Source organism: Pantherophis guttatus, chromosome 2 (assembly GCF_059756535.1).
Source record: "Pantherophis guttatus breed Tessera chromosome 2, ASM5975653v1, whole genome shotgun sequence".
In the NCBI taxonomy this organism is placed as follows: Eukaryota; Metazoa; Chordata; class Lepidosauria; order Squamata; family Colubridae; genus Pantherophis; species Pantherophis guttatus.
Genome location: NC_142064.1, coordinates 90,093,028 through 90,218,005, shown reverse-complemented (window position 1 = coordinate 90,218,005; position 124,978 = coordinate 90,093,028). Strand labels below are relative to the sequence as shown.

The 124,978-nt window shown below is 38.5% G+C and overlaps 3 long non-coding RNA genes across 3 annotated transcripts; 2 read left to right on the top strand and 1 right to left on the bottom strand.

Annotated features, from left to right (window-relative positions):
• Positions 1–22,920: 22,920 nt before the first annotated feature.
• LOC117661610 (uncharacterized) lies at positions 22,921–26,363 on the bottom strand. The gene is made up of 4 exons (XR_004590072.3): positions 24,618–26,363; positions 24,155–24,356; positions 23,664–23,831; positions 22,921–23,203 (listed from the first exon to the last, which is right to left on the bottom strand). It is a non-coding gene; the product is annotated as an uncharacterized LOC117661610 (long non-coding RNA).
• A 174-nt stretch (positions 26,364–26,537) lies between these two features.
• LOC117661611 (uncharacterized) lies at positions 26,538–94,373 on the top strand. The gene is made up of 3 exons (XR_004590073.3): positions 26,538–26,746; positions 88,367–88,560; positions 93,517–94,373. It is a non-coding gene; the product is annotated as an uncharacterized LOC117661611 (long non-coding RNA).
• LOC117661612 (uncharacterized) lies at positions 56,656–87,423 on the top strand. Its single transcript, XR_009622303.2, has 3 exons — positions 56,656–56,800; positions 60,406–60,578; positions 87,385–87,423. It is a non-coding gene; the product is annotated as an uncharacterized LOC117661612 (long non-coding RNA).
• Positions 94,374–124,978: the final 30,605 nt, after the last annotated feature.

The following is a 124,978-nucleotide window of genomic DNA, read 5'->3' as shown; positions in this document are numbered from 1 at the left end:
GAGATCTAGGTCTAATGTGCCCCAAGTCTGTTATAAACATGGATTTATTTATTGGTTACTGAAATTTATATGCCTTAATAAAGGGCTGATTTTATTTTTTTCTGAAACATCATCAAGGAAGGATCTGACTTCACCTTGGGGCAGAAGCAAATTATTACAGAGGCAATGGACTACTACCCAGTGGTCAGTCTTTGGATCCCAAGCCCCTTGATTACTTATTTAAGAGTCAGCCTTTCTGAATTTATGAGGCTCTTTTTTTCTAGGATATTATTCCAGTTCCCAATAAACATTATCAATACACAAGATGCAGGCCATACTCAGGGTCTGGGGAACAATCTGTTTTATTTTTTAAAAAGGAACTTTAGATACTTTAAAACCTAGCCAGAGGACCATAGGTACAACAGAGAGAATATGCAATATTATCCACACTTGGGACTTTTTGCTTCACTATTGATAGAGCACTTGCCTATAAAGTCACCAAAAGTCAGACATAACTAAATGGTTAAAAACAACAAACAACAACAACAACAACAACAACAACAACAGATAGTTGGAGATCAACTAAAGATCCAATCTCCCCTCTTCAGATACATTATGTCAATCACTTACAATGGACAATGCTTTTAACCTCAAAAAATAGTGCTGATACGTTTTTCAGAAAAGCACTTAAAGAGAAATGTGAACAAATGAAAACAAAATTATATTTAATGAGTAAATTCAGTATAGCATAAGGTCAATCTTTTAAAGCAGTCTAAGGCGCTGCTCCTAATTTTAAGCATATTCTTATCATACTTGCATACAGCTTCTGAACATACAGCTCAGCAATGATAGTTTGTTTTCTAAACTGTGCTTTTCAGAGATTATCAATAGCTTGGAAGTGTTGTATTATTATTTTTTACTCTTCATCATAAATACAGATCCATGTTCCTTATGCTAGGAACAAATTTAGTCCAATGATCCAATTTTTTTTGTCCTTGGTGTACACTTTATTGAAAAAGCTCATAGTTGCAACAGTCACATAGCCCTATATTTAAGCAGAAAAGTGATTCATTCTTTTTTCATATGATCTGTTCAGGGACTCGGAGGAAAAAAAAATAGAATAGTCATACACATTGCTAACCATTTGGTTGCCAGAAAAATTCCCCCCCCCTTGAGTTTTTTTTAAAAATTAACCTGTTTGAATCAAATTCTCACAGAGGATCATAATATTGAGAAAAACACACCAATTATCCAAGCCTTCGCATTTAAAAATGAAAGCAAATAAAACCCAAACAGATCTATGAGAATTGAGAAAAGCGCAGAAAAATAAAGTCCGTTTATGCAACAGAATTTTCATTTTATTTTACTAAGGCTGAAGAGCCCCACAAAATCAAACCCCCAATAAGTAAGTACTATATATAAAAAAAATTTCACTCACAAAAAGGTTAAATTCCTTGGCAAACCAGAGAAGTGGGTCTGGAAAGGATCATTTACCGTAACTGCGGTCTTTTAAAAATTATAAGCAGGCAAATTATGATTCAGTGTGAGGTCATTATATCTACTCTTCATAGTAACTTTGTATGAGTGGTTGTCTTGTTTGAGTAAGATTAAGTCAGCTACCACCTCAGGTCAGACCTATAGTCCTCAGAGAGTAGCTGTCCGTTGGTGCAGTGGGAAACACTTCACAAATGGTTAAAGCACCCCATTTTTTAAAAAATTTGATTTATATGCCACCCTTCTCCGGAGACTCAGGGCGGCTTACAATGCGTTAAGCATTTTTCAAATCTGTTTGCTGTTTAATCAGTTCAGAGCAGCAGCGTAATAAAAGGCAATGGCCAAGGAGAGCAAGCTGTCCCGCAAAGCTAATGTAATGTCAGAGTTTGTGTATGCAACCCAAACAAATGCAGAGCAATACATAAAACTTTAAGGGATAAACCTATCATTTACATGAATTATTACTGGCCCTGCAACTCCGAGGGAGGCTAGAAAAGTGCAGGTTAACCAAGGAATAAAAGCACTGTCTTTGTCTGCAAGCCCATCATTTGAAAGACATAATAAAAGGACAAACAGGCTGTTGGAGATATACAGGATTTTTTCTTTTCTTTTGCATATGTCTTAATAAAAGAGGGGGCAACTTTTAGCCACATCTACTTGCTTCCAGACATCTGCATGTTGCGTAGAGCTGAGTGTGTTTAGCGTGATAAATGTGGAATTTTATTTATTAAATGTACTTATCAAATTTATTTATACAGCCAGTTTGGTCCAGTGGTTAAGGGGCTGGCCCAGAAACTAGTTTGAAACTGTGTGTTCTAATCTACCATAGACATGAAAGTGAGTGGGTGACTTTGGGCCAGCCACTTTCTCTCAGTTGAACCCACCTCACAGGTGGTTGTTGTGAGGAAAATAGGAGAAGGAAGGAGCATTCACTGCTTTGAGTTATTTATAAAAACAATAAAGCAGTATAAAAAAATCTAAATAAAAATATATAGTTGTTCATCTCACTAGAAGTGACTCTGGCCAATCCAGGGATTTCTGTGTTAGAAGTGATACTCCAACAATCGATTGTGGGGTTGAAATGTTTATTTCCAAGGATTTTAGAATTCTCTCATGCTTTTGTTTGAAAAGGAGGGAAAGAATAAATGAGAGAGACCAAAAGCAGGAATGCTATTATTCCACCATTAATGGGAAACCCACTCCCAATGTGCCTTTCCAAAGGCAAATATTCAAAATCTTGCTGAAATAACCTAGCATTTTTTTCTCCAAATGCAGATCATTCAGCACAGTCTGGGCCAAAGAAGGATTCAAATTGCAAAGGATAGCTGTGTTTCAAATGAGATGGCTGTCAGCCTTGTTCAGAATTGCTGGAAGGGCTATTCGTCATGAGAATATTCTTAAAAGTGCCATTTTTTTCACTCTTGTGTAGTGGGGCGCACAGGGATCCTTTCAGAAACCAACACTCTTTAAAAGCTATTGTCCCAATCACCTTCAGATTCTTATACATTTGCAAGAATGCAAAGAAAACAAAAATACAGAAACCAAAACTGCTTGCTCGACCATGAATAAACGAAGGTCTAACTGATAGCTACTTTGATTTATTAGCAATGAAGTTTCCGACATAGGGAGAGGCTGCAATGTTTCAGAGCTGTTTAGCTTCATACGGTTGCTGGTGCTACAGACAGAAAAAGCTGCAACTTCAGGGGAAAAAAACCCCTGATTAGGTCTTTCTGTCTTGATCTTTCTCTTTCTCTGTTTTCTGGGCCTGAGTCTGCTCTAATACTTAAACTGTAATGAATGCAATAGGAATGGCACAAAGAAGCCCTCGTTGGGAGTCACTCTGAAGCACAGATGCCCTTTTGGCTTTCAGATGCCAAGTGATGTTGGTTGGAGCTAAACCCTTGCCACAAAGAGCAGGATGGAGGAAGGAGCCTTGCAAACTATGTGGAGAAGTCTCAATTTATAGCCATGATCTTGGTGCCAGATTTACTGTTATGAGAATGAAGGAACATCTTGTGATTGACTGAAAACAGACAGGCAAAAAAAAAAAAAAATACTCTCTCAAATCCCTCTGTTTATATAAAAATTAAACTCCAAACCAAATAGCCAGATTCTCCCATTGGCTCTCTTAGAGGTACCAGTTCAGCCCAGCTCTTCACTGTCTCCTTTGGCCCTGAGCTCAAGGCTGCTGGCAGACTTTTATTCCTCCACGGTGGAGTTGCAGAGGGACAGAATCACTTTTGAAACCAGCTCTTGGTTTCTTGGCTTCATCCTCTGCCAAACTGAGAAGCGTTGACGATCGCAGTGACATCAGAAGTGAGCAAGAACAGTGTGGGGTCTGGGGAAAAATTGGCCAGCGAGATATTTATACTCGTAATTAGATAAAAGCCATCCTGCTTGGATCTAACACAGAAGTTCCAAGGGTCAATTTAAAGACTCTGCTCTCCATACTGAATATTTCCCCTCCCTCCTGAAGTGTTTAATATTCTCCAGTCCAGGGTGTGTGATTTAAAAACCTCTTATGTTTTATCTGTACAATTTATTCTTTTCCTCAGGAGACACAGTGCAGGGCTTGCTACGTGACGTATTTTGATTTACTTACTTCAGCCATACTACGAGGCATGGGTTGAGTCTCTCTGGTTTACTCACAGCATTACCTCATGAGACGTTTGGCCTGATTTAGACTGAAGGACTTGTGTGAATCTAGTCAACAGTGGTTTATTCAAAAAGCCATTGTTACGGGTATTACTACTAGCCCTCTTATGGGTATTACTACATTGTAAATTTTACAGAGACATTAGGTCAATCTACATCATCCTTCTAATAGATACATTCCTCAGAAGGCCAGATAAATGTTACACAAACTTTTTCCTTCAGGATTTAAAACTATTCATTATGTGTTCAGTAGCCATATTTTGTGTTGTTGCGATAAAAGCAAGACACAGATCAAAGGTCAAAGATATATTTTTTCTGTTGTAAAATACTACTTGATTCGATATACATTTTAACTGTTAACTTCAGGGGATATGTGGTTTTTATTTTTATTTTACACCAAGTAATATCTTAGATTTATCACACACACATCCCATAAGAATTGTATTAACATAGTAACAGAAGAGCGAATGTTATATTCTGCTATTTATTTTGCTAGCTGTTAGTACATTATTGTATTTATTTTCTTCGGTCTACTTTTATGTCTTTTGTTCTTTTAAATTTTGCTGGTCACTGACAGAAGATAGGTAGGTAGGTAGGTATGGAAGGTAGGTAGGTAGGTAGGTAGGTAGGTAGGTAGGTAGGTAGAAGATAGATAGATAGATAGATAGATAGATAGATAGATAGATAGATAGAAAGAATAAACCACAGTTTACCACTATTTCTGAATCAGACTCCATATAACTATGTTACTACTCATTACTTGAGTAGATGATTTCATAGACTCTGGGTTTATCAAAGTGTCTTTCAGCTATTTTTAACTAAGACACTGCAGGCCAAATTGGCCAGGGTATTCTGGTGGGTTGGGTCTAGGAGAAGAGTCTTCTCTACCATTGTACCTGCCCTTTGGAGTATCTTGACCCCTGGAATGAGATCAGCTCCAACCCTCCTGAACTTCCGCAAGAGCTTAGACATCTGGTTCAGACAGCTGGCTTGGGGCTCCAAGGGAGGGGCTTCATGATGGGAGTGGTTGATAGATTAATAACAGATCCCAACTCCCCCCTTCTCATCTTTTAGTTAGGACTGAGCATGTAGATCATTATAGTATTTTATTTACCCTGTTTTCCCGAAAATAAGACCTCCCTGGATAATAAACCCAATCGGGCTTTTTAGTGCATGCGCTAAAATAAGCCCTTCCCAAAATAAGCCCTCCCCAAAAATATTTAAATGCATACGCAGCCGGTCCCCGCTATTTCCTCTGGTTAGAGTTAGGGAGACAGAGTTAGAAATCAGGTAAGATGGCAAGAGGAGCCCCGTCTTGTTCCACGTGCCCCAAAATAATAAGACCTCCTTGAAAATAAGGCCAAACGCTTATTTCGGGGTTCAAAAAAATATAAGACAAGATGGGTGGCCAATACATTTTATAAATAAATAAATAAGATTGATTCTTGGAATATCCTTTTGAAAGCTATTTATGAGAGTCATGGGACAGAATCTCTAGGAGTTACAGTTTCACTTTGCCTCCGAAAGGAAGACAGAGAGACAAAACTGTGTTCTTAGGATTTGGTTAACACAAAACATTGTGTAATCCCAGAACATTGATGATGGTGGGATGAAAAAAGAAGATGCTGGCTCCTCTACTTGACCAACAGGAGGTTTAACAGAATAACAGAGTTGGAAGGGACCTTGGAGGTCTTCTAGTCCAACCCCTTGCTCAAGCAGGACTGGCTGTCCAATCTCATCTTAAAAGCCTCCAGTGATGGAGCATCCACAGCTTCTGAAGGCAAACTATTCCACTGGTTAATTGTTCTCACTGTGAGGAAATTTCTCCTCACAACCAATATTATTCATTTCCTGGGTTGCAGAAGTAACAAGGATTCTTCTTTCCTTAACTCCACCTTAAAATGAACTGAAATGGAATAAAATCACTGAGCATTTGTGATAGGGTGAAGCTGCCTTGTTCCAAAGCTGTCATTCCTCCTATGCTACAAATCCCATTGAGATCTGGGAAGGTGATGCGTTATCATGCTATCCACTTTGTAACCAGGGCCTTTTCTCAAAACCTATAAATATTTTGGGCGATCACTGAAAGATCACTGAAAGCAAGAAGTTCCAACAAAAATGTATACTTTGAAGCTGCAGAAGACAGAACAATTTTAAAGGCAATTCTACACTGCTATGGGGTGTTTTTTTTTCCTCCCGCAATCAGAATGACCAATATTCCCTCAACCGTCTTTCTACACATAAAAGGAAATCAAGCTCCTTGGCATTTTACCAGCTGCCTAGTTTCCAGGTGAAAGGAAGGCAGGAAGGGCCCTGAACCTCAATAGCTGGAGGAAGGCAGAATGACAAGAGTTCCCTCCAATGGAGAAACAGACCATCTACAAACTCTGCAGAGCCTCCCCACTGCAAAGAACGAACGTGCTAAAAATATATTGGTTCAGCTCCTGAATTGAACTGCTGTTGTGGGATCGCAGAGGTCTGGACCGGCTTTTGAACTGGTATGCTGTCCCTCTGTGGAAGTGTCGTCAATTAGCCCAATTTTATGGATTTCATAACTGTGAATATTAAATTGACCACATGGGTTGAGTTTGCATAATGTATTTCGCTAAAATGCAGTTAGCAAGTTTGGGGCTCAAGCAGTGGTGGAATTCAATATTTTTACTACCGATTCTGTGGGCATGGCTTTGTGGACGTGGTGTGGCTTGGTGGGCATGGCAGGGGAAGGATACTGCAAAATCTCCATTCCCACCCCACTCCAGGGGAAGAATACGGCAAAATCTCCATTCCCACCCCACTCCAGGGGAAGGATACTGCAAAATACCAATTCCCTCCCCACTCTGGGGCCAGCCAGAGGTGGTATTTGCTAGTTCTCCAAACTACTCAAAATTTCCACTACCGGTTCTCCAGAATCTGTCAGAACCTGCTGAATTGCATCCCTGGGCTCAAGTGATGAGCAAACACAAAGCGAGGCAGAAGCTGCTGTGTTAAAAGATGGGATGATGAACGGATATTAAACCGAGCAGAGAATGATCAAAGAAGAGCTAAAGATAGGATAGAGCAGGGGTGTCAAACTCATATTGTCATGGTGGCGTCACGGGACTTTTTCCCCCTTTGCTAAACCGGGCATGGGCATGGCCAACTTGTGATGCATCCGGCCTGCGGGGCGTGAGTTTGACAGCCCTGGGATAGAGCTTAGGTTATCTACAACGTGCCAAGAATCTGCTGCTGTAACTACTTAAAGCAAGTTGCATAAGACAAGAACTGCAAATCACAGTAGGAGTTGTTGATTCCTCAAGTCACTCAATAATTGCAATTCCAGATGGAAATGGCTGCAAAATAATAACAATGGGGTGATTTGATTTCAGACGGAGTAATGTTCTGGTAGCAAATAAAAGAGAAATAAAGTTTTTGGGTTCTGCTGCCTGATTTAAATTCCTAAGTCCAAAAATAAAATCACTTTTCTGTATCAATAGTCATTTTTTAAAAAAGCCATTCTTCCCACTAACGGACTTCTGTCCTACTAACTGCAGCCCAGTGCTGTGACAATGTCACATTAGGAGCAAAAAGTAAAGAGGGGGAATGAAAGACGGCCTCTTCCCTTCTGCCTTTTGGTACCTGGGCTACTAATGTTGCTGTTGCTGTATGAGAAATCTCCTATTTTCTCTTTTGGCCCAGAAGTGATGAATGAGCAGCAGTAGTTGAGAGAAGGAGAAGCAATAATAGTATCACAGCCTTAAACAGTTAAGTTAACGCCTGCAGTCCTGTGCATAAGGTTTCAATTTTAGACTAGGCACTAAAATGACATAGGGTACAGTAAGGTTTATGGCCTGAGAAACCTGTTAGGAATCATACCTATCAGGGAAGGAGATGAAGTAAATGTAATAGTTTATATGAATCAGAGCTTTCCTTTCATAGGTGTGGGAATTACAAGGTTCAAGCTAGGAAATGAGGAACTGAGTTAAATATTTTGGTTATTGTTCAACTTGAATTTTATTGAAGTGTTTCAAATCCAATAATATCTACAATTGATGATCCTATGGGAGGAAAGAATCAAGAGAACCTTCCTTCTCAAGCCATAATGTAAGGAGTAAAGCACTTGGCATATAGTATAAGAGGCTTTCAACTCAAATGATCTTCTCGTGTTTTTTATTTATTCATCTTTATTTATTTATTAGATTTGTGTGCCACCTATCTCGTTTATAGCTGACTAGGATAAAACTAGGATAAAACTGATCTTTTCAAGTTGTTGACAAATGTCACCACAACCGGAAGTTGTATTCTATTTTTGGAAGACTCCCCAGATGAATTGTACATTACAAAAGTGATGATGGGTTTATTGAAGAGTAATATATTTGCTACTTTTGCTACTTATTTGCTACTTTTCCTGCTTTCAATCATTGAAGTGGCTTGGAGCAGATTTCCAGAATGGGAGTTAATGCTAACGTGTGAACTCTTAACAAATCCAACTCTTAACAAGTCCAAGACATTACAGAAGGAATTGTCCCACGCTATGCTATGAAAGGACAAATAGTAATAATTGATTGGAGGTTATAGTGAATTGGGTAGATCAATCCATCTATGGTCCATTTCCATTGGGCCAGTTTGACTTTGTCATTCTGAATTTTTAAAATTAAAAACAACTTTCACACCTATTTTTCTAGAAAGCTTTCCCTATTCCATCCATTTTGTATTCAATGTTTTTAAATTGAAAGTTGCACCCAAACATTCAGACCAGCGTTTAAAGATTAGAGAGTCTAAGAAAGTTCTTTAGTTGTGAAAACACTTTTGGGGGAAAAATGTTTTCGAAACAAGACAAAAGGCACTCTTATTCATTGGAAAGAAAGTTCTGATAGAGAGAAAGAGAGAGAGAGAGAGAACAAATTAGAAACATTAATCAAAAGGATCTTGCTTCTCAAAATGTATACAGACACCAAAACACTGTTATCATTTCGACTGTTCAATAGGCGAAAATGCTTTCAAAATGGCGACCTGCCATGTGCCTTGAAGCTCACTTTATTCACACATAGCTGAACTCTTGCATAAACAAAAACAGCTCTTCAGATCGCTTTTGCCAAGTGGTGCTCTTCAGAAATCACAAAGTGATTATTTTTCCTCCTCCATTTCCAAAGAAAAGGTTACGACAATATTTTTGTTTTAACATACAAGAGAACTACTCGGAACCATTTATTTAGAAACAATTACAATATGAGTGTATGTGAGGGTATTTGTGTAAAATATCTTGGAGTAAGTAAGCATTCCTCAGCATGATTCAGGGGCTGAAAGAGAGGTACTGTTTCAAGATTTCTTTGCCTCTTTGCTTCTCAGCCCTGGACATTTAATAAAGTTGTAATAGTTTATACAAGTAATTTTATACAGAACGGAGAGGAATTTCTCCCCTTCCCCCAGTTATGATTAATAGCATTTTAATACACTGAGTCTTTGCATTCATTTCCAATCTCTGGAATTTGCTGTACTTGGTTACATCTTTTATTCAAAGAGAAATATGTGTCATTTAAAATAATCAGTACACACACACACACACACACACACACACACACAACTTTGTGCTGAACTCTACAAATTCCCTCAGGTAACACTTAATTCCTAAAGACTAGATTATCCAGTCTGTAGAATTGCAGAGTCTGGTGGCTTCATAATATGGATTAGCCTTGCTATTAACAGAATGAGGTGGTATATTCTGGCGTCAGAAGTAAGGAAGTAGCAGCACAATTTTAAATGGCAATACGGAATGTCATGCAGCCTGTTGTGTGTCATGTAAACCAGCTGGCTCTCTAACTGTGGGGAGAGGAATTCCCTATTGCTTATGATGAAGTATTGTTCAGCTGCTATGGGAAAGGGTGGTTATCTTGTTTTGGAGTCAGGCAGAGAAATAACTTGAGCGGCATCTGATTTTAGCGATATGCCTTTGGTTTCACATAGAAGAAGATGGATGTAATTAAGATTCCAGTGATCCCTTAAGTGGTCTGGGGATATTATTTAAGTTCAGCAGCAAAAGCAGTAATCATAAAATAAAGCTCTGTAAATGCTTCTAATCATTTAGTCTCATCTCTAAGGAAAGGGATGGAATTCCCTATATAATTGACTCCCTTCCTTCCTTCCTTCCTTCCTTCCTTCCTTCCTTCCTTCCTTCCTTCCTTCCTCCCTCCCTCCCTCCCTCCCTCCCTCCCTCCCTCCCTCCCTCCCTCCCTCAGAATGCCTTTTATTTTCCATGAATTATGAAGTAAATCAGACTTTCTTCTAAAAATGCCAGCATATACAGAGATTGAAGGCAGGGAGTTGTTTGATCATAGTATATGAAATTCCAAAAATTGTTCAGAGAAAGCCATTGATGGCAAATGGAAGAAAGAAAAGAAAAGAAAAGAAAAGAAAGGAAAGGAAAGGAAAGGAAAGAAGGAAAGGAAAGGAAAGGAAAGGAAAGGAAAGGAAAGGAAAGGAAAGGAAAGAAGGAAAAGAAAAGAAGCAAAGCAAAGCAGAGCAGAGCAGAGCAGAGCAAAGCAAAGCAAAGCAAAGCAAAAAGAAAAGAAAAGAAAAGAAAAGAAAAGAAAAGGAACTGGCATGATATAAGGTTGTAGGGTTTCGTGTCTGATAGAGGGAGTTTCCAGAAGGATCGTATGTTAGGCTAGAGGCTAATGTGCTTAGGTTTAATTATGCACTTATATACTCAGGAAATTGCCAAGGAATTATGAATTTATCCATGCTTTCCAAAATGAAGGTAAACCCAAATAGGTTTATCTTTGGAATAGCAAACATACTCAAATTCCTCAAAGAAAATAGAAATGGATGTAGGCCAAGAACTTGGTTTCTGCATTTAAAACTGTTCCTGTTTGTGGTATTGGGCTTTGTTAAATGATGTATTGTGCTAATTTAGCCATTTTTTTTGTAGGAAATAGCTAAAATATCCACACTTCCAACTCCACAGCTGTGAATAAAGAGCCAGCAACTATGAATCAGGATCAGGTACACCAATCAGAATAAGGAATACAACTGCCCAATTCACTTATGGGCATTTCATTTACAAATGCAATGAGGCTCAATCAAATTATAAAATCAGAATAGTATTCAACTCTTTGACAGGTACTAAATGTGATGTGATAAAAGTGCTTGTTTAAGACATATTTCTTCTTCTGTATCTTCACTTTTTCATACCTTCTCCTCCCTCATTCCCGATAACCCTGAGTACAAACTCTGTCCCTTAAGATCTTGTGAGCTATGTCACGACATGGATATGATGCAGATTTCATCTGGATGTCATTGTAATTAGGAGCAGACACCAGTGTTCCTATCTGAATATTCATGTGGATGAACTTCTGAATATTTAAATGATTTAAAATGTGGTGGGTTTTTTGCATCATGCGTTATAATTTTAAATTTTGTGCACTGCTTTGAAATACCATCGTCAATATGCAAAACTATGTGCATGCATGTCTGCATATCTATACATAAATATCGAAATTTGCCTAGGGCTGTTTCCCCAATAAGAACTAAAAGCATTTTCAGGTGTCATCTGGCTATCACTGAGGCAATATAAAGTCTATCCTTATTACTGTTGCATTGGTACCACAATGGTTGAATGATTCTAGAAGATGCCATAATTAACTAGTACGGATCCAACCTAAGATAAATTCATATATATCCCATACACATAAATGCCTATAAAGATTTTCAATCATCCAGGTCATGGTTGTCCCAAAGTTGCTTTTTCAAAAAGCAGCTGAACTTTGTTTTTCCTAGAAGACGTTTCACTTCTTATCCAAGTTCTGAAGAACTGAAGAAGCTTCTTGGATGAAGAACTTGGATGAAGAACTGAAGAAGCTTCTTGGATGAGAAGCAAAATCTCTTCTCTTCAAGGAAAAACAAAGTCCAGTTGCCTTATGAAAAAGTACCTTTGGGACATCCCATATGCCTATGATAAACTGCATGTTGATATGCATGTATATATAAATCTCCATTCTCCAATAGAAAGCACATTTACAATAATTAATCTGTAAGCATTAGAGTTATCTCCTAATGTCAATCTAATTGTTTGGCTTTTACCCATCTCAGAGTTTTTATAGCAAATCAGGGGTGGGCTTCAAAAATTTTAGCAAGGGATTGTCTGCCTGGTTGCTGGGTAGGTGTGGCCATGGTGGGCATGGCCTAGTCAGCCTCCTGCACCATGGCGGTGGGGGGTGGGTGTTTTTGCCCACCCCGGGCTCCGGAGGCTTTCCTCGATCCTCCAGGAGGGTGAAAACAGCCTCCCCAGGTATTGGGCCTGTTTCTGGCCTTCCCAAGCTTCCAGTAGGCCTGTTTTTTGCCCTCTCTGAGCCCTCCGCACGTGCCCTGCACTTACCTGCATCCAAAAAAGACCACGTTGGGGACTCCTGGGAGGGGTGGGGTGGGCGAGACCAGCCAGGAGTGGGATTTGGGGCTTCTCGGAACTGCACAGAATCTTAGGTAGAGGTTCTCCCTAACACCTGAGAAACCCCAGCAGCCCACCCCTGTAGCAAATTTATCTGAGGAATGAAGAGGGTAGAAAATTCTTTTAGGACTAAAGTATGTGAAAAAGATTGATTTTTTTTTTCTTCTCCAGTCATGATTCTGATAAAAATAATATCTATCTGTTCAGCAGTTACATGTAGCAGAGAGGTGACTGGAGAAAGTTTCCATTGACACAAAAGGCAGAGTCGTTCCCACCCACTCCCATCTCAACATTTAACTGTGTCCTGCCTGTTAGGGGATAATTTTCATTCTTGGGTAGATATTTAATTAAGAAAAGGTGGACATATATTTACAAAGTTGGACATAATTTGGGTGATATACTACTGTAGCTAAAATATAATTTAAAAAAAAGAATTGGGAAGTATTAATGCCCCTGATATAGAGCTTTGGAGAGCTCAGAACATTGCAAAGTTCTTCAGAATTGGCTTCCTTGGAATTGGCCCAATAAAGTTGCTAGTCTTTTATTTAAGCCAATTTGGAAATTTTATTGTGGTGTTATGGTTTCTGAAGCAATCTTGACCTTACACAGGGGTGGAGGGATGAAAAGGCAGCCACAAAAGTGCAAAGGGCAATTTTTTAATCAATTTCTGGCAATGGTTACACTCAAGCATTGTCCATTAGCCAAACTGCCTTTTGTCACAGTGACGATTCCTTGGACAGAAAAATATTTCAAATGTTTGTCATTTGATGTTCTTAAGAGGCTGAAGCTACTGCAGTCTCCCAAGCTCTGTGAAGATGGCAGCATGTCGTATGCTTGCTGTTTGTTTTAATCTGCTCCATAATTAGGGTGGTTAGACTATTTTTATAGTACATGACAGTCTTCCTTCCCAGGCTAAAATTACAGGGAATAAATGGGCTGCTTGTCGAGGGCAGGCAGGAATTTTGGTGCTAAGGATAAAGCTGACCTTGCCAAACTATGTTATGCATCTGGGGCACAATGCGCAATTTAGCTAATGCCCAGTGATCTATATGGGGCATGCAGCTGCTGAATTGATTCATATTGAAATGACCGGAATGAAACTTGCAAAATCCATCTGGACACTTCTAGAGATTGGGGCTTAGTCATTTTAATATAATAGAAACCAGAAGATTTAATATAGAATGAAAAGTTTATGTTCTGCTAAGTAAGATAAGTGCACTGCAATAAATCACTGTTGGATGATGAAATCTTCATTTTTCTTGTATTAGTCGACAAGTAGAAGTAAATACCTTTCAGTAAGAAAATGCTTCCCTCCCCTTTTCCTCATGTGCTCTTTTCTTCAGTAAAGAGGACATTCCCTGCTTTGTTTGTCAAAAGTTAAGTTGTCCAAGATGTTTCTGTGCCTTTCAGTTCTGATGCAAGTAAAATCATAAGCACACTGATTAAGAAGCACCAGATATAGGCACAGTCAGTGAATCCAACACATTGCTTTAACCATTGTGATGTGTTGAAATTCTGTTGACTTGGAGCTGGGAGAGTAGATGTCCTCCTTTCATCAGAATCATGCAATATACTATATATATATATATATATATATATAGTATAGTAATACTGTGACACCTTCTTCACCAGAAAACACTCTTAAAGGTCAGATTGAGGTTTCTATTGTAGAAGGAAGTTCTTGTCAAGTGCAAACTTGAAAAGCCTAATGTCTGAACAGGCAGGGAAATTATTAATTTTGTTCTCCCATTTTTAAAATTTCTGCTTCTTTGGGGTGCTTACTGTAATTCTGGAGGAAGGGAATCCTCTAGAGGAGCAAAGAACTCAGGACAGCATCATGATTTGCAGTGAATGATGGAAAGAGTCTGAGAGAGATGCCACCTACTACTTTGATTGTTACTACTTGAAGAAGAAGACAGCTGTGGTACACAATGCTGCCAAGGTACTGAGACTACAGTTGTATTACAAAAGGAAAAAAGAGTGTGATATTTTAGAAACAATGTCAAAGAATCTGTGCAAAAATCAAAGTTGTATAAAACAGATTGCTTTTTATCAACAAAATCATTTGCACGAACCTGAGAAATATCTTAACTAAGCAAATTTATATGTTAAATATTAAATCAAACCACTTGTATAAGTAACACATTTTTCCATTCCAATCCATTACAATAATCAATTGTTTTGTAAAAATAAACTCCAGGACTTACGTACATATGTGTAAGGGTACATATGTGTAAGGGTGAATAGATAGATAGATAGATAGATAGATAGATAGATAGATAGAGCGTGCTAGAGCGAGAGAGCGAGAGGGAGAGAGGGTTGATGATAGATAGATAGATAGATAGATAGATAGATAGATAGATAGATAGATAGATAGAATTAGGAATTAGGAATTTTCCTACATGATATGAGACAGCAAACCATAAAGGTCTAAGAAACTGGACCTCAGTGCCTAAACCAGTCCTTGATATTTGAATTGTCTATTCCTATTTAGCCACTCTTGAGATTTGTAGTTAAGATTATTCTTAAATGCATTATAAGTCTTAAAACATTGTAAATCATATGGTTTAAACAATTTATGACTTTTTAAAAATTCTTATTCATTGGAAGAAAAACAAGTTGCAGTGTTCACACATATTTCTAAACAACCTAACAATAGGCACACTTAACCAGTTCTGCTAGTAAGAAGCATCAAGAGGAAGCAATGGGTATGTGCCTGAAAATATCGCCTATGTATTACTAGTGTAGATTCCAAAGAATTCTTGCTTTTTGTGACACCTAAATACAGCTGTTTTTTCACCTAATTAAAGATATATTTTCTAAAGAATAAAAGGGCATATATCTGAATTTTGTGTTCATGCTTGTTGAAAGTTCAGCCACCATCTTTAAATGTTTCATTTCTTTCCTTTACAGTAATGGATTTTATTTAGAGCTTTGCCGTGACTGAAAAGTTGGGGTAATGGTAGATTACTTGGATAGCTGTGTGGCCTGCTAAGCCATCTCCTCCATATGGGACTGATGATATTTAGGCATGATTACAGACCTTGGGCCATTATCGCGGTTTACAGCGAAAGTGCTCAGATCAGTTTAAACTTACACTGCTACTGGAAGTGGAGAGAAGATGGTTTTCTTTTTCACTTTGCTCCTCCCCCCCCTTCTTTAAGTTTTGATATGAGTGACATTTAGCAAAGAAGTTGACTTCTAAAGAAAACTAAGAAGTCAGTGATCATCTATCCTTTTTTATATATTTGCGTGCATGTGTGGTATGTGTGCATGTACTTTGGATGGAGTTGGTAGTCTTTCATATAGTATTTCTCGTTAATTATTTCCAGTTGTCTTTTGGGGAACCCCATGCTTCCATGAGTTAGTGTGTTTATTGCAAAAATAAACAATCATGAGCTAGAGCCAACAGGTCTGCACTTACTGTTTTCCTGTAATCTTCAGATCTTTCCTCTCACTTTCTTAATTTGCCTTGAGGCAACTGGATCTCCAGGGCTGTTTTGCTATTCTTTGTTTTTTATCTTGATTCTTTCATAACCCCAGCTCTTATATCCGATGTTCCCTGATTTATTCTGTGTTTTTTTTAAGCTGAGTCCTTTTTCTTTCACTAATACTCAGCCATCTTTGTAAAACCTGTTCATGTTACAATTTTGTATACTGTACTCCAGCAATTTCTCAAATGAGCAGCAGTCTAGTCCGTGTTGTGGGATAGAGAGGACTGAAGATTTTAAAGTGCCAAGGGATACAAATGCAATGAACACACAAGAATCTTTTTTAAAGGTGTCAGGGATTAACATATGACCATTGTTGAGGTAATAACTATACAGGTAGTTCTTAACCTAGAGCCACAATTGAGCCCAAAATTTATGTTGCTAAGTGAGACATTTGTTGTGAGTTTTGCCCCATTTTACAACCTTTCTTGCCAGAGTTGTTAAGTGAATCACTGCACTTGTTAAGTTAGTCACAGGATTGTTAAGTGGCTTCCTCATTGACTTTGCTTGTAAGAAGGTCACAAAAGGTGATCACATGACCCCAGGACACTGCATTCATAAATACGAACCAGTTGCCAAGTATCTGAATTTTGATCATGTGACCATAGGGATGCTGTTATGGTTGTGTGAAAATGGTTATAAGTTCCTTTTTTAGTGCCATTGTAACTTCAAATAGCCATTAAATAAACTGTTGTAAATTGAGGACTACCTGTAGTTTCCTTTATAACCTAGTTTGTTGTTTATTGTCAGATCCCGGTTTAGCTTTGAAAGTATTGAAACTTAATCCTGTTTTAATTCCTGATAGCACGTTGAATATATGTTGAACCTAGTGTGCTCTGAATTGATATTTAAAGTGCTTGTGCACCTATATGCATATAAATACACACAAGGTTAGAGAACCAATTTCTCTCAGAGCAAAATTAGATGGATTCAACATCTGAATTGTCCACTATTAATTGGCACTGCCAAAAATATGCATAGTTGCACTCTCATTCTCTGGAGCACAGATGGGCAACTATGGTCACTTTATGACCTATGGACTTCAATTCCCAAAATTCCTGAGCCAGTTATGCTTGTAAAGGGGCCATAGTTGCTCAGCCCTGCTCTGGAGGAATTTGCTGGTACAAATCTGTTAATAGCATGAATACTACGAGATATTCTGAGCCCAGATCTTTTATTGTCATTTTTGCTGTTTCAGTCTTTTTATTTGCCGTGTCTTTTAAAACACTGCTTTTATGGAAATTTTAACAGATGGTTTAAAATAGCTGGGGCTATAAGCGAAGTGGTGGGTTATAAATATTTTAAGTAAGCAAAGAACAAACCAGTACGACTGATGCTAAAATGAAGTTACGTAGTTATCACTCTTGTCTTGTACAAGGCCCCACCATGTGGCTGAAGGAAGGAAAAGTCTGCCATATTAATGAATGGCACAGAGAATGGTGACCAACTCCATCTTAGCATCTGCCTGTTGGGAAGCTAATGTCTGTCTAATTCAAGTCAGCAATTGCTTTTGACTAGGCAGTGTTATTAATGCCAACTTGAGCTTCCTTCTTTGCTTTTTGCAAGCCCCAGTAAAAATTGCCATTGGGAGATAGATTTTTTTCCCCTTATAGTCATCTGTTTCTTTAAAGCCACATGGCAAAAATCTTGGCCTGAGCCTTTTATTTTAATGCAAAGCAGTATAAGAGCCTTGGATGCATGGAGCTGTATCACAGCTAGTTATTGTTATTATTATTAATTACATGCCATTGGTTAACATTGTTGCAGAAAAAGGATTTTCCAGATGTGCTCAATTAGAAGGCAGTGTGATAGTGACAGGCCTTCTGAGAGACAGCATTGTAATTAAGAGGAGAATGGGGGATGTAATTATACAGCCTGCTCTTCCGTGTAGCAAATCCCTTTCTCTTTATATGATGAAGGTAAAGGCTGTTTGCTTATTTATTTATTTGTCTGCTTGTTTCTTAGCCTTATGGAAGTAAACTGCATCAACATGATCTCTCCAGGATATAAACTGATTTGGAGCTAACATTCAGGACCACCACTAGAAATGCTGCTAGACATGGCAGCTGGCTAGATTTCCATGGAGTTTATTTGGAGTAAGATGAGTTAGATTTATTGTACATGCTCTCTGGAGGGGAAATGTGTTTTAGGTTTGTTTCATGTTGTGGTTCAAACGTGTGGGACCCTTTAGATGACAAAACATAGGTGCCTCAGTGGTGGTCACAATCATAAGATTAATTTGGAAAAGCTTCCAGTTACATGCTTAGACTGGGTTTCCTTACCTGGGTATTCCTCTCCCTTTATGGTTCTTTCCTTGGAACTATGGTGAGTTACAGATTCATGTTATTTCCTCCTCTTTTGTGTACTTAATTTATTGGATTTGAATCCTGCCTTTTATTCCCAAATTCAAGATGACCCCAGGCCTGGATTAACAGCTATTGTAGAGGGTGAGAGGAATGGCTTTGAGAGACGGGAGAAAGAGCCAATGCCAAGGCAATGGTCAGATAAAAGAAAGCTGCATCTGACCCAGAACTGTAATGTATGTAAATGTCTTAGACAATTCTAATTCACACGGAGGAAGGGGAGAGGTACATTGTAGAGTATTGTCACTGTAGCAATGGCATTTAGACTTATATACCGCTTCACAGTGCTTTTATAGCCCTCTCTAAGTGATTTACAGAGTCAGCATATTGCCTGCAACAGTCTGGGTCCTCATTTTACCCACCTCAGAAGGATGGAAGACTGAGAGAGTGCTGAGCCAGGGGGAAGGAGTTAAATGGGGTATTAGTCTGGAATCCCTACATCAGGGGTTTCAAACTGATGGCCCATGGGCCGGATGGATCATATGCAAGCCACGCCATCCTGGCTCCACAAAAGCAAAAAAATGTCATGATATGTCATGTGATGTCACATGATGCAATTGAGTTTGACACCCGTACCTATATGGTCACATGAGGGTGAAGTCTGCCCCCCTCCTTGCACGTTGTTGACCCTTATTTAGTCTTACTCCTGGTGCAAACTGTCAGTGTGAGAAGATTCCTGTGTATAGGCTTGAGCAATAAAAGCTAATTGAACCAATGGTAAAATCCAATTTTTTTTAATACCGGTTCTGTGGGCTTGGCTTGGTGGGCATGGCAGGGGAAGGATACTGCAAAATCTCCATTCCCTCCCCACTCCAGGAGAAGGATACTGCAAAATCCCCATTCCCTCCCCAGTCCTGGTGGAAGGATATTGCAAAATCTCCAGTCCCATCCCACTCCAGGGGAAGGATACTGCAAAATCCCCATTCCCTCCCCAGTCCTGGTGGAAGGATACTGCAAAATCTCCATTCCCACCCCACTCCAGGGGAAGGATACTGCAAAATCCCCATTCCCTCCCCAGTCCTGGTGGAAGGATATTGGAAAATCTCCAGTCCCATCCCACTCTGGGGCCAGCCAGAGGTGGTATTTGCCAGTTCTCTGAACTACTCAAAATTTCTGCTACCGGTTCTCCAAAACCTGTCAGAACGTGCTGGATTTCACCCCTGAGTTGAACACTTCATACACTTCATCTACAGGTCTGGGAGGTTTTGTCTGACAATAACTTTATAAAGAAACTGATATTGTGACTTCAAGCTAGTTTGGACTACCTTGAAAGGCTGAAACTATTAAGCAAAATAAGCTTCAGGCACCAAAGAAAGAGGGCATCACAGAACCCCCCCTCCCCAACAGCTATCATGCCCTTACATCATTCTTTGCCACATTCCACCTTAGTTGGATTTTTTTGTAATTGTCCTGTTTGACTTTAATCTGCATTGTTAGAAAAATAGTAGGGGTTTTTTTTGGCATATTGATTAAAGTTTAAAAATTTGGTTTCAAGATGTCATTTGATACCAGATTTGTTTTCATCTCATGTGAAAATTTTACTTCCATTGAGAGGTATTATCAATAGGCTGTGCTTGGGGCAATGAGAAAATGTGGTTTTTTTTCACAAGCTTTGAAAACAAGGATCCCTGGGTTGCAGTAGCAGTAGCAGTAGCAGTAGCAATAGCAATAGCACTTAGGCCTATATACTACTACTCCACAGTGATTTACAGCACTCTCTGAGCAGTTTACAATGTCAGCACATTTCCCCCAACAATCTGGGTCTTCATTTTATTGACCTTGGAAGGTGGAAAGACTAAGTCAAACCTGAGCTGGTCAGGATCGAACACTTGGCTGTGGGTCATTCAGTGCACTCTTTCAAGTTCATGTGAAAAATATGGACACTGAATTCTTTTAAAAATAAATTTACACATGTTTGATTTTATATATTTGTATCTAAAATAACACTTATTTTAAAAGATATGCTCTTGAGTTTTCCTTTGTAAAACAAAGTTATAAACATAGACAAAAAATTATTATCCATATGAAGCTCTTTTACATGTGCCCCTTTTCCTGGCTTGCCCTTTAATTTTTTTCAAGAAAATATGGTCACTGTAGTTATTTTGTAACTTTTTGAGAATCAATTTTTTTAGAATCAGACACATTCAATGCCAGTCATTTCTTCATTTCACTTGTTATAAATGTGTAACTTTTGTTTTAGTTTGGGATTTTGACACTGTCTTTTTTCCAATGGATACCTCCCCCCCTTTCCATAAACTTTTAAAAAAAAAACTTCAGTTCTTAAAGCTGGTGAACCTTGACTGAAAACTTGCTTTGTGATTTCAGTAGATCTTTCTATTCCATTATATGTTTATGTTTGGGATGCTGATGCAGGAACTTTGGTTCCAAAGGATACCTGGCAAGAGGCAGGTTATAACTGGGCATACTGGCTACTCCACTTCACTTTGAACAGGATGGTCCTGACTCACCAGCAGAATGCAGATGTGACTGTGCACCTGGCTGGACTCCAAGCCATTATCTCCCAAGCAGGTATAACATTGGGGATGATAGGGACCAAAGTACATGTCTCAAAATACATGATTTATAGTCTCAGTACCTGGGTGCCTTGAGATGAATTTATGAAAGCATGAGATGTTTAATCCTCCCTTCCTGCATAGAGTTGCTTGACAGTGAGATGGGAGGCATATAAATTTAATTAATTAACTAAATGTCCCAGCCCATAATTCCAATGGGAAACAAACCCCCAAAATTAAAATAAAACCAATTGAAGAAAGCACATCCATTTAACTAGACCCAAATATCTCTCCATCCACCCAGCTCCTTTTTTTCCATTGAACAAATGATTTTTTTAACATTTAAAAGTTTATTTAGTAATAGTGCAGTATATATAAAGATACAAATATTGATATTCATTTTCTTATTTTAAGAAGTACATGAACAATACTTTGTGCTTGTTTTTGTTTTTTAGTCTTTTTATACTTATTTTATTTTAAATACATATATTTCCAGAAAATTGTAAGTAGAAATGAACTGATAATTAATGAGCCTATAAAATTATTATTCGATAGAACCTTAGTAAAAGATACCATACAGAGAGTATTAAATTGTTTTTATCATAAAAAAGTATAATATTTGAACTTAATGCCAAATTCTCTAGTATATTGTTGCTTATAAGTCAGCAAGAAAGTAGATTTTGTCTTTTCTCTGATCAGAGGACAATTTAGCCATCTCAGTATTTCCATCACCTCTGTCAACCAAACTGTGGGTAGTGCTGAATCCTTCCATCCTTATGTGTGCAGGTAATCCTCAATTTATGACTGATTTTCCAACAACCATTTGCAGTTCTGATAGAACTTAGAACAGGTGTTTTATGGCCCATAAAGCACTTCCAACCACCATAAAACATCTTGGCAGATTCCACAGTCACATGACTTCATTTCAGGTGGCAACCTGTTTACATTTACGATTGGTTGCCAAATGCCCTGCAATCATGTGATTACCATTTATAATCTCTACTGGCTTCTCCAGAAAATCAATGGGGAAATAGGCAAGGAATGTTATGAGTGGAGAGGATGTTGGATTTGAGATCCGTTATCTTAGCAGGCTGAGGGATTTCCCCTCACCTCCACGGTGCAATGGGAAATCCATCCACGTGTTGGTGGAACAGACCTCAAATCTGGAGAAAAGCTAATGAACACTAGCATTCTGGGTTTTTTTTCAGAACACTGATATTTGTTAGTGTTTTAATGAACACCATGTTTCTGCTAATCTGGAGAGGAAAACATCAGCAAAAGTCAAAGTTCTGGACCTTTTATAATGCTGACATTTGCTAGCATATTAGTGAACCCTGTCTACCCTCTTCTGGAGAAGAAAATGCTGGCAAATGCCAGTGTTCTGTGCCTTCTGGAATAATGTTGTTCACCAGTATTTTTGCCTGATTTGAGATCCATTCCTCCAGGGCACCAAGGGATTTCCTTTCCAGAAATCTGTCAGTGATGTTAACCAGCCTTAACATCAGCAAATTCCATTGCTCTCATGATTGTTCTTTCTGGTAGGGTTAGGGTAAAATGGCAATGTGGCATCTCACTTAATGGCCACTTCACTCAACAACTGAGATTCGAGGCCAATCGTAGTTTTAAATGGTAGGCTACCTGTACAATAATCTTGTTGCAGTTATCTTATATGAAAATAAAGTTCCAGGAATTTTTTTTTTCAACTGTTTATCAATCCCAAAAGAAAAACCATGATCTTAATTGTATATTAATCTTTAAACTTTTCTGAAGATATTACATACAATAAAATGCTGAACTGAAAAGGGGACGGTGCAAACTATTTTGACATTTAAGAAAAAAGAAAGAATTACTAGGAAAGTATTTCAAGTCAGATTAAACTTTTAGAAGGTCAGTTATCTATGTCAGCAGTAAAAGGAATAGAAACCAAGAACTATACCAAGCAAAAGAATTTTGAATTTGTGAGTAAACCAGAAAGCATATAAATTAAGAAAAGACCAAAAAAATAATTTTGAAATTTCAATAAGGAGATACTTTATGAATGGGCAATGGTTCGCCTATGTACAATTACTAGAAAGATTTCTTGGAGAGAAGCCTAATAGAACAACGTTGCTCAGTCTTCACTCTACTCACAGAATACAACAGCTAGGAGTGCTGACATCAACATCAACTGACTGCTGCAGTTGTTGCTGTTCTTTGATCAGCCTCATTCTTAGCTTTGTGTCTCCTGAGGCTGACATTCCACAGTTCTGCTAGGACTTCTTCCTCAAGGAAGTTGAGTTGTCTTGAATCCTAGACCATAACAGGAACACATTTAGTACAGTAGTAGGTTTTAAATTTTTTTACTATCAGTACTGTGGGTGTGGCTTGGTGGGCATGGCATGGCTTGGTGGGCATGCCTTGGTGGATGTGGCAGGGGAAGAATACTGTAAAATCTCTATTCCCTCCCCACTCCAGGGGAAGATTACTACAAAATCCCCATTTCCTCCCAATCAGCTGGGACTCGGGAGGCAGAGAATAGATGGGGGTGGGGCCAGTCAGAGGTGGTATTTACCGGTTCTCTGAACTACTGAAAATTTCCACTACCGGTTCTCCAGAACTGGTCAGAACCCGCTGAAACCCACCTCTGATTTAGTATTTTAATAATAATAATAATAATAATAACAACAACAACAACAACAACAACAACAAATAAATAAGCAAGAAACAAAAACTAACAAAATCTGGCAACTGAATTAATATTAAAAATTACCAAATACTATGTAGATATTGAGAGAAGTTTTGAAGTTTTTGTCAAATCAAATCTTATTTAATTTCCAATTTTTATTTCAGCCATACTGTCTTCTGTCTTGGTGGTCTTGTGGGAGGTGAATTACTGTTGTGGCAACACTCTCCCAATGCAACAGCTTTTCCTGGGTATCTAAGAACAAACAGTGAATAAAATACTATTAACTTATACATTATTTTTTAACAATAATAATAAGGATTATTATTATTTGTAATAAAATAGTAGATCTTAAACTAAATGCTCCATTTCTATTCCACCTTTCCTTTATATCCACCATGAGAAAAAATAAATTAATATTTTAGGACAAAGTACTCACTCCCACCGTCTGGGTCATCTGTGTTCTGCACCATGACACAGGAGCACATCTAATATTTAAATAATAATTTAATATCTTAAAATAATCAAGGGACAAAAAATTAAGAAAACCTGGCAATCAAATTAATTTAAACGATTACCAGATATTAGAGAGGTGAGGATGGAAGTATATCTGACATTCTTCTGAAACTGATACTCATATCATTTAGAATATTTATGCTTGTGTTCCAGTTATCTGGCAGGTTATAGGGGAGGGCTGCGGCCTCCAAGTCTTCCATGCGGGTGGTTTTGTCAGAAGTGTCTGGCTGCCCTGGTGCCACACTATTCTGGCAGTACCTTCTGCTGGGGATTCAAAAACAAAAAGAAAGTAAAATATAACTAGTGCATATATTATTTTCTTAACACTAATAATAAGAGTTATTATTATTTGTAATAATGGACCTAGAGTTTTCATTGCCCCAGGGCTTCTGATTCTTGGTGATACTATTCCCTTAGAAATTAGCAGGACCATTTTGACTCAGACAGAAGCCCCCTTGAGAAAGATGCTAACTTGAAGAATGTATTTGTCCACAAAATGAATCTTTTCCACAATGAAGAACTTACCAGCACTGGCGCAAACCAATAAAAGTGCCAATGGAGACATAGAGTCCTATGATAAGCAAGGTGACCATCCATGGCCTCGAAAGAAAGTTAATGTTCTCAGTGGTTCTTGTTGGTCTTATGAGCTCAGTTTCATCCATTTCTGAAATGGAAAAAGGGTGGGGGAAGTAAGGAAAAATGTAAATCACTCTAACAGAAATGATTTGATCATACTTGCAGCTATTAGTTGTTGGTCATCATACTTTGAACATTTTTCCCTTGGAGCAGTACAGAAACAAGTGGCTCTAATTTTGCTTTTGCTCCATTTCTACCCCATCTTTCCTTTACATTTTCTTTACAAGTAGCCCTAGAGATATGACTGCCCATTACGGTCAATGTCAAAATGGCCGTTAAGTGAAGTGTCTCACCTAATAACCGCCCTCATCCCTGCTCTCCCCAATGCAATCACTAAATGATCATGCAGGTTATTAAGTGAAGCACCGGGTGCCTCAAAGGTGGCGGAAGCCTTGGAGGCCTAGTGCAGGTTCATAGTACCCAGTGATCTGCTCCCTGTTTCTTGAGGTTCCTCAGGCCTCGTCCTGATTCCAAGTCAGTTATTCAGTCAGGCAAAGCAACCTAAAGCCAGTCAGCAGAAGCAACCAGTACCCAGAGGGCAGTTACAGCTGTAGGCCTCAGGCCTACTTCCCATGTATATATATTTATTATGTTTTATCAATAGGAATAAAATACAAGACAAGAAAACAAAACAGAAATAGACATATATCCAACAGTAACAACAAAAACAATGAAAAAGAAAAGAAAGAAAAAAAATATGTATGTGAAAAAGGGAAAAAAATGACCCAAACATGCAACATTAAACATATAAAAAAATCCACCCTGGCTGGATTCTGAAAAGAAAAATAATTGTTAAAAAAATCTGATAAATTCTCCTCCCCTTATGGATCTGTAAATAGTTATAAACTCAGGGCCTGCCAAGGCCTCCCACTGTCCTTCATGTTTCCCCAGGCTTCGTCCTGCTCAGTCACACATGGGAGCTTAAAGCACCAACTGGCACATCAGTTGCAGTCTGTGGGTCTCAGCCTACTTCTCATCCCAACCCAACCCAAGGAGACTCCACAAACGCCACAAACAGAGCCTCCCTAGAACAAGAGACCCTCCTACAGTCTTGCAAGAAGTACTGCTTGCTAGAAGAACAGCAGGAGTTGCCATGAGGCGGGAGGCCTCTGTAAAGAAAACTGAGCCACTTATTGCACCGCATCAGATGGGTGTTTCTGCAAAAGGTAAGTTGAGTCGGGTGTTTGCTGTTGGGCCCTGGCATTGACTGAGCAGCAGGCCGAGGCCTAAAAGCGCCTTGGGTGGCTGGATGGGAAGTAGGCCTCGGCCTACAGGCTGTAATTGTCCTCCATGTTGCGGTAGCTTCTTTAGACTCCCTTGCGTGGCTGAATGGCCGAGGCCTGATGGGACCCAGCAGGATAAGGTGGGGAGGGGGGAATACTGCAGTGTCCCTGAAGTTGGTCATAATGGTGAACAATGGCAGGGGAACTGCAGCAGCTGTTATTTTGAATTCAGGTCCTAAGTACCTTTATTGTGGGTTAAATGGTTGTTAAACAACCGATCATAAATGTCCTCTTATCCATGATCGGTCATTTAACCATCAGTCAAAATGTGTATCCTGTGTATCCACCCAACAAGAAGAAAGAAAAAAAAAATGTTATATCACAGCTAGGGAAAGCCCCGTGACATAAAATAGAACATAACCCTTGCTTAATTATACAATATATCCTGTAACTTAAATAGATTTCAATACTTCTTCCTTCACCCTATTCCCAGTTTTCCTTTTGACTACTCCTTGAGCCACTCTGTTTTTATACCCTCCAAGGCCAACCAGGTAAAAACTCAAAGCAAGAAAACAAAACCAAGAGAAGAAACCAAGTCCTGGTCACCTAAAAATATCTCTCTTAAGTGAGCTATCTCTCTCTCCCTGTCTTCACACAAAGCTCCTATCTTTCTCTCCACAAGGTTCCTATCTCCACCTCAATAAAGACTTGATCCACTCAAGCTTTTATACCCTCCAAGGCTCCGCCCACAAATACTTCAAAGGAAAAGATACCAACTGAAGAAACTGTATCCAGGTAACCTAAAGAGGTCATAATACCTCTCTTTCTACACAACCTTTGCCCACTCCCTCCCTTGGATTCCCCTTCCCCCTTTCAACTCAGAAGGGAATGCTAACCTTTTAGTGGTATTTAGTCAGTGTGGATTCCATGGGATCTACCTGAAGTGCCAGGAAAGCCACACAGATTTATGCTCAGGTGATCCAAAAGAGGCTTTTTTATAAGGCAAATGGAGTTTATGTTGTTTTTTCTTTGAAAATGTTTCGCATGTCATCCAAGAAGCTTCTTCAGTTAACTGAAGGAGCTTCTTATCTGGGTCATGATCTGGAAATATGAATATGAATCATAGCAATCTAAGGTTTTGGGTGATTTTCTTAGAAGCTAACCATCCAAACCTTGCTTAAATCCCAAATGCCCATGGACTCTGCCATCAAAATAATAATCTTCATTCGAGGCATAAAATTAATTGATCCAAAGCATGTTTAACAAGTTCATGTGCTATTTTCAAAAAGAACATCATGTATATCTTATACATAATTACACATAATTGTGTACATTCTTACACATAATTACTTTTCCTTGTTCAGCTACAAAATGGAATACTAATCCAACATCCCCATTTTGGGTCATACTCAGTGCGCAAACTATTTCACAAAGGTTTCAAGTCACTTGCTCAAGTTTATGCTTGCTGAATGATTATGCATGACGCAATCTTGCTCTTGTAATTGGCTATGTCTTCTATTTTCTATTTTTTGCCTTATTAATTAAACAATTTACTGTATTTTCGGAGTATAAGACGCACCAGAGTATAAGACGGTCCTTGGTTTTTAGAGAGGAAAATAAGAAAAAAGCTGATTGGCAGGTAGATCGGCCTCACGGAATACCCCAATCAGCTGTTCCCAGAGGTGAATTTTAGCAACAGGTTTGTTCCTTGGTTGTGAGCTCCATGCCTTGCTTTTTTTTTTTTTTTTTTTGCTTTTTTTTCCCTGCCTCTGAAACATCTGAAACTCTGTTTCAGAAAAATCTTCTTTTCCTGTCTCTGAAAGCCTCCAAAACAGAGCTTCAGAAAAAAAGCCTCTGAAGTTCTGTTTGGGGGCTTCTTTTCTGAAGCTTCATTTCTGATGCTTTTTTCAGCCTCTGAAACCTCCGTTTGAGAAGCTGGGCGGGGCTACATTTAGAGTATAAGACACACCCAGATTTTCACCCTCTTTTTTGGGGGAAAAAGGTGCGTCTTATACTCCGAAAAATATGGTAAATTTTCAAATAATTCTAGAGTGGAAAAATACTTCGTTTTCTAGGAACCTAAAATTCTATTGAAATGGCTAAGAATTTGAGATATTTCCCATATCTCAATTCACTCCATTCTCTTGAACCTCCTTATTTAATCCTGTTCACTCACTTCCAAAAGAGTTCTTTATTTTCATCCATATTCCTCATATCTCAAAGCCTATTTCTCTCCACTCTACCTGGCTGCCTACCTCTTCAAATAATATTAAACAAGAGGAAATCAAGAAAAGAAAAGAAGCTACATCTATGGAACCTAAAATAAGTGTGCCACCTCTACCTCTATTCTGTTTCTATTTGCATTATTTCTAAATCCTCTTTCTTTCTTCAACCTCCAATGCCTAGGGTCACCTGTCTCAACTGCCACCTGCTCATCTGGAAGTTGAGTCAATGCAAGTGAACTTCTTTTTTTGTTGGATTGAAACATTTCACTGTTTATCCAAGTAGCTTTTTCAGTTTGAGCAAGTTGGTTAGCAGGACCCCATATAAGGCATCCTATCAGCAAATATAATTTCCATTTACAAGCCTAAATCAAACAACATGTATCTATATAACACCTGAAAATCAAATAACAGTCAAAAGTCTCCTCAATAAGTATTATTAGCGATGCCAAAACATAATTAGCTTTGGCTAATTTGTTAACTATGAGGAAAATAATACTTCTTTCTTCTCAATGTCCATAGGAGTTGATTTAAAATGACATCAAAGAAACGCTTTAATCCTTTGACTCTTGGATAGGAATTGAGGGGGAGGGAGACACATGGGCAACAGGCTAGATTTATTTGTTATTCATTTAAGAATCTGTAGTGAATCCACATGGTATTTGGGAACAGCCTAATGTTAACTGCACACAACTCCAGCAAAAAGTTATACTACCCACACAGTGTATTAAAGGGGAAGAAAGTGCTTCATCAAAATTAGCTGGTAAAGAGTAAATCATGAAGCGATTTTGAAATATAGACTGAAAATCATTGTTGAAGAATTTATTCAGAGGACAATGTGGATTTTTAACCTCTTTTTTTCAGATTTCTCTTTTATTTTTGAAAAATGTACTCACTGTGATTAGAGGAATCTTCCTTGTGATTGTATAATAGGAACTGAATGTTAATCATGCTTCCTTGTGTTTTGGGACTTCAGTCATAGGTTGTTTAAGAGATGCATTCTGAGTTTATTATTCACTCTAAATTCTGAATTAAGAATGGGCTGCTTGGAGAAATTGCACTATTAATTCAGATAATGGACTTAGTAGACTGATTTTAACCCTCATCCTCAATATGGAGATTACGACAATGGTACAAACAGTATTGTGGTTAAACTATCTGTCTGTTCCAAAGGCAGTAGTGGACATCAGGTTAAAAGCAGGGGTGAAATCCAGCAGGTTCTGACAGGTTCTGGAGAACTGGCAGCAGAAATTTTGAGTAGTTCGGAGAACCAGCAAATACCACCTGTGGCTGGCCCTAGAGTGGGATGGGAATGGGGATTTTGCAATATCCTTCCCATGGAGTGGGGTGGGAATGGAGATTTTGCAATAGCCTTCCCCTGCCACACCCACCAAACCACACCATGCCCACCAAGCCACACCCACAGAACTGGTAGTAAAAAAAATTGGATTTCACCACTGGTTAAAAGGTTTATTGAAGAGATTAGGACATAGCCTCTCTCACTGTACAGGAATCCTGACTTCTATATATTGTATGTAAGTATCTATGTCACTGTCTCTGTCTCTCTCTGTCTCTCTGTCTGTCTGTCTCTCTCTCTCTCTCTCTATTGTTTATTTCTCAGCCTTGAAGGTTTCTATCATATTGCTTCAACACCCTTACACCATAACACAGGCCTTAGTATTATCATTGATGGTGAAATTTCTAGCAGCTTGTATTTATTTTGAGTTTTAGGTAGACAAGATTCTAGGAAGATTAATGAAAGCTCACACCCAAGCTAGAAATTTTAGTTAGAAATTGCTTGATCTTGGCTTTATTTTAATTTTGCCTATAGAAATATTTCCACAATTCTCAAGTATATTTCTTGTTATGTCATTGTTTCTGCATTTCAATAGAATTTGTGTTCTATTTAGCCTGAGTGCACAGCAGACTAATGCTACTGTTAAAAGGTAGTATTTAGCTTCCAGCTGCCTGCAATTACTGCGAGTTCAATTCTCACCAGGGTCAAGGTTGACTCAGCCTTCCATCCTTTCTAAGGTAGGTAAAATGAGGACCTGGTTTGTGGGGGCAATAAGCTGACTTTGTATAAAATATACAAAAGTATGAAGGCTATTGCTTAACGCCTTGTAAGCCGCACTGAGTCTCCGGAGAAGGGCGGCATATAAATAATAATTTTAAAAAATCATATATTTTTATTAGAACACACAGAGATACATGTCTGTAGTCATGCATGTGATCTTGATCAATAGAGTAGATAGAATAGATTTCTCATTTAGAACCAGGCAGGGCCATTTATTTTTATAAGTTGATACTTTGCTAATTGGAGTTATACCCACTAGTCCACTTATTTATTGCCAGTATAAACCTGCCAAACACATTTGTCCTCTAATAGTGTAACAGGAAATTCTTCTACTGTATATCTTGTTACAGGAACATAATTGCTTCCTTCTCATCATAAAACTTCATTAATAATCTGCAGCGTGCTTTTTAGACTTCAAAACACAAATAAACCTTTAGGATAAACTTCCAATATATTAAAAAAAAATGAGTGATATTTGGAAGAGTACATTGAATAAATGAAGTCAAACCTAACTGGAAGTACAAAGGATTGTATTATAATCTCTGTCCTCAGTTTGTGACTATAGACATTTAGTACAATACAGTATAATCGGTTATTATGATTAGTGTTTAATTATGTATGCCTATGAGCTTATATCCTTATTTGATTACTTTGCACTGCCTGTACATATTATAGTTCTTGCAAATTACTTTGAATTAATTTTTCCAGAGGCTTCAGGAAAACAAGCAGGCGTGTTGAACCACATGTTTTTTGTTTGATCAACAGAAATCAGTCATCACAGCGATATGTAATGATAAATGGAAAAAACAGCACCATTGGCTGGACAGTTTTAATATTCCTGTATTGGGAATATAAATGTGCTCAGTAGTGTTGCAAACAATGAACATTTAAAAAGAAACATTTAACTTTTTTTGATATAAATGATTTTCTGAAAAAAATGTTATGGGAAGCAAAACATGTATCTTATTGGGCAGCTTAGTTGCTCCCCCAAAATCTGGTTGTTTCAGCTTGGCAGAAGTGATGAATATAATGCACAAACATTTTGTACCACAATTACTGAGCACAGAGCTTTTCAGCTTTCATAAATGCAGACAGAGGAAGAGCAACGTATGCAGCTTGTCTTAAAAAGGGGAGCGAGTGTTAGAACATTAGCCCTGCACATTGGTAAAAGGCTAAATGTTTTATTGAAAGACTGCCTAGTGTGTACAGAATTCTGAAATAATCATTTTTTCTTTAAAATATATTTAAAACAGGTGAATTTAATATTTAAAAGTTGGGTATAGGCATGGAAAATGCTGCTTGATCTACTGTAGAACTGTAGTCAGAGAAGAAGGCAAATGTGAATAAGCATACAGCGACATACAGAGTTGCAGAGATACTTGTGATCCAGTGTTGAAATTGGATGCACCCCGTAACATGATTGCATTTTGGGCACTTGGCAACTGGCCCACATTTATGGCCATTTGCAGCATCCCACAGTCATGTGACTGCAATTTAGGTTTCCGTAAACAAGGAGCAGAAAAGGTCTACTGCTAGCTTAGGAGACTTTTGTCTAACCAGCAGAAAGGGACAATATCTAAAATGGTGTCAAATGTTCTTATGAGAGGAATAAGTCATATTAGATCTGTTTAAACCTATACTACAGAGCACGAGTGTCAAACTTGTGGCGTCATGTTGCTGTCACATGATGTTTCGCTATGTTTTTCCCATTTGCAGAGCTGGGATAGGCGCGGCCTGCCTGTGACACATCTGGCCCACAGACCGCCACTTTGTCACCACTGCTATAGAGTACAGTATTGTGAAGTGCTGTGGTGCTGCAATGGTTAGAATGCAGAATTGCAGGCTAATTCTATTGACTGCCAACTGCCAACAGTTCGGCAGTTCGATTCTCACTGGCTCAAGGCTGACTCAGCCTTTCATCCTTCTGAGGTCGGTAAAATGCGGATCCAAATTGTTGGGGACAATATGCTGACTCTGTAAACTGCTTAGAGAGGACTGTAAAGCATTGTGAAGGATACAAGTTTAAGTGCTATTGCTATTGTTGATGTAACAAATGCATCAATAATATAATGCAAGTAATAGTCATATTTCAAGCAGACAGCTCCTTAAAACACTGTTCAGTGGAAAGAGTCAGAGAAATAAAGTTTGTATCCTTGAATTCTTACCATATGGTGCTGTCTTTTTGCTGTCAGACTGTAATTATTAAGTATGCGACTGGATACCCTGTAATAAATTCTGTAGGGTTAATTTATACTTCCTTCAAGGTTTTTAGAGAGAAGCTGTAGGTCGGTGGTAGACCCAACGGTTCCAGGTTTAATCCAACCATGGCCTCAGTTGATATTAACCAGCTTTCTTTGTCTCCAATTTTCTTTTTCAATGCATTCTGCAAAAAAGAAACCTTAATATTTATTGAAAGCAGAAGTATATTTGCTTTAGTGTTAAACAGCTGATATTTTTTTTCTCCTTGCAAAATGTGCATTTGTGGCTAAAATATCTGATTTTAAGACCAAATTAGATATGATAGGGAGGCTGTTTACTTTTTATACCCTTTGTTGCATTCTAACATTGTTTTCTACTTTTCCGTTTTAATTGTGTACATTCTTTCAAATGTTTTAACATATGATTACGGTATAAACATGTATTAAACAAGCAAGCAAGCAAATAAATAAATAAGAAATTGGAAGAAAGAAGATGAAGCCCTGCTGGTAGACTTTTGAGTGATTTGTAATAAATCAGCAAAGATTTCTGGTTCCCATTCCTTCAACAATAGGAAATTTAAGCACCTCTGGATTTTATCACTAGAAGAAATTAGTTTAGGGTAATGAAAAAGAAGAAAAAAAATGTCAGAAGATTGTAAACTTTATTTACTTCTTGTACATAAAACAAATTCCTGGGCTCAAAATGCTGCAATTTTAAATTCGTGCCAAATTTGCATTTGGCTCTGGTTAGTAAGTGTTGGAGGTGCTAGCAAAAAAAGAAAAATCTGTCTGTGCTTCATATCAAAAAGAGTGCATGGCATTTTGGGACTGAAATGAATCTCTATCAACCCAAGTCCGATGCTAAAATGAGGAATTAACTGAGTATTTAAACACGTACACAAGCCCTACAGATAAGAAAGGAGATATTTCTTTCTTCCTTGCTCCATATATCAGGACTAGACAACTTCTTCCCCTCATAGGTAGAGCTGAAGGGAACAGAGGTAAAGGTGATCAAAACTTGGCAGAGATTCCCATTCTCCCTCTGACATCTGTTTTCTCTCTCTTGACAGTTTCTTATATTTCTCAAGCTGCAGAGTCTGAAATGATGTCTCATGGATGGTATATAAAATTAGGACAAAAGTTGCAAATTGAGTCGCTCTGTAACTCAACATTCTAAGAGAAAGTTTGTCCTGTAATGTCTGTCTGGATCTCCGTGGCTGATGAAGATGCTAAACAATATACCTAATGTGATTTAGGAGATCAGTGGGAATCACGGGAATGGAGAAAGCACAGTTCAGTTTCTATCTCTATATGCCAGTGATGGCTAAACTTTTTGCTGTTGTGTGCCAAAAGCGGGGGTAATGGGGGGGATTGCACGCTCATATGCCCACACCCATAGTTCAATGTGCCCCGTCCCCCCACTCATGCGCGCGTGAACCCCCCCTGCTCTCCCCCCGCTTTTGGCACGCAATGGCATGGTGGGCTCGGTAGGCCCATTTTTTTGCCCTCCCCAGGCTCCAGAGCCTTTCTAGGAGCCTGGGGAGAGTGAAAACAGCCTTCCCCACTCCCCCGGAGGCCCGGAAACAGCCCATTTCCCGACTTCCGGTGGGCCCGGAAGGTCCGAAAATCAGTTGGCCAGCGTGCACATGCATGCTGGACTGAGGTAGGACAACGCTCGTGTGCCCACAGATATGGCTCTGTGTGCCACCTGTGGCACCCGTGCCATAGGTTCGCCATCATGGCTATATGCCATAAGATACACTTTTACATAGCATCACTATAATTACTGAGCCGTGGTGACGCAATGCAATATTGCAGGCTAATTCACTGCTCACTGCCAGGAGCTCGATTCTGACTGGTTCAAGGTTGACTCAGCCTTCCATCCTTTAGAGGTTAGTAAAATGAGGACCCAGATTGTTGGGGGGAATATGCTGATTTTGTAAACTGCTTAGGGCTGTAAAGCACTGTGAAACGGTATATAAATCTAAGTGGTATTGCTACTACTGATTTAATTCATTTTCCATACTGTGATTGTTAGCATATAGACAGTGAAGGCTATGAAGCTTAATGAGTCAATGTTTTTCTGATGATTTTTCTGAATACAGTTTAAGAGGATCCACTTGTACTCCTGCTTTCCACAATTTTTTATCCAATCTTCTTACTTCGGAGTTTCATTTCCACCCTCAACAGGATCCAATTTAAAGTCCTTCAAATCAATTTTGTCATGCTTTGGCCAAACACATTTCTGCCACAGCTTCTGAAGCACAACCCTTCTTGTGCCAGTAGTTCATCATAGTGATACTTCAGATCAGGGATGGGTTCTACTTACCTTTACTACCGGTTCGCAGCGGGGCCACGCATGCACAGAAGCGTTTTGATGACGTCGGGGTCGATGGGTGGAACCTCCCGCCAGTTTTACTGCCGGTTCTATAGAACCGGTGCAAACTGGGGGCAACCCACCACTGCTTCAGATATGTTTCAAGAAAATACATTTTTCCTCAATATTATTTCTGTAGCTAGTGATTTGGAGAATAGAAGAATGGATGAGAATATCATCTGATCCTCTGGGATCTCGAGCTTCATTCTGGGATTTTTCAAAGCACATTGGTGACATATTTGCTCCTGGTCATCATTCCTTAAGTTTGCTTCTCTTTTTGCTTTACTTTTGGACAGTTGCTTCCATTGCCTGTTTCTATTGTTGAGCCCCTTTCTCTAAACAGATAAATCCTCATCATTTCTCATTGATTGAGGGATAGCCACTCACTGCTCCAATCATTTAATCATTGATTTGCTGCACATACATCCCCAATTTTTCTTCTCTTTCTACTGACGACTTCATGGCTTTTCTTTTGTGCTTTATCAAATTACATACTGAATGAAGGCCTACATTTCAGAGACAGATGGATTTGATGTGTTTGAAAATAGATGCCTTCTAAAGGAACTAAATTAGTAGTTCTACTTTCCTTCCCCCTTTTTATTGAAGACAGAGCAGACAATCTCGACAAGCAGATATTTTTTAAAAGCTAAGACACTTTCTATGCTAAATCAAGCATTTTTAAATCCCATTTATTTCAATAGTGGAAATGTATATGTCATTTATGTCATGTTATTTCCTCCCCCCCAAAAATATAACCAATCATGGCAGTCTGCTAATTCTGTTTGACCAGTAAAGAAACATTTAATTCATTTACTCCTATGGTAAAATCAAAAATCTTCTTGTTGCCTTTATGAGAAAAACAATCTGGAAGAAAAACGTTAAACATTTCTGTACATAAACCACAGAAATGGGATGCCCTCCATAGCTACTGAATGAAAAGAAAAGATGTCTAGCCATAAGTCTCCTACATACTTAAGGAGTATTTCTGTCTTATAATGTTCAGTGTAAGGACATTCAGAAACCTACTTCAATGTTCCTCAATTATAGATACCTTGAGATAATCAAGAAACTCTACCAAACCTTTAAAAAAAATCAATTTACAGAAATTGGGAGTCAAATTGAGTGTATTAAGTACTGTCCTCCCACCGACTGACCAACCAACCAACCATTAATTTTTATTTATTTATTAATAAAGGTCATAGGCTGTTCTAATTACATAGAACTTCAGCTTATTCATATGCACAACAAAGTTGAAAGAGACAATAGTGTAGAATAATAATATAATAGTCATTTTACATATCAAGGTATAACCAGGAACCAATGAAAAAAGGCATTCCCATAGTAGGAGAGACTGAAAATCACAGCAGGCCATTCCATAACATATGAAAAAAATCTGGTTCTAATAACTTTTGGATCTCAAGGAAATTATTACAAAGAAGGGGAATTGTGACCATGAAGATTTGCCTTAGTCCCTGTAGATAAAACTTTATGCTGATTGGAATAATTCTGAGAGTTGAAAGCCAAACATCTTGATGTTTAGGTTGATAAAAACACTGGCTGAGGTGAAGAGGTCTGGAGGAGATTCCCTCTTTCAGATCATATCCAATGATTCAGATGCCAATGATGATGGGGGATGTAAACCGTCCTAGAGAGAGATTGAGATCCTGAGCAATGTGCAGCTTTAAAGGTGATAACTAGCACTTCAAATTATGTCTTACATTTTATTGTGATGTTAGAGGTCACCAAATGCATACTGGTGCTGGAGTCTAGGAAAATCAAAGCAAAGAGGCTGAAACGATTGCTTTTCAGTAATTTAGAAATTAGAAGCTCCTTTAATTAGAGCTGGATGAATCAGTTCATTTTGTTTCCTTCAGTTTCTCATTTTTGAAAATCTTTCAGCTTCACTTTCTCAGGCTTGAGATTTTTGTTCTTTCTTTAAGCCATGGCCTAACATTTGTTCTTTGGTGCTCTTTTCTTCAAACAGATGTGCTTTTGTTTGACATTCAGTCAGATATATACAGTTTTGCAGTTTTCTCAAATGTGAATTTTAAATATCTATGTATTTACAATATATAGGTTTTTTCCTTACTTATATTTTTTATAAATTATTGTTGGTGAACTGAATGGTAAGAATCAGAGAACTGTAAATGTTAATGGCCCAAACCATGCCAAGATTGAAATAATTTCTGTCTAGTTTAGGACAATGTGAGAGAAAAATGAAACATTCTGTTCCTTTCAGACCTTTGATAACATAAATTGGCATGGTTAATTTTTTTCTACAGGCTTTCTAGGTCAGGATTCCTTTGTGTATCAGAGATGAAACCATTTAGATTGGGATTCAAAAGTTCCATGGAAAATTTGCAATAGGTTGTCTATAGTTCTTCATTTATGGATAGCAGCAACTGGTTTATTTTCAGCTTCCCGAATTGCGCAGTCAGAATTTGTAATCTATAGGTACTCAGATCAGTAGTTTCAGGTTGTGACTCACATGCTGCATAAAGTGATTGGCCCTGCCCTCCTTCAACATTTAAACTAACTTGTTATTTTATTTATTTGTACTGGTGGAACTTAGCATTCTGTTGATAATCAAATTATATCTCGCAAACTAAAGCTTACTCACATCTGCTATCAATAACTCACAATATTGAAGTTTAAAAATCCTTAGTTTTCCAAAGACACATGTAAAAATATTTATTTATTTATTATGAAATTTATTTGCCTCCCATCTTGTTTCAAAGAGACTCTGGGTGGTTTGCAACATAAAAAAATGAACCAATTGTGTGACTTGTAATAACAATTACTACTGATATTGGTACATTTTTACTTAATGAAAACAAAAAATATATACATTCATTATACTGAATGAAAACAAAAAAAATACAATGGAATTAATTTTATGCAAACACAAGTAGGCTATTTTTTTAAAAAAAAACTTATTAGAATAGAAATGGTATAATAGAGTATTGATTAGAAAAAAATTCTAAGAAAAAGAAACCTTAAGTAAAACTTCAACTATTTCATTTTCCAGCACTAGTATGTTGGTTCTGAATGCCTTGATAACACTGAGCGTGAGAGTTGAGTGGTAGATACTGTACAAATACATGAACAGAAGTTTAAATACCAGAAGCAAAAGATGTATACATGAGATAACAAGATAAATGTTGGCAAATGCAGCCTGTAAAGCTAGGAATACAACAGGAGAACAGTAAGGAAAAAAAAAACATATCACCTTCACCTGTTAGGACTTGTTTCAAAATATAGTTTTTGCTCTTTTTCGGCCAGGCAAGTCTCTGATTCCCTTCCACATGTTACATATTTTTCATATTTATTTTTTTTACAACTTATTTTTATCCCACCAATCACCAAAAATGTTGTCAGTGTATCTGAATGAGTGGAAAAAGATAGTATTTTGCCCGCAGGCTTGCAGACTATGAAATACGATGGGGAGGGAAAGGAAAACAAAGTTGCTCAGGTGCCTATTCCTAAAGTTAAATGCTAGCTTTTAAATCAAGACCAGGATGATAATGGCCTCCGGGCTATAGGGAGCCCCCAGTGTCATTTCAGTAGTTGCTAGGGATTCCCCAGATTTTGCAATTAATGGCGTCACATTTGAGTTTTTTTTTAAAGGCAAAAACAAAACATTGGCAATAAGTGCATTCAGCTGCCTCAGAACTTCATACAATATTTCTCTTTTTAAAATAGACCAACTTCCTGTTGAAAAATGATATTTCAGCCCCATCTCTTGCAGCACCAGCATACCATCATCATCATCATCACCATCCTGCTCCTTCTCCTCCTGCTCCTCCTCCTCAACTTTATTTTGATTAATGACCAAAATAAAACAAATGGGCAAACAAATATAAAAGAAATAGAAGAAATAATTCAACAGGAGTGCTGATTTGCCACCAGCTTATCAGGAGGTGAGGGTTTGGCAACACAAGGAAACAACAGCCAACGACTTAATAGCCAGCCATCAACACCCCAATCAACAACTAAAAAGCCACACACAACAGGTGCCATATAAATACCACACATAGAACAGCCCAAAACACACACTCTGCTAGAGAGAAGTTCCCTGGGGATGGGCTCTATCACGAGTCTGAAAGATCAGAAGACAAAACCTCCAGTCCTGATGACCGACCCAGATTGGATCCTGAAACATTATCCTGGGACACATATATTCACCTTCATTCATCACAAAAGAAATACATCATCATCATTGACATCACACCACCTAATCATAACATTGTCCATTTCTCTTTTACATAATTGAAACAATTGAGGAAGAAAAGGAACTGGATGGTTCTTCATTCATTCTCAGCTCCCTCTGCTGCTAATGTTCTTGTACTCTTAAACATGGTTGTCTCCCAGCTGTCAAAGTAACAAATTTTGAATTAAAGAAAGTCCGAATCCACAACCCATGAACGTTGGGGTGTTTTTCATAGAAGTGTTAGATCTTGTTTCTGCTACTGGACACGTTCCAATCAATCACTGGGCATGAATTGCAAACCAGGACTGGCACACTGCAAATAGGAAAACACTCTGCAACCTTCGAAGATATCCTTTTCTCTTATTTCCTATGTTTCGTATCAAGCGTTAATACACAACGTGCATTTTTCCTGTGCTTTGCTTGTTCCTTTCCCTCTTGTCTGGTGGAAGCAAACTCTTGAGAGCATTTGCAATCTACATTTGATGAAAGAAAAACAGTCTGGATTTATAGCGGGTTGAAGATAGCTTGCCAATAAAGCAGGTTGTGGTGTAGCAGGATTCACTGTGCAAATTGAGCACAGTTACTTAACACTGAGCAAAAATGCATCATTTTGATTGGTTGGTTTGAAAAACTAAGCCAGATGGATTAGTATTAAGATGGGAGATAACCAGCAAATACCAGGGTTGTAAGCTAGATTGGGAAGTTGGGAAAAAAGCACTGAAAAAGACAATAGAAAACCACTTGCACATTGTTGGCAAGAAAACTATATGGATATGCTCATGAAACCGCCAGGAGTTGTGCTCAGCTCAAAAGAGCTTTATTTTTAATATTGAGATTATGGAAAGAAAGCAATGCTTTTATCCATTGGGAGAAAAAAATCTTTTTAGACCTCTTCTGACGTCTGAAATAGCACACATTCAGATATGTATTTGTAGCCAAAATAATTCTGGAAATGTGTTTTCTTTTTAAAACGAAAGCTGAGATTATCAGGTTTACGCCCAGTATTATATCCTGCTTTTTTCTGATCTGGAATTGTATCATACACAATTCCTTCTCTTAAAAAAAATACTTGATGGTCTTGAATTCTGTGTTCCTCTTCTGCAGTAAAAATACTGTCTGCTATTCTTTAGGGTGAAAGATGGGAGAAAGTTGTTGCCTAACACAGATAATTTGGAGGAGGAATAAACATCACTCTACCTATCATCTCTGGAAACATGTTCTGGACTGTTGCATCTGGAGTGTGGTTATTGCTTGATCAAGGCAAATAGCCCATGGATTCCTCTGGAACTTCTACCAAACCAAGTCAATTCTAGTAACATAACTGACAATAGGTGCTTTCCTGTAGCATGAAGGCCTTTGCAATTACACATGAGAAAACAAACATCAAAAAGCTTCTCTTAATGGAATTCACTGGAGAAAGCAATCATGTTTGGAAGAATTAGCAGTAAAAGGAAACCCGGCCACTAAAGAAAATGGGGGCTGGACACCAGCCACAGCACAGAACAACTCAAAGAAATAGTGAAAGATCGGAAGAGGTGGAGAGACCTGGCCCACAGAATTGGCATGAGGTGGACTCGATTGAATGGATAACATCATCATCATCATCATTCAATTCAATTGAGTGATTTTGAAGTATATCATGTCTAACTGAATGGCAAACTGGATATTCTGAACTGAATGGATATAGACCGACCAAGTTGCCCAGAGCCCAAGCAAGCCCACATTACAAGAATGGACATTCAAGCCTGAATACCTCACATGTCAAAGCAGAAGTAGCATATCTGTCTCCTTCCTGTTCACCAATTTTTAACACTTTCTCTTCATGTCCATTCGGTGAGGCTCACTTTATTTACTGAGTTTTGCAAAGAATTGCTATATACCAAACAACAACGACAATACAATCAAACATGCAAATCTTTTTAATGAAACTACAGAAATCTAGTATCTGAAGGCAAACAAAATATTCAACCAGGAGTCACTTTTGATTTGCAGTTCTGACAGGAGAGCTATAATAGAAGTTGGAAAAGTATCTGCCATGTTCAATGTGATGTTACTTCAGGATAACTGGGATAATTAAAAGGACCATTTGTGTGTATCTTTCAGAAACCACTATCAGAGAAATTCCTCTCACAATGCCTCAGTGGACAGTCTAGGAAGCCAACATGCTTGTAAAGTTGCATGTTTCCTAAGTGAGGGAAGGATATTACAATTTTTATTGTTCAGTTTTAAGTGCTTTAAGGTGACAAGTGGATGGAGAGAATCAAACTTATGAGGAAAAACTGTATTGAGTTTAGGAAAGAAAATGAGTATTTTGTTCTAGATATGCTCATTCTCTTCTTTCTTCATTTCTTCACTGGATTTTCTTCCAACCTACTGTATATTATCAAAAGAATTATGTCCTTTGGACTCTGCATGAACAATCTGACTGAAAGTCCCATTTGGTTGTTCAAAAAGTTCTGAATCTTCCAGCAACATTTCCTATTTTCAACCCTATACAGTCATTGTTGTTGAATTTGGAACTGTAGGATTTAAAGACAAAAGTGCTCTCCTTGGATTTAAATAATAAGAAAAACCATGATCCTGGAAAATGATAATTCAGTGGAAGCAGGAAAAATGTTACAGAAATGTGCTATAACATAAATGATTGTCCTCAAATTGTGTATTTATATGATTTGATACTTGATTGATTGAAAATATATTTTTAAAAATCACGCTGTTTTTGATGCTGCATTATACTGTATACCCACCCACATACACATATAGTGTATGACTCAGACCTCAAAACCATTATTATTTTTTGAGTATTGTTATTTTATTTCACTTATTGTTGATTTGCTACATTGTTATTAGCTATCCAAAAGTCATATACAAGGTGGGCACCCATATAAATCTTTTCAATAAATAATAAAATATTTGATATGTCTAAATTCTGAAATGATATAAACATACTAAGATGTATGTGTATATTGGATAAGATATATACTTATATACAGTGGTACCTCGTATTTGACATTAATTGGTTCTGGGAGAAGTAACAAGTTCCAAAAAGGACAAGTCCCAAACAAACCATGTGACTTATCACATAACTCTTTGTTTTGGTCAGGAAAATCTTCCTGGCTGTCAACCTTCCTGGCTGTCAACCTTCTCAGCATGGCTGACTTCCTGTCCATTCTCCGCAGCTGCCCCCCTCTTCCTATTGCAGCACTTTGAGTACTAAACAAATGCTGAGTACTGGGACCACATTTTTACATCAAAGTACATCGAATACTACATTCAACTAGTTTTGAAGCAATCAAGTACCAAGGTACCACTGTATACTTATCTTAGCATAAGCCTATGCTCTTTGAATTTCTTCTTGAATTTAGTGCGATCTATTTTTGGGTAGAGAAACAGTGCCATAAATGTCAGTCTTGCTAATCTGATAAGATTACTTTGATTTGCATGTTGGGGCACATATTTTAATCCAAGTAATCTAGAGTCTTTTTATTGGTTTGCACCAAATTATCACATATAGTCACCCTCTATAGACAAAGTCAGCTCCCATACACAGTTTATTATATAAATTGCATTAAATGTTCAAATTAGTTGCCATTTTCTTCTGAACACTTCCTTACTTATTTGACACGTGGCATTTGAATGTTCCTAAGTACAGTAATATTCCATTTGAAAAAAAAATTAATAATACATATTATTACATATTATTTGGCCTATACTGTAGGACATGACTTTTGATACAACTTGTTTGTAGAACTGACGAATTAATGCTAATGTCCAGGATTTCCACCCATATCTTAAACCATGTAAATCATTTGAACTTGGAAAGAGACATACTTTATCTTGCCAAAGATAAAATGAACAAGGACAGCTTGTCATTATGACTATATAGTATCTTTAATATTGCAGGTTTCTCAATATAAATTGTCATAGAATATGAATGAGAAAATGCTGTTGCATGCATGTCCTGTTCAAGAACTTCTTGTTGGTATTTGTCCACCAAAAAGGAAGAAACAGGCTTTGATCTGTTTCAGCATGGCTCTTTATAATTTTTAATCCCTTCCTGACTGGCTAGCTAGCTGGCTGATTGATTGCTTGTATTTATATTCTAAAAGCAAAAAGGACCTCCTGAGACAACAGACAAATTCTGAAGAGACAATGTGTACTGGCAGTTCTTTTCTATGGGAAATCAGCCAAGGTGGTTAAGGTGTTGCACTAAGAATAGAAAGACCCAGGTTCTAGTCTACTCTCAGTCATGAAGATCATTAGGTGATCTTGGGTTAGTTATTATCTGTCAGTCCAATATACTTCCAAAGGATATTTTGATGGGAAAATAAAAATAGGAAGAGCGAGTGTTATGAATGCTGCCTTGAGCTCATGAAAAAAAAAGGTGGGATATAATATCTAATAAATAAATGAATACATTTTTGATTGCACAGGATTCCAAAGAACAATAATAACATAATTAGAGTAAAACTTCAGACTTTCAGGATGGTGGTTGCATGTAGAGGCAGTGTATGCAGTGGAGGGAAGGAAGCAGGAACAGGGTGATGTTGCACTCTGTTGCTACCTCCTTAATGCTGTCTGAACTGAAAACAAGTATTTTTCTGTGCCTACATAGCTACCAGTAGAGGCACCACTTCTTTAAGGAATGTCAACAGATACTACAAGTTGTGTAGGCCAAATTCAAAGCACCTTGGTCCACCTCAGATCTGAATGCTATATGTTTCATGGTTCAAATGCTGTTGTCTCTCCAACAATTTTTTTCATAAAGAATAGTGATGCATTTGCTAACTTTATATCTTAGCTTTTTCTCTAGAAGCTAAATACCAACATACGTAGTTTCCACACAGCACTATTTTTTTCTCACAGCATCCATATTGGTGGTTAAGTTGAGAGACAGTGACAGGTTCAAAGGCAAATCAAATCAAATAAACTAAACTAAACTCACCGACCTTTGGTGGCTGAAGGTGGACCAGAATCTACAATAGGTTGTCCAACCTTAATCTAACACTGAATTATCTTGCTAAACAGAATCAAGCCTTGGATTGGGCACACCTAGAAAACTAGGGGCTATGGACTAGGTTAGAGTAGCATACTGATTTTAAATGTAGGTAAAAGTAAATTACAGTAGTTCCACATTATTGCCTAGAAATATACCCTAGGGGGTCAAAGTTCATTCAAAGAGTTTTACCCTTAGCAATCAAATGCTATGAGTGGGGTGGGATTCAAAAATTTTAGCAACCAGTTCTCTGCCCAGTTGCTAGGTGGCCGTGGGCTACTCGGCCTCCTGCACCATGGGAGGGGGGCATTTTCACCCTCCCCAGGCTATGGAGGCTTTTGTCGAGCCTCCGGGAGGGTGAAAACAGCCTCTCCTGAGCTTCAGAGGCCGGAGGCCGGAAACAGACTGTTTTTTGCCCTCCCAGAGCCTCTGTGTGGGCCCTGCACTTACCTGGCATCCAAAACGGGCAGTGTGGAGACTCCTGGGAGGGGCTGGGTGGGCTGGGTGGGGCCAGAAAGTCCTTGCAATTACTGGTTCGGTGAACCAGATGTAAAATTAGCATTCAGTTCACCAAACTGGTCCGAACTGGCTGAATCCCACCCCTGGCTATGAGGTTTTAAAAAAAAAACTCAAGTCATGTTAGCCTTGCTCACTTTTGGGATTATAGTGTCCCAAGGTTCAGTTGAAGAGTGAATGAGGCTTTCAGAACATTATTTCTGTTTTTCCTAATCCATCACTGAAATTTGAAGAACATGGGCTTTATTTACATGTAGAGGGTAATGGAAAATGCGGAACAGATAAATGTTTATCCTAGCTCTGCCTCCTTACGCTCACTCTTTATATCAGTCTTCCTTCCAAAGTGCAATTGTTTCATCCATTTTCAAAATAATTTGAAGAGGCTACCGAGCAGTCCTATTCTCTTCAAGGACACTTACACTCAACTCTGCAGTAAAAGTCCTATATCTTTTCACTCAAAATTAATCTCACCTGAGTTCAATAATGGGATTTCTGCCAAAAATAGAGATGATGATAATGATAATAGAGGTAGTGATTTGTTCCTCATCCTAACCCCCTCCAGCCAATAATTATAGAAGTCAGGATTGTGTTGTAATGTATTAATGATATTTCACATAATGACTTAAATCAAGTAATTTAATTCAATATTAATGTTGCGTTCTCTCAAATTCATCAATCGTGTTTCCAATAATTTTACATATAAAACTGTTGGATGCAATTTTGACTAGCATTTGATTTGGCATCATAGTTACAAAGTAAAAAAAAAAAAAAAAAACCAATCCCAACCACAATTGATAAATGCATATTTGACCAATGCTCAGGGATGTGTATTGTCAACAAAGCTTCAGCATATCTATGGGAGTTAAGAGCAATTGAAATACATGACTCAGCTGCCCATTACATTCCCTGATAAATTCTTCTTCTGCTGGAATCCTACATCCACAGAGTTGTGCATTCACATAATTGTCTTTTCTGCCAAAATATTGTCAGATGATATAAATTTCAGTGTTGGACATTGCTCCTTTGAAGCTGTGACTGATTAAACAGTTGGCCAAGCAAAACAATGCTGATAGTTTTATGGATGAATGTTCCTGAATGGATTTGAGGGGGGAGAGGGGAACCAGCACTGATAAACTGTGTTCATTTAAGCCAAGGAAAAATTTGTAGCTGTAATTTTTATTATTTCATATTTATATCTCACTGTCCATACTGAATAATGTGACCCACCAAGTCGATTCATCTAGGAAATATGGTTGAGAGTGAGACCCATTCCCCTCATTTGGACACTGCAGTCTCAAGGATCCGGCAACATGTACCGAGACTATCCTATTGGTAAACCCTTGTTATTTGCCTGATTTGACGGAAAGTAGAGTATGAGTATTTTTCTCCATGCCTAAGTCAGTCCCTGTTTGTCTGATGCATAGATAAAAGCAACATTTTGTTGAGGAGCAGGCCAAGCACACAATACAATCTTATCACGTAGTCAGAAGGCTAAATTTGGGTTAAGGGTTGAACTGGTGGGATTCTTGCACTCAGTGTAATCTGGATTGAGAGCCACTTTTTGCACTCTGAAAATGTAATGACGACAAGCATAAAAGTGCAGGTGTGTGCGCGCACACACATGCACATACAGTATAGACAGAGATGGATATTATGAACCCACCTTACAATGTTTGAGTCCTGCTTCAGTTTGAAATGTCTTCCTTCATTGGGAAAAGTTGGTATAGGCCTCTGACAGAGTTCTCTCCTACATTTTCCCAAGTCCTCTAGATAACAGATCCAAAGTCTGCAGTCAAGATGCCCATTGTTGAATGTTTAGAAGCATTCCAAATTGAAATAAATCTGTACTGTGGCTTTCGGCTTTCTATAATTTGTGGTAGTAATAGTCAGACTGTAAATACTAAAATAAGTCAGCTAAAGGAAGATATGCTCTAAGAAACATCTACAGGAAATCTTTGATTTATGACCATAATTGAGCCCAAATTTTTTGTTACTAGGTGAGACATTTGTAAAGTGAATTTTGCCACATTTTATGTCCTATCTTGCCATAATTGTTGAGTGAATCACTGCAGCTATTCAAAGTACTTCAATTAACTTGCTGTTTTGTAAACCGGATTGGATCATGATGATGATTGATTGATTGTTATTATTTTTTTAAAAATATTTTATCAGTATTGTCTGAGACTGGATGAAGCGACAAGAGAGTGGAGATGATGAAAAGAAAGCAGCAGTTATAGCAGTAGCACTTAGACTGATATACTGCTTCACAATGATTTACAGCCCTCTCTAAGTGGTTTACAGAGTCAGCATATTACCCCCAAAAATCTGGGTCCTCATTTTACCCATCTTGGAAGAATGGAAGGCTGAGTTAACCTTGAGCTGGTCAGGATCAAACTGCTGGCGGTGAGCAGTGAGTTAGCCTGCAGTACCACATTCTATGTGGTGGATGTTGGTGCTGTTGAACACATCTGGGGAAGGCAAGATGCCCAGTAGGTAACTAATTCCAAACAGAAACAAGGATGAAGATTATTCTAAGCCTGACCACTTTCTCAATATATTTACTGATTTTTTAAATGCAACCTTTAGCCTGGAAAAAGTAGAGTTCTTTGACTGTGCTGCATCTGCACATTGTGTTTTGTGTTACAATTTGGTGTGTGTGTGTGAGAGTGTGTGTGAGTAGTTAGGTAGACATTAGACATATGCTGTACAATCAGTGCTGTGTTTATTGTGCATTCCATATGAATTGCTAATGCTATTGATGCTTATCATACGGCAGGCAAAGGCTATGTTCATCCTGTTGGTTTGTTGAATTTTGAATATGTGGACCGAGTGTGCAACGTTATATCTGACTGCAAAAGTCTGGGCAATCACTAAATGCAGAAAAGAGATATAGAAAAGATTGCTGTCCGTGTCCAGATTTTTATAACCCAGAAATGGTAGTCCTTTATAATATGAAGGGTGCTTTGTTTATGTTGAGTTTTCAGAAGACATTCTAAACTTGCAAAGTCTATGTTGGTTCTGTTCATTTGTTGAATGTTCCTACTTGGCAGGTTAGTGGGATATTTTGCAGTCATTAATGACATTCTTTGGCAAATTACCTCATCCCCACCCCTCACCCAAACATGCTCGAACAGTTGCTTTCATTGTTTATTGTGAGGAATTTAAAAATGATTTACTTTTTTTTTTTTAAATGAATCCATTGGGGCAATTTATCTGTAGGTTGAGTAAGAGGTAACATTCAGTATGGATTACCACTCTATTTTTATGTCTGGGAGCACAAACCAAGAGAGTAAATAGCGTATTCTTATTTTTTTCCTATCAAAGGCTGAAACAATAACTATTTTTCATATAGAATTTCCTGAGGTATTCTGAATTTTGTTCCATCAAGGAAAGCCAACTTCAAACATGAAAAGAATTGAGAATAAGGGAGAAAAAATGGATAAGTAAGAAATGTTTAACCGTTGCGAAACGGTTGAAAAGAAACTATTGTTTAAAGAGTCTTTTTTGTTTTTTGAAAAAATGTTTAATAAAAATTATTTTTTTTAAAAAAAGAAAAGTATTGAGAAGATCCATTTTGTCTGAAGCATTATCAAAATATATTTCCCATTGTATGATTGATTGATTGATTGATTGATTGATTGATTGATTGATAATATTTATTTGCTACCCATCTTACCATAAGGTAACTTTGGGTGACTTACAGCTACATACACAGTTAAAACATAAAACTGATCATTGTATTGGGAGATATGCTGTGGATGTGTGTGTGTGTGTGTGTGTGTGTGTGTGTGTGTGTGTGTACATGCACACACACACACACACACACATCTCACATCACACTTTAATCTTGTTGTTTAAATTGTTCAGCACTGGAAGAAGGCTGAAAACCATCAAACCATAACTAAACACTGAAATGTTTGTCATTCATTAAATGTTTTTCAAAATTATCAATTAATTTTGATAATTTTTGATAATTTTTGAAAACTCTTAAAAATATAACCTGCTATGGCAAACCTCCTTCCCAGGCTGAAGGAAATCAACAACTGGCAGATGACCTGAACATGTTTTACTGCAGGTTTGAAAGGAAACTACAGCCATCTGTCTCCACAACCCCCATCTCAGACACACCAAAAACAGCCAAACCTCCTACAACTGACCCCATACCATTGGGTCTACAACCACTACAACCTCTAGTGATCACAGAAAAGGAAGTGCAAGACCTGTATCACAGACAAAAGCCAGGAAAAGCTCCAGGCCCAGACAAGATAATGCCTTCTTGCTTAAAACCCTAACCCTAACCCTAACCTCAATAAATTGTTAGAGATGTGCTATGTTCCTTCTTGCTTCAAATGCTCTACTATCATCCCAGTGCCGAAGAAGCCCACCATCAAGGAACTGAATGACTACAGACCAGTTGTTCTAACATCTGTAGTCATTAAAACCTTTGACAGGTTAGTGCTGTCCCACTTGAAAACCGTCATGGATCCGCTGTTAGACCCTGTGCAATTTGCATACCGAGCAAATAGATCAACAGATGATGCTGTTAATATGGCTCTGCACTATATCCTACAACATACCTACGCAAGGGTCCTCTTTGTACACTTTAGTTCAGTATTCAATTACATCATTCCAGACACTCTTCTAACTAAGCTAAAGCAGCTATAGGCACCTGAACACACTTGTAAGTGGATCATAAGCTTCCTAACAAACAGGAAGCAGCAGGTGAAGCTAAGCAGAATCACATTAGATACCTGTACAATTAGCACAGGGGCCCCACAAGGCTGTGTGCTTTCCTCACTTCTCTCTCTATACCAATGACTGCATCTCAAACGATCCATCTGTTAAACTACTAAAGTTCATAGATGACACAACAGTGATTGGTCTCATTCGAGACAATGATGAATCCACATACAGATGGGAGGTTGAACAACTACCCTCGTGGTGCAACCGGAACAATCTAGAACTGAACACACTCAAAACCATAAAAATGGTGGTAGACTTTAGGAGAAACCCTTCCTACTTCCACCTCTTACAATACAAGACAACACAGTATCAACAGTAGAGACCTTCAAATTTCTAGGTTCTACCATATCACAAGATCTAAAATGGACACCTAACATCAAAAACGTCATCAAAAAAGTACAACAAAGAATGTTCTTTTTGCGCCAACTCAGAAAGCTCAAACTGCCCATGGAGCTGCTGATACAGTTCTACAGGGGAATTATTGAGTCTGTCATCTGCACCTCTATAACTGTCTGGTTTGGTTCTGCAACTCAACAAGACAGACACAGACTTCAGAGGATAATTAGAACTACAGAAAAAACAATTGCTACTAACCTGCCTTCCATTGAGGACCTGTATACTGCACAAGTCAAAAAGAGGGCTGTGAAAATATTTACAGACTCCTCACATCCTGGACATAAACTATTTCAACTCCTACCCTCAAAACAACATTATAGAGCACTGCACATGAGAACAACTAGACACAAGAACAGTTTTTTCCCGAACGCCATCACTCTGCTAAACAAATAATTCTCTCAACACTGTCAAACTATTTACTAAGTCTGCACTACTATTAATCTTCTCATCGTTCCTATCACCCCTCTCCTTCCACTAATGACTGTATGACTGTAACTTTGTGGCTTGCATCCTTATGATTTATATTGACTGTTTCCTAATATGATTTGATTGCTTATTTGCACCCTATGACAATCATTAAGTGTTGTACCTTACGATTCTTGACGAATGTATATTTTCTTTTATGTACACTGAGAGCGTATGCACCAAGACAAATTCCTTGTGTGTCCAATCACACTTGGCCAATAAAGAATTCTATTCTATTCTATTCTATTCTATTCTATTCTATTCTATTCTATTCTATTCTATTCTATTCTATTCTATTCTATTCTATTAATTACAAATTGTAATTGTATATGTAGATGCCCATGAAATATACTGCTCAAGGAAATAAAGGGAACACAAGCAGAAGACATCCGAGATCTGAATGAATGAAATAGCCTTATTAAATAGTTTGTTCTTTATATACAGTAGTTTATATACTGCTCAAACAACTAAAGGGAACACAAAACTACTGTCTGTAATGAACGAAGTATTTAATAAAGCTATTTCATTCATTCAGATCTTGGATGTCTTCTGCTTGTGTTCCCTTTATTTTTTTGAGCAGTGTATATTAACAATACAAAAAAACCCTGATATTGCTCATAGTCTTATGATAATATATGATGATATATAAATAATAGTGCTATACTATATTATGGAAGAATATTTTGGAGAGACTGTATTCTATATTTTATTATCTCCTATATGTTATTCTTTTGTTTGTTATACTTAACTAATAAAAAATGGAAAACATCTGTATTTGCAATTTCTTATATATGATTGTATTTGGAATATAAATATACTGTACATATCAGCAATTGCTGCTAAAAGAAGTAAGAAAGCTGTGGTCAAACTGAAGTGACGAATGACCCATACATAACACTAATAAATAAACAAACATTCAAATTTGTAATGGCTGCATCGTATTTAATGTGGATGTGACCCATCAATTCTTTAATAATATGACAAAATATAGAAGTCTCACTGGACTAGGAAAGGACAGAAAGTTCTGGCACTGTTACAATATATGGGACTTGAGCCATGCCCGTTAGTCATTACTTTAAACTGGTGTCAGGTATCTCTGTGTCATGTCTCTGTTTTGTTCCCCTGGGGCAAGCACCATATTGTTTGTCATCTATCCTGCTCTTGATTTAGAGTAATGGAGTTTTCTTTCATTCTGGCAGCAGGAAAACTCTGCCTGTTCAAGTGAAGTTAGGATTTCAGCCAATAATTTAGAAGGCAGTTTAAGGCCAAGGATTAGTGTCACCCAATCAATCTTTGAATGAACCTTTTTTTCCCTCTAAAGTAACTTGCTCTTCAGTTATGATAGCCTTGAATACTAATTTTGGATGCTATCAATGCAATCAATGCTATATTTACTTTGTAGGCTGTAGCAGGTTATAGTTCAATAGAAAAGCTGAAGTTTTCCTCTGGTTTAAGACTTCAGACCTGGGAAATTCTAAATACTGGAGAAAAAGACCCTTTTCTGAAACTTTTATACTGCTGCTTTATAAATTTCAGAAGCGTTTGACATGAAGTTTAAGAAGGGGTGACATGATAGCAGTGTTCCAATATTTGAGGGGCTCCTACAAAGACGAGGGGGGGGTGTCAAACTGTTTTCCAAAACACCAAAGTGCTAGATAAGAAACAATGGTTGAAAGTAATCAAGGAGAGAAGCTACCTAGAACTAAGGAGAAATTTCCTAACAGTGAGAGCAATCAACTAATGGAATAGTTTGCCTTCAGATGTTGTGGGTGCTCCATCACTGGAGGCTTTCAAAAAAGAGACTGGACAACTATTTGTATGAAATGGTATAAGGTCTCCTGCTCAAACAGAGTGTTGGACTAGAAGACCTTGGAGATCCCTTCCTACTCTATTATTCTATGCTCTATGCTAGTCTGTATAGATAGTACTGAGGTAGAAGGGACAATAGCTTATTTTAATATAGGAAAGCCTACATGTTCATAGCTTCAAAATCCTAGTTTCTATATTCTGCAAATATCAAAAGTTCAATTTGAAGAGGTTCTTAAAGGATTCTGTCCTTTTTTATTTTATTTATTTTATTTTATTTCAAATTTATATACCACACCTTCTCCCGAGGGACTCAGGGCGGTGTACAGCCAGATAAAAACATACAATACAAACATTAAAAACAATTAAAAGAATATATATTAATTGAATTATATCAAATGATGCATTTTAGTTTTGCTATTAATAGGATCTGTGAGATGATCTATGAGACCTGTCCTGTTAAGATATTCTTGCATCCTCGGCAATTAAATGCGGGATATATTTGAAAATCTCAAATTTTGTTTCAAGGAGAGCAGGATTAAAATGTAATGATGGTTGTCTGGCATCTGTCTTATTTGTAAAATACTGTATGGGTTGTAAATAATGTCCCCGGGTTATCATTCTCCCATTCCCCCCCCCCCAATATTATATTACTTCCCAAGACCTTTGGTACTTTTTGCACACCTCCCGATAATTTTCCAGTGCCATTGCCTATTCTCATTAATATGCAAGCCATTCATTCAAGAACTCTCAATTATAAATATAATTTCAGAGATGTCAATGAACATTGTTGCTTGAATTGTGCAATTAAACCTAAGCGTGGTATTGATAAATGGCAACATGTGTTCAGTGATTTTGTAACATAAGTCTTTATTTTGAGCTCAATACATCATACTAAGCTCTCTAATATATAGTTGTAATATTCATTGTTGCTTCTCCAAAAGAAAAACAAAACAAAATAAAAAGAAAAAAATGCTGTTCGAATAGTAGATACGTATTTGAGGTCTAACTTCTCCCTTTATTTTTTCATTCCTGTTTTCTGTCTAGATAATTCCTAGAAATGAGGCTGAACTCTTTCGTCATTGATCATTTATTAGTGGCAGGAGTAACACATAGCAATAACACACCCTCTCTCTAACACAAGCAACACCTAGTAGACATTTTTAAAGGCGGTGGTTACTAGCATAGAAAGTGACTAGGCTGATGGTGTAAACAGCATGGGACTATTTTTGAACTCATTTGTAAAGCTAGATAATGCTTACAGTTAAAGAAATGACCAGGGAGAGCCTGGTCATTTCTTACTAGCAGGATAAAAAGTGTTTTTAATGCTAGATCAGGACTGGCGGAAAAAAAAAAGTTTTCCCCCCAAGGAAAAATCCTCAATGCCTAGCATTAAGTCAGTGAGGTAACTTTCTCTAACTTAACACAAGTTTTGCAATTCTGGACTTTCCCAGATCTTACAAAACTCATGGAAATTTTGTAAGTACTGCAGCCCCCTTTCTTCGCATGTAAGCATATCTCTATTTGTTGTGGCAACAGGCATATACAGTGAAGGCATTGATACTGAGAGCTAGAAGGGAAGGAATCAGGATTGCTTACCTGGAGATATTGCTTCTTTTTAAAATAACCTGAGGATAGTTAGAATGTGGAAGGCATTATTTTGGATTTATACAGCATATAAGGTTTCTGTAATATTTCATTTCCCCCCTCCCATTCTTAGATTTATGTTTGGGTTGAAGGATAATTAATTGATATTTTGTAAATTCATATTTAAGGGTCTTTATGGTGCACCCCCCACTCCAAAATCAAAGGTGTTGAGGTAATAAGTCATGAAGTATTATAAATTATAATGAAAGCTAAATTATTTTTAAAGAGTAAAGCAACAGCATCAGTTTCTGATCCAGAATGATCACCTCTCTGTCTCTGTCTCTCTCCCCCCATCTCCCTCTCTCCCTCCCCCCTCTCTCTCACACACAGTGACATGGATGGCCATATATTTATTTTATTTTATTTATTTTATTTTTCAATTTATATACTTCCCTTCTCCCTAAGGACTCAGGGCGGTGCACAGCCAGAATTAAGAACATGAACTACAAATATTAAGAACAATTAAAATATATATAAATTTGGCCCAAAATTTTTCTTACATAAATAAATAAACTGGTCCAAGGTTACCCAGCTGGCTTCATGCCTCAGATGGAACTAGAATTCATTCTCTCCTAGTTCCTAGTCTGATACCTTAACCACTGCATCAAACTGGCTATCCAAATAGATAAATAATGCCGTAACATAAATGTGATGAGATTGCTTCTTAGAAGCATCAGAACCAGGGGTGAAATCCAGCAGGTTCTGACAGGTTCTGGAGAACCGGTAGCGGAAATTTTGAAAAGTTCGGAGAACCGGTAAATACCACTCTGGCTGGCCCCAGAGTGGGGTGGGAATGGAGATTTTGCAGTATCCTTCCCCTGGAGTGGGGTGGGAATGGGGATTTTGCAGTATCCTTCCCCTGGAGTGGGGACAGAATGGGGATTTTGCAATATCCTTCCCCTGGAGTGGGGAGGGAATGGTGATTTTGCAGTATCCTTCGCCCAGGAGTGGGGTGGGAATGGTGATTTTGCAGTATCCGTCCCCTGCCACGCCCACCAAGCCACGCCCACAGAACCGGTAGTAAAAAAATTTGGATTTCACCACTGATCAGAACACCTGACCTCTCTAGCAACTGGCCCATTTAAACCATTTTTAAATTCAATGCCCTACGGAGAAGTAAAACACCTGAAAACATTCACTTGAATGCTACTTAAGGTTACCTTAAAATATGCTTGCTTAAGTATAACTAACATGACAGTAAGACAGAGCCTGACTGAGTATTAGGGGGAAAAAACATTCTCTAATAGTAAGACTAATTCAAGAGTAGAACCAAATATTTAGGTGAGGGATGAAGGCTCCCAGTGCTGGATATGAAGGTGCTAGAAAGTGAGTAATACCAATGCTGGATACAGTCAAAGGGAGGCAGGAAAACAATGGTTTAAATTCCTGCACACAACATAAATTAAATTCAGTATCCCAAGTAGCTTTTTTAAACAGCTGTATGTATCTATGCCTGTAATATGGACCTGAGTATCTGAGGTAACATCTGTTCTTTTTAGATATAGCTGATACAGCACCGTTTCTATAGTCATTTTTTCACAGAATGCAGCAGCAACTCCACCAGGTTGATGTTGGATAATCATTTGTCTGAAATGGTATAGGGTTTCCTGTTTAAGCAGGGGGTTGGACTAGAAGACCTCCAAGGTCCCTTCTATTCTATTCTATTCTATTCTATTCTATTCTATTCTATTCTATTCTATTCTATTCTATTCTATTCTATTCTATTCTATTCCATTCCATTCCATTCCATTCCATTCCATTCCCTCAATAACAGATTTGGTATTTTGGAAGGACTGAATTCCAACTACAAACTGATTTTAACCCAGGCCAGCTAGTTAACTAACCCTATTTCACCTTGCCTGCCTTCATCCAAATGGCTCCCAAATATTTGCTGAAGTAGTACTGTGTATCATCAACATGCTGTTGACATCTGGATATGTTTTCCTCTATGAGTTCATGTAGATATTGAAGCAAAGGGGCAAGGGGAAACTGTATACACCCTAAGAACACATTAACTATTGTCTTTTTAATTATAGCAGAAACAATAATACCCTAGAAACTCCTTCAGAATTTCTGATACAGATAAAAATCCTAAGCTTGCAAAATTCTAATATTCAGGAAAAATAGCTTATCCACACCCTTAGGATGCACAAGCTGGGGAAAAAAAAATCAAAGTCGTTATGGATGGATTTGGTTGTGTTCGATCCTGTTAATATAAGCAAATACTTTATGTTCTACCGTTATTATTTTAAAAATAGTCCAAGATGGCAAACATATCCAATGTACCTTCCTCCTCCTATTTTCCTCACAGGTGAGTTGGGCTGAAAGAGGCCTAAAGTTACCCACCTGGCTTTTGTGCCTAAGGCAGGACTTGAACTCACAGTTTCCCACTTAATAGCATGCTGTAGGCCAGGGGTGGGCAACTGTGGCCCTTTTACAACTTGTGGACTTGAAGTAAAAGGGCCACAGTTGCCCACCTCTGCTGTAGGCTAAACTGGCTCTCAAAAATATGAGTGATTTTTCAGAGAAATGAAATGAATGTTAGCTATAGCGAGCCTTCAATGTTTCTGTCACCTGATTTTTGTCATCAAACCTGCATGCAGATGGCTCCTTATCACCTGAAAATTCTGGCATTACAATTACATATATCCTTGGCGGTGATGATATTTGGTCCCTTTTAATCTACCACAGAGTTTACACAGCTGTATAATTGACTACCAAAGCAACTCTACCAATTTTCTACCAATTAATTGTGAAAAATGTAGTCAAGGAAAACAAGGATTGGCTAAGGTTAAAAGAGGCAGGAGCGAGAGTGATTTCAATTATTGTTTATATATTTTTTAATGTACATGGGCATTAAACAAATTTCTTCAAATTGCCATTGTATCGGTATAGGCTCTTCCTCCAGTTCCTCAGATTGATTCCTTCTACCCATTACTGGTTGAATGCCATTTGTGAGATCCTCAAAAAAAAGTAATAGTTTGGTGAAGAGTAATATGTGAATTAGTTTATTGTGATGGTGGGAGCAAGAATGGATTGGAAGAATACAAGGTATGGAATGGTGAATGGTGTTGGTATAAACTTGATTTAAATCAACTACTTTTCCTTTTCTTATCCCATCCCTTTAATTTCTTTAGCTTATTATTTCTTATGGTCTACATGAAGATGGTTACTCTAAAAGGGAACAGCATGAACAGTATGTATGTATATATGTTTTCCCACATAAAACTTTACAGATAGATTGCTATTTTTGTTTTGCATTTATTTATTGACATGATGATTTTTGGCAATTATTCATAGTATGTTTAAGTTGTATTTACTGCTTTAGACTTGGAAAAGTTGTATTTAAATAAACAGATAATGATGGTGAGTGATGATTTACAATGACAAAGCTACACTCTGAAGCCTGCTTAGACTAGGAATGCAAAAGCAATCAAATCTCAAATTTCCTTTGAGTACAATAGAGTGATTTGCCAGACTCAATTGAGGCAAAGATGGGCACATAATTCAAAAAGTCTAATAATTTCTATTTGGAAAGACTCCTCAATGTGAAAAACAATAGAAGTAAAAAAGCTGGTTTTAGGATTGAGAAAAAAGTGGACTACTTGAGTATTTATTTATTTATTTATTGGTTTGATTTATATGCCACCCTTCTCCGGAGACTCAGGGCGGCTTACAATGCGTTAAGCAATAGCCTTCATACTTTTGTATATACCTGCTTAGTAGGGCTTTCGCCCCCCCCCCAAGCGGTGTTCTTTTTTATACAAAGTCAGCTTATTGCCCCCACAATCCGGGTCCTCATTTTACCTACCTTGAAAGAATGGAAGGCTGAGTCAACCTTGAGCCTGGTGAGATTTGAACTTGCAGTAATTGCAGGCAGCTGGTGCTACTTAACAGCACTTTGTCTGCTGCGCCACCAAGGCTCTACTCTATTTCACTATGATACTCAATTATATCAGAATAATTATGTTAAGAGCTGGAATGAAACAAGTAAGGACATGTTAGGATTGGAGTCATTACCATTGTCATTTTTGTGGAGAATTTCTATGATAAAAATGAGTATTTTGCCTAGAATGATGCATTTGTTTCAGGCAATGCCTATTATGACAACTAAAGTACTGTTAAAACAACGACAGAAAGCTATATCCAACTGTAGATCAAGGGAAAAAACCAAAAATTAAATATAAAATATCCCAAATGTGCTTTTTCAAGAGGCAACTGGACTTTCTGGTTTTTCTTTGAAGACGTTTTGCTTCTCATCCAAGAAGCTTCTTCAGCTCTGAATTTCTAAATACAAAATACTTTGAGGTGCAAAGGAACAAGGAAGAGTGGGACTGCCTGATTTGAAATTGTGTTTTGTAGCCAGCTTAGTTTGGATGAAAGAATGGGTGTTAACGAGAAATTAAGAGAATTTTAGAATTGGAATTGGAAGGACACAGTGAGTTCTAGTCATGCCTTGGGACCATTTTTCACAGTTATGACTTTTGCACCATCCCCATGATCATGTGATCAAAATTCAGATGCTTGGTAACTGGTTCATACTTATGACCATTGCTGTGTCCCAAGATCATGTGATCACCTTTTGTGACCTTCTGACAAGCAAAGCCAGTGGGAAAGTCAAATTCATTTAACAACTGGGTCACTAACTTATCACCTGCAGTGATTCACTTAACAACTGCGGCAAGAAAGGTCATAAAATGGGGCAAAACTCACTTAACAAATGTCTCATTTAACAACAGATGTTTTGGGCTCCATTGTGATCGTAAATTGAGGATTACCTCTAATGTATGGTGCACTAAACTGCCTGAGTTCTAATTTAGAAGCAATTGCTTGAAATGAACATAAAGCCATGTCATACAAAATTATTTCATACATGAATTAAAGTGGGAAGGCCTGGAATTATTTATTTATTTATTTACATTATATAGCCATCTACTTCACATAATGATTCTAGGAGGCTCATAACATTCCATAAAATAGAGTTTAAAAAATCTCCTTCTCCGAGTAGCCAGCCCAAACATCATTACAGTTCACCCCCATCCTCACCCAATGCTTGGGGTAAGGACAAGTCTTCACAACCTTCCAGAAAGCTAAAAAAAAGGGATAGTGATGAATTGTCATGAAGAAGTGGGTTATTTCTAAACTGTGTTATGGAGAGAAATACTATGGCTTTTGTGAAAAGGATAAGTATTTTCTTGTTCCAGGTTTAGAGTGGAATTTGTCAGAAAGCGATTTCTCTTCTTTGAGTTGGGAACACTTTTTTTCTGCTAGATTTTCCAATTAGCAATTGTTGCTATTGCTGAAGAGTCTTTTCAAGAAGGGATCCAGCAGTGGAATTTTGGCTCTGCTAGTTGGCTTTTCCTGATGACTCAGAATTTCTGCTCCGTTTTTCATTTAATTCGGCAGTTGGGGAAAAATACAACTAAAACAAATGTAACTTTCATTTTGTCACGGGGCAATGCAATTTCAGATAAACACATTTTAGTTTACATTTATGTAGCCTTACAGAAACAGTAATGACAGACTTAGTTCTGGCACACTAGCAAGCAAGTTAAGCCAAATGCCAACATTCGTTAGGCAGCTTAGATATTCTGAGGCCAACTTCATCAAGAAAACCTTGACTATAAACTGAACATCACCGGCATTCTTGGGTGTCTCTGTGCTATAGATTTAGCACATCGATCAACCTTTGTGATGTTCTTGTTCTTCTGATGGGCAGCACATTTGCTATTGAGTTTAGAAAAATCCAGAAAGGTGAAAGATATGACCTACAAAGTTATACCCAGTTAAGCAGCCAAAAGCATATTTTTCCTCACTACCTGGGAAATTAATATCTCTGCATCTCCATATGTGTGGCATGATGAAAGCTAAAATTTAGATGCTTCCTAAAGACCAAGTTCCAGCTGTTACTTGGGTTTTGTTTTGTTTTTTAATTTCTCTGTATGTTTTTGGGTGTCTGTTTTGTTGGATTTTAGCCATAAGAGCCTTGGTGGTGCAGCAGACTAAAGTGCTGTTAAGTAGCACCAGCTGCCTGCAATTACTGCAAATTCAAATCTCACCAGGCTCAAGGTTGACTCAGCCTTCCATCCTTTCGAGGTAGGTAAAATGAGGACCCGGATTGTGGGGGCAATAAGCTGACTTTGTATAAAAAAGAACACCGCTTGGGGGGGGGGCGAAAGCCCTACTAAGCAGGTATATACAAAAAATATGAAGGCTATTGCTTAACACATTGTAAGCCATCCTGAGGCTCCGGAGAAGGGTGGCATATAAATCGAACCAATAAATAAATAAATAAATAAATAATAAAGTTCTATCCATTAATAATTTTTTAAAAATATCATTTATTAGAAATCTCAGATCTAATGAAAGTGGGCCAATAGAAGAAAAAAAACCCAGTCTTTTGGTCATTAAGAACTATATCAGGAATTTTTTTAAGTTTGAGGGCTGTACCTCTGTGAAATTCTGAATTTTTCAGAGGGGATTTAGATGGTGTTCTTTGTTGTTTACTGTCTTAAGTTTATATGGTTTTTCAAACTAATAATTTTAACTCTGGGTGATGCACAAACAACAAAAAGCAAAGAAACCCAATATAATTAAAAAACAATGAATAAATCCAAATTTATATTACACTCCTCCAAGTGAGAACTCCAATCAACTTTATCCCATTGCCCAGAAATGAACCAGATTGTTAGAGCTTTTCTAATGGCCAACAGGATTGGAGTCAAGTGTATATTGATTTTTAAATGTGATGATCCTACTGTAGAAAACACTACATTTTTTGTTGGTTTCCACTTCAAACAGGAAGTATGCCACAGTCCTAATCAGGAAATGTCTGAGTGCCACAAAAGAGAAGTTGAGGATTACATGCTGATCTGTGACCTATCAGAAGTGCTGAAATCTTTCATCTGGCCCTGATACTCATATTGTGGTATATCCTCCAATTAGGGAAAATGCTACCATTTGTCAGCAGTAATGTAAGCAAACAGTTGCCATTTTAGTCTTCAGAGTTTTATTCCTCATTAAGAAAGGAGCAAATTAATTATTAAGTTATTGTTCAATCTTTATGCTTCACTTTGGGCTCTTATGAAATGTGGACCACTTGGTTACATATTCTAATCTTGGTAACTTGATTGATTATTCTTAACCGAATAAACAATTTAGGGATGCAGGGCCTGGGAGAAACTGCCAATTGCTAATCTGGTCTCCACAGATTGTTCTTTCTGATGTGACAGTAGTGATGAGTCAAAGGGAATCGATCAATCAATCTTGCTACTGAAGTAACATTGTAGTCTATTCTATACAGCCTATGACAGTAATAATGCATCAAAGAAAATCAATCAATCAATCAATCAATCAATCAATCGTCTTGCTATTGCAGCGCCATTCCATTCTATTGTAGGATAGTTAGAACCTATGTCTGCAAAATGACAATAATAGAAAAACAGGAATGAGTCTAAAAGAGAATGGAAAGTGGAAATCCCCGGAAGTCTAAGGGTGGTCATTTGCCGGATGACTAAGCAGCATTCCAAAATTTTCTCTTTTGCTTTTTGAAAAATCATTTTAAAAAAATGTTCTTGTGGTAAGGCTTCTTTTGAATCCAGTCAAAAATAAAAGCAATGACATTCTTATTCACACTGTGCAACTCTGGCAGCTGCAGACACACACACACACACACACACACACACACACACACACACGATCACCTCCCCCTCCATATATATATATATGGAGTGGGAAGTGACCATGCACTGTCCAGACCTTCTATATTTGGTTGAGATTTTCTCATTTTGGCATTTTGACTGTGTGGAACAAGCTTTCTGGAAGTTGCTGGGTGATGGGGAATCATGGAAGAAGTTGTATTAGCCTTCCCCTAACAGGCCACAAACCTGAGAAGTTCTAGTAACTTTTAAAAAGTGTAGCCCTAATCTTAAAAGACAAGCAATCACAGAGAAAATTAACCACAAAACAAGTCAGCCCTGTCCAAAACCTCAAGGGGAAAACATGGCAAATTAATAACTGGATAGACAAGGGTAGCTAATTTGTAAACGCTACCCCAAGGCTTTGGAAATTCGGTTGCAGCTGTGTGTCCTCCTTCAGCCATCATCACACAATTTTGCAGGCAAATTTTCTCCCTTCACTAGCAAAGAAATAATGGTCTCTTTAAAGAGAGAAATAGGACCAAGGAATGAAGAATTCTCTAGACAGGCATCCAAATTTCCTTGGGATATCTGGACCTAGTCTGGAGGTTTGGATGCTGCATTTCAACTAGATGCCAGCAACACAAGAGCTCATTCATTTTCCAGCCAAATTCGAGTGGAAGCCACATTTATCTCTTTATATGATGGTTATATTTCACAGCCCATAGGGCCACATAAATGTCTAATCATAGTCTGATTATAGCAGCCTTTATTTAGCATATAAATTTTCAGTCTGTTTAATCAAGCCGATAGACCATGTTCCTTAAGGGCCTAAGGACAGAAGAAAGCCTAAATGCCTATGACTGATAACTGCTCTTTACAAAATATGTCATCTGAATTTTGTAAAAAGCAACTAATTTGGAGAAGGCTTGAAAGCATGAACAAACCATTTGCCTGCAGGATTTTTCATACCCATCCTGCTCTTTCTTTCTCTGTCCCTTTGAATCTCAACATTTTCAATGACATACCAGAAAGAATGCATTTTCAAACATTCAGGGAATTACCTATTTTAGTGAGGCACCTCCCTCCCCATTTATAATTAATTGTCCGCCACATTCTATAATGTGCAGAATTTTGTGAATTGGTGTCTGAACATAATTGCTTCCCCAAATTCCAATTTCCTTGAAGGCCACCTTTTAAATATAAATTTTCCATGATGCAGACTTTAAAATTGTTCCCCAAGTTCCTCAGCATCAATTTCTTTTTTCTTTTAACCCAGCTATCCGAAAACATTTTTGTAACATGAAATAAGTTACTTTCAGATATATCTTTCACAAATAAATATTTTTATTATACGCATCTTTGGCTGGAGAAAGTTGAATCTGCTCACTACTAATTTTGGTCATGTGTCAGAATCTGTTTTGGCTGACCTCACAAATCTACTCCAGTAGATATCTTTGGCACGTGTATTATATTTCTAGTGCTTTATCCAGGCTGTTTTTTTGCCTTTTAATAATCATATATGTTTTGTTTGGCATATTAAAGTGCAGAGCAATCTTATTGTGCATTTACAACATTGTTATTGCTTTAATTTTAACTTTGTAAGAGATCCTATGCAACTCATTTCAGCTACTTCAGTCAGACCTTCCTACTTATACAGCAGGGCCCCAACTGTACATGAGTACGTTGTTCTGTTGTGCCCAACTCTCTGTGATTTTATGGATCACAGCATGCTAAGCCCTCCAATCCTCAACCATAAACCCATCCCCACCACATTGATACCACTATCTAACCATCTCATCCTTTGCCGTCCCTGCCTCCTTTTGCTTTCAATATTTCCCAACATCAATGACCTTTTGAACAGAGTTGACTGATTTGATCTCCTTGCAGTTCAAGAGCTTTCTTAACAGAATCTGAAGATACCTTATGTGAATTTGATTTGTTTCCAGAAATTTTTAGTACACCAATTTGTCTAGCATAATCCTCAAAAACTGAGTTTCCACGAGGATGGGGAAAGAAATCCATGATGAGACCCAATGATTGCTGAGGGAAATGTTTTTCAACTTGCAGGCTTTAATAAAGGCACACTCTTAATGAAGGTGAGGCTGACATCTTTGTTGATCTTTATGAAACAAATACTAAATATTTCTGGAAGGCCTCTGAGAAGTGTGAAGCCGCTGGGCGAGATCATCCGTGGCTTCGGGGTGGATTTCCATCAGTACGCTGATGATACTCAGTGTACATTTCCACCCCGGGCCACCCCAATGATGCCCTTGAAGTGATGACCCGGTGCCTGGAAGCCATACAGATCTGGATGGGGAGGAACAAGCTCAGACTCAACCCCTCCAAGACCGAGTGGCTGTGGTTTCCGGCGTCCCATCATAGTCAGTTGACTCCATCACTGACTATTGTGGGTGAGATCTTGACCCCCTCAGAAAGGGCTCGCAACTTGGGTGTCCTTCTGGACTCACAGCTGTCTTTAGAAGACCATCTGACAGCTGTGGCCAGGGGGGGCTTTTTATCAGGTTCGCCTGATTTACCAGTTGCGTCCCTTTCTGGACTGGGATTCCCTACGCACAGTCACTCACGCCCTCGGTACCTCCCATCTGGACTATTTTTTTTTTATTGCAAAAGTTTTACAATTACATTTTCACCCCTTTCCCCCCCCCTCAACCCACCCTAACCTTCCCAACCTCCCTAACCCTCCCTAAACCTCCCCTCCCCCCAGACTTCCACACAGTGTACTCATATCAAGTAAGAAAAAACCCCCCTTTATATAAAACTTATATAAAACTTGAACCCCTCCCTCCCCCTTATAATTTTCTTTTTTATCTTCATTACATTAACATATTTCTATCTTAATATATCATTTTCAAATGAAAGCTATTTGATACTTCCTAGTTTGGTATTTGTTCTGAACATAATCTATCCACTTTTTCCATTCCCATTCATAAGTCTCTTGTGAACAGTCTTTTAGATATGCTGAAATCTTCGCCATCTCTGCAAAACTGGCCATCTTCAAAGTCCATTCCTCGATAGTGGGCAAAGCTTCATTCTTCCAGTATTTACCTATCAACAATCTTGCTGCTGTTATCATATACAATATCAATTTTGTTTCACCCAGTGTAAAACCCTTAACTATACCCAATAAAAACAGTTGTGGAGAAAATTGAATTTTTTTCTTCAAAACATTCTGCATGACCCACCAAATTTTTATCCAAAAAGCCTTAACTTTCCTACAAGTCCACCAAACATGATAATATGTAGCATCTAAACAATCACATCTCCAACATTTTGGCTGAACATTAGGGTACATACACGACAATTTTTTGGGGTCTAAATGCCATCTATAAAATATTTTATAGAAATTTTCCCTCAAATTCTGCGACTGTGTAAATTTAACGTTCTGAACCCAATTTTTTCCCCATGTTTCCAGCATCACTGGTTCTTCAAAATTTTGTGCCCACTTAATCATACAATCTTTAACTAATTCAGTTTCTGAATCCCTTTCTAACAAAACATTATAAAGCCTTTTAATATGCATTGGACCTTTCTCTTTTATGTGTCTTACCAATTCCTCCTCATGCAACATAATACCAGTTTTTTGGTCCTCTTTCCATCTCAATTGTAATTGATTATATTGTAACCAAGTTAAGTTAATCCCTTCATCCAACAGTGTCTGTAATGTCTTCAACTGCCATCTGCCCGCATCTGTAAAAAGAACCTCTTTGTATAACCCCCCCCCCCAAGTGACATTATATTTGTATTCCACATAATATGACCAAGATCCAGCCATAGCGGTATTTTATAATCCCATTTGAATCGGTGCTTCTTCCAAACTCTCATCAAAGAATCTCTGAGTATATGGCTTTTAAATACTTTATCCACTTTGTTGTCATAAAATAAGTAAGCATGCCATCCAAATTCAAGATCAAAACTTTCAATATTCAGTATTCCAGTCTTTTTCCTTCCAAACCAATCACTTGCTAAGGTCAAAGCTGCTGCTTCATAATATAACTGTAAGTTTGGAAGTTTAAGACCTCCCCTTTCTGGAACATCCTGCATAATTTTCAATTTCACTCTCGGTTTTTTCTCGTTCCAGACAAACTTATTCACTCCAGTTTGCCAGACTTTCAGTTGTTTATCACTTTTAAGCACCGGAATCATTTGAAACAGAAAAAGAAATCTTGGCAAAATGTTCATCTTAACTGCTGCTATTCTTCCAAGTAGAGACAGCTGCAGTTTTTTCCAACTCTCCATATCTTTCTGCACCTCTCGCCACAACACCTCATAATTATTTTGGAACAATTTCATGTTTGATTCTGCAACCTGAACTCCTAGATATTTTACCTTTGGTACAATCTCAAAACCTGCCCTCCTTTCAAGCTCGTGTTTACGATCTTGTGTCATATTTTTAACAATCATCTTAGTTTTTTTTTTTGATTCAGTCTAAATCCTGAAACTTTACCATAGTCTTGTATAATGTCCTTCATCTGGATTATTGATTCCATTGGCTGTGTTAGGGTAACGACCAGATCATCTGCAAATGCCTTTATTCTGTAATCCTCTTGCCTTATCATTATACCTTTCAAGACATTAGAATCCCGTATTGTATTTAACAAGACTTCTAGTGTTAAAATAAATAGAAGTGGGGACAGCGGACATCCCTGTCTAGTTCCTTTTTCGATTTTAAACTCTGTTGTCAAACTTCCATTAATAATAATCTGTGCCTTTTGCTCTTGGTAAATTGCTGAGATCGCCTGTATAAATTGATCCCCAAAGTCCATCTTTTTAAAAGTCTTTAGTAGAAAATTCTAGTCCACTCTATCAAAGGCCTTCGCTGCATCCAAGAAGACCAGCACTGCAGGGATCTGTTTATTCTTCTCAAGATATTCCAATAAATCTATTACTTGCCTTACATTGTCCTTCATGTATCTACCCTCGATAAATCCCGCTTGATCATCATGAATCACCTTTTGGATTACTGGCATCAACCTGTTGGCTAGTACTTTTGCATAAATTTTATAATCAGTATTCAGAAGAGATATTGGTCTATAATTCTCCGGTTTTTTAGGACCTGCTTGCTCTTTTGGTATCAAAGAAATATACATTGTTGTCCATGATGGGGGTATTTTACCCCCTTGTTGGATATTACAAAATAGATCTCTGAGTTGTTCCACCATTTCTGCTTGCAAAGTTTTATAATACACTGCAGTCAAACCATCCGTTCCAGGAGCTTTGGCTGTTTTTAATTGTTTAATTGCTACCATTATCTCCTCCTCTGTTATAGGATGATTGATTCTTTCCTTTTGTTGGTCAGTAATTTTTGTAACTCTTTTATTATCTAAGTATTTTTCTATAAGTCCATTCTGTACATCCTCTTTAGCATATAATGTAGTGTAGTAATCCACAAAAGCTTCTTTAATTAATTTTTGTTGAAAAATTTCTTTCCCTCCAATATCAATACTATCAATAGTCCGTATACTCTGTTTTTTCCTTAATGTGTAGGCCAACCATCTGCCCGGTTTATTGGCATTACAAAATGTGTTATGCTTCGCATATTGTAAGTTTGTTGCAACTTGTTCTGCCATAAGCATTTGAAATTGGTCTTTCAAAAGTTTTATAACACTACGTATTCTTTCATCTGTTGGGTTTTTAATAAGTAACTGTTCTTTATTCTTTATTTCTGCTTCCAATTCAGATCTTTTCTTTTGTCGAATCAGTCTATGTTTAGAATTCATATAAATAAGCACCCCTCTCATATAAGCTTTGCTTGCATCCCACACAATTTCAATTGGGGTACCTTTATTCAAATTTATTTCAAAAAATTCTTTCAAATGCTTTTTAAATTCTATTATATTTTTTCATATCTGAACAAGTTCTCATTTAATCTCCACGAGCGTCTCTCAGTCTTGCCTATCTCAATTTCTATCCATACTGGGCTATGGTCGCTCAAGGTTCTTGGAAAAATCTTTGTTCTTTTTGTCTTGACAAGTAAATCATCTGACAACAAAATAAAGTCAATCCTAGAGAAGGATCTGTGTCTGTCAGAAAAAAAAGTATAGTCCAATTCTTTCGGATTATGTATTCTCCAAATATCTTTAAGTTCCAAATCTTCTTTCATGTCAAAAAAAGTCTGTGGTAATCTGATCCTAGACTTCGCCAAACTCTTTTTATCTAGTTTAGAATCAATTACTCCATTCCAGTCTCCCATAATTAAAATAGATCTATAGTCCCATTGCAGTATTTTAGTATGTAACATTTTATAGAAGTGGTCCTGTTGTTGATTGGGAGCATAAATTCCAATCAGAAGAATTTGGCCATTTACTGTAAGCAATTCAATTGCTATAAATCTACCATCTTCATCTGCTTCTATAACTTTAGCTGTTAATTTTTTATTTACATAAATAACCACACCATTCTTTTTTTGCAAAGTTGAAGATATAAAATGTGTTCCTAATTTAGAATTTATCAAATATTTTTGATCTTGAGTTGTGATATGCGTTTCTTGTAAACAAATTATATCGTTATTAAATTGTCTCAAATATGCAAATAATTTCTTCCTTTTCTGTGCTAAATTCAACCCATTCACATTCCAAGATAAACACTTAATCATCATCTTTATCTTTCTGGAGCAAAGAGCAGAATAACCGAATGTCTTCCGAAATCTTCGGTCTTACTCCCCCCATGGCTCCAGTCTCTTGTGTAGTACTCTTAGCTCCCTTTTTATCTTGTCTTTCCTGTTGTTGCTTTTCTTTAAGTTGCTTAGATTTTGCTCGGGTTATACGCTGATCCTTGACTTCAGCCATCCGAACCAGGTCCAAGATTGGAGAAGATTCCAACAAAGGCTCATCCAGAAAGCCTCCTTCAGCACCCTGCATTTCCTCTGGCTCCTGCTTGGACTGTTCTTGCAATTCTTGTTGAAGTTGCTTCTTATCACTCTCCTTAATCTCCAGAACTGTAGATGTACGTGGAGATGGTGTTCTTTCTTTGAAAATAGTAGTGTAAAAATGCTCCGCCTTCTCCACAGTGTTCAAACGATGTCTTTCTCCCTTGTATTTCAAAATTATGCCAGTTGGGGCATCCCACCGAAATGGTATCTGTTGATTTTGCAATTCTTTAACAAGAAAGCCAAAATCTTTTCTGGCTTTCAACATTTTAGGTGGTAGTTCTTTGTAAACTCCAATTTGTGAGCCCCCTACTTGCACAGAAGTATGAAAAGATTTTTGCAGGATATCATTTCTTATTGCTCTGTCCGTAAAATATATGACCACATCTCTAGGCAGTTGTCTTTGTCTGGCCACCCAAGAATTCACTCTGTAAATTTTATCTATTTTGTAAAAAACCACATCAGGATTAATTTTTAAAATCACTGCCAGAGCCTCAGCACAGGTCTGTCTCAAATCCTGTCTGTCATCTTCTCTGATTCCTCGAAGCCTTATGGCAAATTCCATTGCCCTGAATTGCATCATAACAATTTCATTTTCAACTCTCTGCATTTTATCATCAACATCAGAAATTTTATAGTCATTGTCCTTCATCTTAACATTGACTTCTGATTTAAATTCTTCCACTTTAGAGTCAACTTTAATAATAAATTCTGCAAGGCCAGATGCCACATCTGATATTTTTTTAGTCACCTTGCTATGATTCTGTTTCACCATATCTTTAATTTCATTAATTTCCTGCATAATTTCCTGTTGAGACTTTTGAAGTTTATCATCTATTTCCTGTTGGGATTTTTGAAATTTATCATCCAAAACTTTAGAAATAAATTCTTTTAAATCTCCAATATCAAAATCTTTTTTCTGAGTCTGTAACTGTTGAGCAGGGGGAAGCTGCGTTTCACGTTTGTGTGTAGGGGATTCCCCCCCCTGCTGCCTTCCCTTCCTGCTTCTTTGAGGCCATCCTGCCACGTAAACTAGTTTTTCTGAAGAGGGAAGTCCCTTTTCCTTTCCCACCTCCACAGAGACTTCTAAAAAAGTCCCCAGATTTAATCAAATAAGAACTGGAGTAAAGCAAAGTCAAATATTAATAAAGAAGAATTTTTCTCTTGTTTCTCTTATTACAAGCAAAGAAACTTTGTAGCAACTTGGTAACTTTGTAACAAAGCAAGATGACTTCACCAATCCACACTCGCTGGCTCGTTAACTCTAATGCTGAGCGCCATGTTTTTTCAAAGCACTTTCACTCATTCGCATTTTTCTCAGGTTAAAGAGTCAACAAAGCGCTAATACTTGCAATTCCAAGTTTCAGGGTTCAAGTATATATCCGCTGCTTGTTAAGGTTGGTTCCTTTCGCTTTAAATGTTTACTGCAGCCGGCTTGTTCTGCAAAGGCAGAATCGTCCCACGCCGCCCGGAGTCTCAGCAGGTTGGAAGGGAGCCGCGCCTGTTTCCTCCCCAGAAACAGTTCCCTGGGGGGTTACAGGGGCTCGACCTGTGCCCTGCTATCTCTCCTCCAATAATCCTCAGGATTTTGAAGTTTTCGAGCCGCTTCTCGATCGCGAAGCGGCTCTACAGGCGGCGGGGCTGGCGGTCCTTAAAAAGGCACCGTCGTCGCCGAAGGCTAGCAAACCGGAAGTCCCCATCTGGACTATTGTAACGCTCTCTACATGGGGCATTCCTTGAAGAGCACCCGGAGGCTCCAACTGGTCCAGAATGCGGCCGCGCGGGTAATTATGGGAGCGACTCGACGCTCCCATGTAACACCGTTCCTGCGCAAGCTTCACTGGCTCCCGGTGGTCTTCCGGGTGCGATTCAAGGTGTTGGTTGCCACCTTTAAAGCGCTCCATGGCTTGGGACCTGGGTATTTACAAGACCGCCTTCTGCCACCGATAGCCTCCCATCGACCAGTACGCTCCCACAGAGAGGGCCTCCTCCAGGTGCCGTCGGCTAGGCAATGTTGGCTGACGACCCCCAGGGGGAGAGCATTCTCTGTGGGGGCCCCTACTCTCTGGAATGAGCTGCCCCCGGAGATTCGTAGGATTCACGACCTTCGTACCTTTCGTTGTGCCCTAAAAACATTATTATTCCAACAAGCAGGGCTGGCCTAAATAATAATAACATTTTACTATTTAAATGGGTTGTTTTATTAGAGTTTTTTGGCCAATTTATTTAATTGTTTTAAATTGCTTTTAATTTTTATATTGTCATGGGGTTTTTTTTGGCTGTACACCACCCTGAATCCTTTGGGAGAAGGGTAGTATAGAAATTAAATAAAATAAAAATAAATAAATAAAATAAAGTGAATGGTTGCTTATTATGCCTGCTAAATTATGATTACACCATGCACGCATACATGTATACTGTATGTAATATCAGGAATAAAAAAGAAACAGAAAAAACATCTCCCAAGAAGATACCTTCCTATACCAGCAAACAACTTATTCCCACAATTTCTTTAAGATACTAACATCATCAATTAACTATCAATATCTTATTTTCTTTTTTATGCCTTCGACTTAGTTTTTGATTCCTGATGATTGCCTGGCCTACTCCCTGCAGTTTGCTTGCCATGTTTTTTCAGAAGTAGTGTTGCCTTTGCCTCCTTCATAGAGCTGAGAGAGTGACTGGCCCAAGGCCAGCAGCTGGTTTTGGGCCTAAAGTAGGACTAGAACTCAGTCTCCCAGTTTCTAGCCTGATGTCTTATCCTCTACACCAGTGATGGTTAACCTTTTTGCCATCGCGTACCAAAAGTGGGGGGAGCATGGGGGAGTCACGCGTGTGCGTGCCCATACCCATAATGCAATGCAACCCACCCCCTAGAAAGCCTTGAGCCTGGGGAGAGCGAAAACCGGGCCTTCCCCACCCCCACCTCCGGAGGCCCTCCAGAGGCCAGAAACAGCCTATTTCCTGACTTCCGGTGGGCCCAGAAGGCCCGAAAATCAGCTGGCCAGTGCATGCATGCGGGCTGCAGCTGAACTAGGGCAATGCTTACGTGCCCACCAATATGGCTCCGCGTGCCACCTGTGCCATCACAGCTCTACACCATGGGGGTCAAACTTGCTGTATCATATTGCCAGCCCGTGATGTTTCGCAATGTTTTTCCCATTCGCAGAGCTGGGTTTGTCGTGGCCTGCACATGACGCATCCGGCCCGGAGGCCACCAGTTTGACACCCCTGCTCTACACTGTATTACTTCTGCTAACTAAGCATCATTTCAAAACTGTTGCACATGCTACAGTTGAGCATACTGTACTGCTGACTTTAATCTAACTTTAAATGATGCATGGAAATGATGCACTGATGGTGGTTCCCATTAAGAAACCTATGGATGAAACAAAACAAACACATCAATGCTGCTTGAAGGACAGTTTAGTCAGAGATTTTTATTTATTTCTCTGGGGGGGTTTTCTACCGTTAGTGTTGAACTAGTACCAGTAGGTGTAAGCTTACTGAGGGCAAATGAATTCTTGTTTGTGCTCACCAACAGGCTTCTGAGAAATTTGAAGGCAACCAAGCAAAGGATGTTCATCAGCACTTGCATTCTCATTATCAGGAACTAGATGAAGCTCTCTGAGAGTCGATGGTGTCAAGTTTGGATGAAGAAGAGCAGGAGGAAGATTCCAATACAAATCTGAGTTTTTTAATATTTAAAGACACTAACCAGTTTGGTTAATGAAGCAATGGAGACTGATCCATCCTTAGACTGCAGCATAAAGTTTAGAAAGGCATCAGGACGTCCTGATGTCCTATGAAGAATTGCAACAAGAGTTAAGAAGGAAAAATTGGCAGTTGACTCTGCAGGCTTTCTTTGGAAAAATGGCAAATGCAACTATCCATGATATAAATAGTGAATATAAAAAGTCAACAGTAGTAAAGCTTAGAATGATCTCACAAATTTACAGTATTCTTCCAAAATATACTGTGAATCCCCCCCTTTGTTTTATTTCTTTATCCATCTTTATCATTGCTTCTTTATTCTGATGTCATTGTTTTATTCTATTATAGGTTTAAAATGTTTGGAAGATTATAGTAAGTGGAATTGTGACTGTATGGGCGCCAAGGGATTATCATATTTGAAAATCACAAATAATATCAGGATGTAGAACAACAACAAGGGAAAAATAATTTTGCTAAGAGTCTCTAAATGTCTCTTTGCTAAGAGACATTTAGATATGATTTTATTCGAAGTTAATTATTTTGCATGAATCAAAGCAAATACACAGTATGTGACCCAGAATAATGTTGTAGGATCCAATCTGGGTTGGTCACCAGGATCAGAGGTTTAGTCTGCCGAGCTTTTGGACTCGTGCTGGAACCCATCCTCAGGGAACTTCTCTTTAGAAGAGAGTGTGCTTTGGGTTATTATATGTGTAGTATTTATGTGGTACCTGGTTGTTTATAGTTTTTTTTTTTGTTGATTGGGGTGTTGATGGCTGACTATTAAGTCATTGACAGTTATTTTGTTGTGCTGCCAAGTCCTTGGCTTCTAAATACCTGATTAGCTGGTGGTAAATCAGCACTCCTGTTGACTGACAAGGGGCTCGTTTCCCAGGCTTCAATCATTTCCCTGGCTGTTTTGTGCCTGCTCATCCAACAATCTTAGTAGCTGCAAAATTGAATGTATATCCTTGTTGATTGCAATGTGAGGCTACCAATGAGTTTGGGTCTCCTTGTCTGACCACTTGCTTGTGTTCTTGCAAGTTGGTGGTTAGCTTCCTCCCTGTCTACCCTAATTATTTTGGATACCCAAAATTATTATTTCAATTTATTACCACTGAATGGCATCTGTACTGCAGAGGGAATGTAAGGAAGGGTACAGGCAGAGAGAAAAAGACTATGTTGTGTGGGATATGTGTAGAAAAGGAAGCCAGACTTCTGGTGACACCCACAACATTCACTGGGAACTGACATATGATGATAGAGAAAATTGTGTGCATTTATACAGTTTTGAATGGAACATCAAAATGGCTACCATTTTGAATAATTGATAAAACCTATGTATGTGCAAATCAACCAACTCTTCTCTTCCTGCTTTCCTTGCATGTTTTAGATTGAAGGTTTTGTTGACAGCAAAGAGCAAGAGCAGATAAAAATTCTTAAAAGTACATTTCAAGAAAATGATTCAATGTCCAATGCTGCCAAAATTTGCTTCAGGATTTTTTTTCCGGCATCATACAGTGTGAATGTAGCAAAAAAAAAAAAAAAAAAAAAAAATTAAAATCCTTTTGGCATAGGTTTTACTTTTTAATTAATTAAATGTAATGTATCACACCACTGGTTTTGGAGGTGAAAAAAGAAGGTGGGTAATACAAGGCTTGTGAAAGTCCTGTGGATATTGATTCAATCCTTAGTCACTCTGCTTTGATTTATTTTTACAAATACTTTTTTTCCCTAGCTCAAATGAGTAGAGTGTTAAGACTGAAAAATATGATGGAAATGCTGAACAACTGGAAACAGGGAAAGGATATTTATTTATTTATTTAGAGGAGATTCATTACTTGTTTGTTTATCATAGTTTCCAAGCTACATGTTTGCGTTTTCTCCCCCTAAAGAGCAGTTCAGATATTTCAGTTACTGTGATGAGCATGACAAAGTCAATTTTCTTTATTGTTTCTGTCTACTGCAATGAGCAGGTTTTTACAAATCCCTTGGGGTTCACATTCTTCAAAGCCTTTGTAAAATGCCCAGCCATAAAGAGCTAAAGAACAAGGTTTAACCTCGTAACCATATATGTACCACCCAGAGAGGCACAATGGAAACACCAGAGTAAACAACAGCAATGAAGCTAATTAAAATAAAGAATTGGAGAGATGGGGAAGGAAATCATGACTTTAATACAAAAGGTAATACATGGAGAAGGACAAATAAATAGGTAGGGCTGGACAATAAGCAGGAATAGATAAAGGCAATAAAATGATGGATTGATTCATTATATAGAGAAGGATAATGAGAGTCAGGTTGGTGTAGTGGTTAAGACATCAGGCTAGGACCCAGGAGACCATGAGTTCTGGTCTCATCTTAGGTATAAAGATAGCTGGGTGACCTTGGTTGAATTGCTTTCTGTCAGCCCAAGGAAGTAGGACAAGCCAAACCATTCCCCCCAAAACTGGCAAGAAAACTATAGGAATTTGTTGACACAGTCAACAGATTCAAAGGCATGGGGGAAGGAGGAAGAGGAAGAGGAGAAGGAGGAAGACAAGGGGGAGAAGGAGAACAAAGAAAATAGGAGGAGAAGGAGGAAGACAAGGGGGAGAATGAGAACAAAAAAAATAGGAGGAGGAGGAGGAGGAGGAGAAGAAGAAGAGGAGGAGGAGGAGGAGGAGGGGGGGGGGCACGTAGACATATACTGCTCCATAGTGCCTTACGGCACTCTCTGAGTAGTTTACAAGGTCAGCATATTGCGTCCACAATCTGGGTCTCATTTTACCAACCTGAGAAGGATGGAAGGTGAGTCAACCTTTATTCCATGAGGACAAACTCCAGTGTGGGCAGAGTTAGCTTGCAATACGGCATTGTGCTATGGCATTGAAGCAAACATATTGGACAAAGTATATACCAACATTAAACATAGCTACAGGGTTATCCAGTTACCACATTTGGGACAATCAGATCGTATATCACTGCTTTTAGCACCAGCCTACATCCCTCTCAGGAGATGGGCTCTGCTTATAATAAAGACGGTGAAATCTTGGCCAGAAGCTGCTTTCCAACAACTTCAGGACTGTTTTGAGAACACAAATTGGGACATCTTTTACTACCTTGACTTAGAGGAGTACACTGCAGCTGTTCTGTGCTATATCAAACATTGCACAGATACTGTCACTGTGGATAAACGTATTAGGGTCTATCCCAATCAGAAGCCCTGGATGACTAAGGAAGTCCAGTGCCTCTTGTGTGACAGGACCAAGGCCTTTAGGTCTGATGATGGGGCAAGATACAGTCCTGCTAGAGCTAGTCCTATGGTGAAATCCAATTTATTTTTTACTACCGGTTCTGTGGACGTGGCTTGGTGGGCGTGGTATGGCTTGGTGGGCATGGCAGGGGAAGGAAACTGCAAAATCCCTATTCCCTCCCCACTCCTAGGGGAAGGATATTGCAAAATCTCCATTCCCACCCCACTCTGGGGCCAGCCAGAGGTGGTATTTGCTGGTTCTCTGAACTGCTCAAAATTTCCGCTATCGGTTCTCCAGAACCTGTCAGAACCTGCTGGATTTTACCCCTGAACTAGTTCGAAGAAAGGTATTTGGAAGACCAAGACTCATTATAAGAGGAAGATTGAGGATAATTTTTACAGTAATAACATAGGCAGGCATGGCGAGGGATTCAACAAATCACCAACCATCAACCGACCAAGGTCATCCCTACTGAGGGGGATGCTTCATTGGCAGAGAAATTGAATCATTTCTTTGCTCACTTTGAAGTGGAGACATCAGAGACAGCTAAAATACAGCTACCAGACCATTGTAGTCCCCACCTCATGATGGAGGAACAGGAGGTGAGGAGCATTTTGAGGGCTGTGGACCTTAGAAAGGCTGCCAGTCCTGATAGTATCCCTGGCCGAGTGTTTAGAAACCGTGCTGATCAGTTGGCTGGAGTCTTTACCAGGATCTTCAATTGGTCTTTATCCCAGTCCACTATTCCATCTTGTTTGAAGGCTTCCACCATTGTTCCGCTGCCAAAGAAGTTCCCTATCAATAACCTCAATGATTACAGACCAGTGGCACTCACTCCTATCATCATGAAGTGCTTTGAAAAATTGGTCAGTTGGCAATCGCTTCTGGTCTTCCACATACATTTGATAAACACCAGTTTGCATACAGAACAAATAGATCTACAGAGGATGCTATAGCCATCCCTCTTCACACTGCTCTGACTGATCTGGAACAGTGGGGAGGCAAATTGTTCTGTCCCCAACCACACGCACACACACCAACAGACGTTCAAGAGTTAAAGACGAAACCAGCCGGCAAAATCCTTTTCCTTATGATAACGGAACTTGGCAACAACCTAGTGGCTGCCTGCCAAGAGTTTATTATTTACAAAGAGGAGAGATAACTTCTCCCCACTTCTGATACATCAAAAGAAACAACTCAATAATTACGGAGTCAATCAAGTCCAGAGATAATCCAGCAAAGTCTATAGCCAAAAGTCCGGCAATGCAGAATGGCATGTAAGCTTTCAGCTTTGTTCGTCACAAGGTTTGACTGGCCACCACGCTCCCTTTTATATCCTGTGGGGTGTGGTCCAGTGACTCAGCCTAATCTCGGGCACGCCTTTTCTTCTGTTGCGCGCACTTATCTCTGTGACACTGGCGTGGATCCAGCCAAGACTCATTACCCTCATCACTGTCCATCTGTGGCTGCATGGACGTGCTTGGCCCTGGCCCTATCTCTTGCCCTTCGGCGGACACCGAAGGCATTGCCAGAGAGGAGGGTCCTGGAGAGGGAGGCCTTGCCAACTCCTCTCCTTCACTCTTGGAGTCCTCTCCTGCCAATGACACAGGCTCAGATAACGGAGCCACAACACAAATGGGACTTTTCGGCTCGAACTCTTGATGCTGCCTGTTTCTCTACCAGGGTTTCACCTCCACATTATTATGCCTCGGCACATAGACTATGTCTAAACTTATGGAAACCTTGGCTTTCTCATTCAATCTGCTTTTGGATTATGGATTTCCTGTCTGGCCACTCTCAGAGGGTCAGATTAGGTAATCATACCTCCTCGGCCCTTATTCTTGACAGTGGTACACCACAGGGTTGTTTGTTGAGTCCCTTACACTATACTCTTTATGTACATGACTGCATTCCTAGTCATGCCAGTAATACTATTATTAAATTTGCAGATGATACAACTATGGTAGGACTCATCTCCGGGGGGTGGGGGGATGAGTCTGCCTATCGAGATGAGGTGGACCGGTTAAGGACCAATAATTTGGTCCTTAACACCAATAAGACCAAGGAGCTTATAGTGGACTATAGAGGGAATAGATCAGACATCCAGCCCTTGGTTATCAATGGAGACCAAGTGGAGCAAGTGGCCAGTTTTAAGTTTTTGGGTGTTATCATAAAAGAGGACCTGATCTGGGGCACTAACATTGCAGCACTGGTCAAAAGGGCCCAGCAGAGATTATACTACCTGAGACTTCTCAGGAAACAACAACTGAATGAAAAATTGCTGGTGACCACCTACCGCTGCACTATAGAGAATATCTTAACTTACTGCACCTGTGTATGGTTTGCTAATTGCATAGCAGCAGATAGGACAGTGCTCCAGAGGGTTAACATCATTGCCCAGAGGATCATTGGTTGCCCTCTCCCCTCCTTGGAAGAGCTTTATAGGTCCCGCTGCCTTAAGAAAGTTCAAAACTTTCTTAAAGATCCATCTCATCCTGGGCACCCTTTTTTTGAACTATTGCCATCTGGCAGACGGTACAGGACAATAAAAACAAGGACAAATAGGCTGAAAAACAGCTTCTGTCCCAGAGCAGTAACTATGTTGAATTCTATTGTATAGTGTAATATTAATGCAGTATCAGACAAGAGGTTTTCAATTCAATTGTGTAGAATGTGAAGGATGTGTGTTTTTGTTTTATTTTTTTTACAGTTTTCTTATGTACGATGTACACTGAAGATGGCATTTAATTTCATTGTACGAGGTGCAATGACAATAAAGTAAACTTAGCTTAAACTTAACTAACCACTGCACTACCATGGCTCTCTAGCAAGAAGCTAAAGTAAGGGAAGTATAAAATATAAAAATGTAAAGGCTGACTTGTGTGTAAAATATGATATAGTGGTTAGGGGGTTAGATTAGGACCCCAGAAATGCAGGTTCAGATCCATGGAAGTATACTGGATGACTTTGGGCCAGTCACTCTTTCACAAGTTTCTTGTGGGAAGAATCAAGAAAGGCCATTTTATATGCACTATTCTGAGCCCTGTGAATAAAACTGGAGTATAAATCAGAGGTGGTATTCAGCAGGTTCTGACCGGTTCTGGAGAACCGGTAGCAGAAACTTTGAGTAGTTCGGAGAACTGGTAAATACCATCTCTGACTGGCTCCGCCCCATCTATTCTCTGCCTCCCGAGTCCCAGCTGATTGGGAGGAAATGGGGATTTTGCAGTAGCTTTCCCCTGGAGTGGAGAGGGAATGGAGATTTTACAGTATCTTTCCCGTGCCATACCCACCAAGCCACACCCACCAAGCCATGCCATGCCCACCAAGCCATGCCCACAGAACCGGTAGTAAAAAAAAATGAATCCCATCACTGGTATAAATCTTCTACATGAAACCTACTAAAACATCTGTGATATACCTTTCAGGCATGGGTAAACTGGGATATGTAATGTTACAAAATAGTCTTCATGTCAGCATATTTGGTTAAATCAAATGGCAGAAATACATCTATCTTCCCATCTTTTTAAAAACAGGGTTTAAGCTATTTCAGCTTTCATGCCAGTAAAGACAAACACAAATCCAGCTGATTGAATTAAATTGATATCAAGTAATCCCTGCTGAAGGATTCTTTAGAAATGTGGAAATGAGTTTTAGACATTTTATATACAAAGTTTTAACCTATTAGATGAAAAAAATAGACAAGTAAAATCTAATTAAATTTCATTTCGTATGTAAGAAGTGAGGTGGTGATACCAGTGAGAATAACCCATTCCTCTTCTTATAGTTAGGATGCAGACTCCTTTATTTTTTTAAAAAAGAGAATAAGAATGTAAGATAATATATTATCGGGAGGAAAAAAACATTGTCTTTTGTTTTATAGATCTTTGACGGTCTTACATTCTTATTCTCTTTTTTAAAAATAAAGGAAACCTTTTGATTAAAATGATTTTTTAAAAATGGAGTCATTCCTTCTACCCTGCAAGGAAAAAAAAATTCAAATGAAGCTGGGTTTTGTAACCCAATTTTTTGCTGGAACTCAGACTTCAGATCCTCATCCATTTACTTAAGACTGCAATCCCACGTTTACATCTCAAAGTGTCAGTCCTGTTGAACTTAATGGGTCTTATATTTTGAACAATGTGCAAGATTATGCTTTTAATTTCCCTTCATGGGAGGTACCAACTTACTTTTTGAAAGGCAGGAGCTGTTTCCTGAAGGGAGTTGGCACAACTCCAGTTTTTCTCACTCCCCAAGGTATAATCTGCCTGAAATGACAGCAGGGTATACAGGTTTCTAGTATGGAGTGAAACTGACAAAGGTTGGCTCTCAGCCAGTTTTGGATACAGGCAAAAGAGGAGCAATGTTATTTTGAAGTTACAATTTGGTTTGTGTGTATGTGTTTGTTTAAAAAAAAAAAACAAGCCCTCTTTGGAAAAGAACAGTATGTGTGTGTGTGGCGTGGAGGGGAGGATCTCACAAAGAAGTGAAACTTTAAATTGAAGCATGCCAAGTTTACATGGAAGAGCTGTGGTTCCTGTTGCATTTGAGGTAACTCTGGGTCACTCACTTTCCTTTGGTCTAATCAACTTCATACGGCTGTTTTAAAAATAAAAGAGGATAATAAAAGAGGATGTGCTTGCTGGCCTGAGATCATGGAAACAAAATGTGATCGCTAATGACAGGATGTGAAGTATAGCCATTGGGCTTGAACTTTATAATTTTTAATCAATATTTGGAATATTGCTTGCTTGAAGTATTGAAGTCTTGCTTGAAGTCTTACAAAGGTAGAATTTGCTGGAGCACAGATGCTAGTCTGTGAATTCTGTGAGCACAGAATTCTAGAGGTTTGATTTCTAAATCAAACCCTTTCAGCTCTTGTTTCAACCAAGCCTGCTTCCAACTCTTTTCGTCATTAAAAGGTCTCATATGGGTGAATTCTCTCTCCTTCTGGATAAGAATGGAAGACACTCCTCCATTTCTTGTTGTGAATTTGTTTTATAGCTTTACCATCGTTAAGGAACATCATACAAACCAGGGGTGGATTCTACTTATCTTTACTACCGGTTCGCAATGGGATCAAGCGAAGCGAGCACGCCTTGCTTCTGTGCATGGGCAGATTGCTGATGATGACATCCGGGGTAGTGGGCAGGGCCTCCTGTCAGTCTTACTAACGGTTCTTGCAAACCGGTCCAAACCGGGGACAACCCACCACTGATACAAACCCATGAGTAGTATAACATATAGGAACTCCGAACAGTGCTAAACTATTCAATTCACTCGGTCCATTCCTTACACAATAGACTGAGCTTAGAGCCATAGATCATTAAAAATAGATACTTAAACATCTTACCTAGATGTTACCTAGCCTAGTGATGAAACGTTCAGAAACCAACATACAAGCTCAGAGAATGAACCTCCATTCTCATCCTACACTTGAGCTACTGGTATTTGCCACTATTGCAAATGTAAACATTTCAACTGTTCCCCATTTCTTGGTCACTAAAACTGCCTTTGCTTGGGATGTCATGCACTGTAGCAGTTTTCTTCCCATTGTTTTCCTTGGTTGTTACTTCTGGCTGGTCTTTCAATCTCTTTTCTCACTCTCAGCTTCTTTGAAAATTGAACCTGCCTCCTGCCATTTTGCTGGCTAATGTTGTGTTGTTGAAACTTGCCAGCCAACTTTACATTCATATTGCCTGTGATGCCAAACAATCAGTTGAATGCAGGGGTGAAATCCAGCAGGTTCTAACAGGTTCTGGAGAACTGGTAGCGGAAATTTTGAGTAGTTTGGAGAACTGGCAAATACCACCTCTGCCTGGCCCCGGAGTGGGGTAGGAATGGAGATTTTGCAATGTTCTTCCCCCAGGAAGGGAGGGAATGGAGATTTTGCAGTATCCTTCCCCTGCCACACCCACCAAGCCACACCCACAGAACCAGTAGAGAAAAATTTTGGATTTCACCCCTGGTCGAATGGCTAAACTCTCTCAGTTAGCCGGTGGGAGTAGATTCCCAATTGGGCAAATACTTCAGGAGGAAAAAAAATCAGTTTTCTCATTATTACCTTTATTTGTCAGCAGTCTGGTGGTCTAGAACTGCACTCTGGTGTAGCGGTTAAGGTGTGGGACTGGCACTACTGAGCCCCAGAGTCCAGTTCCATCCACAACCGCAAAGAATTGCTGGATGCCTTTGGATTATTTACTCTATCTCTGCAAAACCTGCAGCTCAGGGTTCTTATTATGGAGGACAAAATGGGAGGGAGGAATGTAATCTAAATTGTCTTGAACTCCTGAATAAAAGGTGGAATATAAATCAGATACATTAACCATGAGCCTCAGATTTCATTTTTTTCCTCTTAAATCCCATTGAAAGTAGCTGATCGGTCAGGTTCCATATAAGATTTGCAGCTGGCAAGCCAATTTGCTCTTCTCTTATTCAAATTGTACATTATAAGCCTTGTGATCAGGGCCATATCAATGCCCTTGATGGTTTCCTAAGGGAAGAGGAAGAAGATACAAGGGAGATTGAGAAAAGAAGAGTGGGGAGTCGAAGAAAAATAAAGAAAAGATGCCTAAAAGGTTGAAAGAATGCAAATGATGGTTTAATCCTTGTTGAGCTCTGATTCTCCTATCATTATTTGTAGCTTCTCTCACTAAGTGATGAAATTACACCTGACAGCATGAGTCTATTAACAGAAAAATTACGCCTGCCCTTGTTTGAGTGGACATGGCCCAAAGAGTACTAAATCTTTGAAACAAAAAAGAATCTATAGGAGTTCCTCTGTAACAGACAATGATGAGAACAATAATCAAAGCAATGTTGTCATTCCATACATTGTAGGCATATCAGAAAAGCTCAGGAGGATCTTCAGCCAACATAACATACGTGCACACTTCAAACCCCAAAATACACTAAGGCAGAAGCTTGTCCACCCCAAGGATAAAACACCCAGACAGAAACTGAGCAACGTGGTATATGCAGTACAATGCAGTGAACCAGGTGCAGATCTGTACATTGGGGAAACGAAACAACCACTTCATGAACGTATGGCACAACATAGGAGAACAAACATATCAGGACTAGATTCAGCAGCCCATCTACATTTAAAAGACACAGACCACTCTGTTGAAGACAACAACGTCCACATATTGGACAGAGAGGACTGCTGGTTTGAAAGAGAGGTCAAAGAAGCCATCTATGTCAAAATTGAACAGCCCTCTCTCAACAGAGGGGGTGGGATACAACATCACCTATCTCCAATCTACAACACAGGGCTTTCAACAGTTTCCAAGAAGGCTCCACACCCATTTGCACTAGTCAGGTGATCTTGAGGACACAGATAAACCTCCAGGTGATCTTAATGACCTGCTAAAAGAATGCAGATGACCAGCTGTCTCGGAGGAGTATAAATCCTTCCATTCCCCACCATTCAGTCAGAGTTGAAGAAGCTGAAGAAGCTTCTTGGGTGAGAAATGAAACGTCTTCAAAGAAAAACCAGAAAGTCCAGTTGCCTCTTGAAAAAGCACCATTGGGACTAAGACCTGGATGCAGGGGTGAAATGTAAATTTGTTACTACCGGTTCTGTGGGCGTGACTTGGTGTGTGTGTGTGGGGTAATATGACTGGGTGGACGTGGCCAACTTTTCTTTTTTTTTTTTTAACTTTTCAAAGCATTTTTTCTAATGCTTTGAAAAGCCTCTCTGACGATCAGGCAACTCAGCTGGGATCATCAGAGACTTTTCAAAGCATTTTTTTTACCACCTCTTCGGCCAAGAGGTTGCAGAAAAAAATGCTTTGAAAAGCCTCTGAGGATCCCAGCTGAGCCGCGCAATCATCAGAGGCTTTTTTTTTTTACTTTTAAAAGCATTTTCGTTGGAAGAGGTTGTAGAAAAATTGCTTTTAAAAGTAAAAAAAAAAAGCACCTCTGATGATCGTGCGGCTCAGCTGGGCATTGGGGGGGGCGCAGGGATTTTTGCTATCGGTTTTCTGAACCACCCGCTGCCATCGCTACCGGATCGGGCGATCCGGTCCGATCTGGTAGCATTTCCAGGCAGGAGCATTTCACCCCTGCCTGGATGATTGAGAATCTCCATAGACATAAATCTTAGAAATCTTAGAATTTTTTGAGCTGGTGAACTAAATCCATATTTAAAGGCTGCTTCTCCTTTTCTCAACTTCTTGACACAGTTGTATTCACCGCATATTTCTGCACCATTAATGGAAAGCCAGCATTATTCTTTAGCACCCGTTGTCAGCTTTCTCCATGTGAACTTACTTGGCCTTTGATCTCTTGACACTGTTCCATTCCTCTTGAATGAAGTGCCTTATATTTTCAGTTTATGAACCTCATCACACTCTTGTCTCTTTGAGTTAAGTAAATTGATAAAATATGACAACTACCATAGACTGGATATCTTACTTTCGTGATCATTTTATGCCTTTTTCAGGATGTTCTCTGCAACAAGGTGGAACCACACCCTTTATTTGTATGAATTATTTATATGATTGTTACTTTGGGTTGGAATAATGGAATCAGATAAAAAATATTTCATACACATACCCTATTTGGGTTTAATCAGCAGCTTCCACTACTTGACAGCTCTAAACAATCTAAATACCCATGCTTTTATAGTTTAGGGGTAGTTAAATCTGCCCAAGTTTTTTTGTGTATTATTTGTTAAATGTTTTAAACCATCCTATAATTGAAGCTCTCTAGGTGGTTCATAATAAACATACCCAAAGAAACAAATACAATTTGAGCTAAAACATATTGAATAAAATAAAATAAGAATAAAACCAAGAGACCATACAAACTAGACAGCAGCAAGGCTAACATCAAAATGTAAAACAATCTGGAGAGTGTTTCCTATTTTCCCAGTATGACAATTATTTATCCTGCTTCCACATGAGAATGCAACATCTTTTTGAAATGCCACCTGAAAATCATCATAATTTTTATTCTACAGAATACATATTTTACACACTACTTTTTAGACTTGCACATTTGAAAGCAGTTTCTCATGTATGGTGTTTTAATGTCATTTGCATTAATTTATGTGTTGGGTACATGTTTTGCTCCTCATATGTATTTCTGCATGACTTTTGCGAAGTACGATCTGCTCCCAGTGAATATCAAAATACAATAGCGTTCCACTACATGAATTGGTCAGAACAATGTATTTGTATGAAATTGAACAATGGTTTCCAGCGGTGTGTGTGGTGGTGTTGGGGGGGGGGAGAAGGGTGGACAGACTGACAAGAATAAGTTTCTCAATTGGCCTCATTTAATCTGATTGAACAAAAGTTTGATTGCATTTCACTGCCTAATGATTTTCTTGTTTGGAATAACAATGTGCCTTTAATATTTTATTTATTTATTTATTTATTTATTCCTTCCTTCCTTCCTTCCTTCCTTCCTTCCTTCCATCCTTCCTTCATTCATTCATTCATTCATTCATTTATTTGGCATTGTTGAGATAGATGCTAAACTTTCCATAGTTGTAGAGGGCATAAGGAATGGCCTTGAAGAACAGGTGAAAGAGAAGCTGCCAAGGCAGCAGTTAGATAAATGGGGCTTGAGCCTGGGCCAGGAATGTAATGTGAACAAATGTCTCAGTCAAGCCTGTCCCTAGTTCACACGAAGGGAGAGAAGGGGAAAAAACATCCAGATGTGCAAGATTCTACTCCTACAGCTTTATGATAAAAATAGTTGCTTCCTATATGGTGTTGGTTTCTTGGTCTGGGAAACCTTGTAGGGCTGACTATAATGCTAATCAACAGATAAAATGAATACAAGTCTGGTTTTTACATTTATTTATTTATTTATTATTAAATTTATATTGCTGCCTATTTGCCCATGGTGACTCAAGGCAGCTTACAGAATATAAAAACATTTTAAAAAACAGTAAAACTAATAAAAAGTCAAATAAATTAATGTAATAAAATCCCCCACACCCCACACCTCCTGCCCCAGAGACAGCCAATCACACGAGCCATTTAATGGGCTCAATCCCGCTCTGGGTTCCCCAGGCCCACTGGCAGAACCAGGTCTTCAGCCCCTTGTAGAAGAGAATTAGAGTGGGGGCCATTCTAATCTCTGGGGTAATGATGTTCTAGAGAGAGGGAGCCACCATGGAGAAGGCCCTTCTTCTGGGTCCCACCAGATGACTCTCCCTCTGCTCTGATGGATTGGGTAGATGTGACCGGCACCCGGAAGCAAATCAGCAACCAATGCAGCTCCTGCAGGAGAGGTGATACATATGCACACCAGGGTCTGCACAAAACCATGTGGGCTGCTGCATTTTGCACCAACTGGAGCTTCTGGATGCTCTTCAAGGGGAGCCCCATGTAGAGCGCATTGCAATAGTCAAGACAGGAAGTGACTAAGGCATGAGTGACTGTGAGTAGGGATTGCCGGTCCAGGAAAGGGCATAACTGGCGCACAACTCGCAGTTGTGCGAAGGCCCTCCTGGCCGCGACCGTCACCTGCTCTTCAAGCAGGAGTCGTAAATCCAGGAGAACCCCCAGATTGCACACAGAGTCTGGGGTAGTGCCTCCCCATCCAAGACCAAAGATGGCAATTCTCCCTGAGCCAACGAACCCCATTTATGCCCTTTTAATGAAACTCATTTCCTAACCTTATGCTAATGCTACATAAATGTTTATAGTCTCAACTGAAATCTCAGCTAAACCTGATAAAGGCTGTCCAGAGTAATAATACAAATACAAATCTGTGCAGAAAGAATAAATTCCTGGGTAAAACTTCTGATTCAGGGGGACAGCTATAACTGTGTATTTTTGATAAGTTAAGGTTTTGGGATAGCAGGTGTATCACTTCACATAGGAAAGTATTTTTATGTGAAATGGAAACTTGCTATTCCAGAGAAAATGATAAATTACTGCAAGACTGTGAAATAACTTCCCAGATTTAGCAAGATCTTCAAACTGAGTCTGTTTCTTTGAGACAGAAGGTGAGTGTTCTGTATTCCTGAAAATGCTAAACTTTAATGCACACACTGAATGTTTCTATTTTCAAAAGATATCTTCTGTTTGGGATGAAGATTGTCTTATCTGTAAGGGACACGCCAATGAATAATGTCAGTAAAATCAGGAATCTCTCTAACTTATTGCAACACAATTCAGTCAGGAAGCCTAATTGCCCATAATAGTTAGATGAGTGGTTCAGAACTAGGAAATTAATTAATTAATTATTAAGTGAATTAGGGAATGGTGAGTCTGATATTTTTCTAGAATATTTCAAAAACAAATTGCAACTACTATGGCTAAGATAGCATAAGCCAAACCGAGAGCATCTTAAGAATTCACCATTATGCTTATCATATTTTGTTTCTACGTTTGATTTTATTTTTGCATTCATTTGCCATATATCTTTCATTATCTGAATTGTTGGGAGTTGCTTGAAATTGCAGCAGAGTAAAATAAAATGAAACAATAAATAAATGGTCATGCTTTCGTGTCCAGGAGACTAATCTTCATTATTCCCAAAGCAGAGTCTGCAGTATCTTTGTTTTCTTTAGCATGGAATCAAGTGCTGGTTGGAGTGTGAAATAAATTGAAAGGTCAAATTTTGTTTTTGGAAAGTGATTATCTTACACACTTCCTGCCATTGATTCAAGGTGTCAACAGGGTTTGGCTAAAATATCAAAATGGTGATAGCGTGATTGAAACTTGCACATTACATGTGTCGCATATAAAACCAGGCAGATTTTTGGTTGTATCATCACAAGCTTCATCTTGATTATTTTGATTATGATCTGCAGATACCCTGCACTGAGTTAATACTGAGAAAGCAATAATGCTGACATAACTTTTGATTGTTTTCATAGTTTTTCAGGGACAGCTTATATAGTGGTCCATCTAGAACACGGGTGTCAAACTTGATTGCGTCACGGGCTGGATTGTGACATTTTTTGCCTTTGCAGAGCCAGGGTGGGCATGGCCTGCACGTGACCTATCTGGCCCTTGGCCCAGGCCTGATCTAGAACTTGTTTTTAAAAATAATGGGATAAAAATGTAGCAACAACAATACAACAACAATGCCTAGGCAAGTTCATTCTGAATCAGTGTGCTCCTGAATGTTTGTGACAATTTTTCAGTGGAGATATCAAAACAAAGGCAATAACATCCAATAAGCCAGTAATTGTGTTTCCATTAGTTAAGATGCTATCTAAGGCTTAAATTTAGCATTTTGAACTTTGAGGAACATGCTATCAATATTGACCATTGACTAATGATTTGACTATATGATAATGATTTCCTTTCCCCCTCTTTCTGTTTCTTTTAAGCACCAAGCAGATTATCAAGACATTATCATTTAACAGAGGTAACTTAGTGGTCTTCGTTTCTTTGTTTATGCTATGCGCCTCTCGGTTAATGCAGGTAAATGGTTGAGAATTGTACTTTTGCCAAACATAAGAAACAAAACAAAAAACAATGCAATGCAATGCAACGCAACGCAACGCAACACAACACAACACAACACAACACAGCAATACAATACAATACAATACAATACAATACAATACAATACAATACAATACAATACAATACAATACAATACAACAATACAACAATACAGGTCTATATATAATCTCTTGTATACCCAGATTGAAAGGAACAAACACTTAGGCCACAAACGGGAACCAGGATTCAGGTGGCCTCAACAGCTCTTAGAGCACGGGTGTCAAACTCGCGGTCTCACGTTGCCATCATGTGATGTTTCGTGATGTTTTTTCCCTTCTCGAAGCTGGGGTGGGGGTGGCCTGTGCGTGATGCATCTGGCCCGCAGGCCGCCAGTTTGACACTCCTGTCTTAGAGAGAGTGCTAATGACTAGATGACTGCAAAGAAATAGAATCCTTCCATCCCCACCACCATCCTGTCAGCTGATGAAGCTTCTTGGATGAGAAGCGAAACATTTTCTTCTTCTTCCTCAAGGAAAAACAAAAAGTCCAGTTGCCTTTTGAAAAAGCACCTTTGAGACAACCATGACCCGGATGACTGAGAATCTCAATACAGAGAAGGAGGAACCTTAATTTTTGCACCAGAATTTTATGACCATGCCTTTGGATACTCACTATTGTGTGTTCTTTTACTTTTTCAATAGTAAATGGATAAATATTAATGAGCCCTGTTACAGAGAGCTAATCCTAAAATTCCCTAATGTTATGAGCAATCTGGAGTGTTGATCTCCCACATTGCATGTCAGCAGTAATACAAGCACCTGTGATAAATAGCTTTGTAACTGATTTCATCTTTTCATGTTACAGGATAGGATACCACTCCTGGGGTAACTGATCTCTCTTGCACTGTCATTCTCCTTCATTCTCTCTATCATTCCTTTCTTAATGGAGAGTGTAACTGATATGCTTGCATAATGTTAAGGGACTCATGTACGAGAAGGAAACGTCAAAAATCATTCAACTATAGCAGTACTTTCAGGGAAACACAGCTTTTCAGAGAGGTAAGGCCCTTTATATTAGCCCTAATGTAATATCTTTCACAGAAATTCACTCAAGTGTTCAGCCTCAAACCTGAAATGGTAACAGTTGAAAAAATATCCACCTGCGTATGGGTGATCCAGCTAGACTCAGCTTCAAAGATAGCAATAAATGACGATTCCTTCAGTGTCTCAGATTCACACAATGCAGCACTTATTTTCAATGCATCTGACTGCAATGTTTTAGAATTTAAGTCAATGACCATCAATAACTAACCTGACAGTTTCCAGTTTTCAAATATTAGTGAGCATGGCCATTGCAACAAATTAAAAAGAACACTTAGATGTCTTGTCTTCTCTATGTAAATGCATTATTGAGTTTCTACTGTTTCCTTAGGAAATTTCCATTCATCTGTGCTTTATATGTATAGAAATATTAGCATATGCATTCAATTTGTCTGCTGGTGAGAGGTGTGGTAGGCAAAGTGTTAAAGCAACTACCTTCTTACACGGGGGAGAGAAATCCATATATTAATTCTGTAGCTATTTTCAATGATTTTTGAAAGCTATTTCTGTAATTCCATTTGCATGCCTGCTGAGAGTACATCTTGTTTTCTCATGATCTGCTTGCTTGTGTCCCTTTATCCTCAGTTTCGAGAGGGAACAGCCCAAAACCCAATATTGCTTATTTCAGTTAATGTACCTACATCCTTCACTATCATTTCCTATCCTATACTAGGATTCCTAGTATAACAGAAGCCCCATTAAATTCTTTTGCCAATTTGTATTTTTTCCATCCTAGATATGTGGGGTCAATGATATTTGGGGTGTGTGTGTCAAGTTAAGTCAAGGTGGCAGCCACACAATACATAGATAAAATGGTGAGGGCTTCAATCTCTATTGTCTTTCTTTGTCTTTTCAAAAGACTTCGTGAACTCTTGACATTTAATCCTAGATGTTTTCATCTTTTTGTTTTTTAAAAAATAAATGCTAGTGATAGCAGTTTGACACATCATATCATTTTCTAGGAAACAGGAAGTGATATATACAACCGATAATTCTTTCATGCCCTAAAAATGTACAGCTGCTGAAAAGAAAGCAGGACAAAAAAAGTTAGAGATAACTTACGAGGTACTAAAATCAAATGCTGATGACTTTCAGTTTTGCTATCCTCTTTTTACTTAGCTTCTAAGAATTGATATGTAGGAATTTGCCCTCTCGGCTTTTTTTTTTATTTTCCTGGCAGGGCTATCATGCTATTAAGAGCTGTCTATCTGGCAGAAATACATCAAACTAGAGCTTTCCCATTGCATGTTGTCTGCTGGGAGCACCTGCCAGCTCCATAACTTTTATAGGCCCATGAACCCTGCCAGGAAAAAAAAAAGAAAGAAAAAGAAAATATGGCATTCCTTCAGCCAACTATGTACTACAACTCATTTTGCTTTCAGGCAAGAAGCACTGTTACCACTTCCTGCAAATTTATCCTGGAATTGTGGATTCTCAATATGTCCTAAGAATTCACTGTTAGTGGCCCATGTCCAGCTTATGGTTCCCAAGAGATTCTTGAGAAAAGAGTAAAACCAGACCAAGGTTTTTTTTTTCCTCCTGATAAAATAGCAAACACACAGCCATGAGGCTGGTTAGTGCCCTGAAAGCACTTCCCTGCCTTTTAATTAATTTTTAACATTGATCTTTGCCTCTTTTAAAATGGTATATACTGCTTTTGTGTTTTAATATTTTATTTGTACACCGATCAGAGTCCTTCTGTGAGGGAGATGGGTGGTTTTAAAATTTGATCAACAAAATAGAATAAGCAAATAATAAAGCTCTTCCCACCAAGGTGGCCAATGTCCAATTTATCAAATTATTTTGGCAGATTTAAGAGAAAATCTCATTGTGTCTTCTTTGAAATAGGATTATGATGATAGTGGTGGTGGTGATAATGACATTGCTGCTTTATAACATACACAAGATCAATTTTGGAGCAGTATCCTTAATTGGTTTAACAGCAGGTCAGGTTTTTCTGAGAGTGTGATTATTAATATGGCTGTAATTAAAGGCATTATATGTGCAGCAAATGGTATAATGAAGGATCCCAGATAATGCTTCCTATCTGTTCCAAACAACATTCCTGTTCTAAATCTGAACCAGAGTCCTTCAAATACAGTATCTGCAAAACTCAAAACAGAAATTCAGGCAGTGGCAAGACTGCACCCGCTCACTGTCATTTGTGCAAACCAGAAATGACTTGGTAGCATATCTGTGATTAGGCAAAGCTTGTAATTTGTGTTTGCTGTAGTCAGCTTGGTGGTATTTTGGGACAAACAACCACTGTATGCTACTTATAGTCTGGAATTCTGTGGCTTTTTTTTTTTCTTTTTTGAAACTTCAGTTAAGTGGGGATTAGAGAGAAAGACTACTAAATACCATACAAGACTCCTAGTTGATATAGGTTTGGGACAATGAACATTGGACAGTCCAATTTTCCAAGTCCAAGAATATGAAGAAACTTGTCATATTCTTTAAATCTGAACTATATATTGGACTAGAGTTGTGCAGAGCTTTGATCAAACCAGCTTTTGAAGCAGATTGCCAAATCAAAATCATCCAACTTTGATCTGAAGGCTTCAATCTGGAGGTTGTCATGACCTTCTGAGCATGAATACTTATGCACACACGTGTGCAGAAAAGCTTTTTGCTGAAGCAAAAAGGCTAACCAAATTAGGTCTACCTACTTTGATTTGTTAGTTCAAATGTTGAAGAAGAGTAGATGGATTTGAGCCATGGTCTCAGATCACATCTCTCCTGTAATCTGGACTATGGAGACTCATCAAATTGACACCAATTCTAAGAAGCCTGAATTTTAGAAGTGTACTTCAACTGAATAAAGTCTTCTGTCCCATTTCCTGACAGTCAACACTATGGTCATTTTGCATGTTTAGATTATGGTTTGCTGAATAAACCACATCAACCAAGTTCAGAAATAATGCTAAGCAACAATGTCTGGCTTCACACATGTCACTAAGCCATATACATGTCCAGCCCCTGTGGTCTCTTTATTGTTATTATAAAATCTTATCTTTTCCAATCTGCCATGCTGTAGATATGTTAGATTTCAAATCCTATAGAAATCCTTGGTGCTCTCTAAGCTTGGTGGCTTGCAGATATTTCATTACCCAAGTAGCAGGGGTGAAATCCAGCAGGTTCTGACAGGTTCTGGAAAACCGGTAGTGGAAATTTTGAGCAGTTTGGAGAACTGGCAAATAACACCTCTGGCTGGCCCCAGAGTGGGGTGGGAATGGAGATTTTACAATATCCTTCCTCCAGGAGTGGGGTGGGAATGGAGATTTTGCAGTATCCTTCCCCTGCCACGCCCACCAAGCCACACCACGTCCACCAAGCCACGCCTACAGAACCGGTAGTAAAAAAATTTGAATTTCACCACTGCCAAGTAGGTAACATCATCAGTTAAACAAAAAGCTAAAAAGAAAACAAAAAGTCCAGAACCCATTCCCTCAAGCAGCCAACACCCTGATAAGTAGATTTATTCCAGACAAACAATCAAGCAGAAAACAATAACCTACTCAAGGAACTATCAAGGACAAACCTTCACCATCACTGGCATGGCAAGCTACCTTATACAGATAGTCCTCAACTTACAATCATTCATTTAGTGACTGTTCAAAATTACAATGGCATTGGAAAAAAATGGCATTGGAAAAACTTATGACCATTTCTCCCACTTACAAGCATTGCGGTATCCCCATGATCCTGTGATCATAATTTGACTGCTTGGCAACCCACAATTTCTGAAGGCAAGTTGTTCCCCTCGTTAATTGTTCTTGCTGTTAGGAAATTTCTCCTTAGTTCTAGGTTGCTTTTCTCCTTGATTATTTTCTATCCATTGTTTCTTCTCTTGCCTTCTAGTGCTTTGGAAAATAGGTTGACCCCTATTTGAGGCAGCTCCTCAAAAATTGGAACACTGCTATATGTCACCCCTAGTTCTTCTTTTCACTAGACTAGACATACCCAATTCCTGTTACCATTCTTCATAAGTTTAAGCTTCCAGCCCCCTAATCATCTTTGTTGCTCTTCTCTGCATTTTTTTCAGAGTCTCAACATCTTTTTTATATGCGGTGACCAAATCTGGATGCAATATTATTTATTTATTTGTTCAACTTGTATGCCGCCTTTCTCCGAAGACTCAAGGTGGCTTACAATGCATTTAAAAACCATATATAAAAACATTAAAAATTAAAACATTAAAAACAATTAAAACCCATTCACACCATTCATAGCCGGATCTCGCTAGATCGCAACAGCGAGATCAACAGCCCCAGGCCTGCTGGAAAAGCCAGGTCTTCACCGCTTTTCGGAAGGCCAATAGGGTGGGGATGGTCCGGAACTCAGGACGTAACTGGTTCCAGAGAGCTGGGGCAGCCACAGAGAAGGCCCACAGTATAGCTGTGAGTAATGTGTGAACTAGTAGAGTTGTGGTGGCACAGTGGTTAGAATGCAGAATTGCAGGCTAATTCTATTGACAGCCAGCAGTTCAATCCTGACCGGTTCAAGGTTGACTCAGCCTTCCATCCTTCTGAAGTTAATAAAATGAGGAGCCAGATTGTTGGGGGCAATATGCTGACTCTGTAAACTGCTTAGAGAGGAGTGTAAAGCACTGTGAAGTGGTATATAACTCTAAGTGCCATTGCTGTTGCTAACCAAGTCAATGGCCATTGTCCATCTATACAATTATGTAAAGAAGACAGTGCAAACCTCTACTAAAAGACACTCTGTGGCTAATATTAAGCACAGAGTACATTTCTTTGAGTTCCTTTCTCTGTATGTATGTATATATATATATTGCATATTGTGTGTGTGAGAGAGAATCTTCATTATTGTGATTTTCAGCAATGATGGAAATCATGCTGTTCTTTCTCTGGCTTTCTTGCCTTTTTTCACAATGTATTCTTGTGATCCTAGCCTGGTTACATGGGAAAGCACAGCCAGAAGGGATCAAAATTGGCAGCTGGGAATTGTTTGCTGGAGTGCTTTTTAGACATTGTAGCAGAAAAGCCATAAGGAAAAAGGAACAGTTGGAACAGCTTGACAGAAGTATATTGGATTGTGTGCCATCAGAAAATAATCACACAACATCGCATGGAGCCTAAACTGAGCATAGTTTTCTTCAGTCCAAGAAAGAAACAATCTCTCTCTTCTTTTTATAACTTTCCTTCATATAACCATTCATGTACAATAGTTGAAAAATGTGGGGTTTTTTTCTAAAATGCTACAGTGTGGGCCTGGAAACCTATTTCATTTTTTTTAAAAAAGAAGAAGTAAAATATTAACCTGAATGAGGAAAAGTCTTTAGTTGCCTTTTCGCTGAAATCAACCAAATGCCTTAATTCAAATGCTGACAGATCACACGTGTCAGCAATTCATTTCTGCAAATCAGGTGTAGAGTTGTCTTTCCAATGTTGTATATAATCTTTTTGGCTGTCCTCCCTGAACAAAAAAAAAAAAAAAATGCAAAACTTTGATGTCTTGATAGATTCCAAATGTTGGGGATATAACCAAGAGCATATGTATCCTTAATCAGCATTAATTGACCTAACTCATGTTAAGAATCTTGTGGGTTTCAGCCCAAAATATGACAATAGCAAGATGAGTCCAAATTCATGTGAATAAAATGTTCCAACTTCTGAATTACACCTCTAATAGCAGGCAATTGCATCCACCCTTTATTAAACACTCTATCAGGTGTTGTATACACATGACAGATATTTTTTGTTGTCTAATCCACATTTTAAAGGTCAAAATAAATTTTTCCAAGGGTCAAAGAATTTTGCATTTTTTCGTGGTGACCTCCCACTGCTACATAAAAAATACTTCAAATCTGATCTTGTAAAGTTTGCCTAACATCATACAACATAGAATAACATAGAATAATAGAGTTGGAAGGGACCTTGGAGGTCTTCTAGAGTCTAGACCAACCCCCGGTTTGAGCAGGAAACCCTATACCCGGGATGGCGAACCTATGGCACACGTGCCACAGGTGGCATGTGGAGCTATATCTGTGGGCACGTGAGTGTTGCCCTAGGTCAGCTTCAACATGCATGCACGCGCCAGCCAGCTGATTTTTGGGCCTTCCGGGCCCACCGGAAGTCAGGAAATTGGCTGTTTCTGGCCTCCCTAGGGCCTCCAGTGGGGTGGGGAAGCTGTTTTTGCCCTAACCAGGCTCCAAAAAAGCCTCTGGAGCCTGGGGAGGGTGAAAAACAGGCTACCGGACCCACCGGTAACCTTTATGCCATCATGTGCCAAAATTGGGGGAAGCACAGGTGTGTGTGTGTGTGTGTCACAAACATATGCACAAGGGGTGGGGCATGGGAGGCATTGAATTATGGGTGTGGGTACACACACGTGCGACCCCCCTGCACTCCCCCCACTTTTGGCACACAATGGCAAAAAGGTTAACTATCACTGCCCTATACCGTTTCAGAAAAATGGTTGTCCAGTCTCTTTTTGAAAGCTTCCAGTGATGGAGCACTCACAATTCGTGAAGGCAAGCTATTCCATTGGTTGATTGATCTCACTGTTAGGAAATGTCTTAGTTCTAAGTTGCTTCTCTCTTCAATTAGTTTCCAGCCATTGTTTCTTGTCTTGCCTTTTGGTGCTTTGGAAAATAGTTTGACCTTCTCATCTTTGTAGTCAATTACTTTTAAAAATACCGTAGAATATCAATCTAGGAACCTCAACTTCTAAGCCTCTAACCGCAAGCAGCAGGGGCATCAGGACAGATCAGCCCAATTAAGAGCATAAGTTGAAAAAACTCCAAGACCAAGAAATACTCATAGGTTAACCAAATTCTGTTTTAAATTCCAGAGAGGTTTTTTAAAACGGTTATATTTCAAACAAAATTGCTCCAAAGCACTCATTTTGTGAAAGGTCCAATTTATCACAAAATAAATTTACCAGCTATTTTAATACTACCAGGGAACCTTTTCATTGGTAACAAAAAAAGGGTTAGTCAGATGACCTAATATTTTCCATATCTGTGTCTTCTGATATTAAGTGGAGTATTGAAACTGATACCTGGATACAAAAATACTTCCACAATTTCACTCAACTCACTTAATAGCTTTCAGGTTGGACAAAAAAAAATATGGCTGAATTCTGAAGTGTTTTATTTCAACCAGAATAAATTCCCATAAACTTATATTCATGTTCCTCAATAGTAATTTGTAACTTAGACAGTAAAAATCTTGAGGCATGTAAGTACCTGTGTTTCTCTGAAAATTAGACCCAATCTTATTTTCTTTTGGGCTCTGAAATAAGCACTAAGGCTTATTTTTGGGGGATGTCTTATTTTTTCCCATGTATGGCCCACTTCTTCTGCTTGCTTGCAGCAGGGCAGTAGGCCACGTGGCGCACCAATGCTGCTGCCCCAAGGTGGGAGGGTAGAGCTACCCCACGTGCTCTGCACTGGCTTACCTCAGGACCCATGCTCCAACACCTGCCTTGCCTCACAGTGGCAGCTCCAGCAGCCCCATCCATCAGAAACCCATGTGGCCGCCAGTCCACTTCTTGGGCAGCCGGCTGCATAGGCGCTTAAGTTGGGCTTATTTTGGGGGTATGGCTTCTATCAGGCGCATGTATAAAAACATGTTAGGGCTTATTTTCAGGATAGGTCTTATTTTTGGGGAAACAGGGTACCTTGTATAGGTACTTATTTTGAGTTTCATGAATTCATGCAAATAGCATGAAGGAATTAAAAAAGGAAGATTTATATCAATGTTGGAGTGAAATGCAAATCATATTTATCTTCTCAAATTCTTCAAATAAATATTAAACCATATGTCTATATCTTTTTTTCACATAGGGCACAATCAGGATAATTTCAAATTTACCAGCTGAGAAAAATTAAAAGAGTTGGAGAGGAGAAATAATTTTTATAGTTATTTAAGGCAGACTTCTTAACCCTCCCATCAATAAATCCAATCAAAACTGCAGATTTTGGAAGAACTTAGACCATAGAACATAGAATAACATGGTTGGCAGGGACCTTGGAGACCTTCTAGTCCAACCCTGTGCTTGAGCAGGAGACCTAATTTAATTTAATTTAATTTAATTTAATTTAATTTAATTAATTCAATTTATATGCCGCCCCTCTCCGAAGACTCATTCCAAGTCTTCCGAGACCCCTCACCTATACCATTTCAGACAAATGGTTGTCCAGTCTCTACTTGAAAACCTCCTGTGATGGTGCACCCACAGCTTCTGAAAGCAAGCCATTCCACTGGTTAATTATTCTCATTGTCAGGATTTTTTTTCTTTAGGTCTAGGTTTGATCTCTCTTTAATGATCTTCCACCCTTTATTTTTTTGTCCTGCCCTTAAGTGATTTGGAGAATAGGTCAACCAACACAGACATTTTCAAAACAGCGGCACTACAGTATTTAAAACCTTTTCTTTCAGGAGCTACAGAAAATAGCTAAGGGTCCATGTGTGTTGTTTTCATGACAGGGAAGAGTTAAATTGTCCTTTCAGTGCTAAAAGAACATTTTGGAGCTTCTCATATCAAAGCAAGCTTACTCTTTCACATTTTTCATCTAGTTTACTCCTCAGAAGATTATGGACCCAAATGTAGGGGTGAAGTGAAATCAGGGCCTTGTCAGCATCATGTCGTCATTGCCAAATATATGGATTTCAACTTCCATGTCTTTGTACAGCAAAATCTTCGCCAGAACCCATCTCTTCATGATTAGGATATCCTTATAAAGCACAGATAAAATCCAGGCCCTTGCCATCGCTATTATTCTGCCATTTCTAATGTGGATTGATAAATTCAACACAAAAGCCTTTTGGCACAACCCTATATACAGTCTGTCATGCTTGAGATGTGACTGTATATATCCCACCATTTTTATAATCCATTAAAAAGCATGTTCTGAATTATTTCAAGCTACAGCCAGCTGTCAGACTTCTTTAGGCTCTCTGAACATCCAGGTTCAGGTAGACAAGGCAGAAGGAGGATGAAGAAGAGAGAAGAAAATAATGGTGAGATGGTGGTAGTGATGTGAGGAGGAGGAAGAGGAGGAGGAGGAGGAGGCCCATCTGTTTGCACAGAGCAGCTCTGATCCTCCAAAAACTAGAAAATTCTCTAATTCTTCTTGCTCGACAAGAAACATAAAAACTCCAAATGATTTCCATATGTTCCATTGTCCTATTGCCTCCTTAATTCCATTTGAAAGCCTAACACTTAGCAACCTTTATATTGATGCTAAACATATTACATCAGCCCCAGCATCGATCTGTTTTCGACTAATACAATTAAACTCACTTCGGCATAATCCTCGTAAAATAAACATCATTGTTATTATCATAAACATTCCTGCTGTGCATCTAAGAAAAAAAATATTGCAATCCTCTGAACATCCGTTGGAAGACAGGGGAATCAGAAAGTGGCATTGCCACCACTCCATCACCTCCCACGGATGGGTTTTTTTTGGGGGGGGGGTTTGCCCCCTTCCTGGGATTTGAGCACATTGTAGCTAACAATGAAAAATAATACTTCAAAAAGAAAACGTTGAAAAGGGAGGGCATGTTTGAATGCCATCCTTGCATGACGCATGAAATCTCTTGGTAAGAACAATTCTGTCTTCTGTGTTCCAAGCTTATAATTGTAGTTATTTTAAATCTGAAGGGCATTGAAAGAGTTAGAACGAACAGGCCCATGCCTGAATTGAAGTCTCTCTTTTCTTGCTTTCGTTTGTCAACCTGAGCACAGGAAAATATCGAATATAGGAAAACAAGTTGATATATGGCATTTTATTAATGAAGCTCACATAGGAATCATAAGTGGTAATACTCAGCTGCATTTACTGGAATTCCAATTCTGCTTATGCTATTCTGCTAGATTCTGTTGTCTTTAAATTAAAAATGGATCTTCAAAATAACAAGTGGGTTATTCTGCTGTCTTTAAATTAAAAATGGGTCTTCAAAATAACAAAATCTCAGAAGGAACAGGAATATCAGTGTGGACTCCTAGGTGGAAACACACACACACACACACACACACATACACAAATTTAAAGGCGAATATTTGTAGCGCAGGGTTGAAATGAAGGTCCTTGGTGCTCTCTGAGCTTGCTTGTTTTCTTGCAGATGTTTCATTACCCAAACTAGGTAACATCATCCATGCTGGTCTAATGATGTTACCTAGTTTGGGTAATGAAACATCTGCAAGAAAACAAGCAAGCTCAGAGAGCACCAAGGACACCTCATACACACATTTTTTAAAAAATCTATTTTATTTTTCTACTGAATCATGTTTTCTTTAAATATTTATTTCCAATAATTACTAATTAGAATGTTGGTTTTTCAATTCCTTCTTAATTTCTCTCCCCCTTCTCCAATCTCAATGCTGCAAAATAGGGTCTCCTCTATCTCCTTCTTTCAGGATAATCCTCTGAGGTAAATTATGCATTGACTTGTGTTAGCTCTCTGCCTGGCTTACATCAGGCATTGAAATATAACCATCCTTGCAGGCAAATTTGAAAATTGTCTTATACATGAAGTTTTGATAATAGTCCAGCATTGGATCCGTGCCCTCAATGAATGGTATTGCCCATTTGGCTGCTGCTAACTTCAGCAAGCTCAGTACCAAAAGTCACTTTGGTTGGATCGGTGATAAACTCCACCATTCTGCCTGTCATAAACACCTCACACTGAGCAAAAAACTGGGGAATTGATTCTGATTCCTCCCCCCCCCACCAAAAAAAACCCTTTTCTGACAAGCTCCCATAGGAATGCAGAAGCATTGATTGAGCCACTGTTTGTTGTGCTGCGGTAAATTTTGTCCCAGTTGCTGCGTATCATGGCATTCTGTCAGTTGGTCAGCTGTACATCTACTTGCTGTTGGTGTGGTAACAACATGGCTGCCAGATGCTCAGTGGTCAGTGGGGTTCCTTGAGCATTGGAAGCTGTTCTTGCAATTCTTCTCTTTGGAAGAGAGTAGGAGACTTGCAAGACTGATGCCAACCTCCCAAGTAAACCAGATAGAAAACACAACCAGGTGAACTAATGCTACCTTATTGTGATGCTACATTAACAGAAAGTTGCAAGTCTGAAAATGTAGACTTCCTGCTGCGACTTTTAGCTGCTTGAACCATTCTTGTGGGACCTAAGTTTCTTTCTCTGACTATTAATCACTGGGGATTCCTGCCTCTCTTCTCTGATTGTTTAATAGGCAACATCTCCTCCTTTCTTTCTCCAAGGTCATCCACATAGTCCATTACACCTGCAGACACCCCTGCTGATTTTGAATGTTGTTATTTTGGCAGGCTTCTTGTTGTGTGTGGCAAGGAATGAATTTAACTGGGATCCCTGCTTCTTTTGTTAATGTTTGTCTGTTGTCGCTTTGATGGAACTATACATTTTAAACATGTGACGTACCTTATGTTTGTACTAGAAGGGCAAACTCTAAATAAATTAATATACAGCCAAGCCAAGAGGGATGCTGGAAATTAAGCCTTCCATTGCTCAATTAATCCCCCATTAGAATATCGTTCTGGAACACTTGTTAGAAAAGTATAGCAAACATTCCCAGTTTCCATTTGCAATTGCAACAAGAATGACTTTGAAAACTGAAATCCTATAAACATCTGGAATGGAAAAATAATAATAATAAATGTGCTTGCACAATATGGTTCTGGAAGGCACTTTACAGACACTGCCCCAGGATTCCTCCCCCCACCCTTCTTTGCTTTCTAATCTTATGCTCTTACTTATAAAAACATCACCGAAATAGTTTTGTAGCTTAAGCTTCAAATGGCCCTAAATAATGAGCCAAAAATGTGATTAAACTAGCATTTCACAGGACCATTTCTCCTTCTCAGATCAGTCCAATAAATACTGTTCCCAGGTAGGGCTTTGCCCACACACAGTTCTGCATGTTATTTTATTCCTACATGATGCAAATGTACAATCAGCTGCCAATGGGAACTAATGGGTCAACTGGCACAGTTCATAGAGAGCATCAAGTGAGTCCTGGAAGAAACATGTTAGTCGTTTTTGGCCTTTTGGCCAAGATCAAGTGTGTAGTAGCTCGAAAAGACACCTTATCCTCCTCCCCCTCCCTCCCCAAAAAAGACCCCAAAGAAAATCAATACAAAGCAAAATAAAAACCTCCTAAAGCTAAATTTCACGAGACTTTGATATTTAGTTTGCTATATGACAATTTTTTATTTTTTAATACTACCACAATCTGAAGGGTTGATAATGTAAGGATAACTGTATAAAGATTAATGCACAGGTGAACGACTATTTATTGAAAATATTTATTACATCACATCAATATATTTTTACTATAATATAATCATTATCTGCTTTGCTGATTACCAATATTTGCCAGGCAATTTACAAAAAAATGCAATATTATCGAGGTGAAATTTCAGAGTAACTTCCAAGTATGTATATTTTTAAGTAGATTCCCCATATCAAATACTGTACGTAGGCCACAGAGATTTTGAGATGGCTTATTAATGTAATCGCATCCTTAGAAGTTGAGGAGGAGCTGGGAAGATCATAGAATATCATGGTATTTGAACTGAAAAGCAAGACTGAGTCAATGTCAGTGACGCCCAGATTTTTTTGGACTCAGACTGAACTTCCTTGAAACAACCACTAATCTGATGAAGTTACTTAGTTTGAAATGTCTGCAAGAAAACAACCAGGCTCAGAAAGCACCTCTCAATCATCAATCAAATGACCTCCAAAGAGTCGCTGGATAGAGAAATCAAAGGCTAAGAGGTGGATGTAGCAGTGTTAATCAATTATTCTCTTGGAGTCATTATTGCTTCCAAGTATTTGCTATGCTTAGGCATGTCATCTAGCTCTTCCCTCTTTGGAGTAAGCCTGTAAACCAGAGTATAGAAAAGTGATAAGAAACAGCCAGTCAAGGAAATAAAAGACATGTGATATTAAAGAAAACACAGCTAAACCTAGTTTATACCAAAACCATTCACTGTTTCTTTTCATACCTTTGTACCTTCGCAATCCATCACATCTTCTCCCATGATCATACATCTCTTCATATGTTGCATTTTGTTCTTTAAATTTCCCACCCTTCCCTTTTTCAGAATCTCACCACCTCCATCCAACCATGACTTTTTTGACTTGTCTTCTTGAATTTTTCACCCTTCCATCATATATTTGTTTTGTGATTTGATCATTATTCATTCTTTCTATATGACTAAACTACACCAGTGTACTGTTTTTATATATTGGACAATGAATGTTGTACTCAATGCACATTTCTTCAGCACCCATTCATTCATGGCCCTATCTCCTCTTCTTTTATTGTAGCATTCCTTTATCATATGCATTCCATTTGCTCTGCAATTTAGCTTATTTTAATATTTCTCTTGACACATCTAGCTCTCAATTCCATATAATAAAATGGCAGAGCTATGCTCTTATACATTACTACTTTAGTTTTTTTCGTGAGTAGACATTCTTTATAGAAAACCAATAATATCATTCTATGAGCACTTACACATCTTAAAATGTTTCCACCAATGTTGCCATAGCAATTCTTACCTCCTCATGTATGTGCTGAAGATCTTCCATATCTGGTTGCTTTGGCAATCCTGTGGTGTGTGCCAATCCACATGAAGCACCAGCTGGACCAGCACCAGTCAAACAGACAGGCAGAGGCAAGCAGTATAACCATAGCATTTGCCAAAGGAGCTACTAAAGTGGGAAGGTCTGTCCCACAGTTAAATCTAAAGACCTCTTGGTGCACAGCAGCCTTCCATGCTGGATGGTTTCAGTGTATACTACGGGTAACCCCAAATCCATCTTGTCTGGAGAGACTGTGGTCTGGCCTGCGGAGAAGACTAACAGGAATTTTCTCTTATACTGTAGCAGTCTGAGACCACCCAAATAGTTTCACTGAGGTGTTTTTCGGTGAAGTGGATCAAAATATGGCCAGCATGACTTGGTTAAAGTAAATCTGTACTATTTTACACAGGAATACTAGAAGTGATATCCAGATTTTTGGTGATGCTATGACAAGTTTTCTTGAGCTTTTCAATCCTGGATTGAGTTTTTGGACTATGACCTGAACTGTAAATGGACTTTGCTGTTTAATATGGAATGGTGATTACCCCGTTTCCCCGAAAATAAGACCCAACCGGAAAATAAATCCTAGCATGATTTTTCAGGATGCTCGTAATATAAGCCCTAACCCCCAAAATAAGCCCCAGTTAAGATTGTCAGCCAGATGGGCGCATTTAGTACCATATTTTCCCCAAAATAAGACCTAAACAGAAAATAAGCCCTAATGCGTCTTTTGGAGCAAAAATTAATATAAGACCCGGTCTTATTTTCAGGGAAACACAGTAATTACCTACCTGACTTTTGAATGTATAAAACTACATTCTCTACCCAACTTTTGGCAAAAATTTGGATTACATAATTCTGTAGATAATGTTTTTACCTGCGTTTGTCTGTGTGTACACAGCTCTGTTTGAGATCTTATGTTATAGTCATTGCTTGTTCTTAGGGATATAATTTTTGTTTTGTTATATTTTGTTTTAAAAAACCCTAAATGATGAGAAGTGGTTGGGTTTCCAGATATCATGAGGCATTTAGGCAATGCTGAAATTCCAACTGTTTACTCAAGGATTTCATAGTGTATACCCACTGCAATGAAATGGGCAAAATATTAGTTTAATGGGCATCAACATTGTGTGCACATTATGTTCTTCTGACTCACTTGGTTTACAAGATATTTTTAAAGTCTTCTTCTTTGGTGAATCAGCCCTTGCAGAAAGCTTGCCTCGAGCTTAGTCCCTTTTGTTGGGAAGAATTTGTGCTTTCTTGGCATCTTTGTGGAAATCCGTGTCTTGGATTCCCATCAAATTGAACAGATTGGCATTCTCTGCTATAGCAGTTAGCCACAGCCAGATTCCTAAAGCTTTGGCCAACAGTTTATGACTACCCTGTTGTTAGCATTTTAAAAACAAATGTCCATTAAAAATAACTGATTACTTTTCACTTCATGACCTTCATTGGAACCAGCAGTTCCTCCGCTATGCAAGTGAAATGTTAAGTGAAATGCCACATGACCACTCTACTTAGCGAAAGCAGTTCCAGCAGTCTTAGTTGCTGTCATTAAGCAAATCCTATGAGGAGAGGTAGGGACCCACTGAATCCAAGCCATTCTTGGAATAAGGTTAGAGAATGCCTCCATTTCAACTCCCCTATCTCTGCTGCTCACCTACCTACAACAACCACCTGTCCCCATGACCCAGTCCTGCTGCCATCATGCCCACAATATCATTCACTACCAGCTGAGGCCTTCTTTTACATTATCTACTTTTGTACCAGCCTTCTTTTGGGCTCCGAGAGCCTTCTTTTTTGTGCTAGCCAGGGCCTCCCCTTAAATGCTGGCCGGAGCCGTCTTTCATGCTGGAGTAGCCAGGGCCTTCTTTCATGAAGAACCGAGTATCCTTTTTGAAGCCTTCAGTGCTACCCTATTAACTGTTGTTCTGTGGCCAATTTTGAATTGGTCTTTCCTAAAAGGTAGGTGATATTGTACAAAAGGATATTGTACAACTGTACAACATTTCTTTTCTTTGATAATGGTACATAGGTTGGCTTCTTCCAATTTTTTGGCCACTCTGTCATTCTCCAGATTTGCTGCATGGTTGGGTTGGAACCTTCACTGATTCATCTTCTGTTGCTTGCCATATTTCTCTCAATTTTTCCATCAATTCCTGTGGAATGGCTGATCTAGCTTAATTTCTAGAAGAGACCTACAGCAAATTCATTCCAGACAGTTGCCAAAAAAATGGAAAGTCCACACACTGAAGACGTGTCCAACCAAAGTTGATGGGGGAGCAGCAGAATGTTACTTTAGTATTGGAGATGACAATCTGTTTTTGTTTTCACCTGAGGACTATGTTACTTTCAAATTAATTGGGAAACCACCTACGGGTCAATTTGTACTAGACCCACCTATTTTCTTTGCAACATTTCTTTCTTTCAAATACACATTTCTTCTTTCTTTCGTTCCTTTCTTGCAGTTGGCTAGTAGAGGAGGATGAGAATGCTCATGTATGAGGTTTGAACTAATCCCTTGCACAATTCTTCTGAAATTTGGCCACAAGTCCTATGGAGTCCTGGAATTACAGGTCGCCTCCTTCTCCATGATGGCATTTAATATCATGCAAAATGTGTACTCCAATTGCTTTAACAGAGCCCCAAGAGGTATACATGATTGTCCTGGACAAACAGCACCCCCCTCCCCATCCTCAAGACTGAAACCACAGCACACATCTTGCATATGGTTTTATATACCACATGTTTGGAATTAGTTCTCTCCATCCCTCGAGCAGCAAGGGGATCAGAGGCAGCTGAGCTGGCTGCCAACTGTCTTTCCACACTGCTACTTCTGGACTCCAGTTACTCCAGCTTGATCTTCTCCAGCACTTCTGTGACAGGTGTCTTTGGTTGCTACATGTGCAGTCTGCTTCCAGCCTTCAAACAACCTATATATTCTTTAGGATTGGAAGGGAGGGGTCCAAGCAAATCCTACCTATGCATAGTTCAGACCCACTTCATTCGTTTTTCCTGACCTACTCCTGCCTCCAATTTTCACTCTTCTATTCATGGAGAGAAAGGGCTTCATTTTTGACCCCTGCCTCACCCTCCACCACTAGGTTAACTTCACCTCTCTCTCTATTTCGTGGGGAAGGAACTATTCCACTGCATTCTGCTACAGTTGAAATCCACCTCAAATTTTGGGTATTATTATATTTAGATCCTTGGTAGTACAGTGGTCTAAGGCACCCTGTTATTAAGCTGGTTATTAAGACCAGCTGCCTGCAATTACTGCAGGTTCGAATCTCGCCAAGGCTCAAGGTTGACTCAGTCTTCCATCCTTTCTAAGGTAGGTAAATTGAGGACCCAGTTGTGGGAGCAATAAGCTGACTTTGTATAAATATACAAAAGAATGAAGGCTATTGCTTAGTGCATTGTAAGCCGCCCTGAGTCTCCGGAGAAGGGCGGCATATAAATCAAATAAAAAAAAAATATGCTTGAAGAAAGATTTGGAAAATTGGAAGAAGTTCAGAGAAGGGATGATCAGAGGACTGGAATCTATGTCTTATGAAAGGATAAGATTAGAACTAATGGGAGAAACCTGAAGGATGCAGATAGAGATTAGACATTGGGAAGATGATAGTAGAGCTATCAAATGATGGAATAGGTTACCACATGGAGTGATATTTCTCCCCTTCACTGGAGTTTTTTTTACAGAGGCTGAGTAGTCACCTATTGGGGATGGTGTAGTAAATCCCATACTACGCAGGTCATTGGGCTTGAGGTCCTTTCCAACTCTGTGACTCTATTATTGTTGTTCAGTCACTAAGTCATGTCCAACTATGTGACCCCATGGACCATAGTACACCAGGCCCTCCGTCCTTCCCTGTCATCTGAAATTTGCCCAAATTCATGTTCAATGTTTCAATGAGACTACTAACCATCTCATCCTCATCCTGTCCCTTTCTTCTTTTGCTTCCAATCTTTTCCAGCATCAGGGGCTGTACCACTGAGTCCTCTCTTCTCATTAGGTGGCCAAAGTATTTGAGTTTATCCTAAGGTAATTAATAGAACTGGTCACATTTAGCCTTGAGAAGACCGTGTGGGGTTATATTCAAATATCTGGAAGAATGTCATACTGTAGGTTAACTCCTGTATTTTGCCATTCCAGGGTGGAATGGAGATAATAATGGACTTGATATAAGGGAAGGCAGAGTCCAGTTGGATCAATTAGGGAGATAGTCTTCCTAACTCAGGTCTCTGGCAGTCTCTTCTAGATCCTAGGATATGACTTCCAGAGACAGAGATTAGCCCATTCTCACTGAATTAGAATTATGGGCAATTTTTGGCTGTTAATGCTGCTTAATTTCACACACAGTTTTCCCAGCACATAATAGCATATTCTTTATACATTATTTTCATTAATATGTGTCATTTAATACATTATTTAAAAAATGGAAGGAGCGCACTGTAAAAACCTGAGGAAATGTGAATTGCATTTCAGTGAACATAGTAGTCGGGGGAATCAGATTAAATAAATTTGCATTTCCTTTAATACTTGGAGAGGAGAGAATTAAAACCCAGGCTCTTTAGATACATGCGGCCATTGGCTTAGGCCCATACGGCAAACAAATTAACAAATAAGCAGAACGATTTCGCTTATGAATCTAGTGGAGAATAGCAGGTTGTTTTTCTTCTGGAATGCAATTATCTTTGTTTCCTAATCTGTCCCAGAAGAGAAGGGTTTTCAGTGAAGGAAAGACGATTGCTACATTTCTCTTAACTCCTTCCTGTTTGTCCTTTGCCATAGAGTAAAAGGATGAGAACAATAGGTATTCTGTTATTTTCATCCTTGTCTAAAAGAAAACACGGAATCTAATTTCTATAGATGTCTTCATGGTGCATTACCAGCAGTAACGTTATAATCCTAGCTTAATCACCCGGACAATAGGAAGTACCTAATGGCGATGTATGGGATAAAGAGCCTGAGGAACTCTGAATATAAAAGCCTAGGTGCACAAGGGAATGGTGTAAACAATGTGTGGCATGTTCAGGAAAGCTCACTTTGTTTACAACATGCAAGCTTAGGCACACAAAATAGGCTTTCAACAGACGTTTCCACTGGCTGTTTACAGGATTTATTAAAAAGAACACCAAGCTCCTGTCAGCACAACCATAAAGCAAAGATACTGGCTTAAAAGTTCCTTCATTTAGACAAAATGATCTTTGACGACTTGAGAATCATAAGAGCAGGAGGCCAGACTATCTGGAGAACCACATATTGAAGAAGTACTGTGGGATAGTGATCTAAATAATAAAGTCATATGTAACAATAGCAATCGAGTGTGAAATTATTAGCCAGGTATATGGGGTAAGGAAGATGGCCTTGATAGGGATATGCAAGATCTGTTACCAAAACAATGAGAACAAAAAATATCTTAGGTCCACAGTAAGCAGGAAATCTGCAGAAGAGAAGCAGACGGACACCTCCCTATCAATAAAGGAGAATATTTGTAGCTCAGGGTTGAAATAAGGGGTCCTTGGTGCTCTCTGAGCTTCCTTGTTTTCTTGCAAATGTTTCATTACCCTAACTCAGGGGTCAGCAACCCACAGCTCTGGAGCCGCATGTGGCTCTTTCATCCCTCTGCTGTGGCTCCCTGTTGCTGGTTGGCTCCACAATTGATAAGGTTTTCGGTTAGGATAGGCAGAGGAAAAAGGATGCCATGTTAGGAGGAAACTATGATGGGGGAACCAGACTTCCAGTCAGCAGAGGAAAAAGGACGCCGTGCTAGGAGGAAACTATGATGAGGGAACCGGACTTCCGGTCGGCTCCAGAATTGAACATAGGCTTCTGGTTAGGACCTTTGTAGTTCTTTGAGAGTTTAAAGTTGCCGACCCCTGCCCTAACTAGGTAACATCCTCAGTGCTAGTAAGGAGTGTTGTTTGCTGTCAGTTTATATTATGGTGTCTTGCCTGTCTGTATGGGTGGGGGCGGTCTTAGAGATTCTTTGGTTGGGCTGTTTAACTGATGACTCTAGCAGTTTCTAGATTGGGGTATTGCTTACTTGATCACTGATTACTGATTGATCACTGATTGAGTGCTGATTACTGGTGGAGAAGTGCTGGAGTCTTTTTCTCTTTTGGGCAGGTTGATTATCTCTTTTGCATATTCTATAGATGTTGTTAATGTCTGTGTGTCTCTTGATGGCTGATTTGTCAGAGTGCCACGCTTCTAGAAATTCCCTGGCATTTTTGAACTTGGCCTGGTCTAGGGCTGTCACATTTTCCCAATCACAACTATGGTTAAATCTGTCTGTATGTTGTTCAATTAAAGAATTTTCGTCATGCCTTCTGACTGTCAGTTGGTGTTCTTGGATGCGTTCTGCCAGCCTTCTGCCTGTTTGTCCTACATTGTGGTTGTTGCATATTGTAGGTTGTAGATGACTCCTGTTTTTTCTTCTGGGGTTGCACCTCCCTAATTTACATGAGTATAAGACGGGTGGGAGGAGGAAGTACCGCACACTCAGACTTGCAAGGTGCTGTTATTACAACCAATATCAATAAAAGTTAGCATCTTTGTGGCATGATATGACAATTTTAATAACACAGATCATGAAAAATTTCCTTACCAGAATTTTATTAGTAACTGATAATGCAAGGCCTGAAAAAGAGAAAATGGGGAGAAAGGGCATGCTTTGTGGTTGGAGGGAGTGACATCAGCAGGACAGAAGGGCAGGGAGGGAAGCTGGGTGCATGAGGTAAGCCCCAGAAGACATCCTTTCCAAGCCTTTCAGGCACGACAACAACACCACTACCACCACTTGTGTCTTAAGCCAGATGGTTCATATTATGCAGTACAGCAGTGCCATTTAATAGGCTACTCTGAGCCAAACTGAATATGAATAAAAAGGTAGAGATTTTCAGTCATCTCTTGAAATAATACTTTTCAATCTCTTGCTTTCCAGCATCATGATGGCTGGTAACCTGAAATGCTTGTGTGGACTGTTCCCTTGCTCTTTTGAAATTTCCTTTATCCATCCCTGTTTTCATCCTTGGCAGTTGTGGCACGCGGGCTCTTATGATGGTTATCATGTAAAAATCAGAGTGGTCTTTTAATTAGCGATGCTCACCGTTTTCACAGATTCCCCCTTATTTATTGCAGGGCCATAAAGATAGTTCTCGCTTAACATACATTCATTTAGTGGTTGTTCAAAATTATGACGGTGCTGAACAATGGGGTACTTAGGACAGGTTCTCATAGTTGCGACTGTCACAGTGGCCCCATAGTAATGTGATCATGATTCAGGCACTGAACAACAAGCATGCATTTATACACTGCAGCATGCCCTGGTCATGTCATCACCATTTGTGACCTTCAGTGTGGCTTCTGATAAGCAAAGTCAATGGGGAAGCTGGCAAGTGGGCCCAGATGCCAATTATGTGATACCAATAAAGGAGAATATTTATAGCTCAGGGTTGAAATGAAGGGTCCTTGGTGCTCTCTGAGCTTGCTTGTTTTCTTGCAGAACAACTTCCTGATTTCCATGAGCTTTAAGTAGCTTTCTAAGTGTTATCTCAAGCTCCCTCCTCCCTCTTTATTTTTTCAAGGAATTAGTTTCCTTTGTGTAATGTTTTATATTTTTAAGAATAAAATGCTGCTCAGAACCCAAAATAATAAAATATTACCAGTACTGTCACATACTTTGGCAAAAGGGCACATTCACCCTAAATTTACTACAAATATTTTCAACTGATTTCTGTAGTGGTGGTATATACAGTACTGTGCAAGTTAAAAGCTTGTTGCTTGAGGTCCATATTTTTCTAATCAGAAAAAAATCTACTGGATCATTGCAATTTGAATCACAATATTTTTTTTTCAGGAATAGAAACGTGGATCAAGAATTTCTACAGAATTATATTACTCATCATTACAATTCAAAGGTCACAGAGTTTTTACTGGCTCAGGAGATGATTACTATCCTAAATGTCCCCAGTGCTTTGCCTAATTTAATTTGGTTAATTTTTCTTCTTAGAAATATAAAGACTTAGAAATATAAATTCACTGTCTAGAGATTTCAAGGTTTCTGAGTTGCCCTGCTACTGCTTAAATTTCAGTTTTTCCAGCTTAGTTCTTCTCAACACGGATGTCTACTTCACAGAATTCAGACAATCTTCTTTTCTAAAAACATAAGTTTCCTAGATTTAACAGGGAAGCAAGTTTTCACTGTGCAACTCTGTTTCTCTTCTGTTCACAATGTGAGTATGTTTCAGGCCTGAAAACACCAAATTCCAAACAAATCATCCAGTGATGGTTTGCAACCAGCAGAAATTGCTTTCATTTAGACTAGATGGGGCATCCTGTTCCCTATTGCCATACTCTTTCTTCCCTTTACAATCAATTTCCATACTGTGTAGGTAGTCCTCACTTGCTGATGGTACTTAGTATTGGGAATTCCATTGCTAAGGGGCATGGCATTAAGTGTACCATCATATCAGTGGTGAAATGCAATTTTTTTTTGCTACCGGTTCTGTGGGCATGGCTTGGTGGGGGAGTCATATGACTGGGTGGGCATGGCCAACTTTTTTTTTTTTTACTTTTTAAAGCATTTTTTACTACCTATTCGCCTGAACCGGTAGTAAAAAATGCTTTAAAAAAGTAAAAAAAAAAGGTTCTGACAATCACGCGGCACAGCTGATTGATAATTAACAATTGACAATCAGCTGTGCCACGCGATCGTCAGAACCTTTTTTTTTTACTTTTTAAAACATTTTTTTTACTACCAGTTCACTCAAACTGGTAGTTTTTATCACTACCGGTTCGCTCGAACCAGTAGTTTTTATCACTACCAGTTTGCTTGAACCGGAGTGAACCAGTAGCATTTTACCCCTGCATCACATGAACCATTCTGACTCATCATGGCAGTTCCAGTAGTCTGAGTTGCCATCATTAGATGAATTCTGCACAGTCACAGCTTCCTATGTCACATAATCAGTGAGGGGTCCTTGATGCTCTCTGAGCTTGCTTGTATTCTTGTAGATGTTTCATTACCCTAACTAGGTAACATCCTCAGTGCTAGTAAGGAGTGCTGTTTGCTGTCATCTTATATTCTGGTGACTTGCCTATCAGTGTGAGTGGGGGCGATCTTAGAGATTCTTTGGTTGGGCTGTTTACTGATGGCTCTTTGGCAGTTTCTTGATTGGGGTATCGTTTACTTGACTGTTGTTCTGAAGTTAACCTTGGAGTTAAATGTTGATATTTTTTAGTGAACCCCCCCAATGGAGGATGAGATCCGTCATACTGATCCTCCTGCCCCACATAAATCATGGCAAAAACTAAACAGACACATCATGTACCCTGGGCCATTTGCTTCAGATGTATGCCTCAGCTGTAAGATAAAGCCTCTGAACTAGGAATATCCCAAAGCCAAGGCATCTAATGAGATGCAGAAGGCTGCCTTGAGATTTGAGCAGTCTAGAAATATTCACAGTGGCTTTTCTTGTGGTCTTCCAGACTTGGTCCCTTTTCTAAAACTGAGAAGCATGAGGGATGTTCAAAAATGTCGCTATGTAAAAAGCCACCCAAATAGTTTCTGTTCTCTCTTTTTTTTTCTAACCTCCATGCATATGTTCACTTTCCTAGATTAGAAGTTAGAATGGAAAAAAAAATACCCCATCCAGACTAATTGTCAGGAATAAATGAGTTTGAATGGTGTGGCTTCAATAGAGTGGTAATATCTACATATGTATATACATATATATGTATATGTACATATATATGTATATGTACACATATATGTATATGTATATCATTTGTCATTAATAAAATAAAAGGAATTAAATTTTTCAGATATGTATGGTTTGTGTCTGTGTGTTTCTATTTACTTAATTATATGGCCCATGATCAAATGTGACTTGGAAGGTATGCTACAAGGAGGGCTCCTTGGTCCTTTATTTCCTCTTACATTTATAATTTGCCAAGTTTCCTTCAAAGGTTCAAAGAGGCTTATATCGGAATTGCCATTTATCTTAATCCCATAGTGGTATATCTGTGAGAAAGCCATTGACCAAAAGTCATCCAATCAATTGCCTTGAGTGAGGATGGACATGAGCCTGTGCCTCTTCATCATGTTATTTATTTATTATTTATTATTTAGACTTCTATACCGCTTCATAGTGCTTTACAGCCCTCTCTAAGCGGTTTATAAAGTTAGCATATAGCATATTGCATATTAGCATATTGCATTAGCATTAGCATATTGCCCCCAACAATCTGGGTCCTCTTTTTACCCACCTCGGAAGGATGGAAGGCTGAGTCAGCCTTGAGCCGGTGAGATTCGATCTGCTGATCTGCTGAACTAGCAGTCAGCTGAAGTAACTGCAGTACTGCACTCTAACCATTGCGCCACCTCGGCTCTTATAACTATCCATGATGTTCTTATGGTTTCCAGTCAGTCAATTGTTTTTATCAGAACATTCCCTTCCATTTTTTCCCTGATGTTTCTTTTCACCAGGGGTGACATGATAGCAGTGTTTCAATATTTAAGAGGCTGCCACAAAGAGGAGGGCATCAACCTGTTTTCCAAAGCACTAGAAGGCAAGACAAGAAAAAATGAATGGAAACTAATCAAGGAGAGAAGCAACCTAGACCTCTGTATGGAGAAACTTCCTAACAGTGAGAACAATTAACCAGTGGAATGTCTTGCCTTCTGAAGTTGTGGTGGCTCCATCACTGGAGACTTTTATTAAGAGACTTTTCTGGAATGAGCCTGGGTTGGACCAGAAGACCTCCAAGGTCCTTTCCAACTCTGTTATTCTGTTACAGGTGGAAAAGGTTAAGATTCTTTTTCTTCTGTTATATCAACATGACATTTATTTATTTATTTATTTATTTTTATTTGTTTCAATTTGTATACCGCCCTTCTCCAATAGGACTCAGGGCGGTGAACAGCCAAAATAAAAAACAAGACATAATCAGCAGGCATTCATGAACACTAGATATAGAGGGAATGAAGTTCTGTCTTCTATCATGAAATTTAAGGTGGCCTATTTGGAGCTCCTTGTGATCTTCTGCCAGAACAGACAACTCAGATGTCTTGGACACAATTGCCACAAACCCTTGTCATTTGATTTGGTAGTTGGTTGACTGGAAAGGCTGAAAGAACCTGAAGGGTGTGTATATTTGATTTTCCTTCTAGATTTTAAGCATATTGAAGCATAAGAATGGAGGACTATTTAGCTTGAATGACATTTTTTGACAAACCAGTTAAATTTATACTTGTTTCCACATTTTTTCTTAAATTTGTGATGCAGGACTCTGTTTTTAAAAAATGTACATATCTTATGGAAAATTGCAATTAAATGCATGTATTGGGAACACAGTGTACAGAAAGGCATGGAACTTGGCAAAAATAAATATTTTAAGAAAACATGACTATAAAAGCACGTGTATTAGGAGAAATGTGCCCCAAAATGCATAAAAAAAACAAATAATTTTTTTCTGGAAAAAACTTTCCATACTGATGTGGAAATGAATTACAATGGACTAATGCTTCAAAAACTTGCAAGTAATGGGAAGCAGACTTACTTATTCATCTCTACTGAAGAAAAAAAAAAGTTTTGAGAAAAAAAAGTTTCAGAGAAAAAAAAACCTGAACAACATGGACAGTGACAGTGGTTAAATTTATGGCTCTGTACCAACGAAGCCAGGGGGATTTGACTTCAACAAATCTAATAGATCCCTTTGCCTTTCTTTTTGTTTGTTATACCCCTCCCCCCCAGATTCTCAGCTTCACTCAAAGAAAATAATGCTTTGAAAAAAAGACATCCTTTTTTCTTTTCTCCATCCTAATAATTTGGAATTCTCTCTCCAGTGACACATCACCACCTGCTTAGGGTTGTGCAAATCTTAACAGGTTCCTTAAGACTCTTCAAAGGATGCCCTTGAAGCATAGCATCCAAATGAAATAGTACTTGGCTGTCCCCTGTGGAGACAGATTGGCTAGGAACAACAGCTTTTATTTACAATCAGCACATGGTCAGAAGCCACTTTTAACAAACTGGAGTAGTCCATTAGTGATCCCATGAGGCGGGGAGTTACATCCCATTATTGGGTCAGATAGTGGGGGAACAGCAAGCTGTCTTCTCAAGCCCGCAAATTGCCTGGTTGCGCATCTTATTTTCATTTTTACAAATTCACCTACTGCCGTCTTCCAGGCAGGATTCAGTGCTTCTAATTTCTCTCTATTCACCTGCTTTTTTATACGGTCTTCATTTTTAAATTTGCAATCTGATCCTACTTACCAAGTCAATAAATCCTTATTTCATATCCTTCCATCATGGGATACAGTTTTAAAAATTAGACATCTGTTGTTGTTTTTTAAATGAAATCTTTGTTGGCTGTTTCTCAGCACTTTTAGCTTGCCACAAAAGTGAAACATCCATGTTCACAGACAATAAAATATATATTTTAATTTCTCATTGACTTCCTTGAGTTACTAGCAGTCAGACAAACTGCAGCTTCCTCAGCCTGTGATAGTTCTGTTTCTCTACCTAAATTTTAAAAGCTTTTGCAATAGTTATTAAATATATTTGACATAAATATAAGACAAAAGCTATTTCTGGACATAGATATCTCATAATTATATTAATATTTTTTAAAATTTGCTTTTAGGATGAAATATTCTTACCACAAAGGTAAATGACTAAATTGTTCACTATAATATTCTCTGAATGCGATACAAAAATTGGAGTGTAGCAACACCACCCTCATTTCTCCCTAATCTTTCTCTTTTGTTAGTGTCAATTCATTGGGTTATTTATCCCTGCTTGCTTCTTGTACCTGTAAAAAAAGAAAGCCCAACCCAGTAATATTTTTTTGTTTGTTTTTCCAGCAATTTCATATTATATTGTTTTAATTTCCTGAATTTATTACTGTGCATCTGGGCTTCAAACCTACATAATGGCACTACAAATTCCTTCTGGGAAATTAAAACTAATGGCTCCTGTTCAATTATTTAGTTCTTTGTGAATACAAAAACGAGTGTAGCCATAATTATTTTTAGAAATGAACATAACCATAGTTGACATCAAACTCTTCATATTTTACATAGGATGCTCGTTGCCTGGTTTTATTTGAGTTTACACAAAAGGACCTATGTAACTGGTATGGAATCAGTTAATTGTTATAAAAACCTTTCTATAATAGATATCTTCAGATGAAGACGAAATTATAGCCAGAAAGCCAGACACGCAGCTGAGGCCCATCATTAATTATGGAAAAAAATAACCATGGGTGAAAACCATTAAGTCCAAAGCTAGGAGACCTCCCATTGCGTTTGCAGAGTTTAGCTGCTGCATCATTAGCCTTGTCTTCTAAAATATGCATTTCTTCTATTTGAAATAGAACTGCTTTTGTGGTGCGGGTTTCAGGAAATAGTTTACATTTTCAAAATGGAGCAAACTTTGTAATTTGGAAAATCAGATTGAACGTTTCATTTGTAATTTTATGCATTGGTTGTTTGATTTATTTAATTTTAACAAAGACCAACACATATGCATCAAAGAGATGGAAAAATATTGTAAGTAACCAAGAGTACAGACAAAAATATACAGACAAAAATACTGAATTTACTGAGATGGCTAAACTGCTAGGGATTTGATAACAATGGCAATTAGCATGTCTTCTTGAGAGGGCCAGTGAATATCAGGGACCTGTTAGGAAGATAATGTTCTTTTCCTCTAAGCTGCTGTGAAAATAGAATGCAAAGGGCATTATAAGAGTCCTGCAGATAATTGTGTATGTCAACTGCTAAACAGCATCAGAATATAGAGTTGCCAGATCTGCTTCCAAAAAATAGCGGACAAGCGGGGAGCGGGGGGGGGGGTTAAGTAGTAAAAAAATAAAAAAAAATTTACAATTAAATTATATATTTTCTTACAAACATTTTAACATGTATTAAAATAATCACTTCAAAACTTTACTTAAAATTCAAAACATCAAATATATTATGATAATATGTAAAATATTAAATTACATTTTACTTTGCTGTCGTGTGTATTTTTTATTTGACTGAGCAGCTTTGATCAATTCTTTGTGTTTAAGGAATAATTCTTTAATTTCAGTACAACGTTGAGAAATATTAAAAAATATACAAAGTTCACTTCGAACTGATACAAGCAGTCGGTTACGTTCGTCAGTCCACAAATTTCCCATGACGCTGAAGATTCGTCCAACATTTGCATTTGATACCGGAATTGATGCACAATACTGGAACAGTTTCAGTAAACTCGGAGCTGGCTCTTTCTTGAAAAAGTACGTCCACTTATCAAGGGATGAATCGCCCTGCAGATGAACATAAACTTCTTCTAAGGCAGAAATTTCATTGAAGAGAGTGTTGGGTGGAAGTTCTTCTCGCCATGGTGATAATAACCAGATGTTCGTCATTTCTTCTAAAGTTGGAGGATTATTGCAATCAATTAGATTGAAACAATTTAGCGTCTCATATACTGAATTGGTGAAATTATACCACTTTTCTAGGTACGCAATGGCTCTTTGATACACGTTGATGGCTTCTTTCTTGAACTTTTGCACGGCATTCTCAGGCAAATGTTTTTTGCGTAAGACAAATAAAACTTTCATTCCAAAAAACTGCTCATTGTATTTTTTTTGCAAAGAATCACGCAGCTTACACATGATAATGTGAAGATCACAAGCAAGAATTTTCTTGCTTTCCAGCTTCAGTAGGGTGTCTTGCACTATTGACATGAAGAAGTGCGTGAAATATAAATACAATTTTGAAATTGTTGGTTCATCGTCCTTTGTGAGTTCATTTTCCTGATCTGAAATAAGGTTCCAGATAACCTTATGGCACTCATCAGATCCAAGAGAAATAAAATACGATTTTAGAGGTATCCAGTTTAAAAGAAGTCTTTCGACCGCTTTAAACAAACTTAACCAACGTGTTGGAACATGGCGCAAAACTTCATGGAATTCTGACTCGCAAAACTTACGTACCATTTCATCATAAAGCTTTTGAATAAAAAAAATGTCCACTATTTCGTGAAAAAAAATAGTGAACATAATGTGAAAAAAGCAGACTGTCCGCTCAAATAGTGGACACCTGGCAACCCTATATATGAAGTAATAATGAAGTTCATACACCCAAGGATTTTTTTTTTTGCCAATTATTAAATACTTCTGCATTTCAGCCATGCATTTGTAAATGCAGTAAAACAACAAAAATCCTATTATATTATATTTTAAAATAAATGTACCAGATATAGAAATGTTATAATTGAATGTCAAATCCATAAATAATAAAAATCCATAAGTAAATAGTCAAAACTTATGGCAAGTCTAAAAATCAATCAGCCCCCCCATCTCTATCTCTCCCTCCCTCTCTCTCCCATCTACTGACAATCTATGTAAATGTAAACATTAGTTTATATAACTGTTTATATCATCAGAAAAGCCTGATGTAAAAATAAGGAATATTTATTATTTATGTCTTGAACTATAGACTACGACCAATTCCTAAATTCTTTTTGACTTATGTTGTCAAACTTCAGTATTGTATTCTTTCTTAATGTACTGCAGGACAGTATTCTTGGTAGATACACAGCCTAGTTTTAACAATCTGAATCTGAATTTGGGGATGACTTGATTATTCTGAAAATAGTTCAATGTCCATATTTGTTTGCAAGACAGGAAACACATATATACATAGATCCAACTCCCAGCATGGCATTACATTATAATGTTCCATGCTTGGGTTCTGCCTTTGCAGGCTTGAGTGAACCCAGCTATTATGTTCTATTCACATAACTAAGGCAAAGCAAACTATGGCATAATGCAACATTGAAAGCCAACTATTGTCTCCAGATTGGCCTACATATACAGTGTGTTTCAAATGTGTGACGTCTATCTCATCTTCTGAGTCTGGATTGGATTTTCTTTCTCAGTGATCTGGAGAGACAAATGGACTTCCTTGTGTTTTTGGACTATGTCTGTCTTACAATATGATTATCATAGAGTGAATGAAACAGATGTATTATTTGAATTGTTCAAATAATGAAAAATAATCGTATTTAAAGTTTTGTTTTTTTAAAAAAAAAAAATCTAGTTGGGGTGCTGCTCCCATGTTCCAAGCCTTCATTGTGAAAAAGACTCCACATCATCAGCTGTAGGATATTTTTAAGTGATGAAAATGCTTAAGCTTGTCAATGGATAAATTAAAATGTAACAAATAATGGTCTGTAGGACATGATATTTGTAAGAGCTCATTTAGGATATGTGAAATTAAAATATTAGGTATGATTTTTTTAATATTTTCCTGTAAACTTCAGTTTTCAAGAATTTCTCTCCTGATGTTTCCATTGAAATAACTAAACTTTGATTAGTTGCATTTTTAAAAAAGAATATATTTAAATATATATATCATTACTCCAGGGGTGGGTTCTACTTACCTTTACTACTGGTTTGCAACGGGATCGCGCGTGCGCGTTTGCTTCACTCGCACACATACCTTGGTTCTGCGCATGCGCAAAAGCTTCTGCGCATGTGCAGATTGCCGATGACGACATCTGGGGCGATGGGAGGGGTCTCCCACCAGTTTTACTACCGGTTCTTGCGAACTGGTCCAAACCAGGGACAACCCACCACTGCATTACTCTAATCACAAAGGCTCTAATGTGTGTCAGGCTAGAAATATTGTAAATGAAAAAAATACTTTTTTAAAAAAAAATCACGGTAAGATTCAAAAAATAAACTTGTTTTGTGAGTGGATGCATTGAGACAATCACATGATTTTCTTTCATGGTGGGGAGAGAGCGAGAGAGTTTGAGCTCTTTATGGTCACAATGAGCTTCTTAGCTTAAAAAAGCATGTGAACTCTTTAACTCGTTCTAATAGACTAGAAGGATAGGTAACATGTACCCTTCCAGATGTTTTAGACTACAATTCCCATCCACTCCAAATAGTCCAAAACATCTGGAGATTACAAAACTGGAAAAGACTGGTTTACTATTTGCCCTATATTACTTCAACATAGGATTATAGTCTTTGCAATAATACATATCATAGCTTTTCAAAATAATTTAATGAAAGGGTTAAAAATAAAAGTGTGCAGAGATCATCCAACCCACACTGAAACTTGGATATACCACAAAAAATAGCAATAGCAATAGCACTTAGACTTATATACCATTTCACAGTGCTTTACAACCCTCTCTAAACGGTTTATAGAGTCAGCCTATTGCCCCCAACAATTTGGGTCCTCATTTTACTGACCTCAGAAGGATGGAAGGCTAAGTCAACCTTGAGCCTGGTGAGATTTGAACGGCCAAATTCTAGGCAGCCGGCAGTCAGCAGATGTAGCCTGGAGTATTGCATTCTAATCACTGCACTACCCTGGCTCTTAATTCCCAACAAAATTCCCAACATATCATTCTAAAGTAGGGTTGTCCAAATTAGGCCACATTGGCTCCATTCATAATGCATGAACACAAGTTTCATTTTGGATACACTGCTCTACTAACACCACTTGTCACGAGTGTTTTCAGGATTGCTGTGGCTATTTGATCAGTCACAAACAGTATGGTTTCAATCAAGCCATCTTCTGTTTGCAATTACCTGCAAGCCTTCCCTGCCCTAGTTAATTGCAGGTTAACTGCCCATATAAGCAAGGACCTTTTCGCTTGCTACTTGGGCCTAAATGTTGTTTTAGGCCTAGATGCAAGAGCTCTTGCTGGAAGCTGCAAGCAGAGCTCAGTGCAACGTCGCAGATGGGAGGAGAAGCACAGATAAGGACTCCAGATGCTGTTGCAGAGAAACTCCTACGGATGCTTGCCTTTTGCTGTTTTGAAGCACGCAAGCTATCATCGGGACTGCTGTTGCTGGACATTCTTCCTCCCACAAACTTCAAGCTACGTTTGCTGTTTGAACTGTTTTTACTTCAGGTGACTTTTAGCTGTGAAGTTTGTGCTGCTGCCCTTCTACTACCTTGATGATGTATCGACATCGAAGCTGCTTATCTTCATGTTAGCTTTATTCTCTTGTGAACTGTTTTGGTATTGTGGAGAGGAATCTAGGGAGATAGCCTTGCTTCACATAACCAAGATAAGACTTTGTTTTTAATGTGCTTTCTTAAAGACATAGTGCTTTTTAAACATTTTAAAGTAAATTATATTTTTACACAAGACTCCTCTGTCAGATTTATTTCAGTCCTAGTGCATTTGCTCATGAGCTGGTTCCAGGTCCGGGGGACCCCTCAACCCCATTCCCTAACACCACTGCTATCATGTCTGGTGAGTAGGTGCAGGCATGGGATCTGCAAAACCTGTTGGTTATTCAAGTCCCGGGTTTTACATTAGGCTACAATGAGCATCTTTAGTCTTCTACTTCAGACACATTATGTGAAGACCCAACTCCCTCGAGAATGCTGTAAAGCTGGGAAAAATGGAAGGAAAGAGAAGAAGAGGACAACCAGTAGTAAAGTGGATAGACTTAGGTACAGTGGCAATAAGTACACCATCAGAAGACAAGGTTAGGGATTTCATGCAGAAAATCTAACTATGTGGCGGCTAGGAGTTGAAAACAACTTGATGGTCCAAAATCAATCAATCAACAATAACAAAAACATTAAGGTGCAGGATTGTTTATATTTGTTTGGCACTCTGTTTAATGCACTAGAAAATAAGAACATTGTATACATTTGGGGCTGAGCTAGTTACCTCATCACTAGATTCCCATTGCATACCTTTGATTCTGCACTCAGCTGAACTTCTTATGCTATCCTTACTTGGCACTCTAGTCCTCCATATCCAGGTATTACCACTACCCCATTAAAAGGACAGATCAAGATTCTTATTGCTGTCTTTCTGGTATGGAGCCATGGAGTTGTTTGAATGGCACGGCACATACTGTCACCTTAATATTTGGAAAGGCTGGAGATCATGGACAAAGGACAAGGAGGGACAAGTAAGAGAAGGCTGGGTTATTTGGTATTTTATAACTAATTTGCATGAACCAGATCAAACCTGCTCCTGAAAGTAATCTTGTTTGATTGTTGCCACAATCCAGAGAATTATTTAGAAAACCAGAACTCATTTCTCTCCTTTATTCACATTCTTTAGGGAGGATTTCTTAATTACAGACAATAAAATCCCTAAAAGTTTTCATACCGATTGTAGTCTCTGACTTGGTTTCTTTGAGCCAATCAAAACTACAAGGTATATGTGGAATAAATAACCTCTGAGGTAGAAAAGAAAACAAAGCACTACTCCATATTTTATTTTCCAAGCATGTATTATTGTTTTCTATAGGTTTCTAGGGAAGCTTCTGCAAATTAGAATTTTTGTCTAATTCTTCCCATCTTTTCACATAAATTGTTTTTGACAGATGGATACTGGATATGTGTTGAAATCTATAAGAAACAGAAAAAGAAGGAGAAAGTTTTGGGGGAAACCAAGGAGTCCATAACTCTCTCCATTACATAATGTTTTTTTTCGTCTTTCAGCTGACTCAAAGTTGACTATGTTACCAGGCTACTGGCCAAAAAGAAGAGGGTACAACACAACTACATTCCAAGTAGATGAAGAAATTAAAAGCCCCAGGCTACAGGATTGCTCAAGGGTTGGTTTCTCCTGGGGAATGTGAAACAAATCTGCCTTGCCCTTGTGGTTGTACAGAGACTTGTGCAACTGTATATATCCTGAGAGTATAGTGTTGAGACCACAGTGAAGAAGGTGGAGGAGAAGGCAGCAGACATCTGCTTGGGTGGTAGATTGTGATAGGAGTCATGTCACTTCCACTGTGCTCTTTGCCTTTGGAAAGCTTCTTTATTTGTCTTACCCTTTTTTAACATTTTAAAATGTTTATTAGACATGGTTAAAATGGTTTTCTTCTAATTGATAATGATAATAAAGAGTAACAATGAGTTACTAATTGATAGTTTTACTCATTGTTATGAGTTGTCTGATTGTTTTTTGAGATGGTCAGCTATATAAATTAGAGAAATAAAATAAAATCCTATTGGTGAAATCCATCTGAATACATCATTTTCTTCCTCTGGGCAAATATAGGAAAAGCAAGAGAAAAACTCACCCTCTTCCAATCCACATAATCCTTGATGGTTTTGTTTTCTTTGGTCCAAATTTAAGTGGATCAGAGATTCAATTACAGAGTTGTAGGTTTGACCTAATGGTTTGATCTACTGATTTGGAACTTGTCCACAAGATCTATTACTGCTTTCAGTTATGTACTGCTATATGTAGGTGTGATATAGATTATAGGATTATTTAATTTTATTTCTGCTTGTCCTTAGTTTGTCTTTAGATCAATTTCTGATCTGTTAAAGGACACTATATGAATTTTAAAAACAGCATAGTAAGTTGGTCTTAAATGTGTGAGTCACGTATTTCCAATGTTCTCATTCTGGGCATACCTAAATTAATATCTGAGCATATCTAATGTAAAGTACTACTAAGACCCTAGGAGGCAGTGAGGCAGACAGGAAAAGGGAGAACTTGGCAGGGAAGTGCAGAAGAAGACAAAACAGAGGCTTGAGAATGGGCTAAGTTTAAAACTACATTGAAATGGTTTTAATTTACAATCAACTCTGGTATATTTCTCAAGAATCGGTTAAGAAAGATCACAGCTAAATAATACTAAATTAATATTGAAGCACTGTTAATATTAAAGTTGCTATTGAGATCAGAATTTATTTTTCCTCAAACCTTCCTTCCTTCCTTCCTTCCTTCTTTCCTTCCTTCCTTCCTTCCTTCCTTCCTTCCCTCCCTCCTTCCTTCTCTCCCTCCTTCCTTCCTTCCCTCCCTCCCTCCCTCCTTCCCTCCCTCCCTTCCTCTCACAAAATACTACTGTCCTAACTGATTATAAAAGATTAAGGAAAGGTAAAAAATATCCTCAAATTTGAATCCTAGTTATAATATTAAGATAACAATGTAGTTCTAAGACAATTATATACTTGAACAGGGATTTTTCTGTGGGTTTTGTTGTCGTTGTTGTAGTCTAACCTGCAGCCCTGGGATTTCCCAACCAAGTACTAATCAGGTACAATTCTGCTTAACTTCTGGTCAACAAAGTTAACCAGGTGCTACTCCTTGCTCAGACATTAAAAGGTTAGGGAGAAGATAACAAAGTTAGGTGATCCATACTCTCTTCTAATCCAGAGGCAGCAAATGATACATACATTGTCCATTCTTCCCTAACCCATCATGTCATTTCTAATAAGGAGTTGCCAGCCAGTAGTTCTTGACTAATGTGACTCCCATCTTAAAATAAAATAATAAAATAAAATAAATACAATATAAGATGAAATGAAATGAAATGAAATTAAAATAATAAAATAAAATAGTAAAATAAAATAAATAAATAAAGGAAGACCTACCAATGGATGAATATTTTAATGTCAACGGTATTTTGCATATATTACGAGGTCAATATATGCTGTCTTGTTTGATAATAAGAATCAACATCTTTTAGCAAAAATAAGTCCCTGCGTCCCCTGCATGTGGAGGATCCAGATGAGAAATATGACCTGTGAGATTGGAGGGATTAAAAGAAGCCAAACAGAGGGAAACAATAATACTGTAACTGACTTGTTTACATTGAGTCCTCACTCCCCTTGGCAGGGTAGAGCATCAGTTAAGTCCATCTGTACTTATTTTCTTCTTCGAGCAGTATGATATTCTAGAGTTGAAGAAGTTGCCTTGAATTTCACAGCTGTTTGGCTATCACTATTCCCACCGGATCCAGGCATAGTTGTCAATCTGATGAGATGCAAGCCTAGTTCACATATTTATATCCATTATATGTGTCATTCATGTGTGAACAAGATTGCATAGTTCTAATGGACAGATCACTGCTGTGGAATCTCGCACTACTTCAAACCCCATGTTTTTCCAGAGTCCAACACGCTCCATCTTCTGTTAACAAGAGTAATGTCTATCAGTGAATATATGGAGGAGCAACTGCTCGGCAAGAGTCACCATGGTAAGGCAGTTTTCATCCTATTAAAACCTAATAAAACTGGTGGCCTTATTTATTTATGTCTGCATTTGTAGAATTGAGATGCTGCCCAGCTTTAATGACTCTAGGTGGCTTACATGATAAAAAAATAAACTTAAAAAAATAAATCATGAAAATTCCCAAACCTTCAGAAGAAACAATAGAGTACACCACAAACAAACTTCATCTATAACTAGAAAGGGATCACAGCCACTCTACACACAGGCCTGAGAACAAAACTATGTTTTCAAAACAATACCAGGATGGGACATGTACAGATCACTGGGGGGGCGGGTGGTATTGCTGCTACAACAACTAATGCAGTGTGTGTGTGTCTCTGTGTGTGTATACATAAACATACAAAGCAAAATGAAACACTCATCCAAATTAGTTTTATGCCAACATTTTAACCACAAAGTCCAGAAACAACACATTATGAACATTACAAGAACTGTATGCATGAGTCTTCCATTGTGCTATGTTAGGATTAACAAATTCTCCCTTTTTAATGACCCTGTAATCCCTTAATTCAGAGTGTAGCCAGAGCAACTGGATGGACCTGAGCAACAACAACTGGCCAGATGCCCTTCCTGACACCACACAGAGTTCACAACTAGTATTTTTTTCTTTGCACCCTAGGCGAGAAACATCAGCCACTACCTAGGATTGAACTCTCAACCTTCTGAATGGGAGGTAAGCATCTTCACCACCAGGCCACCAGGCCGTTGAATATTTGGACTAACAAAAGCAGAAATAAAATTGTTCTGTCCTAAACGTGATAGTACTTGATTCTATGTTTCTATATAATGAG